Source organism: Monodon monoceros, unplaced genomic scaffold (genome assembly GCF_005190385.1).
Source record: "Monodon monoceros isolate NGI ecotype Baffin Bay Population unplaced genomic scaffold, NGI_Narwhal_1 Super_Scaffold_9, whole genome shotgun sequence".
Classification (NCBI taxonomy): domain Eukaryota; kingdom Metazoa; phylum Chordata; class Mammalia; order Artiodactyla; family Monodontidae; genus Monodon; species Monodon monoceros.
The window spans coordinates 14,303,892-14,447,152 of NW_021703786.1; the positions used below are offsets into that span (position 1 = coordinate 14,303,892).

The following is a 143,261-nucleotide window of genomic DNA, read 5'->3' on the forward strand; positions in this document are numbered from 1 at the left end:
CACATGTAGGTTTGTGGATCCACCACCAGAGTCAAGATACAGCACAAGGACCCCTTCCTCACATAGCCCTCACACCCCAACCTCCCTTCTACCTAACCCCCAGCATCAGTAGCCTAGTCTCCATTTCTATAATTTTGAAATTTCAAGAGTGTTAAATGAACAGAATATATAGTATGTAATTTAAAATGCTTTCAAATTTAGCTTAATTCTGTGGAGATTTCAGTCAAGTTATTGCATGTGCCAGGTTTGCTCCTTTTTATTGCTGGGTAGTATTCCATCCTTTGCCTTTAAAAAAAAATTATTTATTTATTTGGCTGTGCTTGGTTCTTAGCTGTGGCATGTGGGATCTTCGCTGCCGTGTGCGGGACCTTCGTTGTGGCATGCGGGGATTTTAGCTGCGGCATGCGGGCTCTTTTAGTTGCAGCATGCAGGATCTAGTTCCCTGACCAGGGATCCAACCTGGGCCCCCTGCATTGGGAGTGCAGAGTCTTAACCACTGGACCACCATGAAGTCCCCATCCTGCGCTTTATTATGGCATCCTCCCCCGTTTTCTCCACCTAAAGGCCACTCATCCCTTTAATCAGATTTGAATCCCATCCTCCCACCCGCAGCATTTGTTATAAATTATTGCAATTATCTGTTGCACGCTCAGCTCAGACCATCTTCTCTGGTACTCTCCTCTCCCCATGCACCCCCCTTCCCATCCCTGCAGTGACTCAGAGCTGCCAGGTTGGTGCAGGGTGACCGCACATTCTGGCCACAGTTGACTGAACAAGGAGTGAGTGCATTGGTTCACCCTAGCAGGGCCAAACAAGTCCCTCCCTCAGGAAATGTAGAGTTGGACTGAGATTCCCATCCTTTCCTTTCAAAACTCTTTTTTTTAAAGCAGAGTAGCCTAAAAACTCAGATAAGCAGCAACCATTTTCCATCATGCAGTCTGGGAAGCAGAGATCAGACTGGAGTGAAAGAGAAGGTTTGACTCAGAGGCAGAGAAGCAGGGTAACAAATGGCAAGGGATGATGTCTCTGTGTCACCTAGCACTCTAGCCCTGAGGGCTGGGAATCTTAAGCCTGGGGCTCTGAGACAGTCCTATATCCTTAAAACTGACACCCTTCGCCACCCTCCCTCCTGTCCCTTTTGAGCTCAAATGAGCTTGTTAGATGTGATTCAACTAGACTGGAGTCTTTCAGGACAGAAACTTGTTTCTTTTTATATGCTAGTACTTTTGCTTAAAAGTTCTTTGCATTCTGGAGCGGCTTCTCTCTCCCCCTTTGTAGAGACCCTCAGGATACCCTCCCCATTTTGGTCTGCCATTTTTGTCCCTCATCCTCTTCCAAAGCACACTCACATAAGACATCATTAACTTGGGCTTTGCTCACATCCTAATTAACACTCAGGTCCCATAGCCCTCGTGTCTTCAGTTTGCGAGATGATGTCCCTTATCTTTGCGTCCTTAAATTGGGCAGTTAATCTCATTTCCCCAACAGATTAGGAGACCCCTGAAACCTGAGAATCTCTCCCCCAGCAGTTTGAGGGCTCCCAGAGGGCAGACAGAATGTCTTCATTAATCTTGCAGACCCCTCGAGGGAAGAACTTTTCTATTAAAAAAAAAAAAAATCCTGGCCCTGTATTAGCTCTGCACACTGTGGGTGCTCACTAAACGTTGACTGACTGGGTAAACGACAGACTTAGTTCCCCAGAGTGTCATATTCTTTCTTTCCACAGGGAGAAAGTAATAACACTAGGCAGAGCAGGCTGGATCCCTTAATATGATTACCTGGGATTTGTGGGCTGGTGACTCTTTACCCCAACTTTATTGGGTCCGTTCATCTCCACAAAATAGATATTCCCAGAGACCACCAATGCTGCTGGCCAGATGGTAGGCTACCATTAATTGGCCTGACCCTGCTAATCACAACTGAAGCGCTGCCTCCAGCCCGAGAGAGGGGGAGAACCCAACACTGCTGAGGCAGGGGTTGTACTGACAAGTGTGATTTAACCAAGGTCAACAGTGCTGAACCTGCTCTGTATCTGTATTTAAGACATCCTAGGGACTTCCCTGGCGGTCTGGTGGTGAAGACTGCACGCTCTCCACGCAGGGGGCACTGGTTTGATCCCTGGTTGGGGAATTAAGATCCCGCATGGCATGGCCAAAAAAAAAAAAAAAAAAGACATCCTTTTAACCTTTTAAAAACATACCAACTTGAGATATAACTCACATAGCACGCAATTCACCTGTTAAGGGTATAATTCAGTGGTATTCAGCATATTCAACCATCTCTGTAATAAACCATCTCTGTAATAAATTTTAGAACATTTTCTTTACCCCAGAAAGAATCTCCATACCCATTAGCAGTCATTCTCCATTTCCCCCAACACCCAGCCCTAGGAAAACACTGATCTATTTTATTTCCATAGAATATTTTCTTATTCTGGACATTTCATATAAATGGAATCATACAGTATGTGATCTTCTGTGACTAGCTTCTTTCACAGCATGTTTTCAAGGTTCGTCCACGTTGTGACATCTCAGTACTTCGTTCCTTTTTATTGCCAGATAATATCTCGTTGTATGGCTATACCATATTTACCCACTCATCAATTGACGGGCATTTGCGTTGTTTCCACTTTTAGCAGGTTATTTCTCCACGTTTCATCTTATTCATCTATAAAAATGGGAGTTAACAGCTGTTTCAGGGACTTCCCTGGTGGCGCAGTGGTTAAGAATCTGCCCGCCAATGCAGGGGACACGGGTTTGATTCCTGGTCTGGGAAGATCCCACATGTTGTGGAGCAACTAAGCCTGTGAGCCACAGCTACTGAGCCCACGTGCCACAACTACTGAAGCCCACACGCCTAGAGCCCGTGCTCCACAACGAGAGAAGCCACCGCAATGAGAAGCCCGCGCACCGCAACGAAGAGCAGCCCCTGCTCACCGCAACTAGAGTAAGCCCGCCCGCGTAGCAAAGAAGACCCAATGCAGCCAAAAATAATTAATAAATTTTAAAAAAGCTGTTTCAAAGGGTTACTGAAAGTATACATGGACTATATGAAATGCATTCTAAACTATAAAGCACTACATGCGTATAAAGCCATTATTTTAATATTTATATGAGATCAATTAAGGAGATCTCAGTGTAATTTCCCCGAGCTTGTGGCCTATTGTTGGTTAACTCAGGGGAATTAGGTGCTATCTCTTCAGGTTTGAGCTCTGTTATGCTGAATCCACTTTGCTTTTTTCCCTAGGTAATGGACGGCATCTTTTTGCCACAGCCTACCATCTCATTAGCATTTGTTGCTAGGAGACCAGGTTAGAGAATGCTTAGCTCAGCGCAATCCACAGCCACTGTGGAAAATCACTCGAACCACAGGATCATATTTAAACATCAAGGCAGTTCCATTCCATCCCAATTTTTAGCAAGACGAGGCAGAAGGGCTGAAGCTACAGGTGTTCTTAGGGGTCTAAGTTTACCAAATATCTTGCCAACTCTCCCTTCTCTGATTTTAGGTTAGCTTTCCTTCACCACTCACACTCATGTATGCCAGGGTGACTTTTCTCCCCACTGCTTAGTGAGTGAGTGTGCTAAGGTAACGCAAAAACATTTTAATATTAGAAAAGAGAAAATGAACTAGGAAGGAAAACTTGTTGCCATAATAAGTACACAGATTCTCAAATCCATTTTGCTCCCACAAGCTGTTATTTCTTGCAGGAATTTTCCAGCTTTAAAATCTGTGGGTGTAAGAGGTATAGACGGGAAAGGCTGGGGTGATGATTGGATTATATAAGAATGACTGTTTCCTTTACCACTAGTAGATGCCTGGAGCGTAATTTCCCCTTCAAAGCCTTGGTAAGAGCAGCTGGGGATAATGAACAGTGGTTAAAGATGCTTTGTTTTACATCCATCAAAAAGGATCATTAACACCTCAACTGCTTTTTTGTACCAAGCCTGTGGAAGGGCTCCTGCTGCTGTTGATAATCACGGTAACCCTCAGGGTAGCAGGGGCAAAGGGGTGGGTAATTCACCAGAAAATGGTATTCGCTGATTTGGGTTATGTGCACCACTGCTCCTCTCCATTCGTGTGCTTAATTAAGAGCTGACTAGTATAAAATAAATGAAACTGCAATTCTTCACTGGAACTATCTGGGGAGCAACAGAAATTTTGCAGGCAGGGTATCTGCCAGAAAAACTGTGTTACCGTCTCCCCGTTATATTTCTATTCATTCATTCATTTATTTTTTTTTTGGCTGCGTTGGGTCTTCGTTGCTGCGTGTGGGCTTTCTCTAGTTGCGGTGAGCGGGGGCTACTCTTCGTTGCGGTGCACGGGCTTCTCATTGCCGTGGCTTCTCTTGTTGCGGAGCACGGGCTCTAGGCGCGCAGGCTTCAGTAGTTGCGGCATGTGAGCTCAGTAGTTGTGGCACATGGGCTTAGTTGATCCAGGGCATGTGGGAACTCCCTGGACAAGGGATCCAACCCTTGTCCCCTGCACTGGCAGGCGGATTCTTAACCACTGCGCCACCAGGGAAGTCCTATATTTCTGTTCTAGACTTTGTCTTAATGTCACATCTGATTCTTACAGGGCAAAGGCTTATGAGTCCAAGAGACATCATATCGAAATGGTGATACGGGAGAAGCAGTGGGAGTACAGTCTCATCTCCATTTTATCAAAGGAGAAATAAAGGTGAGGAGCTGTGACTAGGACAATACAGTTAGTCTAAGGCCTAACTTCAGTCACGTCAGGGAAAACCACAGAAGGAATGCAGAGCTATAATTGGCTCAACCTGATGCACAGCATCATGTTTCACATCATTCAAAAGTTTCTGTAAAAGTCTCTACAGTGACCAACCAGCTGGCTGACTGCCTGGGAGTCATTTCCATTTGTTCAGTCCCTGGGGTGGAGAAAATGGAATTGCTTTCTTATAGTTCAATTAGGCAGATCTGGATGGAGGGAATTGAAGTTAGTTCACAAAAGGTGCCCAAATCCACACCCTTTCAAAAATGCACAGAAAGTTAGAACAAGAAAGTCAGGGCTCCAGATTTCTCAAACTAATGCTTCGTCACCTCCCTCTCCACCTCAAGATAATGGCCAGGACACTCTTTTGTTCACTAGTGAAGACAGGTGAAGAGAAATCCTTGGTGGGGTCTATAATTCCGACAATCCTTTTGATTATACTTTCCCCACAAGCTTAAAAATAAAAAAACATGAACTCAAGGTTTATTTTAAATTACCAAAGTCCCTGAAGTAGAGGACTAGTTTATTTTTAGTATTAAAGCGATTAACAATAGTTCTTATTCTAACTTATCCATATTCAAACTCACCTGCTCAGAAAGTTGCAAACCCATACAGTTTCTAACAAGTCCCACTAACCATTAAGAAAGGACTTACAACAAGAATAGTTATGTGCACAGGAAAAAACCAGAGTAGAAAATGCCAGTCAGAGGTATCCAGAGAGAAAGCCTTTCTGTGAGTGAAGTATTTCATGTCCATTGTTCAGGAATGCTTCCGTCGGGAGCTGGGAAATCAAGATGAGAAAACCTTGGTATCCAAATTGGATGTCTGGGTTCTCTGCCATGCCTTTTTTGACTATTCTAAATTAGTTGGAGAAGGAGGCCTGAGGAGGAGGTAGAAATTCTTAACCTCTGATCAGTCACCAGCCCCAGGGTTAGGACTGAGGACTGAGTGCAAACACACTCAAGGCCTGACCTTGAATGGCAGTGGGACAACCTGGAAAACTACTCACTTAGTACTTGAGTCAGGCCTCCTGTGAACAGCCAGGTCAGCTCCATCCCAGGGCCTTTATGCTGGAGACCCTCGCAAGAATGGGCATTTTGACACAGCTGGAGTTATGTGACTTAAAAGGTACTAAAACCCACAAGGATGGAAGTAACAGCCCTTAACACTATGCTTCAGATAATCGACATGACTCCACCTATAGGGCAGCAGGACTAAGTAAATCCCTAATAATTCAGGTTAGGCAGGATCTCGGGTCATAACTCATAGTAGAAGCTTCTACTCTATAAAATCCATGTACAGTATAGATCCAAGAGGCTGGGACACTTAGAGAGTGTGGCACAACACATGGTCTTCAAAGATCTGCTTCTCTTTTGCTGGGAAGGCCTTGTCACAAATTGGACAATTCAAACTATGGGGCTGCATGTGCTGCTCCAAGGTGTGATCAAACAAGTCATCAGGAAAGTCTGATTTGCAGGTGGGGCATTTCTTGATGGAGAGCTGGGAGGAAGAGCAAAGAGGTCAGTCCGAATGTAAGCTATATGCGGCAGAGACTGTGTCTGACTTTCTACTATATCCTCAGCACCTAGCATCATGCTTGGCAGATGGTAGGTGATCAAGAAATAGAGGATGAATGAACAAATTCACATTTGGAGATACTCACTGGGGCATTCTCTAACCCCAGGATTGAAAGGATGTAATACTGCCTGGAAGGGGCACTGGACATACCTTGTTTGGCTACCTGCCTGGTTCATATCTCCTCCCTAGTCCTTCTACCAAACTCAATTCACAGGTGAAAAATCTTCAGCGGAACACTGACGGATGAACCGTGTTTTCTTCTCCCCGCCCTAACAGGCTCACTCAGCTTTCGGCACTGACCAAATTGACCCTGCTGACTTGGATTATCACGGTGAACCAGTCTCCCTACGGTTCTCCCGTGAACTGGATGGAGCAGGAAGGGAAATCTTCTCAAAGATTTGCTGTGGGCAATCTCAGGAATCAAATACTTACCAGGCTCGGGGCAGGACTTTCTTGGATACCTGAAGGTAATAAAAAAGACTGCACTCAATGAAATGCATCCTTAGAATACATTCTCCAGCTGTGTTCTAGCAGCTGTTTTTTGTAACCCTCATTGTTCCCCTTCTGATTCTTTAGCTCTCATATATACCATCTACTTTGATAGAGGGGATCTAGGTCAAGGATAGTGGGAAAAGAGGAAAAAATAATGAAGTGGCATTTTCAGTAGCCATTATATAATCAGAAAAAAACAATAAACCTATTTTCAGTGTGGAGAAAATGAGATTTTAATGAAAACAGTAACAATTTAACACGGAAATAGTCTGAGAATAGGTTTTAAGACCAAATCCACACAGTCATTTTTTAAATGAAATGTTTAAAAATACTTTTAAGGAAAAATATACTTGTACCCCTGCCTGTTGCAAAGATCAGACTGTGACTGTTAAGAGAACAGGACTGGGCTTCCCTGGTGGCGCAGTGGTTGAGAGTCCGCCTGCCGATGCAGGTGACACGGGTTCGTGCCCCGGTCGGGGAAGATCCCACATGCCACTGAGCGGCTGGGCCCCGTGAGCCATGGCCGCTGAGCCTGCGCGTCCGGAGCCTGTGCTCCGCAACGGGAGAGGCCACAACAGTGAGAGGCCCGTGTACCGCAAAAAAAAAAAAAAAAAGAGAACAGGACTGATTTAAACTGTCGCAAAAAAGCAAACGAGGTCTCATATCGCTTTGGAGACAAAAAAGGAGGAAAGTTCCCTGTTTGGCAAAGACATCTGACCCCGGGTCCTTCAATGACAAGACTGGTTGTCACCCCATTTCCTGTCCTCCAAACCACTCAGGAGTCTCTGTTGAGCACATCCCTGCTACCCTTGGTCAGGCCACGGGGGTGGCTGCCTAACAGCCCATCCTGGGTGGCACAGTCCGCCTCTCGTGCTTCCACTTCCAAATCTTAATTAGCTTCCTCAGCTTTAGATGTATGTATCTTCTACACAGAGACATTTCTCTGACTCATATATTTGGAATATAGCCACGGGACTCAATTTGTGTCTGCTGCCTCTAGGCGAATGATCTTATTTGTGTCTTCTAGATTCAGATTTATTTCTCAATGAACACTTCTTGCCTGGCAGTCTTTCTGTTGGGTACTCAGCTTCTGCCCAACAAGTCTTAACAATGAGGCTGGTCTTAATTAGCATTTCAGATAAAAAAAAAATTTATTGGAGGAAAGCGATGCAAGCAGGGGCCTCCAGCTCGAATGGCAAAGTTGTCTTACCAGAATATGGGTTTCCATAGACAAGTCCTGGGTTTTGTCTTGCACCTCCTTGATTCGAAGCAGGCGCTTGATGCAGCAAAAAGTCATCATTCTGGCCCACGGAACTCAGCAGCGCGCTGTTCTCCATCTTCAAAAGCTAAGGATAGAGTATTTACAGAGACATGTTAAAAGACAACAACAAGTGGCCGCAAGGAACTGGCCAGGGATGCCCATTACAGGTAGTTCTCAATTAACAATGTGGCACTGGAGAAGCCCAAGAAATGATAAACCATAATTCTTCAAAAGGGGAAGCAGCAGCCTCAGTATTCCAAAGATCTGAGTTCTTAATATCTGAATTTAAATATGTGTTGAATTTTGTTTAGAATGAATGCAAAAAGGAATTTTAAATCTTTAAATACACACCAACTGAAGGGGGTACAGAAGTTGTATGGATATGTGAGGGTGGTGGGAGCTATATTAAGACTGAAATTGTTACACATTATTGAGAGCAGAATGCTTTTTAGTCTCCTTCCTAGAACAATTTTCTTACATAGTGTGAATATTCATCTGATATAATTTTCCCTCTTCATGTTTTATCCCATTAAATGGATATGCCAACAGAGAGTGAGAGGGAGGAAAAAAGAGAGGGAGGGAATGTGAGAGAGAGAAAGAATGTAAGAGATCAAGCCACAAGGGGGACAGGCAGCATTTAAAGTTCTTAGAAAAAAGAAAATCAGTAAATTTCCTCTTAACATCTTAAGAGGGTTTTAGTATAGTTCCTAACAAAGCTCCCAAATATCAGGTCTTTCTCTTCTCGCTACAAGTTGTGTGCATTCTTCCTCCCCATCCGCTACACACCCTTCCCCCACCCCATCGACTATTTCCAAGTCAAGGTACCGCTAACTAAATCAAGAGGATGAGAATGACAGGACCAGAAACAGACCCCAAAGTCTTTCTGCAAAATTGAAACACATTGGCATAAATGATATAATCAAAGGTAGAAATGATCACTTGAAGGCACAGCCCAGAAGGGTTATGGAGAGGGTAGAGATGGAGAATGGCTGGAGGTGTAGATCGGAGGAGCAGCCAGAATGCATGGACACCTGCTCTTTGATGCCAGCAAGCACGTAAGAATGACTTCAAGTTCACCCTTCTTATTTGCTGCCATCATCCTCAATCAATCAATAATAATGTGTTTAGCATACAGCAGAAAATAAATACTGGTTGGATGAAAGAATGAACTGATGAATGAATGAATGCATAGTATTTATTTGGGGCCTACCATGGGTCCAGCACTGGTACAGACCACCACTTCTGCTCCTGGTTTGGCAGCAGAGAAAAAGAAAAAAGTTGTGCTGAAGGAAAAGGGTCCCTCAGCTAGCACAAAAATGATGTAGGATATTACTCCCCAAAGACAATACTTAGAATAGCTGTGGAGTTAAAAGCAAAAATAATAAGTTAGATCTTCATCAAGGCTGCTCCTTTCAAGGTCACTACTGCCATGCCAAACAAGCTTCAGTTACAGAACAAAGAATGGGTTTTGTGGTAGATAAGGAAACCAGATGAAATGTACTCTTTGTTTGGGAGCAACTGTCTCATCCAATGTCCCAGAAAAGGCTCTTTTGTTTAACTTTTTATGTTATCACCACATCTCTGGGTCACCCTGCTCCTTCCCTTAAAAAGTCTTTTACACACTTACACCGTTTTCTTCTTCCATTCTCTCTTTCTCTTTCTGCAGAACATTACATATAATCTTGTTCTCACTCAGTCTTTTTGACAGGTCAAAGTTCTGGTCCTGTCAAAAAAAAAATTAGGATTAGGACCACCTATTGCAGTCTGGATCCAAGGTGGGGTAAAACAAGATCAAAGAGGATCTGGCTGTCCAAAGTGGTGGGACTGAGGTGGTGGAGAAGGAAATGGGGGTAGGGAGGAGTGGTACCATGGAGGTGATGCTGACTTACAGAAAAATGACTTAACAAAATGCCTGAAGGCTTGGGCTGGCATCAAGATGCCAGTTTCGTTTGGTTTAGCTGGGAGTAAGTGACCAAAGAGAGAAAAAGTTAGCTTGGGGGAAACCTCAAGACTGGCTTTACAGAATTAGGGATAAACTGAGCTTTTTTTTAAACCCCACGCAACCATGGAAACGATCATCATCTTTGTCTTGAATAAACATCTCACCCAACACAGCGTGAAGCACTGAGTTAGGCTGGTGTGACTCCCTCCCAGTGTGAAGATAGGCATATGGACTCAAGTTACACTGAGGAAGAAGGAACCCTGGAAGGCATTTATCCAAGGCTAAAAGGAACCCAGACTGCGGTCCTGGGCTTCCCAGTACGATGGGTTCACCTGACTAGTTTCATGGAGCCAAAACTCATCGGCATGCTTCAGCGCTTCCCGACACCTGCCTATATACACACACACATGCGAATACCTCACAAAAACACTTTAAGCTAATCCTACCAGTTGTGGGGTTTTTTTTTCAAGATTTTTTATTTGAATGCTGGTGCCCAAACTGCTGTGCACTTCTAGCCGACCCTGAGGTAGTAATGCGAAAGGGGGCTACCCGATGACAGTACTGACTGCAGGCCCCTGGTTCCCCACCCCCAATGGCTCCTGCTGGCTCTTCTGGTCCTGGTTCACTTCCTCAAAAGGCAGAAATAAGAAAGCACTATCTGAGTCTGTACAGAAAACTGCTCAATGGTTATAAAAACCTTCCCTGAGGGCTTCCCTGGTGGCGCCGTGGTTGAGAGTCCGCCTGCCGATGCAGGGGACACGGGTTCGTGCCCCGGTCCGGGAAGATCCCACATGCCGCGGAGCGGCTGGGCCCGTGAGCCATGGCCACTGAGCCTGCGCGTCCGGAGCCTGTGCTCCGCAACGGGAGAGGCCACAACAGTGAGAGGCCTGCGTACTGCAAAAAACAAAACAAACAAACAAAAACCTTCCCTGAGACCCATGGCTGAGCTGGGGCCTCTATTTCTGGGGATCTCCAGGCTGGTTTCTGGCCCCATACTCCATACCTCTTTTTAGCAGAGGGTGTATTCTCCTTAACAAGGATGTACAATCCTCTGGGCTTGGTCCAGGAGCCACAAACCTTCACACCCTTTGCTTCCTGGGCCCCTCATCTTTGTCACCTACCCGTGCGGCAGCCCTGAGTTGCCTGATCTGTTTGTGGAGCCGCTGACACTCTTTGTACTTCTCTAAGAAACAGGCTTTCCCCGCCTCTACCTTTGCCTTTAGGCGTTCCACCTCTTGTACTAGCTGCTCCTCCCCTGCTGTTTTCTTGTTCTTAGGCTCCTGAAGCCTAAGATACATAGTCCTCAGAGTTAGGGGACTTTTGGATGCATGAGGAATAAAGAATTGCTATCAGACAGCTGGGGAGCCCCTGGATCTTTCAAAGTATTCCATGAAAACCAAGGAGGTTCAAACCTTTGAATGGCTGTAGATTATTTAAAGCAGATTTCTTTGTTACATCAGAGGTCACAAGCTCAAAAGTGCCAATAGGGGCCTGGCAATTAATGGAACTGAATGAAGGAGTGGGATGCAACAAAACAGTGAGGATGGCAGCCACATGGGGAACTCATGACCCATCTAAAGGGTCAGCAGCTCGAGCTCCAGATACTGCTACTGGGCGGGAGTGTCGGCTCATATGTTGCCAGAGCCTCTGATTTTTCAAGAAGCTGGAAATACAAATTTCTTTTAACGGGAAATGTTCCCATTTTTAAGTGCTGTTCACCAAATCAGTTTTTTAAAGAACACCATCTAGAACAAATAAAACATTCCTGTGAGCTATACTTAATCTGTGAGTTGATGATTTTCAAACTTTGTTGCATCTATTCTTTATTATATAAGCTAAAATACGCAGTATCTTATATACAGTAGGTACTCAATGATCAATTAGATAATGACTGAATGAATGAATGATGCATAGAGGATATGAGCTACATTCCCAATAACTGGATATTCTCCACACATCAGGAGTTCTCATGTCCTTACAACAGTTCAGAAAATGGAGCTTCTAGGCACCTGTGATCACCATGAGGCCTCGTTTCCAACAATATATTATAGGAAATTATTAGTCAATTAGGCTTTCATTATTACTATATTACATAGCTCAGAACAATTTATAATGATGATAATTGCTAACATTATATTAATTATAACAAAATTTGTTTGACTACTATAATATCTTCTAATTGTAGAGCTCATTTGACAATCATGAATTTGTCTGCCCCGATAGAAACTCTTTAAGAAGGGGGTAAGGGTTATTCTGTGTGATTCCTAGCCCAAGGCTCTATTTACTACAACCTCTCGTGAAGTTTAACTTCCAATATTCCTTTTCACTCGTCACATATTAGAAATGCCCACCTCTCCTAAACAGTCTATAAATGGCAGATTCTCTGTCCCTTTGGGTAGAGAGAAGAAAGTCCAGAGGTAAATGCTATTCTAATCTGTGTCATTTATCCTGTCCATCCCCTGAAAATAGGCCCTATCCCTTCCTTTCTTTAGGCTGCCTCCCACATAGCCATCCAAAGACAGACATGCCGTTAACTCCTGTTCTTTCTTCGCTGCAGTAGTTTCTTTCTGCTTCATCTCCTCCACTGTCCGTTCGAGCTCCTTCCGGTGTTCCCTCTGCACAAAAACAGATTTCAGTACCACTGCTGGGAAAACACACGCACACGCACAAGCACATGTGTGCACGCACTGGGGAAAGGCCTGCTAAGCTAATGAGTGAGCAGGGTGCAGAGAGAAAAGCAAGTCTTCTCTTATTAGTTTTTGAGAAAAGCCGTTAGATACCTCATTTCAGATGGCTTCCCCCGAGACCTTTCCCGCAGCCAGTGACACCCAGGTATATGACAGAGCAAAGAAAGAACAATGTATATATTTTTTCACAAATGCCTAAAAATATTTTGTTCCATGACTCTACCTGTTCAGTTAAACTGAGAAAGAGCTGGCCATTTTCCTTTTTCAGGTCCTCCAACTGCTCTGCTTTATCTTGAACTCCCTGAACAAGCTTCTCTATTTCTTTCTCTTGAGTTGACAGCTGGGCCTAAAGCAAAAATAGTGAATATAACCAAAATAAAAAAGAAGGAAAACTAAACAGGAACAAGGCTTTTAAATGTACAGTAACATAAGAAGATGTGTGTTCCCCAGCAACTCCCAGCTGCCAAATATCCCTAAGAACTTCTTCACTCTTCAGCTCTACCTTACACCTGAGAATCTAAGACTCAACTGAGTAAAATCTGACAAACCACCCTTTAAAGCCCCTCTTCAAGGCACAGCTTCCTAAAAAAGAGAGTTCCGCTGCTACCTGCTTTACCTTCCAGGCTTTTTAGTAAGATTTTGCTTGAAAAGATTTTTGTAGCTAAAAGAAAAGTTAAAAAGGGTGTGGAGGGCCAAGAACGGAAAACACACACACTGAAACTGTAGTGTGATGCTCTGAGAGATCCACCACTAGGCACTCAGTACAATGAGCTGTATCTTCCTGGGCCACCACAGTGGAGTGGTGGCAAGGCTAAGAAAATATACTTTGGCAAAGGTTTGGCATTACCTACCTGAAGCTGATCCACTCTGACTCCCATCTTTTCATTTTCTGAGGACATCTTCTGGTTTTGTTCTTTCAGTCTGTGGAAGTGGAGATGACTAAGTGAAAAAAAATACTGATTCTAGGTCAGCTCCCCCAGACCTTAAACGATTTAAGGCTGCCTTGGCCCTAAGCCTGCAGAGTTATTTTTAAATCCACTAGTCTCTTCTTGAGTCCTATTTTGGCTTCCTGACCTCAAACTGCAAGTGTTCAATACTTAACGCTAATACTTGAATTCAGGTCATTTGTCCTTACAGTTCTGATACTAATTCTCTAACCTAGAATCAAAGAGCTCATGAATCAAAGAGGGAGAATCATACCTATCACTGTCATAACAGGAAGACTGTTCTAAAATCTAATCGGACCCTGCCTAAGGGTGTCTATAATACAGCAGCTCTTCCCATTCAAGAGTCACACTCACTGAAGAAGCTCTGTCTCCCAACAGTCCTTCTGCTCTTTCATTGTCTGTTCCAATTTCTTATTGATGCTCTTTAGGGTTTCTAGCTCCTCCTGTAGATTGAAACATCAAAGGGACTTAACATTTCTAAGACAGTGTTTAGTATCTCAGGCAGCCAACAAATATTTATTGAGCACTTATTATATGTCAGGCATATAGCATGACACAGCAGTGAATGAAATATCCAAGTAAAAGGATTTCTATATTAAAATGTTCTTAATATGTTCTTTCCATATTAAAAATACATCTACCTTAGGAGTTTGGGATTAACATTATACACACTACTATATATAAAATAAATAACCAACATGAACCTACTGTATAGCACAGAGAACTATACTCAATATTTTGTAATAACCTATATGGGAAAAGTATCTAATATATATATATATATATATATATATATATATAAAACTGAATCACTTTGCTGTACACCTGAAACTAATACAACATTGTAAATCAACTACAACTCAATTAAAAAAAGTAAGAAAAAATACATCTACCTAATGTCTCTTCTAGTGGAGCTTATATTTGTCCATTAATTCATTAAACAAATATTTAATGAGTGCCTATTACACACCAGACACTGTTCTGGCACTGCAGACACAGCAGTGGGCAAAATAAAGGTGCTTTTCTCCTAGAAACGTGCTGTCCAATTAATTCATGAAAGCCACATACATAATTTAAAAATTTTAGTAGCAACATTAAAAAAAGTAAAAAGAAATAGATGAAATTATTTTACTAATAGTATATGTATTTAATTCATTAAATGAAAATATCATTTCAATATGTAAACAATAAAAAGGAAATCTCTAATATACTAAAATCTGTGCCAGATATTAGTATAAGGGCGTGAGATCACAAGAAAAACAGAAAATGATTCTGATCTCCAACCTCCAAGTTCACCTTTAACCAGCAGCCATACCTGCTTCTTCTGGAGCCTAGCGTGCATGTCTGCATTCTGCTTCTGAAGGCTGACACAGCTGTCCTTCAGCTGCTCGTTTTCTCTGCAGAGCTCCTCGTTGTGCTGCTCAATCTCTTCCACCTCACCCTACGAAAAAACGTTCCATAAACTCATGTTTGGCCCTTTATAGCTCAATGGATACTCAAGTCCCTCTAGCAGAAAATTCCCATAGGCTGGGATGGTTAGGGTCTAGCTGATTCCCACTCACTGTAGTGACATCTGTGTACCCCAAGTGGAAGCAGCCCCTCAGTATGTAGGGAAGCGGGGTAAGAGAGGTGTGTCTGTATAATTGCAGCATTGAGGCTGCCATTACCAAGAAAGAAAGATAAACAAAATTAAGGCCACAAAAAGTTAAAAGGGGTAATGACAAAAGAACAGAGTTTTTTCTTGCAAACACTTAATATTGTTTGTCTCTCCTCTCAGACTTAGCTCCTTGAGACTGGGACAGGATTTTAATTGATTCTTCACTACATCCCTAGTGCCTACCAGAGTGTTGGATGGAAGTAGGTGTCCTGTTAAATAACTGAGTAAGCAAATGAATCTGAGAGATACAAAGAAGAATATCTGGTGTGTCTCTCCTCAAAGGAGCTTATAAAATTTACTATGGTGATAAGATGTGCAGATGACAAAAATTAAGTAACTGGGAAAGTTAAATAACTGAATGTCAACTGAGTTACAGAAGTTTTAGAGAAAGGAGAAATCACTTATTGTTATGATTCTTGTTAACATTCCTAAGTCATTCCCTTAGGAATGGTGGGTTTGAATGGGTACTGTATAAAATTTTCCCAACAGTTAACTGTTAAGACATTCAATAAAGGCTTATTGACTAAAATTCTACCCTATCCTGGAATTGCTACCCTTAGCGGCAGGAAGGGATTGAGATGAGATGCTTACAGACCTGAGTGGTGACAACCAGGATGTCCTCCTCATTTTCTGGACAGAACTGGAAAGGGATACTTGCCCCCCGGACCACACCATCCTGATCCACATAGCAGAACTGGTAATACTCATCATCCTTGGGCAGGTAATAAGCTGAAAACAGAACATGATTTTTAATCCAAAATAAGGTCTATTCAGAAAACTAAAAATCCAGAAGTCTTTTATCTACCCAGAAAGCTCAAGCTCAAGGGAATTAATTAGTCTTGGCTGCTAGCTGTCTTCTACCTTTGATCCAGTATTTTTCTCACCTTTGAATTGGACCTCCTGCTGTTTGGGAGATTTGCTGTTTAGGTCCACGGGCAAAGTAACCCACATGAAGGTGTAGTACTCACGGGTTGTCTTCCATCCCACCTGCAATGACAAGAGGCTCTTGTTCAGCATCTGAAAGTGCTCAGGTTTGGGCCGTGTCTTCGTAAAATGCACTTTTTGTTATGTTGATTTTACAATAGAGTAAGTTCATTATGATAAGATCTACCCACAATGGATCAAATCTTGTTTTTTGACTTATGATAACTATATATACAATTAAAAACTGGTATGCACACACACAGTCTAAATTACTTGTCTTAGAAGGAAACAAAAACAGGCCATTCAACACCCAGGACAAGAGTTCCAAATATTGTATCTCCAAGTCAGCAATAGAACTGAGAGTGATCGGGAAAAAAGTTGTGGGATTGTGAACCTTGATCCCGCTATTTTCCTACAACAGTGTTCTTGGAACTTCTTAATCAGAAAGCACTTCTGATCTGCCCTCTCCACTGGTTCGTCCTCTCCTGTGTCCAATTCAGTCTTGTCACCTATACCAACCCGGTTATATCACTGCGTTTAAAAGTGCATTTTATTTTTATTATCTTTAAAATTTTATTTATTTACTTATTTATTTTTGCGGTACACGGGCCTCTCACCACTGTGGCCCCTCCCATCGCAGAGCACAGGCTCCGGATGCGCAGGCCCAGCAGCCATGGCTCACGGGCCCAGCCGCTCCGCGGCATGTGGGATCTTACCGGACCGGGGCACAAACCCGTGTCCCCTGCATCGGCAGGCGGACTCTCAACCACTGCGCCACCTGGGAAGCCCCTAAAAGTGCATTTTAAAAATAATGTGTGTGTTGGGGTTGGATGCAAGAGTGTTCTTAGACTATGAGGTACCAGATAACTGAGTCCAATCTGTAGAGTTTTCTTTCTTCAGTGTTTTTCTTAATGCATGTTTAATGAAGGCTTTTTGGTGATAAAGATAACAACAACAATCTGGTAGTCATAAAGGCCCCTTCTAGGTATGGAATGCAGTAAATCATAAGATATAAGGATACTATAAAATATGCCTCAGAGCAGAAAGCTGGCTAAGTGGAAAATATTCTCACTAAATGTGAAGAGGGGTAGAAGACGGCTCAAATCCTATCTGGAAGATAAGAGTATACCGGAGAACAGAAAAGGAGCCATTGTGTCTTCAAGGGGAGAATACTCAGCAAATAAGCAAAATTACATTTATTGCCATATTGTGACCCTGCCTGAGCCCAGTGGGAAGAAAAAGAACTAAAAATAAATTCCGTGTTCATATACTAAGGAATCAGAGCAGGTTTGAAAAGGCTGTAAGTGCATCACACATACTAGGGCATGTTTTAGTGTCTCATTAACACCCACACCATTGCTGTAAGCACCTCTGGGCCACTGAAACCTGTGGAGGTACAGGAAGCAGGAATTTTATGGAGTCTTCATTCACATCCTGGAGTTTCTTAATGCACTGTGACCAAAATATCATCTAGGAAGGCCTAAGAATTACTGCTGCCTTGGAATAAGGAAGCAACTTCTAGCCACCTGAGATTTCTGTCCTTGGCTCTTCCATCTGAGCAGTCCTAGTCGCAGCCTGCCTCTTGTGCTATGACATCTCCCCTCCCCGGAACCCTGGAACATGGCATAAATGCCCGGGTAAAGGAGAGTATGGAGCGTAGGGCTCTGCGTTTAAGGAAGAAAAGCTAACTCCCATCCACTTTAGGCTTTATCACTGGTGGTAGCTTTCACTCTATGGAGAAGATGTAGCATATTGCACGTGCAGAAACATTTTGTGAGTGCCTACTTGGTGCTGGGAACCAGTGGTGTTAGGGCAGATGAGGAGTTGAGGGGTATGATTAAGACTACACTGCAAAAAAAAAAAAAAAAAAAAAGACTACAGAGGTTTGGGAGTCAAACAAACTTGCTTCACCGCTAGGAGACCTTGGGAAGGTCACCATCTTGAGTACATTCACTTTATTCATCTGTGCACAAGCAATACTACTACTTACCTCAGGGGGCTGCTGTGCTGTAAGGATTAAATTAGAAAACACACACACACACACACACACACACACACACACCCCCCTCATCAAAGACCTAGCACATCATATGTTCTCAAAAAGTTTGTGTTCTCTCTTTATTAGTCTTAAACTTTGCTCGCACACTTTAGGGTAGGTGTTCAAATCAACAGCTTTGTGACCATGAACATCAGAGGCCATTCTCTGGGTTAACCACAGTTTCCTTATTGTGGTACGCAATACCTCTGAAATGAATGAAGTATAGATGCATTTAAAAACCATGCTTTTAAACATTTGTTTTTAAAAAGAATAACACTTTCGGGACTTCCCTGGTGGTGCGTGGTTAAGAATACACCTGCTGGGCTTCCCTGGTGGCGCAGTGGTTGAGAGTCCGCCTGCCGATGCAGGGGACGCGGGTTCATGCCCCGGTCCGGGAAGATCCCACATGCCGCGGAGCGGCTGGGCCCGTGAGCCATGGCCGCTGAGCCTGCGCGTCCGGAGCCTGTGCTCCACAACGGGAGAGGCCACAACAGTGAGAGGCCCGCAAAAAAAAAAAAAAAAAAAAAAGAATACACCTGCCAATGCGGGGGACATGGGTCCCCTGGTCCGGGAAGATCCCACATGCCGCGGGGCAACTAAGCCCGTGCACCACAACTACTGAGCCTGCACTCTAGAGCCCGAGAGCCACAACTACTGAGCCTGCGTGCCACAACTACTTAAGCCCGTGCACCACAACTACTGAAGCCCGCACGCCACAACTACTGAAGCCCGCGTGCCACAACTACTGAAGCCCGCGTGCCTAGAGCCCGTGCTCTGCAACAAGAGAAGCCACTGCAATGAGAAGCCCACGCACCGCAACAAGAAGTAGCACCCGCTCACCGCAACTAGAGAAAGCCCTCGTGTAGCAACGAAGACCTGACACAGCCAAATAAATAAATAAATAAATAAAAATAGGGCTTCCCTGGTGGCGCAGTGGTTGAGAATCTGCCTGCCAATGCAGCGGACATGGGTTCGAACCCTGGTCTGGGAAGATCCCATATGCTGCGGAGCAACTAGGCCCATGAGCCACAACTACTGAGCCTGCGCGTCTGGAGCCTGTGCTCCACAACAAGAGAGGCCGCAATAGTGAGAGGCCTGCGCACTGAGATGAAGAGTGGCCCCCGCTCGCCGCAACTAGAGAAACCCTCGTACAGAAACGAAGACCCAACACAGCCAAAAATAAATAAATTAATTAATTAATTAAAATAAATAAATAATTAAATAAATAATAAATAAATAAAAAGCATAAGACTCTCATCTGGTTTAGAGTGAAGTCCTCACTGGAAGTTGCTCCGGCTGTCCCTCCGGTTGTCCACTACCCCCACCTCTAAACACCAGCCTTGTTACCTACAGCTTCCATCGTTCTATCACTTAGCTTGGAATTCCAAACAATTAAGGAAAAGGAATTCGATGAGGAAATGTGAATTAGCATCAGCTCCTACACAGTGCACTCAAGAACGATGTCTGATTTTAGGATGAACAGCATTGGTAAACAAGCACATGACATACTGAGGTGTCAAAACAAGGGTCACTTATGTTGGGACTCAGCAGTGTAAGTTACTTACGTTTGACCTTTATCTCTGTCTCTGTAAATAGGATGATTTGTCATTATGGTGTGTGAGTGAGTGAATGAGTAAGAGTGTGCATGTGTGTGTTTGTGTGTGAGGGGATGTCAGAGACAGAGATACAGAGGGGAAAAGAAGAGGAGCTAGACAGTAAGTTGACTATAATAAAAAGTACCATTTCTGTACTTGAACTGACAGGGCAATTAGACACTGGAAGAGGAAACCAAGGGAACTCATAAACTTTCTGTTCTTGGAAATCTTCACAAAGAAGCAAGACACGCTTATTCAGGAACAAACTTCTTGGATGCAGATATAGGACAAGGTAAATTTTCAACATCCTTTCCAGATTTGTAATACTTATATTAAAACAAATTAAACATTGTACTAAGTAAGCAAGTGACGTTTAAATTCACAGAAATTATATAAGGGGCCACCTACCTCAGTCAAGTCATAGATGAATATTTCAAAATAGGATAATTTAAAAAACATTTACATTTGGTCTTTGAAAGTATAATAAAACTTGTGGATTGTATGATTTGCTATCTTATTTTAGCTTAAGACTGAAATTAAAATTTGAGTCCTACAGCACATGCTGGTGTGTGAAGGGAGAAGTGCTAGGGAGCTTAGTTTAGGATTTTAACATTGGCCACACATATATGCAAAATGCTTATAATACAGAGACAGACACACACTCAGGTAACTAAGATGAACCTCTAGTTCCCAGTCACTTGGTACTAAATTCACCACTTACTCTAAAGATGCCAATCCAATCCTTTCGACGGGGAATGAAATGCTGGGTGAGGGTGTAATAGCATGTGATGTCTCCTCCAGGGACGTAGAACTTCTCCACACTGTTAAAGATGACCTGAGAGAAATGACAGTGGTCCAGCAAGACAGCTGATGTGGGGGGATCTTCTATTGTCTCTTCCATGGTAGGGGTCCTGTTATGAGATATGGGATAGAATAAGGCTCAAAAAGGGTTGTCTGAAATGCTGGAAATTTCTGGGCTCTCACCCAGGGAACACTCAGTTCGGGGCAAGTCAGTTAAAGCAAAAGCCTGACAAGTATTGAGATCACACAACTTGCTTTCGGTTTCACTATGAGCCACTTTGCATTCATAACTTCCTGTGCTATAAGAATTTTCTGAGTCTCTGTGACCTCTTCACCACAGGCACCACCACCCTCACATACCCTTGTTCTCTGCTCACATCTAGTTTGCTCCCCTTCCTCTAAATGCCTTAAGTAAGGCAGCCTAGAGGTTCCTGAGCTGGGAACTGTTAAGACTTAGATTCTAGATTTTTCATTCCAACAAGCCCTGTGACTTTTGGAATGTCAATTTCTCTAGATTTCAGCTTCTCTATTCAATTTCATTTATCCTGTAATTATCGGGTCCTTCTATACATTAAGGCACTCTGCTAAGAGCTGGGGATGGGTGCAGAAAGAAAGGTAGGGATGAGAGAAGGAGATTATTTGACATGCAGTGGTGATGAGCATGGGTTCAGAAATCAAAATGTTGGAGTTCAAATTCCAGCTTCATCACCTATTAAACGCATGCCCTTGGGTAATTTACTTAACTGGACTCTGCGCATGGTTCCTCATTTGTAAAATGGGGCTAATAACATCTACCTCATTCTTTTTTTTGTGAGCATTAATTGAAACACAGGCATACCTCGGAGACGTTGCAAGTTCAGTTCTAGACCATCTCAATAAAGCACATACCTCAATAAAGCAAGTCACACAGTTTTTTTGGTTTCCCAGTGCATATGAAAGTTATGTTTACACTATACTGTAGTCCATTAAGTGTGCAGTAGCATTATGTCTAAAAAAAGTACATACGTTAATTTAAAAATATTTTATTGCTAAAAAATGCCAAAAACTTCCAAAAGTAACATCAAAGACCACTGATAACAGAGCACCGTAACAAATATAATAATAATGAAAAAGTCTGAAATATTGTGAGAACTATCAAAATGTGACACAGAGACATGAAGTGAGCAAATGCAGTTAGAAAAATGGCGCCAACAGACTTGCTCAAGGTAGGGTTGCCAAAAACTTTCAATTTTGTAAAAAAAAAATAGTATCTGTGGGCTTCCCTGGTGGCACAGAGGTTGAGAGTCCGCCTGCCAATGCACGGGACATGGGTTCGTGCCCCGGTCCGGGAAGATCCCACATGCCGCGGAGCGGCTGGGCCCGTGAGCCATGGCCGCTGAGCCTGCGCGTCCGGAGCCTGTGCTCCGCAACGGGAGAGGCCACAACAGTGAGAGGCCCGCGTACCGCAAAAAAAAAAAAAAAAAGAAAAAATAGTATCTGTGAAGCAGATAGGTATGCCTACAATGTGCAGTGTCTAGTCCTTAAATCAGTACCTGCCATAGAGTAGGCAATTCACACAAAGTAAAGGCGGAGTGACAGAATAAAGCACGTGCACAAAGTCTGGATAAAGAGAGGGTTTAACAGATGTTAGTGACTATTACGTTTGTGTTTTTTTTCTTTTCTGTCAGTCTTTGCCCTCAAAAGAGTCCCAATCCGATATGGAGGTTAGATGAGAATTTAAGTGACTGCCAAATAAGTGCAAAATGCTCTTGGGTTCAAGAGAGAGAGATGAAACTGGTTAGGAAAATGAAGAAAAGCTTCGAGGAGTGAGTAGAATCCTAGATAAGCCCTCAAGGAAGATTAGAATTCTGACAAATGTGTTTGGGGGTGAGGAAATTCCAGATGAACGAAGCAGCATGCATAAAAACAAAGGAACGGAAAAATGCAGCCCATGGAGGACAGCAAGCAAGTTTGGATTCCTATCTATAAAATGGGGATAGTAAGCTGTATTTCACCTTTCTAGGTCATAGTACAGATAAAATGTGATCAAGGATGGGAACTATTGGGGAGATAAAAACAATACACAAAAGAAACAAAGTGTTTTGAATTGTCGGGACCTCAAAAGCCACATGCCCTGTCTTCTAAATGCATTTAGTGAGTCTATGTTTCTCAGCCCAGAGTTCTACTGGGAAATGAAAACAATACTGCAGCTCAAAAAAAAAAAAAAAAAAAATACTGCAGCTCTACACAGCAGATGAAGAAAGAGCTGTACATTTGCAAATACTACTACATGGTATCTTACAAATTCAGCTGTTAGAACATGTTGGAAGATTGTACACACACACACAGAGACACACACACACACACACACCCTTAAAAAAACAGTAAGTACAATAACCAGAAAAACACAGTAGCTCTTCTAGCTCTGTCCCACCCCACTTATTTCCTGGTTTTATTTTGAACTGTAAGCAGACAGGCCTCCTCTTCCAGCTCCCCCGGAAGTCAATTTTTTCACAGAGAAGGTAAGAGGACTTTGAGGCACTGAACTGTCTGTTCTCGAGACTGCGCTAAGGAACTAAGAAATATACTAGCTTTCTGGTTTGTGACACAGTTTGGCCACATCCTCAACCTCAAACCTCAGATCAGTTTTTCTAAGGAAGAAAGAGGTCACATTCCAGTCTAGGCCAGTACTTGTTCCTCATGATAAGCCGTTGACTACTGATCTGTTGGAGGCTGTGGGAGGTTGGGCAGGGAGATTTCTCAGCTCGCAGACCCCTGTCTTTCCTAGTGGTCTTCAGTCACACTGAGGCCAGCATAGCCCCTGTGTCCTAAGCCTGGAGCACCATTTATCTGAGCATGTGACTTAATCTGTCCTTTACTGTGGATCATGAGAACACTCAGGTAAGAGTGAATTCAGGGCCTGTCTCTCAATTAACCTAAATACCATCATACTCCCTGTTCTTTTCCTTCATAACACTATCACCACTACACACACAACAAAACACCTAGCCCATAGCAATCACTTATTGCTAAGTACTCACAGTACTTACTCACTGAATAAATGAATGAATAAGATACATATGCAATTCATCAAAAAGTGAAAGGAAGGGGCTTTGTAGGTAAACAATGCTGTGTATGATGGTGGGGCTAATTATTATCTTTAGCCCTGCTCTTAGCTTGTTGGGTACCTTTGGAGAAGCTGTTTCTCAGCTTTCTCTTTTCTAAAATAGGGTGAGGAGGGAGTTCCCTGGTGGCCTAGTGGTTAGGATTCTGGGTTTTCACTGCTGTGGTTCGGGTTCAACCTCTGGTTGGGGAACTGAGATCCTGACAGAATCTCACTGAAGAAAGGACAGCATACACACACAAAATGACATGAAAGAGCTCATATTCTGAGGCCTGAGTGCACAGCCAATGGAACCTTCATCTCTTGTCATTCATCTGAAAACCTAACATCTGTCTGGAAAAGTCAACAGCCTTGGTTCCTTGCTTATCAAAAATATAAGAGACTCCATGAAGTTTTCCATTTCAGAGACCTCATCACATTCCCAGAAGGACTCAGGGGACACCCAATGGCACTCCGGGTGTTTGGAACTCAATCATTCTTGAAATAAAAAACTCTTCTGCCAAGACTGCAGAAGGGTTTGAGGAGGTAGAATGAAGAAAAATAGTGGCTTTTCTGCTTCTTACCAAAGCCGACGACTTTTAGAAAAGGCCATGGGTAAACCTAGAGCATAACCATGTCAATCTACGCTGGGTCAGTGAGGAGATATCTCATTCAACTTTTCCTGGAAGGAAGCTATCTACTGATTTTTAAGGTCAGTGATCCTTAAAGCTTATCCTCCCTCCCAGAGATAAAATTCCCTGGGAGAAATGGGCTCCAACAACGGCTTGGGAAATTGTCTTTCTGACAAAGCAGTCTAGAAATGACTGTTTGTGGCGGGGGCGGGCAGGAAGGATGCGGAAGGAAAATTAGAATGATTTAAGCATCAGCTCCCCTCTTTTAACCACTCTTCCCACTATAGAACCTGTCCACCATCCACTTCCAATTCTGGCAATATCCACAGAGACAAGGAAGAGAGAAGAAATACAAAAAGAGCAAATGTTAAATTTAGAAACCTAGAGTCATTAAAAAGCAGTGGGATGAATTAGGCTCCCTAGAAGTCATGGAATGGTATTCCACTTAATTCCTTACTCCTACCCTCAAATCAAAGACTGGCCATATAACGAGTGACCAGGGAAAACAAACAGAAAATTTTAAAAACAAACCATCAGGGCTTCCCTGGTGGCGCAGTGGTTGAGAGTCCGCCGGCCGATGTGGGGGACGCGGGTTCGTGCCCCGGGCCGGGAAGATCCCACATGCCGCGGAGCGGCTGGGCCCGTGAGCCATGGCCGCTGAGCCTGCGCGTCCGGAGCCTGTGCTCCGCAACGGGAGAGGCCACAACAATGAGAGGCCCGCGTACCGCAAAAAAAACCAAAACCAAAACCAGAAAACAAACCATCAAACGTGGGAAAATAATGCAGAGATTCCACAAACTGTCAGAGGCACTTTACTTGGACTCTGACACAGTTGTTACTTTTTCTTTTTTTTGTTTCCAAAATGATTAGGGTCCTCAGAGGAGGCAGGCAATAATAGGCAATATATCTTAAAATGAGTCTCCTGAACTGGCTCCTGGCTTCTAAGAAAACCTGACACATTTTCATCTAATGAGCTTCTCAAGTCTAATACAGTACTCCCAGGACTGTTCCATGAGGGCACAGATTCTCTTATATTCTCCTGAAGGAACAAAAAGCCAGTTCTACTCCTGCTCTTTCTTGAATCTGTAAATGACGCTGATACGCTTTTTAGCAGAAAAATTGAAAAATGTTAAGCTTTCTGTCGTTTTCTTTTTTTAAGCTTTCTGGTTTAGGTTCTAACAGTGCAAATATTCAACCAAATCAACTCACCAATTTTCCTAAAGATTTTTCCTCATGTGTGCTGAACCACAAAGAATAACCTTATAAAATGACAGCAACAAAAACTAAAATTCTAGCACAAAGAATGCCCAACATTTTTACATTAGCCTTTTATACCAGTGGGCACATGTTTCAAGAGAAGTGAAGACTACAGATTATAAGTTTCTCTGGATCAGTTCACAGAAGGAAACCAAATGAATCCACAGCCAAGAGAGAAATGCCAATCAGTTCTTCATTTGGGAATAGTAAAAACAAAAATAAGTAAAAACTAAACACACAATCAACCTAATCCCTTCATCCTTCTGCTTACTTAAGTTTCTAAACTACTAGCAATTAGCAAAATGGACGAACTGATTTGAGTTCCACTCCCCCTGGCCCTGGAATAGATGCTTCCACAAAACTACCCTTTAGAGAACACTGACAATAGATATTATGGATATGTAGATGGCCCTGAGATGGGGAGCAAAAGCACAGACACATAGTCACTGGTCCTCAAATTATGAGAGCCACTTGCTCTAATCCAAATTTTCCAAGTTCATTCCAGTTCCTTACCTAAAATCTTTCTAGTGCCTTAAGTAAATTTTGTACCCCCAGGAGACTTTTAATACCTAATTCAGTAACAACCGTTTGGATTAGCTGCCCGGCTTATTCTAAGCAGCCTTCATCCCACATACCACAACACCACAGTGCCAACAGTACTAGGGAAGAACAGAAAAACTGTTCTGGGCAACCAGGAGAAACTGCGAAAAGCTCCAAGCTGTGGACTAAATCTCCATTTTATTCCATTTTACTTTACTGAGATTTTATACTTTTTCTGTGAAAAGGGTGATTCTGCTAACCCTTGAAGTGACCTGGGTAGTGACAGTGTTTGAAGTGTAGTAGAAAGGGGACTAAGCTAGGAGCCAAGGGACCTGGGTTCCTGTCTTAGTTCTGCCACTAACTAGCTCTGAGATCTTGGCCAAGTCACATTACCTCTGTTTAGGCCTCAGTTTCCTCATCTGTAAAACACATGGATCAGGCAAGAAAATCTCTAAGGAACTTTCCAGCTATAATGATGATCCCAAGTGAAGGAAAAAGGAAATGAAAGAGTTTAACTGTCTTTTCATCTAAGAAAATGAGGAAGCATGGTATTATATTAATAAGCACAGTCAAAAATTTTAAAGAGCCCTATTTGTACTATCTGACTCCAAAGACCACATGACTTGTGTTATGTAACTCTTACTACCTTTCTTAGGGTCCTTTCCACTCCACAGCTGTCATTTCTGCAAAAGAGTAGAGTTTCAAATAGAGGCCCTCTGAAAGTATCTGTGAAAGCGACTCACCTGGATATTCCTTAATCACGTGCTCTACATAATCTACAAAGACCTATTGTATTAAAAGTCTTTTGCTTTTAACAGTTTTTGCAATAGTGGAGATGTTATAATACATAGCTTTTGTATTATTCTACTCAGCTCCAACCAGGGCCACTTGTTGGCTTACATCAGAAGCAAAGAATCCAAGTGATAGAAAAAAGTTTAAATGTCCAGGAGGGGTTGAAATCATAATAAATTAGAGTGGGAACATTAGCCCCAAACTAAATTGGGGGGGAAGATGGGGGGACGGTGGGGAGGGAGGGGCTACCGGAGATCAACGGTAAAGAAGCAGGTCACCGCACCCCAAGTGCTCTTTCTTCTCGGTCGTCTAGAACATCTCCTCCAATTACAAACGGCCTCAACTGAAGGAAGGGGGCTTCAGGGATCAAGACTGGGAAATTGAGGCCCAAAGAGAAAGTAGCTTGCCTAGGGTGACTGGGCAAGGTCCGCCCTCGGCCACAGCCACCAATTACGTCAAGCACGGGGATTAAGGAACCAGCACGACCTCGGCCGGAGAGGCGGGGGCATGACGCCGTGACTTCAAGACCCTCACTCGGGTCAGAGGGTTCCTTCTGCCCCAGGAGCCGCCCACCCGGCCCCGGGCACTGAAGCCCTGCCCTCCTCGGGGAAAAAACTGCCCTCAACCCTCCAAGGCCGCGGAGGGGCTCCAGGGGCCCCATGACGCCACTCTCCCTTACGGTCACCCTAGAAAGATGGAAGGAGGTGAAAACCGAAACCAGCCGCACCACTGCCCGCCCATGGCCCTTTCTCAGGACTGGATGTGTGAAGTCGGGGAACCCGAGGGCCCAACTCTCCCTAATTGCCCACCTTCACTCCAGGGACTCACCAGGGGCTGCAGCCAGCTGCGGCGCCACAGCAACAGGGCGGGGAAAGGGACAGGGGCGGGGCTGAAAGCCCAGGGCAGAGCGGTCCCGTCTGACCCCGCCCGCTACGTCGAAACGGTCAGCAAGCCCCGCCCTCACCGCGGTGCTTTTGGGGACTTGTAGTGTTTAGGTGACTGGGCCCCAGGGTTGCTCCGCAGCCCTGTATGGTTTTCCCCAGTCTGGAGCAAAGATCACATTCCAAGGAGCCTACTTCTTTCCCTAGAAAGAGCCATTTACCTTCCTTTAAAAAAATTTTTTTTTTCTTTTAGACCTGAGTGAAAGCTCCATACATTTGAAGGACCATTGAAAGGTCATCTTCATTTTTCTCCTGCTCCACGTAATACTTCACTAAGAATCTTATAGATGAGAATCTCTTTGTCATTTAATCATGCCTCCCACTTGCCCCTAAAGGAGACCCAGCAACCTCCCTGGGTAGCCCAGTTTGTGTTCCATCATTACCCCTCCAGAAAGAAATTATTCTTTAGTGTTAACTCTGTTAATGTAGTGCTCTTCTTAATCGGAGTAAGAATAAACTCAGCAAGAATCCTGCTAAGTCAGTTTAGAGAAAATTCCCCACCCTTGATATCTGATCAGACCCTGGCCTGCCTTCAGCAAGAATCCTGTAAGTAGGTTTAGCAACAATTCCCCCACCCTTGATGTCTCCTCTTAGTAATTTTCTATCCACTTGTCCTTATTGTATTTGGAGTTGAGTGCAATCTCTCTCCCCTATTGCAGTAGTCCTGGTTAAAGTCTCTTTTACTGTTTTATCAAGTGTCAGGATAATTATTTCTTTTTAAAAAAAATTATTATTTTTATTTTTGGCTGCATTGGGTCTTCGTTGCTGCACACAGGCTTTCTCTAGTTGCAGCGAGTGGCGGCTACTCTTTGTTGCAGTGCGTAGGCTTCTCATTGTGGTGGCTTCCCTTGTCGCGGAGCACGGGCTTTAGGCGCAGGATTCAGTAGTTGTGGCTCGCGGGATCTAGAGCGCAGGCTCAGTAGTTGTGGTGCATGGGCTTAGTTGTTCCGTGGCATGTGGGATGTTCCCAGACCAGAGCTCGAAGCCGTGTCCTCTGCATTGGCAGGCATATTCTTTTTTTTTTATATAAATTTATTTATTTATTTTTGGCTATGTTGGGTCTTTGTTGCTGCATGCAGGCTTTCTCTAGTTGCAGTGAGTGGGGGCTATTCTTCATTGCAGTGTGCAGACTTCTCATTGCGGTGGCTTCTCTTGTTGCAGAGCATGGGCTCTAGAGCACAGGCTCAGTAGTTGTGGCGCACGGGCTTAGTTGCTCCACAGCATGTGGGATCTTCCCAGACCAGGGCTTGAACCCGTGTCCCCTGCATTGCCACGCAGATTCTTAACCACTGCGCCACCAGGGAAGCCCTGGCAGGCGTATTCTTAACCACTGCGCCACCAGGGAAGCCCAGGATAATTATTTCTTAACACTGAACATGCTGTCTATGGAAGGTTAAATTCAGAAGTGCCCCTTCTCCAAGGAGTAGCATCTGTCTAAATCTGGAGAGAAAGTTTTCCATGTCATCTAACCAGGGATTTATGCCCCTGAAGCCACTTGAGGTTTCAGGCAGGAGAATGAGCATTCTTAATCCTGCCTTCTCACCAGACTGGTGGCACTCAACTGAGATGAAAGGATGGTGGGAAATGATGAGTAAACCTGGGAGTGGGGTTTCTACTGAAAGTTCAGATCACCTTCTGAGTTACCAAAATAATACTCTTCCCTTTAAAACTCTATCTACAGGGGTGACCTTAGAATCTTGGATATATTTCCATTAATTTTACTTATTAGCTTTCTTAAAAGCACTGAGAACTGACACCTCCTACACACACACAGCTTACTGTCTATGTTAATATGACAACTATTAACACTCTTGCCTGGAAGTTAAAAATGCAAATAAATCCATTGTTCATTTTAAGAACTTCCTAAAAGAACCATCAGCTTTTCAATAGGAAGTATCACTTGACAATTCCGTACACTCCAAGACTCTTAGAACCGCTGGCCTCAAAATCCTTGCTGTGCCCTCCAGTCCTAAACTATTATATCATGACCCTTGCCCAATTCTAATCAAATCCTGCGCCCCCCGCACCTGCACTGAAAGATTCCCGCCCCCACCCCCACCCCGCCTCCAACCAATCTTCAAATTCTCAATAAATACTACTACTTTGTCCTGCCACCTGTCGGCCACTATTACAACTCTGTCAAGATACTAGTCTTCCTTACTGCAGTAAGAATAAACTCACTTTTGTCTTAGCAGTAGGTTGTTTTGTTGATAGCTTGGAGAGCTAAATTTGACAGCACAGAATAAAAAAAAAAAGGTTAATTAGTCTGATTTACTTATTTCCAATAGAAGTGTCAAGGGAAGCCTGCAAGTACAACCCTTTATAACTGAATATTGAAGAAATGGGAATTTACATTCAGACCTACAGAGAAAATCTTCCACTTTTATCTTCAACTTCCAGGTATGGAGTCGAACAAAGACTGGGGATTGGGGTAATTTGCCTGTGCCTGACACAGTGGGTTATCTCATTTAATTCTTATAAGAGAAGCACTTTTATTATCCCCATTTTACAGATGATAAAATTGAGGCTTAGAGAAATAAAGTTACTTGCCCAAGCTCACACAGCTAGTAAGTGCCATTAGAAGGCTTTGAACCCAGCATTCTGACTCAAGTATACTCTTAATCACTATACTCACTATACTTTTCATGAGAGTTCAGTAATCCATAAGGGACGAAAAACACATAAATGAGTTTAATACCACGATATTGGCTTTAGAAGAGGAATTGACGTGGTGCTAAGATAGAAGAGAATTAATTTTTCCTAGGGGCAAGAAGGAAGGTTTCATAGAAGAGGTGTTAAAGAAAAAATTATTCTGAAGCCTGTTAAATGGTAAGGAAGACTATTCAGAACTGTTGCAATAGGAACATTAAAACAGGGGAGAGAGATTGTGCTCAGCTCCAAATACAATAAGGCCAAGTAGGAATTTATAGCCATTAAGCAGAGTGAGGGGGTCAGTAGATGAAAAATTACCAAGAGGACACACCAAGGGTAGTGGGGATTCTTGCTAAACTGACTAAATAGGATTTTTGCTGAGGGCAAGCTAGGGATGGATCAGATATCAGGGGTAGAGGATTCCCTCTAAATTGACTTAGGATTTTTGCTAAAACTGGACTTGGCAAGGATTAGACACAGAAGCCAAATGTTGAGACCTAGTTGAGAAAAGTGCTCAGAGGCACCTAACTGGAGTTTGGTCAAAGAGACAGTCTTTGTCAGACGCTTGATTTATTTGAATAACAAACGTGGCAGGCAGAAAAAGTGATGGGAGAGAAATCTGAGATGGAGGGAGGGAGTGGTCATCTTCAGTGGTGCAGTCCTGTAGAATTCTCTGCGATGATGGAAATGTTCGCTACTTCACTATCTGATCCAGTAGCCACTTGCCACGTGTGGGTATTGAACACTTGAAATGTGGCTATTACAACTGGAAACTGGATTTTTTCTTTTAATGTAAATTTAACTAGGTCTACGTGATCATTGTCCTGGCTAGTGCAGATCTGCAGCATCTGGGCGGCAGGGGTGTGGACTTTGGGAAGGAGAAGGTGCCCAGGTAGCTGCTGCTACTTTCACCTTTGCCCTCAGCTCCAGCCCTGCCCAGTCCTGTACAGTAGCAACGGCTCCTCTGGCCTTTGGACTCTCGACTCCATGGAAAAGGAAGGTGAGAGGAATTTTTATCACTAAAGCTTGCTGTCTCTGTAACCATTTAGAGACTCTGCAATTTGATGACTTACAAAGCAGAGATAGCTTGTATGCCCAGGTTTGAGAAAGAGAAGGAATGAGTAATCAATGGGAAGAAGGAGACTATTAATTAGGTCAAGTATGGTATTTTATAAACTTCAGGAGAACGAGGAACCAGGGACTCCCCTGGTGGTGCAGCCTGGGTTTGATCCCTGGTCAGGGAACTAGATCCCACATGCATGCTGCAACTAAGAGTTTGCATGTCACAACTAAGGAGCCCACATGCCGCAACTAAGACCTGGCGCAAACAGATAAATAAATAAAATTAAAAAAAAAAAAGAGAGAGACAGAAACAGGAGCCAGGTATGCCTCAAATTAACCATGCGTTTCTAAAATGTTCTGGCAAATCAAATCACCTACTAAGCACTTCAGGGGGTGTTAATATTTAAAGGTGCCTTGGAATGTCCTGTTAAAAATTTGGCAATAAAGATTTAAAAAAAAAATTGGGGAGAGATATATTTGTTTTTTAAAATTACATTAAATAAACTAAAAAAAAATTCTATAATCCCACCCATGTTTTTAAGACTGCCATCTGTAGAGAAAAATGTGTGTGTTGCACACCCTTCCTTTAATTAGCTGATTCAAATTGATTTCACGGGAACTATTTCACAATTCTGTAAATTTTAAGTAATTTGTGGACAAGTAATTTCTGACTTGTCTGACAGAGGCTTGATTGTTTTCCCTCCTTTCCTTGTGGAAAAAAATCAGTTTTACCTCTGCTTGCAATTCCTTTCAACATATATTTTTTAAGTATTTATTTATTTATTTATTTGGTTGCATTTGGGTCTTAGTTGCGGCGCACGGGCTCTTCGTTGTGGCGTGTGGGCTTCTCTCTAGTTGTGGCGTGCAGGCTTAGTTGCCCAGCACGTGTGGGATCTTAGTTCCCCGACCAGGGATCGAACCTGCATCCCCTGCAGTGGAAGGCAGATTCTTAACCACTGGACCATCAGGGAAGTCCCTCCTTTCAATATTCTAATGGAAGAAATTTTCACATATTGTGGTATGGGGAAATCATTCTGGCTTGTAGATGATTGAACTTGAATTTTATGCTAACTACAACAGCCTGTTTGTGGCCTATCGAACATATATTATACATCTGTTTTAGTCATCAAAGAAAAGGTTATATTGACCAGAAGTAAAAAATGTCCATGTTAAAAATAAAAAGTAAACGCTTCCCTTCCTGGGACACCAATGCTGGTACTCCTTTGATGATAAGACTCCCTTCCCAGGTGTCAAGGCCATACTGCTTGCTGTGTATGTGCTGATCTGGTGTTTTTTTAAACCTTGAAGGAATGTATCCCTGACTTTTTTGATGTTCTTTGTTCTGACAAGATATAAAACTGTGTTGAAAACCATGCTTCTCCAGAGCAGTTCCTCAGAGATATCTGAGGGGCTGTGTCCTATGCTATAGTCCTCAGTTTGGCTGAACTACAACTCCTTTCTATTCCTATTATAATTTGGTTATTAATTATTTACATCGACAATGCTTGGAGTTCTTGGCAGGATATCAGAAAAACTGGCCTGAGGTCACGTGGATGCTACTTTGTGCTGGTGCTTGGTACCAAGCCCCCCTGAGGAGACTCCCACCCTCCACCCCTGCTTCACAGCACTCTTCAGATGCTTTGGTGAGTTTTTCCTGATATCTGGATATCCTTTTATTAAGTAATGGTCCGTCACTTTTATTTGAGCTGTTATCTTAAGATTCGTAGTCTTAAGGGGGTAACAGTTCATTTTCTAGGTGAAAGTAACCTAGGGAGAATTCCTAGACAAAAGGACCTAGGGGAAAATTCCTAGGCAGGGACCTAGGGAGAATTTCTAGGCAAAGGACCTAGAAAGAACTTTGGAGTGAACTAGGTCAGCTGACCTTTTTTAAAAAATGTAGCTTAAAATTGGAAAGATGTGTACTTTATAATAAAATTAAACTTTAAAAAAAAAGTGGGAGGGCTTCCCTGGTGGCGCAGTGGTTGAGAGTCTGCCTACCAATGCAGGGGACACGGGTTTGTGCCCAGGTCCGGGAAGATCCCACATGCCACGGAGTGGCTGGGCCAGTGAGCCGTGGCCGCTGAGCCTGCGCGTCTGGAGCCTGTGCTCCGCAACGGGAGAGGCCACAACAGTGAGAGGCCCGCGTACCGAAAAAAAAAAAGTGGGAAACTATGCTTCTAAAGCCTATCAGCTCCCAGACAGACAGCGACCCACTGGAACTGTTGGCTTCATGTACAATTATGGAGCCAATACTTGCAAGTACTTATCTAACCCTAAAATGGCCAGGATGGAGCTCTTTTGACATTCCAGAACTGCTTTTTGCATGTGCAGTTAAAGAAATCTGGCTTGATAAGACATCTTTTCAAAATTCTTACCCTGAGAGAACAAAAGTACTCCTAGGAGAAAACTTGAAGTTATAACTCTTATCATGTCCTTGAAATGCAAACACAGCCCACATTGCCTGAGACTACAGCCTTGGCTCAATTACTGGAAACTAAAATTGAAAACAAAAGGCAGGTGGGGGGGAAAGGGAGGAGAGAGGCCTTTTAAACTCAAGCAAGAAAACTATGAGATCTCTGTGTGTGTCTATCTGTCTATACGTGTGTCTTGTGTGTGTGTTATAAATATGATGTTTCTACCTTCAGATGATACTATCAAAATTAATTTGTAAAAGAGCTCTATTTAATTGACTTAAAAGTAAGCACTTACAAATCAAATATTTCTACATGTAATGAAAAACTAACCCCAATTTTTAAAGGATCACATGATCTAAGATTAATCTTTAATGAATGAAAACAAGTTTAAGTTATTGGTTTTATTAATACAGGCATGTCTTTGGAGTCATCAACATTAAGTATAATACTTTTAATGTGCCTGGGTTTACTGAAAGTCAATAAACTTATGTTATCTCTGTTATAAAACTTGTCAACAAGAAAATTAACGGTATGATGATATTTTCATAAGTAATAAAATAGAGACAAATAGGATAAGAGTTTTTAAGTGATTAAGAATAATTACATTTTTTAAAATTAATTAATTAATTTTAAATTTTTATTTATTTATTTTTGGCTGCGTTGGGTCTTTGTTGCTGCTCGTGAGGTTTCTCTAGTTGTGGCAAGCGGAGGCTGCTCTTTGTTGCAGTGGACGGGCTTCTCATTACAGTGGCTTCTCTTGTTGCAGAGATCAGGCTCTAGACACACAGGCTTCAGCAGTTGTGGCATGCAGGCTCAGTAGTTGTGGTACACAGGCTTAGTTGCTCCATGGCATGTGGGATCTTCCTGGATCAGGGCTCAAACACGTGTCCCTTGCATTGGCAGGCGGATTCTTAACCACTGTGCCACGAGGGAAGTCCCGAGAATAATTACATTTTATGGTATGTCTATTTTTTTTTTTTTGGCCACACCACGATGTTTGTAGGATCTCAGTTCCCTGATCAGGTCACAGCAGTGAAAGCCCAGAATCCTAACCACTAGACCACCAGGGATCTCCCTGGTATGTCTACTTAAAAATAGGTTCTCCAGGGCTTCCCTGGTGGCGCAGTGGTTGAGAGTCTGCCTGCCGATGCAGGGGACTCGGGTTCGTGCCCCGGTCCGGGAAGATCCCACATGCTGCAGAGCGGCTGGGCCCGTGAGCCATGGCCGTTGAGCCTGCGCGTCCGGAGCCTGTGCTCTGCAATGGGAGAGGCCACAACAGTGAGAGGCCCGCGTACCACAAAAAAAAAAAAAAAAAAAAAAAAATAGGTTCTCCAGGTTTTTGGGTTTTGCTAAATTAATTTAAATAATGGAACTCATTGAATATTCAGATCATTTCCAATTAAGATAAAATACTAAAACATTAATTGCTAAGCAAGTCTAAGTTTACCTACTTTGTCTTCTTAGATGTTTGGGTTTATTGGAAGAGAAAATGTATGTTTCTAGAGGTTTGGAAATATATTCATAAGTTCACCAATGAGGAAATGTTGGTATGACAAACAGTTCACAGTTGCTTGCTTCTTGGTTTCTTAATCTAGCAACTAAGGTTTTTTAAGGGCTAAAAATTATAATACACATGTAATTAAAGCTACTAGAAATAATATGGGAAACGTTTCAGTATACAAGGAAAATAGGTGTGTGTTTTAAGTAAAAGAAGGTATGAGGAGGGACTTCCCTGGTTGCACAATGGTTAAGAATCCAGCTGCCAATGCAGGGGACATGGGTTCAATCCCTAGTCCAGGAAGATCCCGCATGCCATGGAGCCACCAAGCCCGTGCACCACAATTACTGAGACCACATGCTCCAACTACTGACACCCGCGTGCGTACAGCCCATGCTCTGCAACAAGAGAAGCCACCACAATGAGAAGCCCGCGCACCTATATGAAGAGTAGCCCCTGCTCACCGCAACTAGAGAAAGCCTGCGTGCAAAAACAAAGACCCAATGCAGCCAGAAAAAAATGGTATGAGGAATGGAAATGAATTTTGTTAAGGGAAAAGAAAGTAATTTTGCCCTAAAGTGTCTCAAAGGGAGATATTAAACTAATTGGGCTTATTTGTTATGTTAAATTACATGGGAAGCATTGTCAAATAAAAGGTAACATTAAGCCTCCTTTATGTTATGCCTATATAAATATATATTATAAACGTTCCAGAAATTATGTGAAATTCCTGGAAGTCTTTTTTTTTTGGCTGCTTCAGGTCTTAGTTGTGGCATGTGGGGTCTTTGTTGTGGTGCGGGGGCTTCTCTCTAGTTGTGGTGTGTGGGTTTTCTCTCTCTAGTTGTGGCATATGGGCTCCAGGGAGCGTTGGCTTTGTAGTTTGCAGCACGTGGGCTCTCTTGTTGAGGCGCGCAAGCTCAGTAGTTGTGGCTGGTGGGCTTAGTTGCCCTGTGGCATGTGGGATCTTAGTATCCTGACCAGGGATCGAAACTGTGTCCCCTGCATTGGAAGGTGGATTCTTTACCACTGGACCACCAGCGAAGTCCCTCCTGGAAGTCTTATATGTCCTCACATAAAAATGTCATTAGTCATCAAAATTGAGGCTCACACTAAAGGGACTGAACCGAAGTATTAGGGAAATGCTCTAGCTGACTTTCATACAAAGGCAACAACAACAGAATCTGTAAAGGTTATGGCACGTGTAGATAAAGTCCATTCTGCTTTTGCAAAAATGAACCCCTTGCTGTCAGACTTTTGCCATCTTGATGTCTTTGTAACATGACAACAGTCTGCTCCCAAATCAGAGAAATTAAGATGGGTAAACAATAGCTGTAAATTAAACAGTTGGGGCTGCTATGGGAAACCCAATACAGCTGCTTGGCTCTTCCTGGCTCCCTGGCAACCCCCTTTTTGTTTGATGGGTTAAAGCCTTCCCTTGCTGCAAAGCTGACATCCTCCCAAGGACAAAGAAACTGTTAGAAAATGTATTTTCCGTGAGGGGTATGCTTTCCACAGTCTCCGGTGATCAAGGCACCCACTTCACTGGGCAAATCATAGGAGTCTTCTTTTTATCTTTTATTTTTTAAAATAAAATTTTTTTATTTTTTATTTTATTTTTAAGTTTTTGACCATGCCACATGGCATGCAGGATCTTAGTTCCCCAACTGGGCATCGAACCCGTGCCCCCTGCAGTGGAAGCACAGAGTCCTAACCACTGGACCTCTAGGGAATTCCCAATCATAGGAATCTTAAAAAAAATCTTACAAACTTCTTAAAATGATTACTGTCACCATCATCCTCAATCACCAGGCATGGTCAACAAATCTAAAGGAAAAACTAAACTCAAGCAGAACAAACATCAACTACATGGGATTTGACTAATTGGTAAATGTGATTATGATTTTTGTGACTTTTTATCTGAAATACTACTGGCTTTTGGGCTTCCCTGGTGGCGCAGTGGTTGAGAGTCCGCCTGCCGATGCAGGGGACACGGGTTCGTGCCCCGGTCCGGGAAGATCCCACGTGCCGCGGAGCGGCTGGGCCCGTGAGCCATGGCCGCTGAGCCTGCGCGTCCGGAGCCTGTGCTCCGCAATGGGAGAGGCCACAACAGTGAGAGGCCCGCGTACCGCAAAAAAAAAAAAAAAAAGATTTACGATCAAAAGGGGGAATAATGGAAGAAATTTTCACATAGAGGTATGGGGACGTCGTTCTGGCTTATAGATGATTTAAGTTGAATTTTATGCTAACTAATACAGACCGTTTGTGGCCTATCAAACATACATTATGCATCTGCTTTACTCATCAAAGAAAAGGGGACGTTGACCAGAAGTAAAGAATATCCATGTTAAAAATAAAGTTCCTGGGACACCAGTGCTGGTACTCTTCTGATGATAAGACTCCCTTCCCAGGTGCTAAGGCCATACTGACTTGCTGTGTACATGTTGATCTGTTTTGTTTTGTTTTTCCCTGGAAACCTTGAAGGAATGTATCCCTGACTTGTTTGATGTTCTTTGTTCTGACAAGATATAAAACTGTGCTGAAAACCATGCTTCTCCAGAGCAGTTCCTCAGAGTTATCTGAGAGGCTGTCTCCTGGTTGGCTCCAATACAACTCTTTTATATTCCTATTATAGTTTGGTTATTGATTATTTGTGTTGGCAATTCTTTTTATCAGACAAATTGTACTGCTTTATTTGAACCAGCTGAACGATCTGACTATCTGACTATCTTCAGTGAATAAGTTAAATAACATCTTTAACATGCATTCACTTTTATGCCAGTATGGGTCATGGTTTTACCTTTTTTTTGTTTTTGTTTTGTTTTTTAATTAATTTATTTTATTTTGTTTATTTTGGGCTGCATTGGATCTTTGTTGCTGCTCACGGACTTTCTCTAGTTGTGGTGAGTGGCAGCTGCTCTTCGTTGCAGTGCGCAGGCTTCTCATTGCGGTGGCTTCTCTTGTTGCAGAGCACTGGTTCTAGGCGCCCAGGCTTCAGGAGTTGTGGTTCGCGGGCTCTAGAGCACAGGCTCAGTAGCTGTGGCCCACGGGCTTAGTTGCTCCGCGGCATGTGGGATCTTCCCGGACCAGGGCTCGAACCCATGTCCCCTGCATTGGCAGGCGGATTCTTAACCACTGTGCCACCAGGGAAGCCCCGGTTTTACCGTTTTTGGTGAACATTCTCTTAGTATTTCAAAATTTTAATGCAAACAAATACATGTTTGACATAATTATAGTCACAGCCTTTATAAAATTATTTTTCACTTACTACTATTAGGTAAAAAATTCTTTTATACTGCTGTAAAACTTCATAATGATTGGTTTCGTTTTTTTTTTGGTTGTTGTTACATAAGTGATTCTACCACAGTCTACTTCCCCATTCTCTAACCACTGAATATTTAGGTTATGCATTAAACAAACTTTATTTATTTATTTATATTCTTTTTTGATGTGCTGTGCAGCATGTGGGATCTTAGTTCCCTGACCAGGGGTTGAACCCACACCCCTGCAAGTGGAAGCACAGAGTCCTAGCCACTGGAATGCCAGGGAATTCCCTAAACAACTTTTAAAAAGCAAAGATTCTACATCTATTTAACTGCTTTGTAATTCTTGAATTTGACTATCATTACTATTTTTACCCTATAAAATGACAGCAATGTGTAAGTGAGAGGAATCCATACTATATACCCATGTCACACACATAAATATTGTTTGGCCCACCAAAAAGGAGTGTTGGTGGGAAATGAGTGCTCCAAGCACTTTGAAGAAAAATAAAAAGGCAACTTTGCAGAGGATCCTTTGCTACATGCAGTGCACTTATAAGTGCATGTGTCTGGGTGTCTCCCATGGCACCCAGCAAACTGCCTTGCTCATAGAAATTGTTCAAGTAATGTGCCTGTTATTTCAGCTGCAGTCAGGGCACTTTCTATGGAACTTGTTTCTAAGAGCATCTATGCCAAGAAAAGGGTGCCCTAAAAACAGCCATGAATAGCTCCTTTCAAGGAAAGCTGTTTTCCCCAGAAGGCAGAGGGAAGATGAAGAAGGACAAGATAAAAACAGAAGCCTGGAGAGCTTCCCTGGTGGTGCAGTGGTTAAGAATCTGCCTGCCAATGCAGGGGACATGGTTCAAGCCCTGGTCCAGGAAGATCCCACATGCCGCGGAGCAAGGCTGAGCACAACTACTGAGCCTGCGCTCTAGAGCCCACGAGCCACAACTACTGAAGCCCACGCAACTAGAGCCCATGCTCTGCAACAGGAGAAGCCACCGCAATGAGAAGCCCGTGCACCACAACAAAGAGCAGCTCCTGCTCGTGGCAACTAGAGAAAGCCCGTGCAGCAACAGAGGCCCAATGCAGCCAAAAATAAATAAAATAAATAAATTTAAAAACAAAACAACAAAACAAAAAAACCAAAGAAAACCCAGAAGCCTGGAAGCTCCATTGCCCTCGTCAAGTAACCCCATTCCGAGGGGCTCTCTCAGCCCCACCAGATACATACCAAAATGGGAGGCATCAAAAGAGGTGCTGGACAGCAACTTCTGTTTCTGTTTCACCAATAACAGTAATAAGAATGTGTGAAGGAAGGAGCAGTTCTCTATGAAACCCTGCAAGGCCTTGGCCAAGCCACCATATTTTTCCGGGCCTCACTTTCCTCATCTGAAAACAAGAGAAATACCAGGGTCTTTAAGATCTCTTCTGATTTAACAAGACTTCTGATTCTGTGATTGGACACAGTTCTATAACATTCCCTAATACACTGCAGCATTTCAACTCCCTACTTCCTCCCTGGTACATATACCAAGACTTTCTTTTGACTGGCACACAGGAAGAGAGTGCTTCTAGGCGGGACCTTGGTTCAGGGGAGCGAAAGCAGACTCTCTCTTTTTTCATTAATTACTTAAAGGAAGCATCTCAAACTGAGAGTGTGTGTCAACTGTAAACAACCTTCTGAGGGGTTTGTTATTGTTTTACTATTTATTTAGTCAGGTGGGTGCCTTAGGCACAAAAAGTGAAAACAAAAGTTTCAGACCTGTATTTTTTCACACAATCTTTCCTCTGAGTTGGAGCTCAGAGGTGGGTACATAGTTCACATTTTGCAACGACCAGAAGGACCCTCCAACACACTGCTTCAACCTTCATACCCAGGCTCAGAAAACCCCTCACTTATTTGTCACGTGTATTTTTCTGTTTCCGGTTTGTCTGCTACAAATCGCTGATGCTCTCAGATCTCCTGGCTGTCACTCTCTGGCCCTGGAGAGGATGCCCAATGGGGTCGAAGCCTGCTTTGTTCTACAGTGGGGGCAGCTCTACTATTCACCCTGTGTTTGTTCTTGTCATCACCCCTGAAAGGACAGCAGTGCCAGGCTCTGGCCTATTAGCTCCCACTGCAGCCAACCCTCTCATAAATAACCCGTTGTCAGGGATTTTAATGGAAGCCCTCTGGAAGCTGTAAATCTTTGCAGCTCCCTCCTGCATCCTCTCCCTCATTTCCATCACAATATCACTCCACAGGAACCAGAGACCAAAGTGTGAGCTTGCCAGAGCAGATTGGTAGGACACTGGGGAAAGAAAGAGGCAGGATGGGGGGAGGGGAACCAAGCTGGGACAGTTGGTCTTAGGGAAGCATCTGCTGAGTGACAAGTCGATGATGGTCACCTGGGTCCTCGAGGCCCTGGAGAGGGGGAAGGGCAAGATGGCCTAGGGCCACCTGGAGGGAAGAGGGAAAAGGGAAGAGGGAAGAGGACAGGATGGCAGAGAGTTTTCTGGAAGAGCAGCAGATGGGCTGCTGGTTCCACCTCGGGCCCTACAGTGTGAATTTAAGTACCACGTAGCAGGATTTCAGTGTCTGCTTCGGGTTAAGCTATGCCTTTGCCTCTATCCTCCTGCCTGGGCAGATCGGCAGGTAAAGGGGCAGTGTCCTGTGTTGGCAGGAAATCTTTTCCTCTACCAATTTAGGTCTGAAAGGTAACAGTTTATATGCATACGAGAGCAGTCTAGAGTGAGTAACTCCCCCGATAGCTAGGAATTAAGGTTTATACATCAGTTTAATAAGGGTGTGTGGGGGGGTGTTCAAGGCTTCAAAGGATGGAAGGCTCTGATGAGACTTATTTAGACAGTTTGTTTGGAATATCCGTGTATCCCGGGATGCTGCCTCCCTGACTGGAGGTCTCCCTGGAGGGGTGGGGGTGTTGCTGGGTTGTAACTGCTGGCTCTTGTAAACCTCTGCATTATTCAGATAAGGGAAGTTCAGATTTCTTTCTGCATCTGCTGTAGCTCAAATGTTTCCACCTTAAAGTAAAAACCATCCTGAAGGGTTTTTATTTTAGTCCCTTCACCTGCTGTTTCTCCAATATCGTATCACAGCATAGCATGAAGTCCTGGGCATAGTCACTGACCAGAATGTTCCCAATGAATCTGCTAAAAGCTTACATACTCTAAGAAACACTCCTGGACTAACTCCAACATGCTTCACATCAGAGATGTGGATTTTGCCTCTTCCCTTAGTTGTTTCGACTACAGGTTTTCTGAGATGGCCTTGTTTCTCCTTTTTACATGTCTCCTCTCAACTGCTGGAAAAGAGCTCTACCCTCAGTGGAGAGTAATGATCCAAATCTTACATAAATCTTACTCCTTGGGACTAAATGATTTTTTTTTACAGGAGCAGTTACATTTCAGTGGCATCAAGTTAAGCATCTGGAAAAATTTCAAGAATGAAGAGGGATGGACACAGGCAGCAAGACTCCTCGGCTCAATCCATAAGGGAGTTTCTCCAAATCACTATGGTTCAAGACCTTAACATCTATCCTTTGTTCAATATTTCACCAATCCTGAATCAACCCAGGCAGAAACAGCCCTACTGGCTGCCAATCCTTTGCAGGCAGGACTCTGAGCTTAGACAGGTGGAAACGTTAGGAAACCACAATTATTTAAATCCAGTCACTACTCTGATTCTCCACCTAAGGACAGTCAAGGTGTTGCTTCGAGAAGCCAAGACCCCTGAGCCCTGGGCGGCCCTCTCTTATTGGCCAGTTCAGTGCAAGGGCCAGGACCCCCCACACTCTGAGGAGATGTCATGATTCAATAAGCCTGAGCTGTTCATCACAGGTTTGTGATACCCATTTTACTGCTAAAGAAGCGAGGCCTCAGGTCACGTCAGCTGCCTGAGGTTACACAAGCAACCTGAGATCTTGACTTAGGTCTCAATCCAGTGCTCTCTGCAAGGTGCCTCCTGCTCCCGGTTTTGGCTTTTTATCCTCCGCAGAGGCCCGAAGGGCAAGGCGCCCCTAGCTCGGCGCCACCCGCGCCGCCGGAGCTCCGGAGGTAGACTTGCTGATCTGCGTTAGCCAGGAAGTTCCAGCCGCGCCTGCGCACGACGCCCCGACGGCGCGGGCCCGGACCGACGCGGACGCGGGGGCGGGGCGGACCGGGGAGGGCGGGGACCTGCGTAGGGTGAGCGGTAGTCGCGCCTCGCGCGCTGGGAGCGCGGCCCGGCGTCCCCGCGTCCTTGGCGTCTCCCGGGGCGACCTCGGGCGCTTCCTTCTCCGAGCGGTTAATTGGGGAGCGGGATGGGCGCGCATGTCAGCCTACCGCAGGGGCCAGTCGAAGGCCTGGAAAGCCCTATATGCAAATAGGAGGGCCGGGCAGACCCCAAGTTAGGAGGGGCGCGGGTTGGGGTTACGGGTTGTCTGGCAGCCAATGGGAGCGTGTCTCAATCCTTCGAGCAGTGGACCCACAAGTGTGGTTGCGAGCGGTACGGGTGACAGAGCGGGGCCGAGACGGGAGAGTAAAAATCGCGGGTAAGAGCGCCCCAAAGCTCGGTGCTGTCCCCAGGCCGCGGCTTCCTAGTGCCTCCCCACTGAAAACCAGGTTCTACATGTCCCCGTTGGCCCCCACGGTGCCCAGTGCCCCAGGGCTACCCCCTCTGCCCTCCCTGGTGGCGTTCTACCAGGTGGCAAAAGCCACCCGCACCGCACCTGCTTCCTCTCGGCTCCATAGCCCACCGCTTCTCAGCAGGTCTAGGTATCGCTCACCCTCTTCCACGCCCCATACTGAGTTCACTGCTAAAATATTCTCACACCCTTTTCTCATCCTCAAGACCCCCATGCCAGGACCTTTCTCGCACACCGACCCTTCTTTTCCCAGCTCCTTACTCCCCTCCTGTCCTAGCTTTTCTCCCGAACCCGGGTCGCCCTTTGTGTGCACCCTCGCTTCCTGACCTCCCTCGATTTCCCAAACCCGGTGCCCCCAGGGAGCAGTCCCTTAGATACAAGAGATCCCTGGGAATCGCACAACCCTCTCCACCTCCCCCTTCCCCATCTTTGGATCCTTCTCTTGATAACCTTTCTTCCTTTGCCTGGAGAATCCTTAACAGAAAGACACTGCTGTTTTTCTTGGCAACACAGCCCTCTGCAAATAACCTACCCCCTTTCCAGCCTCTTTTTCTTTCATTTCCAGATGTTATTTCTCACCCTCCTGAAGAAAAACTCTTCTAGGCTTGAGAAAAGTTCTTTGGGATATGAACCCTAGGGAAAAATGTAACTTCCATTTGGGGATGACGCAGGAAGGGAGCCAACAGTTTTACTAAGCACTGGTATGTGCCAGGCACTTAAATAAGTTATTTATTGTATACACCAATGCCACCATTATATTTTCATTTTACAATATAGCCCTTATTTTGAGCCAAACACTGCTTTAAGAGCTTTAGAAATATTAACTCATTTAATCTTTAAAGCATCCCCATGAGATGAATATTATTATCTTCACTTTACTTATGAGGGAACTGAGGTACAAAGAAACTCAGTTACTCATCCACAATCGCCCTTGTAGTAAGTGGTAGAGATGGGATTTAGATCCAGAACCATCTGTCTTTGTTAGTTATGCACTGCGTTTTGTGGAGAAAATGACTGGGCATGAGCCTGCTCTGAAAACTGCATCTTCCAGTTTTGCAGAATTCCTCAGTTTCTAGCCGAATAAAAGGTGGCATCTGAGTCAGCAAGATTCTTATTGTTCCCAGGGAATGTGGTCAGTCATTCTCAGCACTTACTGGCAAAGCCCTTGAGTACCTGAGTGTCCCCTCCCCTCCCTTGTTAGTCCACGTTTTGCTAAGGATCCCTTCAGGCCCTGTGCTGAAATTCAAAGGGTGGCTAGAATGAAAAGCCAAAGACCATAGAAGGCATCTTATTTTATCCTGCCTGCTTCAAAGCTCAATGCACTTTTCTGGATATGAAGCTTTTATCTTCCTGGTGATTCTGTAATGATGGAGAAGACAGGGAATGAGGGAGGAGATAAGTACTGGCTTCTTATGACATACTATGTCAAAGAGGCAAAGCTGAAAGCAAGATCCAGGGGTCCTACCTCCACACCTTTTTTTTTTTTCCCCTATCTACTTCGACCTTTTCCGAGGGCTACCCACTGAAAACCTTCAGAGGATGCGTCTAGGAGGGGAATGAGGACCAAAAGATGAGAAGGGGAGGGGAGTGCAGGAAAGCCTATTATTTGGGAGAAGAGAAGGAAAGTCACAGGCAGACACAGTAGGAAAAACTCTTCAGTGCCGTATGAATTCCTACAGACTGAAAGAAAAGTCTAGGCTGTGAAGGTCAGGGTGAAAAAACTTGGCGAAAACTTGAAACACTTAACTACCAAATGATTCTTTTCCTCCCATTTACAGAACACCCATATTAATTCAGCATTGCAAAAGAAAGCACTAAACATTCCCCACCCTTCTGCAATACCCTTAGAGCCAAGAAGAGTAGTCAACATGAGTAGTCCTTCAGAAGTGGAAACGAGTCCCTCCAAGTAACCTGCAAAGTGTTCGTTTGCATGGAGCCATCCCAGTGCTCATCCCCTCCCCCTGGTGGCCAATGAAGGTCATTTTCATGCTGCCTAACCCGGCTTTAGTTGGCAGCCTCTGACTTGGAAGATCCCAAGATCAAATCCCATACCAAAATGGAAGGAAACATCAGGGTTTCTTCACTGTCTTAACTCTCCTACTTGGGAAGGTGAATTGAATGTGTCTTGTGTCGTCAAGAAAAACCGAAGATGGTATTTTCTATGTTTGCTACATATATTTGTACAACATAGTGTTCTTTTTTGAACTCCCCAAATCCCTTGGTCCTCATTGCCTGCCCACCTACCTGGCATAATGGAAAGCTATGTAGAAGGGCAGGAAGCTGGGGCTTTGATCCTGGCTCTGCAGACTTCTCTCCGGCTTTGTGCATGTCCCCTCCAGTAGCTGGGAGGGGGGATTTCAAAACCTTTAAAAAGCAAACAGATTGAACTAGACACACTCCAAGGTCCCTCCCAGTTGTAATATTCAGGACTTCCACTAGAAAATGTTCTAATTACACTCCAAATAAGAGCCCTGGTACAGCATGGATACTGGTGAAAAGAAGGGAAAGAAACAGAGTGAAAATAAATGCGAAGTAGAAACAATAGGGTTGGTCCCAGGTTATGTCAAACCTGAGGAGACCTAGGCCCCTTGTTGGAAGTGGGGATTTAGAGGCACTTGGCTTTAAGGAAAACAATGTGGGACCAGCTGATTCTTAAGGGACTAAAGTCACCGAGACTGTTTCTGGGAGCTAAGAAGTGAGTTGCTTCTCTTTATGGTCACAATCATTTATAGGTGATCAACAGAGAGGAAAAGGCAGTGCATGGAGTATAGAGGAGAGACAGCTGGTGGGGTCAGACAGACATGGCTTCTAATCCCAGCTCTGCCTCTTAACCTCTCCATGTTTCAGCCTTCTCATCTGTAATAGAGGGAGGAGAGTATCTGTGATATGATATTATGAGGATGAGATGAGACAGTATGTATATAAAGTGCTTTAGTATAGTTAATACCTGTTACTTGGTAAGTAGGTTGTAAATTGTATTTACTATTATAAGTGAATGAAACTAAGTGTTTTAAGTGCCTGCTATATGAAAGGATGCAAGGTCGATGCTTTAAAAAATGTTTTTTATTTTTATTTTTTAATGCTCACAGCAACATTTCTATTATATAAATGGGGAAAAAGAACCTTAGTTAGGTGAAACTAGTTCATGCATTTATTCATCCTTCCAGTCCATTCATTCAAGAAGCATAGAAACCTCTGCTATGCGCCAGACACTGTGGTAGGAGCTGAGAATTTAGACATAGCCTCTTCCATCAGGGAGTTCACAGTCCAGGGCCACACAGCTGAGAATGATAGGTAGCAATTAGTGAGCACCTACTATGTGCCAGGCACTGTTCTAAGCACATTGTATTAACTCAAATGAATTACCTCATCTAATTCCCATGGCTGGGGCAGACCATTTTACAGATGGGGAAACTAAGGCAGAGGGCTGTTATGATAAGTAAATTGCCTGAGGTCACACAACTAGGAAGTGGCAGAGCAGGGATTTAAATCCAGGCAGATAGACTCCAGAATCTTGAGTTCTTAGCCACGTCACTACAGCTGCCTCTTAGCAAGTGATTTAAAGCCACATCCCTGACTGCAGAGGCCCTTAAACTGGGAAATAGATATAGTATTTCAGGATGCCAGCAGCAGCCCCCTTCTCTCTTTTGTATTCTCCTTAGCCTTGTCCTTTGAATCTGTGGCCCCACCTCTTTTGATTCCCCAAGGCTGCAAGACTGCTTTTGAACAAATTTTAAGGCAGGAGAGGAACCCCCAGGTTAGCAGGGAGCAGTTGTTGAGACTGGGAAAGAGAAGTAGAGATGCACAGGTGGAGGATGGGTAAATTCAGATGTCTGGGGTCAGGCGTGTAGCCTAAATGAGAGAGAAGTGATCTGAGGCATATGAAAATGTTCCCTCTCTCTTAATGCTACTATATGGAAGATAATAGCACAGGGACAGCTGTCACTTGGCTCCTGAATCACGGAGACAATAGGGAAAGACGGGGACTGGGACAGGCTGGAAAATGGCTAAAGAGGGAGCCATTGCTCGGCCCTAGTTGATTGCTGGCGTGAGGCAATGGGGACCTGCTTTTCCAAAGAGGAATGGAAATCTAGATTTTTATGAGAAATCTACATTTCCTAGTTATTGGCAGCTGTTTTTATGAGAAATCTACGTTTCCTAGTTATTGGCAGCTGTTTTATGAGAAATCTACATTTCCTAGTTATTGGCAGCTGTTTTTATGAGAAATCTACATTTCCTAGTTATTGGCAGCTACTTCTAGTTTACAGCTATAACAACTACCACCACCACCGTGGCCCAGTAAACATTTCTGTAGGCTAGATTCAGGACGCAAGCCCTGGTAGGCAACTTTTTCTTTTTTGACGGTACGCGGGCCTCTCACTGCTGTGGCCTCTCCCGTTGCGGAGCACAGGCTCCGGACGCGCGGGCCCAGCGGCCATGGCTCACGGGCCCAGCCGCTCCGCGGCACGTGGGATCCTCCTGGACCGGGGCACGAACCCGTGTCCCCTGCATCGGCAGGCAGACTCCCAACCCCTGTGCCACCAGGGAAGCCCGGTAGGCAACTTTTGAGTGAGCCGTTCTCTTTCAAGGGTTGGAGAGAAGCCAGAAGGATTTAGCCTTGGGGATGAAACAGGAAGGAGAGAGCTGGGAGAAGAGAAAGCCCCCAAAGAGAAAGCAAATATAGTTACACGTGGCACTGACTGTTGTCTGCCGTCTTGCACCTGTCTCGGGTGCCTTCCAAGAGGCTCTCGTGTCATAGGTAGCCTAGTTTACAGGGGAAGGTGGGCAAGGCTGCCGTGATGAACCAGCTCCTGCAGAAGTATCAATACATGGGCTCCATCTCTTCCTTGCTTACGTGCCTGAGGCCCTCTTGTGCGAAAGTAAACAGAATTCGACTGTTTTTTTGTTCTTCTCTTTGAGGCAGACAAATATAAGCGGCCACGGCTTGTTTATACCACTTGGGCAAGGATTCGAAAAAGGGCAAAGACAACTCACAACTCCAGAGGCCAAATTCAGGGTCAGTTTTCTCTCCTCAAGTTAACATTAACATTTAGGTAAACGGAGCCAGTGCTCCTGGAGGGCTTGGTAAACAGGAGCTGTTGTGGAGGCCACAGGAGGGGAGCTGGCCCTTTACCTGGATTGAAGGGAGCAGCCCAAGGTCAAGATCTCATGTACTGTAGTCCTCTTGAGCTTTTGCCAGGAATGTGCCCGTTCACTAAGGAAAGCTGACTCACAAGACCCAGGTTTCATCGTTAATTGTGCCGAGCACAACCCTTTCTCCCCCTGTTCCGTGTCACCACAGAGGCCTTGGGTGTTAAGGGACAGCCCCCTTCAGCAAGAGAGAGAAACAAGTGGCAATCCCTGGCCATTAAAAAACTCTGCTCTCCCTCTGAGAAGTGGCTACGAGCATTCAGTGAGATCGTATATGTGACAATTCTTTGGAAAGCCTAAAGAATGATGCCCATGTAAGGGTTTATTATGAAATTATTCATAGGTAGCCTCTGAGTTAGAGCCCCCTTCCCCATTCTGGTTTGAGAAAGAAGCGGAGAGAGGTGGCAGGGTGTATTAATGTTAAAAAAAAAACCTGGCCGTAAGGTATAAAAGTTGTCTAGAATTAGCACGGCTGGGTACAGAGGGGAGATGATTCCCAAGAGATTGTGTGACTCTGGTGAGCCTGCTATAATTGCACGTTGCTGGTGGTAGTCGAAATTGTTGGAATCCCTCTGGGAAATAACATGGTGATATAAATAAATAAATAAAATATCAGAGGTTACATAATTTTCATATTCATTAACTTAGTAATTCTAGTTCTGGATAAATATCTTAAGAATATAATCCTGAAGAAATACAAGCTCTTCTGAACATGAAAGTGTGCATTTTAGAGCTATTTATATAATAGCAAGATTGAAAGCAACTTACACTGCCAGTAATAGGGCAATGGTTGGTTAAATTCAGACACGTTCCTTCAATGGGATATTATTACACAACCATTAAAAATTAGAACTATGTAAACTTTGCCACAACCAAAAGGATGGTTATGTTATGATTGTAAGTGGGCAAAAAGCAGATACAGAATTGTTTATCTATTATGGTCACAATCATATAAGAATAATTATGCTTAGAAATTTAGAATAAAAAAGAATACACAGTAGGGCCAAAGTTGCTATGTTAGCTACGGGTGATTTCCCACACTGCTCTTTTCTGAGCTTCCTTTAATGTTATAGTATTTCAATGATAATAGTACATTAGAATAAATTATAATAAAGATATTATTAATATCTTTTTTCAAAGCCAAAGAGTTTGTGAGGAAAGAACAGGGTAAGTAGCAAGAAGAGAGAGGGCCTGAAATAGTGAGGAGGTTGGCAGGCTTTGGAGAGGTGAGGAGAGGAGGGGAAAGCACCAGAAATTTGGCTTTATGGTCATAGAAGCCTCAGATGTGAAGAGGATATGAATCGGTTTATTGGGCCTGGGCAGTTCTGGGTACCCAAAGGCAGACTAAGCACATTCCTAAGGATTAGTGAAGCAGGGGCATTAAAAACCATGTCAACAAATTTGATATTTGAAATTTCAAGCAAACATCACAGAAGTCATCATGGGGGCGGCGGGGGTGGGGGTGGAATGGGAACTTTGCTGGACTTCCTTGTAGGTATTTTACAATTTGGTCTTGCTTTTATTTTGAATTGGATAGTGAGGGAGACACTGTAGCCTCTTTTGTGGTTGAGGTCTCCGAAGGGCTGCATCTGGCCCCGGGCTTGAATCTTGTTCAACCAGCTACGAGCCAGTCCTGCACTCATGAGCGCCAGTTGTGTTCACTCTGAGGCCAGCAGATTGTGGGAGGGAGGTTTGGTGCAGAGCCCAAATAGTTAACAGACCTCCTCAAAGCACCTCATCTCATCTGCACCCACGGGGACTAACTTCCTCAGCTAGGGAGGCTTAGGGCTTGGTTCTGAAGCTGTCTCCAGACACTCACTCATTTTAATAATAAGATTGTTTATGGCATGGTGCCATGCATAGCATCTCAGCTTGCTTCTGAAAACCCCAGGAGGGAAAAACCAAGGCCAGTGTTGGCTGAATGAGTCCCCAAGGTCATAGTCATGGCAAAAGGTGGAATCAGCTCCTTGCTGGAGCCTGCACCAACTGTGGAGGTGGCGTGGCATTTTATAAACGGCAACCTGTTGTCTGGTCTCTGAGCGCTGGTCCACCGCCCACAAGAGCAAGGGAGGGGGGTCCCCCTGCAGGTGGATGCGAGTAACTGCCACTCCGTTTACCCTCTCTCCAGGGGAGGACCCGTGTTTCCCCAGAGCTTCCTCCAGGCAGGGGAGATGCTCCAGTGCCTGCTTTTGGAAGGAGAGGAAGGGACAGACTCAGAAGAGAGAGAGGACAGTTCCATAGAAGATTCAAAAGAAATCGTCACCCTGGCTTTTGTGAGAGAGAACACTGGGGCTCAAAATGGGCTTCAGCATGCCCAGCAGCAAGGCAAGAAGAAGAGGAAGAAAAAGAGGTTAGGACTGAAAGATGAGGAATGGGGATCCATGTTGGTAAGAGCAGGAGGGACCTGGAGGGGGACGGGCCTCGGCTGCTAAGGAGTGGGTAAAGGAGAAACTGTGCGGAGTAAAAATCACACCACTTTTGGTTCATATAAAAAGAACCCACTTTTGATCATCTGTTTTATAGAATCAAATAATGGTGTGTAATATAAAACCATGCCTGTCCTAATCTTCATTCTATTTGTGTTTAGAATCCCTTTAAAAAATTGTGTGGGGAGAGACGATGGATTTCCTTGTTTTAAGAAAGTACTTATTGTCTTGGGGATTTAGTACACTTTAAATGTAACAGAATCACGCCGACTTCTTAGGATCTGACCGCAGCTTCCACATTCTAGTTCTTATTTAATATTTTGCCATACCTTTTGCTCCATTCTGGAGGGGGAGTGAATTCCTCCTCAGACTGATTGATGTCTGAAAGCTTGTCTGCTTTCTAACTCACAGCTTCCCTTAATGGGGGGGCAAGAGGAGGGAGACTATGAAGTATTTTGGTCAAAAAGATATTCACTTCCTGTTCCCGATGGGCCACTGGAGTAAAAGGATTGAGGAGGCGATGATGTTAATATGAAGCTTCGAGCAAAATCAGCTATAATCACAATACAGAATTTCTAGCTCGTGGGCAGAGTTACAGTACTCTGAACCCATGTTTTCTGTCACTCTGCAACCCTGGGGATTTGTGTCCTCAGTAACAGGGATGGTCAGACCGGGCTTAGTGTGACCACTTAGGTATCAGGCAGCTCCACGTGGGACACCATGTTTCTACGTGCAGTCCCTTGTTCTGGCATGTGTGTCTGTCTCTGTCTTGGTGCTTTCCCCTTTCTCTTTTCCAGATGATTGGTGATCAATCTATCCAGCTGCCGATATGAGAGTGGTGAGCACCTGCATTCAAGGCACCCACCATGGGGACCCACTGGATTCCCCCAAAGAGTTGGGAAGGCTCACTCATATATTCTTCTTTCTATTTTTTTTGAAGGGTGATTTTTTAAAAAAAATTATTTATTTTATTTTTATTTTCTGACTGCGTCGGGTCTTTATTGCTGCCCAGGCTTTCTCTAGTTGCCACGAGTGGGGGCTACTCTTTGTTGTGGTGCGCGGGCTTCTCACTGTGGTGACTTCTCTTGTTGTGGAGCACGGGCTCTACACTCATGGCTTCTAGAGCGCAGGCTCAGTAGTTGTGCCACATGGGCTTAGTTGCCCCGCGGCATGTGGGATCTTCCCGGACCAGGGCTTGAACCCGTGTCCCCTGCATTGGCAGGCAGATTCTTAACCACTGCACCACCAGGGAAGTCCACTATTTTCATTTCAAATTTGGGTGCTTAATTTGGTCCTGACTCTCCTGGTCACTGCAGGCACTTCTTTTTTTCCAGGCTCTTGAAGGCATTTGAGTTTGTGTTGGAGTCAGCTCCCAGTTATTAAGATTAATAGGGACTGGAGAAGAAGGACGTGATAGCAAATATATGGTTTTGAAATACACTGCATAGTTTTTTCTGTCAATTTACCTTGCTAATTAAGCTTGGCTGTGGCCGACGTTAAGGATTCGTTTATATCCCCTGAACATTCAGTGCTAGTGCTTGGAGGAAAGCCAGAGGCCTACTTCCTGGCAAGGGTGGGTGAAACATTCACCCCAGAAAACCTTCTGTGGAAGTCACTGGGCACAGGCTGTGTTCCCCAGGAGCTTTCCACTCTCTGTGTTCCTTTCTCGGCAACGGTGTGTCCAGATGGGGCAAGATGGCTTCCAGTCCCAAGGAGCCCAGTTGTCTGGCTTCAGTGTACGGTCTGGGAGCACCTAGAAACATAACCTCCCCACCACGTGCTCCTCCCCCACTTCCCGGCTGACGGGCCTTTCTTTCTCCACCTGCCACGGCAGTGCGTAGGGCTGCCCAACAGTATGGCCTTCGAGAGGGAGGGGAAAACGACGACTGGACTCTCTACTGGACTGACTACTCGGTGTCGCTGGGGCGGGTGATGGAAATCAAAAGTTACCAGGTATCTGGGTCAGAGCCGGTCCTCTGTGTAAGCGTGGCATCTACCCCGTGGAGCCCCAGTCTTATGACTGTCCCCAGGAGGAGCTCATGGGTACTCCCATGGGCCCCCTTGTTCACGACTTCCGGCTTCCTTTGCAGAAAATCAATCACTTCCCAGGGATGACTGAAATCTGCCGCAAGGACTTGCTGGCCAGGAATATGAGCCGCATGTTAAAGATATTCCCAAGAGATTTCCACTTTTTCCCTAGGACCTGGTGTCTTCCTGCTGAGTGAGTGCCCACCTGCGCCCCTTTCTCCACTCCCCACCGCCAATTTACGTTTTCCACTTGCCCCCGAGTCCCTGGTTGCTACTTTCCCTTCCCATAGGGTCTCCCATCTCTCTCTCCTCTTCAGGAAGAGAAGGAATAAAGGGTGTGTCCAAGGTTGAGAAAACACAAGGCTCTGCCTATACAATTAGATGACATTTAGGGGCTGGGTGCCTTGGAGCCTGTGCCTGCAGTTGGGATGAGAATTTGTTCTGACCTTGAAAGCTGTTGATTTTGAACTTGTTCCAGCCTTTTCACTGTGCACTTTTGGAATTTTTAAGGCCCTCGAGCATTTCTGGAGGGAGTGAGGTAACGGTTAGCACCCAGGTTAGGAGCAGGGAGGGACACCTGACCTCTGACCCATGGCAGTGCCGTGGATGGCAGTCAGCCTTTTCCCATCTCTGGTCTCACTATATCCATCTGGAAAATGGACATCCATTCCTGGGACCTAAAATACTCTGGACCACATCACGAGAAGCAGGAGGAATGTGAGATGACATGAGCATGACCTGGGTACAGTCTGGTGTTTGGGACAAGGTGGGGGAGTAAAGAAGCATTGCCATCAGAATTATACTTACTCACAAAGGCCCCCCAGGAATCCCACTCTCCCGTCTCCCCCCAGTGCTTTCCCAAACCAAGCGCCCCAGAGTTCCCAGCCTTTCCTAACTTGTCTGGAACAATTTGCAGAGCTTAGCAGCAACTTCAGAGAAAATGTGTTTGCCATCGGGTTGACAGGAGCCTCCAGATTTCATGGCCACTGAGGGACATTGCAGTCATGTGACTTCTCCAGTGGTGACAATGCTCCTTTGAGTTAAAATGGAAAATAAGAAGTATAGCAAGCCTGAGATTTATAATCCTTGAAGTTGGTTTCTTTCTTCTGAATATACTTTCTTCAAACTACGTTCAAAGATAGCATTTGCCCTGTCACACTCTAGCTGGAGTGGAGGTGTTACGGAGGAAAGGCTGAAGCCCAGAGCAGGGGAAGAGACTGATGGATCCAAGGTCACATCATCTGTCAGGGCCTGAGTCAGATTCAGAACTTCACACGTCTTGTCTGCAAACTCAGAGAGCCGAAGTGCTTGGGTCACAGTTAGTTACCTTTGTGGGGTGTGTGGCGTGGACCAGCACTGTGCCCGCATCATGTCATGTGTGAGATAGCTGTCATTGTCTTCATTGTGTAGATGATGGAATTGAGGCTTAGAGAGGTCAAGTCCTGGTAAAGGGCTGCACCGCTGGTGAGTGCTGTTGCTGGGGCTAAAATCCAGGTCTGAATTCCCTCCAGAGCCCATCTTCTCTCCGCTGTGTGTGCTCGACTGCCTCTCCTATAACCAGATCTCTGGGCGTCTGTCTGTCAACTCCAGGGCTTTTGTCACTTTTTTCTTTTTTTTTAAATAAAGAGCTAGCCTTCATTTTCACTGATCCCCCCGCTAAAGGTGTATCTCATTCTCTTCCTGCTCTGGTAGCTGGGGAGATTTGCAGAACTACAGCAGGTCAAGAAAAAATAAGGTGTACATCTGTAAGCCGGATTCGGGCTGCCAGGGCAGAGGTATATTCATCACCCGGACAGTGAAAGAAATCAAACCAGGGGAGAATATGATCTGTCAACTCTATATCTCAAAGGTACTTCCTCATCGTGATTATTTATTTATCATCCACGGCAACCTCAGGCTGAAGCTCCACTGGACTGGTTGTGAAAAGAGGGAAGGGATGGTGGGGTGGGGGTGAAGCCAAGTCCTGCCTTGGACTTGGTCGGACCAAGCCTTCTGACCAGAGACGTGACATGTGCCTGGGCCAGAGCGCCCTTGCCCTTGCACTCTTGTCGATTGGTCTAGCGCTGCCAGGCTGGCCCCTTGCCTCTAACAGACGGCAGCTGGGAGAGCCGCTTGGGTCTGTGGAGGCCCCACCTCCTTTGGGAGAGGGAAGTAGCCCTGGAGAGAGCATGGTAACCAGCTGTCCATGACTGGAGGTATAGCCCTTTACAGGGAGGGAGCCTTCTAGAAGGTGCATAGGAGACCTGGCTGGCATCGCAATCAATACTGCAACTGCAGGGAGAACTCTGGCAGAAGTGCAACGGTAGCAAGCCCTGGGTGGTGACAACATGGCCTTCATCACAGGCCTTTTTCATGTTATTTTGTCTTGTTGCCAGGAAAGCTCTTGGAGGTGGTTACTCATGCCATTTGACAGATGAGGAAACTGAGGCCTGGTGTGGTTAGTGGCTTGCACAAGGTCACATGGCCTAAATTCCCTTGTCCCCCTCCCCAATCCCAGCCTGGCCTCTGTAACGCAGGTAACACCGGAGCTGAAACCACAAAAACAAGACAGGGCGCTAATGGGCTTCAAGTCGGGGTCTCCTCTGACGCCGCCGTGTGTCTTCTGTTCTCTCCTCCCAGCCCTTTATCATCGACGGGTTCAAGTTTGACCTGCGGATTTACGTGCTCATGACATCCTGTGACCCTCTCAGGATTTTTGTGTACAATGAAGGACTGGCGCGCTTCGCCACCACCTCCTACTCCCGCCCCTGCCCAGACAACCTGGTGAGCTCGGGGACATGCCGCCTCCCCTCCTCTCTTAGCTGGTAAAAAATCCTAGTTAACACCTACATTCTCAAGGCATGGTGGATGTGGCTGTCACTTGCTGAACTGTGGTTTACTATGTGCCAGGGTGTATCTGTTCTTTCGTTTAGCCCTCCCAAGAGCCCTCAGAGATAGGGATTATCATCTCCAGTTTACAGATAAGGAAATTAAAATCCAGTTATAAGGGACTTGTCCAAGGTCACAGAGCTAGGAAGAGGTGAGGTGGGGACTCGTGGCCTGGCTGCAAAGCAACAATTCCGTGGTGCTCAAGGAAAGAAGGATGTGGGCAAGCCCCCAGCCCTCCCCCAACATCCCCAGGCCCTCAGGGCTCCTGAAGTCCCCCCTCAGCAGAGCGCCACCCAACCTCAGGAGTGGGAGCTTCTTATGCTCCAGGCTGTAGGATACGCCTTCTTACTTCCTCTGTTTTGCCAGTGTAAGTAAGCCCTAAGACGCCCCCTTTCTTTTCCATCTCTTTAAGCCCCAGGGGCCATGGAAGGGCACAGAGAGGAAGTGGAAGGCTGCCCTTCCTCCTGACCCCACAGACTTGTGTCTCTTTCCCCAGGACGATATCTGCATGCACCTGACTAATTATTCCATTAATAAGCACAGTTCCAATTTCCTTCGAGATGCTCACTCTGGCAGCAAGAGGTAAGGAAGCGGCTTCCCTTCTCTTTTCTTTCCCTGCTGGGCTCCGAGCTGCTCTCTGAGATTCTATCCAAACCCTGTCAGTCCCCATCAGTGTTTCCATCTTGGGTCACATGGTGTCAGAAAATATTTCTTTGCCTCTAAGCCCAGAACAGACTCCTTAGTCTCTGCCCTCTGGCTGTTAATCATTAAAAGAAGACCACATCATAAACCCTAGGAGATTGGGAGGAGGAGAGATAAACACAAACTGTTTCCTCAGCAGGATACACACACACACACCAAAACATACTCTTATTACAGCTGGCCCTTCTGACATTTCTAGACCAACAGATATTTATCGATTGCTGGTCTGACACCGGAGAAGGACCTGCCAGGCCTGTGGTTCCCTGGGGTGTTGCTCCAACAGAGATTCTCAAGTGATGTGTCACGATGCCCCTGCTCTTTCTCTTGCATCAGACTTAAAGGACTGATAAACAGGCAGTCTGTTTGGCTTCAGAGCATCAGAGAAGCACAGGAAATTTCATGACTCCCTTGGTAGCAGAGTTCCAAAAAGCAAATGGAAAATCACTAGGTTAAGCCTGCTGGAAGGGGACGTGTTGGGCTGGCAGGAGGCGATCTCCCCCTTGTCGGAGGGCGCTGGCCACCCGACTTTGCCCACGGCTCCCCCACTTCCTCTTTGCCCACCTGGTCTGTGGGCACCCTCTGGCCTCCTGCGCGGTTGCATGTTGAACATCGGGGCTCGGTGAGGCCCGGCTTCCAGTCCCCGCTCTGACCCACGCCAGCTGAGTCAGCTGGAGCAAGTCCCTTCACCTCTCTGAGCTTCCATTTCTTGGTCTGTAGAATAGGGCAGTGAGACGCCCTGCCCTGCCCACCTCGTAGGGTCACCCTGAGACTCAAGTGACCTGTGACAGAGCACAGATAATGCCTGTAGTTACTGTGATTTTTCCTTCGTCTAAAGGCACATCATCAAAGGCCCCTCATCTCCCTCCTCTTATGAGAATGGACACCCCACTAACAGGCTTTGGGCCCTCAGGCTGTGATGGGGGTGTGTGTCATGTGGTGCCAGGGCTAAGGTGAGGGTGTGGAATATTGTTCTGCTACCCTAATTCCCCCTCCCTCCTTCCCCTTCCTTCTCCTCGCCTCACTCACCGGGGCCTGGCCTCATCCCTCTTCTCCATCCCCGCTCTCTGCTGGAGCTGTCGGCTGCCCCCTCTTCCCCTGCCCCTGCAGTACCCCCCACCTGTCCCCCTGCGGTGCTCCAGGCCCATCTCTCCTCAGCTGCACCTGGATGTCTCCCCGTTGCTTCCAGCTCAGCATTTCCCAATGTCACGTGTTCTCTCACATCACTTCCACCTCAGCAGTCCAAGCTTCCCCCTCTCTAACTTCTAACCTGCAGGACTGGAGAGTTTGGTGTCATCTTAGATGTTTCCTCTTCCAGCATGTCATTGAATTCTGAAGTTTCCCCCTTCAAATGTCCCTCCATCCCTTCCTTTCCACCAGACTTAGCTTCAGCCTCATCCTCGACAGCCGCACGGCCTCCTCACTCTTCTTAGTCCCAGCCACCTCTGCTTAACCTTTCTGTACCTCCGGTTTCTCCCTCTAAAATGACGCAATAAGGAATTCCCAGGCAGTCCAGTGGTTAGGACTCTGCAATTCCACTGCAGGGGGCCCGGGTTTGATCCCTGGTCGGGGAGCTGAGATCCCGCAAGCCGCAGGGCGCGGCCCAAAAATAAATAAATAAAATGACACAATAAACATGAATCCCGGCTGGCCAGCCTCACAAATATGCCGTAAGGACCTATTGAGATGATGGGTATGAATAGGCCTCAAAAGCAATACCCCCTATGCAAGTGGGTGCTGTTATTATCACACATTCCGTATACTCATTACTTCTGCTCTCAGGTAACCGGTGTGGCTCCCAGGTGCCTAGGGCATCCAATTCAAACTCCTGTGCTTGCTGTATGCTTTGACCAGACCCCATTTCCCACTATTATTATTACTACATTAATAGTTACCATTTTATTTGTTGAGCGCTTCCTGTCTGCCAGGCACTGCTCTAAGAAATTTACATTCCTCAACCTATTTAATCCTCATAACAACACTATAAATTTGGCGTGATATGATCACCCCGATTTTGCATATTGGGGAACAGGTGTAAAAAGGTTAATAAACTTGCCCAAGTTCGCACAGCTAGGAAGTGGCAGAGCTGGAATTAACCCTGGAGTCTGTGCCCTTAACCACTAGCGGTACTGCCGGTGCCACCCGCTCCATGGTGTTCTCCCAGGACACTCTTTTGCTCATTTTTGATACACAGGCCTTGCTCATTCCCACCTCTCTGCCTTTGCTCAGCTCCAACTGAAAACATGGGAGAACATCCTTGATGTCAAACTAAGCTTCTGTGTTGCCTTCTCTGACCTGGTTCTAGGTGCTGGTTCAGCCATATAACCACTGCAGTGTGGGTGAAACCCATCTTCTCTGTGGGCCTCTGATTCCTCACCTGTCAGATGAGAGGATTGGCTTCCATCTCTAAGGACAAGCCTATGGAATCCGAGTCTAACCACCCCCAGTAACCTCTCTGTCTCTGGACTCCCACCACCCTCACGGTCAGCATCAGCTGTAGCCCGTAACTTCTCTGTGCTTGGGGCACATGTTTTCCTTGTGTCCCCAATGGTACTTAAGTTCCTTGATGGTTAGAATGGTGCCCTGGCCTTCTAGGTGCCTCCCATGTTGCGGGGCAGAGTCCTTTCCTTTTCTCCCTCCTGTTTGCTTTCACCTTTCCTCATCTTCCTCTTCCCCATCTTTTGAGGCAATCTGCTTCTCCTACTAGCCCATCCCCTACCTCAAATTCCCCCCTCCCTAGCCTGAGGCCAGCTGTACCGGCAGTAAATCCCCGCCAGGCTGCAAACTCAGTAGGAGCAATGAAGAAGAAGAAAAACTGGAAACCTGGCCGGCCTCTGGGGCAGAGACCGGGTCCTCTTCGTCTTTCAGGGTGCCTGGCACATAGCTGGTGTGTTCAATTGAATGGACTAGCCACTGGCCATTATGAAATTGCACAATTATGTGTATTCATTGTGATGTGCCTGAGTCATCAAGAAGAGGTTATGTTATGATTCATAACGTCTGTTATAAGAAGGTAGAGGTGTGTATAATCTACTCTGGGAACATTTATTTTCCAGTTAGGCAAATTAAACACTTTTTTTTTTTTTTTGCACTTGAAAGGGTTGCTTTCAAGCGATCTGGAAAATTCACGTAAGTGCAACACTCCATCCTTGACAATGGCAGGTAGAAAAGGTGTGCCTCTATGTTGAGTGGCCTCTGTTTATCTGTCGTGATATAAATGCATCTTTGGTTGTCTCATGTGTGTGCTGACTCCTCAAATGGTCCTTAGGCTTCCCAGAAGAGAGGTGCTGGTTTCTTGGGATCCCCTCATTGCATGAGTTTTGCACACACAGCAGGTCCTTAGCAAATGTGCATTGGCTCCATTGACGGGAGTCCATCTAGCTCTTTGGATGGCCCGGGTGAGCTGTGTTTCCTGTCTTCTCATCCTTCTCTTTGTCCTTCATTCCCCCGCATCGCCCGTATTTCCTCCTCCAATATTTCCACTTCCCACTTTGGTTCTCTGTGCACACCTGTGTGCGTGTGAGTGTCTGTCCCCGCCATTGCCTTTGGGACCTGTCAGATTCGCCCTGTCTCTGTACTGCCCAGCTCAGAGCTGACCAGAGCATTTCCTCAGATGTTTCCTCACAAACCTCTCCTCATGGGGTAGATATCCTCTGATTTCTGTGATAGGGTGACCAGCCATCTAGGTTTGCCTGTGACTGAGGGGTTTCCTGGGATGTGGGACTTTCAGCTCTAAAATCAGACTGTCTGGTTTGCCCTGGGACAGTTGGTAACCCTATCTGTTGAGATGCCCTGGGGTTTCCTTTCCCCTCTGGTCAACCCTTTAGGGGGTTAACAATGAACAAAATCTCTGTGTCTTTAGCATCCCCAGAATCCCCTCAGATAGCTGAGGTGGAACCCAGGTATCGGTGGCCTTAAAAGCCTCCCTAAGTGCTTCTAATGAACACCACAGGCTGAGAAACCATTGCCTCCAAAGCAAAACCATGATGTAGGGTGTTTTTTTTTGCGATACGCGGGCCTCTCACTGCTGTGGCCTCTCCCGTTGCGGAGCACAGGCTCTGGACGCGCAGGCTTAGCGGCCATGGCTCACGGGCCTAGCTGCTCCGCGGCATGTGGGATCTTCCCAGACTGGGGCACGAACCCTTGTACCCTGCATCGGCAGGCAGACTCTCAACCACTGTGCCACCAGGGAAGCCCGTAGGGTGTGTTTTTAAAAAATTTTTTATTCATCCATTCAGCTTTCACCTGGGATACCGAATTCCTGCCCCAGACCACAGGTGCTTTCTATGTTACAGTGAAAGTGCCCAGGCCAGGGCTTACATGTCAGTATATCTCTGCCCACTCCAGGACTGTGGAGGCTTGAGGAGTATGGCCCTGTGGCTCCTGCAAGGTCCTCCTGAGCCGACACAGCCCTGGTATGACCCTGGCTCCTGGGTGTCCCTCCCCACTGGCCTTGGGGCCTTATCTTCTCCAGAAGTTTCTGGTTTCCAGCATGCCATGGCCTTAGATGACCAGAGGTGGGCTGCCCTGCCTCATGGCCCGTGGTTCCCTTCCAGGAAGCTCTCCACCTTCAACGTGTACATGGAGAGCCACGGCTACAACGTGGGGCAGATCTGGAGAGATATCGAGGACATCATCATCAAGACGCTCATCTCGGCTCACCCCATCATCAAGCATAACTACCACACCTGCTTCCGCAATCACACGCTCACCAGTGCCTGCTTTGAAATCCTGGGCTTCGACATTTTGCTGGATCACAAACTCAAGCCCTGGCTGCTGGAGGTGCGGGCTTGGGGCGAGGGGTGAAACTGACGCCTGTTACCAGGGTGAGCCAGCCGGGCCCGTCCTTCCGCCCTCCTGCTCAGCCAGGATGTTGTAATCCACTTCCCAAGCCACTGCCCCCCCCTCCGAGGCGCTTGCTGCCTGGGGCTTCTCCCTTTGCTGAAAAGTGGCCACCAGAGGGAGGTAGACGGCCGGGAATTAGAGAATTCCTTGTGCCTTCTCGAGGTCCACCCAGACTTAGAAGCTCTGATCTCAGGCCTCTAAAGACAGCTCTACCTTTCATAACAGAGTCATCTCCCAGAAAGGGGTGGTTCTTCACCAAAGCTGGGTGGAGGATGTTCAAGATCAGACAGGAGCCACCAGGCTTGGTTCTTAGGGGCCTGGACCACTCAGTTCCAAGCACCAATGGAGAGCGGCCCGGTGTCTGTGGGCACGGGAATGGGTGGGGAGCCACTCAGTGAGTTTCTTGCTTCCCCCAGACCCATGGGGTGGTGGGAAGAGGAGGAAGAGAAGCTCCTGGGTGGCCTCCTCTCTTCCCGATTGGACCTGTGCAAGCAGCCCTCTCCCGTGGCCATTCAGGGTGCACGCCGGGAGTGGGGGTGGGAGTGGGGCTGCGGTACAAATCAGAGGCGATGGTGACAGCTGCCAGTGACACAGCGTCAGCCCTCAGAGCGCAAGACCCAGATTTACAGATCAGATTCCTGGGGCCTTGCCTTTCCTCCATTCCCAGCCCTTATTCCCAAGTGTGGCTGGGAAGGAGAATATGGCCGTTTGGAGCTCTCACCCGAAGAGCAGAATAAGCCACCAGGAGCAGGCCTTCAGAAACTGCTGGAAATCTTCAAATGTCACACAGTGCCTCTGAACAACGTAGACTCTTCTGTGGGCAGAAATGAGTCCTCTCCGTCCTCCCACCAGTCTCCCTGTCAACCCCGGTCAGGATCCCAAATGCATCACTCCTTTCCCCTCCCCACCTCCCAGCCTGGCCCTTTGGACTGTCCCCTTCCATCTACTCTCTGGGATGCACAGTGCACGGGACGGGGCACACGCACACCAGTTGGAGGGGAAACCAAAGACAGCCCCCCCCCGCCCCCTGCCATGCTTCTCAGGAAGACAGGACTAAAATGAAAGCTAGTTAAACTGGAGGGGTTTCTGCTTCCTCCTTTCTTCACTGTGGCTCCAGTCTAGACCCTCTCTCCCTCTCCTTTCCACTCATCTTGGTAGCCAGGGCCCCGACCGAGGTGGGCTCGGGTGGTTCCCTGGAGGGGCCGTTTCGCCTCACACCCTGCTTGCACCCTGCCCAGCCTCCCCAGCTGCCGTCTTGCCCTCACAGGTCAACCACTCTCCGAGCTTCTCCACTGACTCCTGGTTGGATAAAGAGGTAAAGGACAGTCTGCTGTATGACACTTTGGTCCTGATCAACCTGAGAAGCTGTGACAAAAAGAAAGTCTTGGAGGAGGAGAGACAACGGGTGCGGTTCCTGCAGCAGTGTCGTTCTCGGGAGACCAGGTACAGTAATGGGTCAATTCTAACAAATGATAATCCTGTTTGGAAAATTAATATATATTGGCAGGATGTGGCAGTTTGAACAGTTTTACTGTGGCTATTCCTTTGTTCCTAAAAATAGATTAAGTTATAGACATAAATACCTGTGATGGATATGAGTTTATTAATATCATATGAAGATCCAGGGATTACCAATTCAAAAGTAAAACCATTTATCTATACAAAAAGGAAGATTTGTCCATCCTCCCCTTGCCACTGTGTTGGCAGGAGCCTCTGTCGCCCTGCTCCCTGCTGGGTAGCATTTACCTTTTAACAGAGGCCTTCCTCTGTAAAGTGAGAAAGAAGACAGGAGCCTGGCCAAGGAGTGGCTTTGTTGCTTTTCAGATCCCATGGTGGCCCGCTGCCCCCCGCATGAGCAGAGCCAGCCTGATCCTTCGGGACTGAGCTTCTGGAACCGGGGCATAGCATCTCGGTTTGGATGGCACTGTGTTTCTCAGAGCGTGTTCACGTGCACTGTCTTCCCTGGAAGGGGGATGGGTAGGCGGTAGCATGGGGTGTTGTATGGTCCTATTTTTGGAGCTAAGAAGACCAAGACTCTGGAAGGGGAATTGCCTTGTACAGGTCACCTCGCTGGTAAGTGGCAGGTCTGGACACAGAGCCCACTGGGTGGGCTGCCTTCCATTCAACTCCTGGAGAAGGAGGAAGCGTCAGCTAACGGGCGGCCAGGGCCCGTCTCTGGATCAGTCTCCTCGTCATGACTTGGCCCTGGGTGGCTCAGGGGCTCCTGGTTTCCCTGCTGTAAAAGGGGCTTATCGTTCCTCGCTCCCTGACCTCCACCTCCCCGGGGGGTTGTGAGGAAGAATGAGGTCATCACAGCTCATAAAAGCTCATCAGGCTCATCCACGAAGCCCTCAAATTTAGCAAAACACAGGCTGCCAGTTCGCCAGAGAAGGGTAGCAGGGGCTGTGATTGGGAAGATGGCGACAGTCTGCCTCGTCAGAACAAAGCCAAGAGGGAAATAGGCTCTACTTGTAACGGGAGAGAATTTGGTGAGCTGTCAGGAAGACCGTTCCAACCAGCTCTCAGTGCACTGTGACACTTGCTGTCCCGGGAGGGCTAGAATCTCCTTTCAGGGAAACGTTCATGTGTTCATTTATTTAGGAAATGCTGACTGACCACCGTTGCGTGCGAGGCCTCCGTCTGGCCCTAGATGACATCTGTGTCCTTGGAAAGGCCATGTTCTCTCCAAGCTCGGTCCCAGGAAACCCCAAATGCAGCCCTGTGTTCTGCTTCCCAACAGGAAGGAGGAAGTCAAGGGCTTTCAGGCCGTGCTTCTAGAGAAAACTGAGAAGTATGAAAAGGAAAACTGTGGAGGCTTCCGCCTGATTTATCCCAGTGTGAATTCGGAGAAGTATGAGAAGTTTTTCCAGGACAACAACTCCCTCTTCCAGAATACAGTTGCCTCCAGGGCTCGGGAGGTGTATGCCCGGTAGGAAGGCTCCTGGGGCTAGGGGAGCAGGGTGTTGGGGGAAGAGGGGTTTGCTTGACCTGAGGCGTAACCTTGGGGCAGGCTTGAAGTTGCTTTGGTCTCGCAAGGACCAGGAATCGTAAGATTCTTTGGTGTGGGATGTTGTAAGTGGATATGAGGCTGTTTCTAGAAACTCACCCATGAGACAGGTACCCCCACCCCACTCCAGAATGCCCAGCCCCTCAGGGCTGCCTCCTGGATTCATGCAAGTGTCAAATCTAAGGGCCGGAAGGGACTGATCCCATCTGGTCCATTCCCCGCCCTCCACCTCATTTCATGGAGCAGAAAAAGGATCGTACAGCAGATAACGACAGAAGAGGCTCTAGAACCCCTGTCTCCTGAGTCATGTGACTGAGTTATTTCCGTCACATCATTGGCCAGAGAGGCCCAGCATATGAAGGGGTCCAACGTGGGAGCCCCTAACTTTAGCGTCCTACCCAGACCTTCTTCCCAGCACCTGCCAGTTGTGGGATCTGGCCTACTGGGAAATGAGGAGAGAGGTGGGGTGTGGTGAGTGGGGTGCAGCCCGCCACTCCACTCTATGAGGTGGGTAGGGCAGGGTGTCTCGTTGCCCTCAAGGAGAGTGTCCACATTCCCAGCCCATCCCTAACCTACATGACTATTCCTCACTGGGCAGGCAGCTGATCCAGGAGCTGAGACTGAAACAGGAGAAAATATCCTTCCAAACGAAAGATAAGAGGGTGGAAATGCAGGGGGAATCAGCAGGCGAGCGAGTGAGAGGCAAGAGCATGCAGAACTGGCGACAGAAACAAAGGCAGGAGTGCAAGACCGCCACCAGCCTGGCCTCCAAACAAGTAAACCTGGATGGGAGGGGAGCGCACATGCCCAGCACCCTTCCCTGGCTGGGGCCAGTTCAGGGGGGGATGCTGAGGAGGCCGCTACTGAGATCTCAGGCACACTGAAGGAATGGGGCTGCATGGAGAGCTGGGCCCTGGGAGGGGAGCCCGGAGGCCTTCAGAGGATCCCTCCATCCAGGCAGAGAGGACTCTTGCTGGTCTGCCCTTCGTCCTTCAGCTGGAGTAAAAACAGCTGGGAGGCTGACCACCATCCCCATGTAGGGAGTAGGCTCTAAGACTACCTGTGGTCATGGTCCCCAACTCTAGTTTGGGTTGGAATGCTCCCCTCCAGCAGGCCAGGGGCACAGCTGAAAGAGGAGGCCACAGGGAAAAGCTTCTGGGAGGCAGGACCTCAGAACACTGCATGGGGTGACTGAACACAGCTGGTGCTTCCAGCCTGCTCTCTGCCCAAAGTGTGGACCAGCCTCTAGGCTGGGGCCAGCTATCCAGTTGTCCTATCATCTGAATCTCTGGATCCCCCGCTTCTCTGCCTAGCTCTCTCTTCTGGCTCACTGGAAAGATTCATTGACTTTTCAGTCTATCTCCTTCTCAAAGACTTACCTGAAGGGACAGGTTTAGAGCAGGTTTTTATTTTTTAAAAAAATAAGTTTGTTAGGGTCATAGACCCTTCGAGAATCTCATAAAAGCTATGGAATCTCTTGCCATAACGTATACAAAGATACAATTTTAAAACTGCAGTTTCAAGTGGCTCAAAGGCCCCGTGAAACCATCCATGAGCCCTTTAGGGGTCCTTGGACCCCAGGTTAAGAGCCCCCGCTTAGAGAGACTTTGATTCTGATTGCTTTCCTCTCCTCCTCATCTCCTTTGCACCCACCCTTGGGTGCAGATGATCTGGAAGTGGACAGAGCTGGGTTCCCATGGGCTATACATTTGGTTTCCTCCTTCCCAGTACCTCCAGCCATTGACATTAGTGTCCTGCACACCCGACTTGCTGTCGAGCATCAGAGACACAAAGAAAAATGAGACAGACAGCAGCCTCGAGCAGGAGGCCCCCAGGGAGGAGGATGGCCCTGCTCCCCATAAGCCTACATCTGCGAGGCCTTACAGCTCTATTACTGACTTGAGGAATTCAAGCCTCCTCAGCTGCTCCAGGCCAGAGCTCAGTAAACCCGTCTCCGGAATCAAGGAAGCCAAGTCCACCTCTGCAGTGAACACAGTCACCAGCACTGTGGTAAGTAGAGCAGTCTGCCTTCCCTGAGGGCTGAACTGGTGGTGGGGTGGGGTGGGGGGTGAGGTAGGAGTCTGGCTTTCTGGTCCCTTCTCTGCACTTACTATGGCCCTTTGAGTAAGCCACTTACCCTCTCTGGGCCTCGATTTCCCCACTTGTGAAGCCCAAGTTGTGGAATGGCATACTGTTAGGAGTCTAGACCTATACCTTTAGGGCTTTTAGAAAGGCCGTCTCATGCATCCCCTCTTTTGGGCAGGTTACCACCTATTGTGTTAGCTTCTGTAGGGCTGCTGTAACAAATTACCATAAACTTGGTGGCTTGAAACACGAATCTATTCTCTCACAGTTCTGGAGGCTAGAGATCTGAAAACAAGGTGTTGGCAGGGCCATGCTCCATGTGAGGGCTCTCTAGGGAGGATCCTTCCTTGCTTCTTGCTAGATTCTGGTGGTTGCTGGCAATCCTTGGCATTCCTTGGCTTGTGGCAGCATAACTCCAATCTCTGCCCCTGTCATCACACGGACTTCTTCCTGTGCTTCTCCTCTGTGTTTCTTCACATGGCTTTATAAGGACACCAGTCATTGGATTTAGGGCTCACCCTAATCCAATATGAGCTTATTTTAACTTGAGATCTGCAAAGATCCTATTTCCAAATAAGGTCACGTTCTGAGGCTGTGGGTGTACATAAATTTTTGGGGGCATATTGTTGAACCCAGTCCACGACCTAAACAGTGTTTTTCAAACTCCATTGTTGTACGGACACCTTTTGAAGGAAAGAAAGCTCTTTTAGGTTCCAATTGTAAACTTAAATTATTTGTATAAATATATGCAAGCATAAAACCAGATATAAAGTCTTTACACGTATATAGCTCTTATGCAACTGCAAAACAAAACAAGTAGCACCAATAAAATTTGCATAAGATATTAATTTAATATGACAGTTGATTTTCTATTTTTCTGGAAACTAAGTTGCCACATGAATGTAGTACCAACAATGCTAACACAGGTTCTTTTGTGTTCATCATACTTAGGCCCACCAAGAGCTATGTGATGACTCTACTATAACTACTGGAAAATCTTCCGCGTTCTTGGGTCTTTGCTTGGTCCAAGTGCAGTGTAGAGTAGGGCAATGTTTTTCAAATTTCTAACCATAGCCCATAGTAGAAATTCATTTTATTTCATAGTCCATCACATACACACACATACAACTGGAGAAAATTTTCTAAAACAGTGCTTAGCCACACTGCATATAGTGACTCATTCTTTTTTTTTTTTTTTTTTTTTTGCGGTACGCGGGCCTCTCACAGTTGTGGCCTCTCCTGTTGCGGAGCACAGGCTCCGGACGCGCAGGCTCAGCGGCCATGGCTCACGGGCCCAGCCGCTCCGCGGCATGTGGGATCCTCCCGGACCGGGGCACGAACCCGTGTCCCCTGCATCAGCAGGCAGACTCTCAACCACTGCGCCACCAGGGAAATCCTCATTTTATTCTTTTAAAAATACCCATTACATGGGCTTCCCTGGTGGCGCAGTGGTTGAGAGTCTGCCTGTCGGTCCAGGGGACATGGGTTCTAGCCCTGGTCTGAAAAGATCCCACATGCCGCGGAGCAACTGGGCCCGTGAGCCACAACTGCTGAGCCTGCGCATCTGGAGCCTGTGCTCCGCAACAAGAGAGGCCGCGACAGTGAGAGGCCCGCGCACCGCATAAAAAAAAAAAAAAAATGGGTAGAGGCTTAAATAGACATTTCTCCAAAGTGAAATCAGCCAGTCACGAAAAGACAGATACTGCATGATTCCACCTCTATGAGACATCTAGAGTAGTCAAACTCTTAGAAACAAAAGGTAGAAGGGTGGTTGCCAGGGGCTGTGGAGAGGCAGAAACAAAAGGATGTTTAATGGGTATAAGTGTCAGTTTTGCAAGTTAAAAAGGTTCTAGAGATGTGTTGTACAACAGTGTACATAGAGTTAACACTACTCTACTGTACACTCAAAAACGGTTATGATGGTAAGTTTTACATTATGTGGGTTTATGTGAGCCACAGCTACTGAAGCCTGCGTGCCTAGAGCCTGTGCTCCGCAACAAGAGAAGCCACCGCCAGGAGAAGCCCACACACCACAACTAGGGAAAGCCCGCGTGCGGCAACGAAGACCCAACGCAGCCAAAAATAAATAAAATTTTAAAATAATAATAATGAGTAAGGAGTATACTTTGGGGAATCTGGCTGCCACTGTTTGGATCCTGGGGTCTCCTTTTATTATATATATGACTCCCATCTAGTCACTCTAATCTATCTAAGCCTCAGTTTCCCCATCTAAAAACTGGTGTTTTCATAATAGTACCTACCCGCGGATCATTGTGAGGATTAAATGAAAGGATCCAAGAAAGTGGATCCACGAGTGGTGTTTATCACACAGGAGTCAGTACGCGTTAGCTATTATTTTAATATAACTACTTTTTAAGACTGCCCTTGTTCTTTTTGCATTAACTTAAGGCTTAAAGCAGTACTATTTAACACTAAAGAGATTAAAAAAATAAGGCAGCTAACAACAATTCATTATTTTTTTTCTTTTTTGGATTTCATGTTGATTTAATCAAAATCATTGGTTCAGGATGTTGTATCATACTTGGTTCATTCAAAGCCTTTGACTGGTGTGTTTATTTACTTGTCCCTTTATCCCTGTGCTCACCTCCCATTCATCTATCCACCATCTTTTGTTAGTTTGTTTCTTTGTAAAGAAGGGATTTCTAAATTTTTTTATAATCTTTATTTTGTAAATTTTATTTAAAAAAATTTTTTGGTCACGCTGTGTGGCATGCAGGATCTTAGTTTCCAGAGCAGGGAATCTAACCCGCGCCCCCTGCAGTGGAAGCACGGAGTCTTAACCACTGGACCGCCAGGGAAGTCCCAAGAAGGGATTTTTTTAAATACATGCATTTAAAATCTGTTTAAATGTGATTGGGTTATTTATCTCATTCTATGTCCTATTTTTTTTCTTATTGAACCCCCCTTTTTTTTTCTAAAATCTTAACTACAATTCTGACAAATAAATACACCTGTGTAATCCATATCCCTATCACAATATACAACTTTCTGATATTTCCCCAAAGTTCCCTCCTGCCCATTCCTAGGTAATTGCCCTCCTGCTCCCTGCATCCCTCCTCAAGGCATCCACCATCCTGACTCTGACTTTTTCCATCTTAGAGTAGTTTTGCCTATTCTAGAATTTTGTGCAAATGGAATAATATAGTATATATTCTTTTGAGCCTGACTTCTTTAGTTCAGTATTATATCTGTGAGATTCATTCATGTTGTTGGGTATATCAGTTGTTTGTTCTTCTTTATTGCTGAATTGTGTTCCATTGTACAAATACACTGCAGGGTTTTTTTTTATCATTCTCCTGTTGATGGACATTTGGGTTTTCCCGGTTTTTATTCTTTTATTGCTATTGTAATTAAAGCTCTTATGAACGTTCCTGTACAAGTCTTCTTGTGGACATAGTTTTCATTTCTCTTGGATAATTACCTAGAAGAAGGATTACTAGGTCAAAGGGTAGATCTATGTATAACTTTATAAGAAACTCCAAAGTCTTTATTTAAAGTGATTGTATCTTTTGTACATTTCAGCCAACAATGAATGAAAGTACCAATTGCTCCACATTTGTCAACATTTGGTGCTGTCTTTTAAATTTTAGCCACTCTAATGGCTATGCTGTGATTTCTTATTGTGGTTTTAATTTGCATTTCTCTGATGATTAAGCATGTCAAGCACTTTGTCAAATGCTTATTGGTCATTCTTGTATGTTTCTTTATGGAGAGTCTGTTCAAGATTTTGCCTTCCTCCCTTTTAAGAAATGGGATTATTTATGTTTTTACTGTTGTGTTGTAGGAATGCTTTATATAGTCTGGAAACTTGCCTATTCTTTTTCTTGATAGTGTTTTTTGATTAGTGAAAAAACTTAATTTTGATGAAGCTTATCAATTTTTCTTTTATGGTTTTTGCTTTCTGTGTCCTATATAAGAAATTTTCATGCACTCTCAGGTCACAAAGATATTCTCCTAGGTATTTTCTAAAAGCTTTATAGCTTTAGCTTTGTGTATAGTTCCATGGTCTGTTTCAAATTAACTTTTGAGTGTGCTAGGTGATGGGCACTAGGATTTTTTCCCCATATGCATATCTAGTTACTACACTATTTACTGAAAGACTTTCCTTTCTCATTGAATTGCTTGGGTGCCTTATAAATTCTAGTAAGGATTTTTGTTGTTGATTCTGTAGGATTTTCATCAAACAAGTATGTCATCTTCAAATAAAGATGGTTTTTACTCCCTTCTTTCCAATCTTTATGCCTTTTATTTCTTTTTCTTACCTTATTGCCTGGCTGGGATTTCTAGTACAGTGTTGAACAGGAGTGGAGAGAACAGATATCCTTGCCCTGTTTCCAGTCTTAAAGGAGAAACATTCCAGTCTTTTATCATTAAGTATGGTGTTAGCTGTAGGGTTTTTGTAGATATTCTTTACTAGGTTGAAGATGTTCGCTTCTATTCCTAGTTTGCTGAGAGTTGTTTTTAATCATGAATGGATGTTGAATTTTGTCAAGTGCTTTTTTGGTATCAGTTGATAGTATCATATAGTTTTTCTACTTTAGACTGTTAATATGGTGGATTACATTGATTATTTATTTATTTTTTTTGGCCACACCTCGTGACGTGCAGGATCTTAGTTCATGGACCAGGGATCAAACCCATGCCCCCTGCAGTGAAAGCACAGAGGACTGCCAGGGAAGTCCCATCATTGATTAATTTTTGATCTTGAGCCAGTCTTACATTCCTGGAATAAACCCCACTTAGCCATGATGTATTTGTTCTTTTTATGCATTGCTGGATTCAACTTGCTAATGTTTTGTTGAGGATTTTTTTTTTTTTTTTGCGGTACGCGGGCCTCTCGCTGTTGTGGCCTTTCCCATTGCGGAGCACAGGCTCCGGACGCGCAGGCTCAGCGGCCATGGCTCACGGGCCCAGCCGCTCTGCGGCATGTGGGATCTTCCCGGACCGGGGCACGAACCCGTGTCCCCTGCATCGGCAGGCGGACTCTCAACCACTGCGCCACCAGGGAAGCCCTGTTGAGGATTTTTATGTCTGCGTTCATAAGAGATGTTAGTTTATAAGGTTTTTTTTCTTCTTTTACTTTTTTTTCTTTTTTTTGGTCTGTTAGCTCCATAAAATAAATTGGGAAGTGTTCCCTCCTCTTCTGTTTTCTGGAAGAGATAGTGTAGAATTCTCATTATTTCTTATTTAAATATTCGGTTAGAGTTCTCCAGTAAAATTATCTTGGCCTGGAGATTTCTTTTCCGGAATATTTTAAACTACAATTCAATTTCTTTAATGTTATGTATTTTATTTTGAGTGAGTTTTGGTGGTTTGTGGTTTTTGAGGTATGGGTCCAATTTATCTAAGTTGTTGGATTTATATGTGAAGAGTTGTTTATAGTAGGTCCCTATTATCCTTGTAATGTCTGCAGAGTTTGTAGTGATACCCTCTCTTTCATTCCTGATATGGGTAATTTGTTCTTTCACTCTCTTTTTTTTCTTGGAAAGTGTTGCTAGGAGTTTATCAGTTAATTCTTTTCGAAAAACTGGGTTTTTGTTTCATTTTTTTCCTATTATTTTCCAATTTTTTATTTCACTGATTTCTGCCCTTATTAATACTTATGTTCTGCTTGCTTTGGATTATTTTTCTTTTCTTTTTTCTAATTTCTTATGGGGGAAGCTTAGAATGTTGATTAAGACCTTCTTCCCTAATATAAACATTTAATGCTATAAATTTCTAAGAAGCAACTTTAGCTAGATACCACAAATTTTGATATGTTTTCATTTTCATTTAGTCCAAAATATTTTATAATATCACTTGAGATTTTCTTTATGACTCATGGGTTATTTAGAAATGTAGGGTTTTTTTAATTTTAAAAAATTTATTTTTATTGAAGTATAGTTGCTGTACAATATTATATAAATTACAGGTATACAATATAGTGATTCACAGTTTTTAAAGGTTATACTCCATTTATTTTATTGTAAAATATTGGCTTTATTCCCCATATTGTGCAATATATCCTTGTAGCTTATTTTGTACCTAATAGTTTGTACTCCTTAATCCCCTACCCCTATATTGCCCCTCACCCCTTCCCTCTCCCCACTGGTAGCCACTAGTTTATTCACTATATCTGTGAATCTGCTTCTTTTTTTTTTATATCCACTAGTGGGTTGTATTTTTTAGAGTCTACATATAAGTGATATCGTACAGTATTTGTCTTTCTCTGTCTGACTTATTTCACTTAGCCGAATGTCCTCTAAGTCCATCCATGTTACTGCAAATGGCAAAATTTCTTTTTTTATAGCTAAGTAATATTCCATTGTAAATATAGACCACATCTTCTTTATCCATTCGTCTGTTGATGGATACTTAGGTTGCTTCCATATCTTGGCAATTGAGAAATGTGTTGTTTAATTTTCAGTTGTTGGGAGATTTTCCTGGTGCTTTTCTGTTACTGCTTTCTACTTTAATTCCATATCGTCAGAGAACATACTTTATATGATTTCAGTTCTTTTAAATTCGTTAGAGTTTATGTTATGACTCAGAATATGGTCTCTTTTGGAGAATGTTTCATGTGCACTTCAGAAGAATGTCTATTTTGCTGCTGTTGGGTAGTGAGTCAATTAGATCTGTTTGGTTGCTGATGTCGTTCAGTCCTTCTATATTCTTATTAATTTTCTGTACACTTAGAACTGTTAATCACTGAGTTCTATTAATTATCGAAACCCACCTCAGGATTTCATCATGGACATGGGGGTACAGAGAGCGGAGAAAAGAAAAGAAGAAAAAAAGGTCTTTGAGCCACAGCTATAGGGCTTCTCGTAGAGCTTTCTCTATCTACTCCCCAGTAGCCACTTTTGAGTTTTGAGTTGCCTTAAGTTCAGGTCAGAGGATACTGGAGGAAAAACAGTAGACTCACTGCTCTCTTGCTGGTACTTTAAATTCTCATCTTCCTCAATCTGCCTGCTACTGTTTACTTTTCAGAATTGTCGGATAGATACTCTATGCATGCATTCTGTGCAGGTTTTATAGGAACAGTCAGTGGGAGAGACAGATGCAGTATGCTTAATCCATCTCAGCTAGAACCAAGACTACTGTCCCTTCTCATTGTTTTAAATTTCCTTATCCCTTTGATGTCTGCATGATCCGTAGTGATATCCCCTCTTTCATGGATGATAAAAGCAATTTCTGTTTCCTCTTTTTTTAATCTTGATCTTACTATGGGCTTATCCATTTTATTAAGTAAAGAACCAGCTTTAAGCTTTGTTAATTTTCTCTATGGTTTATTTTCTATTTCATTGCTTTCCAGTATTTATTATTTCCTTTTTTTTCTACCAGCTTTTAGTTTAATTCGGTCACCATTTTCCAGCCTTTTAAAGTAGAAAGTTAGATTATTTATTGTAAGCCTTTCTTCCTTTCTAATATGTGTTTAGCACTATAAATTTCCCTGTAAACACTAGTTTATCTGCATATGTTGCATTTTTATTATCATTGTTTGAAATATTTCCTAATTTCCTTGTGATTTCATTTTTGTTCCATGGGTCATCTAGAAGTATATTTAATTTTTTAATATTTAGGGATTTTCTAGATATCTTATGGTTATTAATTTCTAATTTAATTCCTTTGCGATTAGTAGAAATGCTTTGTTAAAATTTATCAAGACTTATTTTACGGCCCAGCAAATGATTTGTCTTGATGAATGTTTCATGTGCACTTGGAAAGAATGTGTGTTCTACAGTTGCTGAGTATAATGTTCTGTGAATCAATTAGATCACTCTGGTTGACAGCATCACTCAGATTTTCCATATCTGGACTGATTTAGTTTCTACTTTTTATATCAGTTGCTGAGAGATGGATGTTAAAATCTCAACCCCAATTGTGGATTTGTGTATTTCTACCTTTTGTTCTGTCAGTTTTTGTTTCATGTGTTTTGAAGCTCTTTTATTAGGTACACATTTATAATTATTTTGTCTTTTTGATGTAGTGACCCTTTTATCATCATGAAATGATAAAATCTTCTTTATCCCAGGTAATACTCCCTGTCCTAGAATTTATTTTGTTTGATATTAATATAATCACTCCAGCTGGTTATGGTTAGTGTTTGCATGGTATATCTTTTTTAAAAAAATTCTTTTAATTTCAACTCACTTTTCTCATCATATTTAAAGGATTTCTCTTATATACAGACATAAGTGGGTCTTGCTTTCTTATCCAGTGTGACAACATCTGCCTTATAATTGGAGTACTCCATTTTCATTTAATGTAGTTATTAATACAATTTAGGGCTGAAATTCTGTTTGTTTTCTATACATCTTTTCTGTTTCTGCTTTTTCCCCATGTTCCTCCTTTTCTGCCTTCTTTTGGATTAATCAAAAAGTGAGTATTTGTTAGTTTTAATTTCTCCGTCATCTTTTTAGTTATAAGTTTTTGCCTTTTTGTGGGGGGTGTTATTCTATGGATTGCAATATTCATCTTCAGCTTGTCAGAGTCTCCTTAGAGGTAACGTTGTACTTAATTTTAAATATGGGAAACTTATTCTCTCTTTTGTACTAACATACACTACTAGTATTTACTGTAGTGCACATCTGTATACTGGTGATGAATTTTCTGTTTTTGTTTATCTGAAAATGTCTTTATTTAAAAGCCTTCATTTTGAAGGAGATTTTTGTTGGACCTAGAATTCTGGGTTAACATTATTCTTGAAGCACTTTCAAAATGCTGTTCCAGTTCTTCTGATCTTCTTCTTCTTTTTCTTTTTTAATGAGAAATTAACTGTATTCATATCATTGTCCCATGTATGTAATGTGTCATTTTTCTCTGGCGGCTCTCTTTATCTCTGAATTTCAGCAATTTGAAATGCAATATGATATAGTTTTATTTGTATTTATCCTATTTAGGATTCTTGAGCTTATTGGTTTTGTAAATTGATGTCTTCCACCAAATTTGAGAAGTTTCTCTCCATTACGTCTTCATATATCTTTCCTGCCTTATTTTGTTCCTCTCTGTTGTATTTTCTGTCTCTATCAGGACTCTAGGTAGCTCATATAAATAGAATCATACAATATTTGTACTTCTGTGTCTGGTTTATTTCACTTAGAATAATGTGTTCAAAGTTCATTTATGTTGTAGCGTGTATCAGAATTTCCTTCCTTTTTGAGGCTAAATAATATTCCATTGTGTGTATACACCACATTTTTTTTTTTTTTTGTGGTACGCGGGCCTCTCACCGCTGTGGCCTCTCCCGTTGCGGAGCACAGGCTCCGGACGCGCAGGCTCCGGACGCGCAGGCTCAGCGGCCACGCCTCACGGGCCCAGCCGCTCCGCATCACGTGGGATCTTCCCGGACCGGGGCACGAACCCGTGTCCCCTGCATCGGCAGGCGGACTCTCAACCAGTGCGCCACCAGGGAAGCCCATACACCACATTTTTTTAACCCGTTCATTTGTTGGTGGACATTTGGGTTGTGTCCACTTTTGGCTATTGTGAATAATGTTGCTGGGAACCCTGGTGTACTTGTTTAAAAGGAGCAATCTGATAACTTATTTAGCATCTATAGCTAGGAGCAGAATTGCTGGGTCACAGGATATTTGCAATCTTATCTAACCAAGTATTTCTAGATGGTTCACCAGAATGGCTGGACCAGCCTACATTCTCAACAGCAGTGCATGAGACACCCCCCCTTCCCACCAACACTGATATCCAGCTTTCTAATTTTTGCCAGTCTAATAGCTGTGAAATAATACCTATTTCTCTGATTACCAGTCTCCAGGGTTTAAAATCTATCTCATGTTTAGAAAACCATAATTCAAAAAGAGTCATGTGCCAAAATGTTCATTGCAGCACTATTTACAATAGCCAGGACATGGAAGCAACCTAAGTGTCCATCAACAGATGAATGGATAAAGAAGGTGTGGCACATATACACGATGGAATATTACTCAGCCATAAAAAGAAACAAAAGTGAGTTATTTGTAGCGAGGTGGATGGACCTAGAGTCTGTCATACAGAGTGAAGTAAGTCAGAAGGAGAAAAACAAATACCGTATGCTAACACATATATATGGAATCTAAGGAAAAAAAAAAAGGTCATGAAGAACCTCGGGGTAGGATGGGAATAAAGACACAGACCTACTAGAGAACGGACTTGAGGATATGGGGAGGGGGAAGGGTAAGCTGGGACAAAGTGAGAGAGTGGCATGGACATAGATACACTACCAAACGTAAAATAGCTAGCTAGTGGGAAGCAGCCGCATAGCACAGGGAGATCAGCTCGGTGCTTTGTGACCACCTAGAGGGGTGGGATAGGGAGGGTGGGAGGGAGGGAGACGCAAGAGGGAAGAGATTTGGGAACATATGTATATGTATAACTGATTCACTTTGTTATAAAGCAGAAACTAACACACCATTGTAAAGCAATTATGCTCCAATAAAGATGTTAAAAAATAATAAATAAATAAAATCGATCTCATGTTTAAAGACCTTCAGAGGAAGCTCTGTGGACACTCCCCACCATCTTCTGCCCTAGTGTTTAACCAGTTCATGGTTAAGAAACTGTTTTAACCAAAATCTTTCTTGCTGCTCATGAACTCAGCTCTTCGTCTGTTTGTCTTAATTAAAAATGGCATAGGAGGGAGCCCTTTGCTTTCCACAGTCTCATTTTGGACCATTTTCTTTTTCAGCCTCTAACCTCAGTAGAAACCTTCCCAGAATTCATCACCCAGGTCTCAGACACCCCCCAGTCTCTGCTAGGGGTGACCATGGGAACCAGCTCTGAGTGCAGTAGCTCAGGGGTGGACAGGGGGGGCCTCCTTCAAATGCGAGCAGCAGCAGATGCCTTGGCACCTCATCCAGGAAAAATTATCAAACAATATTCTCTGCCTACAAAATCCCAGAGCTTCTCAAGGAGTCTGAACCCAAGCTGGACTTTGCGAAAGAATGGCATGAAGAAGCAGCATCCCGTGTCAGAGCTGTTCACCAAGGTTCCACTGAGGGAGAAGCTGTCCTTGTTCCCAGCTCACTACAACCCAGAGCTGGTGCTGAGTGACAAGTCACGTGAGTGCCAGTGTACAGGGACGTGCGAAGAGCTTAGGGGATGGAGAAACCGACAGAACCTGTCCTAATCTTGGAAAGTGCCCCATCTGAGGGGGACTGTAGTCCCTGCCTTCAGGGAGACCCCAGTCTGATGGCGGAGACATAGTTTTTGTTCTTAGGGAGTCTCTAGGCTTATTTGGAAAGCCAAAAAATGATAAAAGTAGAGCTATGTCTAAGTACCCTCTTTAATCTTTCCCGTTCTCATTCAAATGAGGCCCACTCAACTGAGCCTGTACAAGTTGGGGATGTTAAGTTTGAAAAAAAAAAAAAAAACCAGGGAAGAGAAACTGTTTGGAGGAAAGGCACAGTGGCTGATTCTGATTCAGCAACTTCCGCCAGTTTTCAGTGGGAGACCCTAGTGGGAGGTGGCCTTCGCCAGGAATCTGTGCCGAGTCCAGCAGCACAGACCGACGATGCCAACGCCTTTGCCTTTCCAGAAAACCCCTCCCTGCCCCGGGAGTGCTGCTCCTGCGGCCGAAGCTCTGGCGAGAAGAAGCAGCTGGATGTGCCCTCCCTCCTCCTCTTGCAGAATTCTCACAGCCATGCTGTTTCCCTGAATGACCTGCTGGTCGTTGCCACTGCAGCCCGACTGGATCCGAGGCCTGGCAGAAGCCATACAGGTGCTGTGCGAGACCGGTGTATACAGGATCGGGAAGCGTACAGCCACCGTATGACCTCTGGCCAAAGAGGATGTGAGAGGAACTAGGTAGGCCCATCCATATTCCCTTCATGTGTCTGCTGCATTGGCAGGCACTATACATATACTTCTAGAATGTTGGGTAGGTAGGTGGACTGATAGATTCATAAATACATACAGGTAGGTAGACAATTAAGACTTAACCTCAGTCACAATGTGACCCCCTTGCAATGTATATTTCTGCTATGACTGATCCGGCCCCACTGCTTTAGGTACACTTAGCCTTGTCTTCCACTCATAGCTGAAATTGAGACAGTTGCTAATGCCGGTCCCGTGAGTAGAACCATGCCAACCGTTAGGGGTTGATTTCCACACCTTTCGTGCTCTGCCAGCCTGGCCTAGGTCCAGGTCACTTGCCCTGAGAGCTGGCCCTGGGATGGAGTGTACTGAGGGCACGGAGCAACAGGATAGTGGTGCCTGAGAAGATCTGGAAACAAAGACCCTTAAGCTTTGATTCCACTGTGTAAAAGGACCAAAGAGATAGCAAGGGAGCCCTCTGTCAGAAAGTTAGTGCTTCTAAAGGAAGGTGGTATGTAAAAACTTAGGAGAACTCTACAACGTAGTATTGCCTATGGTGGAGGGATCTGTGCTGCTTGGCTGATTATGGAAGGAGATACATTTTAATCATCTCCCTCACTCCTGCCAGCCACCTAAGGCAGACTGTGACCAGACAGTCTGACCTGACCCCCTCGTGACCCGTAGCTCACACTGCAGAAGGGCTGGCGAGTGAACATCAGTCCATAGGGATCACTTTGGGTGCTCATAAAAATGCATATTCCAAGGATTGCTCCTGAAAATTCTTATTCAGTAGGTCCTGCTGGGGGCCCAGGAATATGCATTTTAAGAAGCTCCTCTAGGTGATTCTGTTGGTCCTTTTACCACCATCAGAGAAAAACTGGGCCTGGTGTTTCCCAAACTTCCCAGATGATATGAATCATATGGGGCTCCTTGTTAAGCCTGTAGTTTCCAAGGCCACACCTCTGGAAATCCTGACACAAGAGATTTGGGACAGGCCACTGAGAATTTGCCTTTCAAGGAAGTATCTCAGGTGTGGTAGTGAACACTGTCCTGTGTTTAGACCCAGGTCTGGGCAGAGGAACCTGTGACGGCCAGGCCTGGCCTGTGGGCCTGTGATAGGAACAAAACTCCCCAATCCTGATGGGGCTCAAACCTACCCCCACTGTCTTCGGTTCATAATTTTCCAGAATTTTAAGTTATTTCTGCTCCTACTTTTAAAAAGGGGGATCATGTAGCAGATTACAATAAAAACTTGTATTTAATATGACTGTTAAAATGAAGTTATAATGATCAGAAGCCACACAGGGACAGGGAAGAGATAATTATATTGAAAGGATGTGATAAAGTGCTTCCCGTAATGACCATTGAATTTGGCTCTAGACAGAAAAAGCCAAACATAGCATTCTGTTTTGGACTTTGTTGTCTCCCCAGTCAGAATAGAGACTCCTTAAGGACATGGACTATGCCTCCACCATCGCACTGGGGTCTCTCTGAAGGCAGGGGCTTCATCCTCCCACCCCCACCCCACACTGAGCTCTTGGACATCCCTGTACACACTGGCACTCACATGACTGGTCACTCAGCACCAGCTTTGGGTTGTAGTGAGCTGGGAACAAGGACAGCTTCCCCCTCAGTGGAACCTTGGTGAACAGCTCTGACACGGGATGCTGCTTCTTCATACCATTCTTTAGCAAAGTCAGCTTGGGTTCAGATTCCATGAGAAGCTCTGGGATTTTGTAGGCAGAGGAGGTTTCGATATTTTCTCCTAAATGAGTAAAGATAAGTTTACTCATCTAGTAAATAGGTGATTCTTTAGGGGAGACTTCTTTCCCTGCCTCTAATTTCTAAAAGCGGTTTGTCATGTGGTCACTTGCTATTATAGACTTACTACCATCCATGGTGGATAATGGCTGAAGGTATTGACATGTTTTCTAATGAATATTAATGATGGTAAAATTTACCCTTTTTTTGGTAGCATACTCTCTAGGTGCCAGCACTCCTCTAAATATATATATATATATTATCTAATTTAATTCTAATCATAACTGTACACTTTAGAAAAGAACAAACTGGGGCTCAAAGAGCATAAGGCTTAACATTCAGGAGGTTCCACGGTGGTGGAGGACGGATTTGAGTCAGACGTTGCTGATTCCCAACCCTCAAGCTCTTAAAGCTACACTATTGTTCTTTCAAATGGCATTTTTAATATTAGGCTTCAGTTAGAGCTGAGGGAATAATAAATGGCTCTTTCGTGAAGGCATTTCTGTAGGAAGTAGTGATGGCCAAGGCCAAGCAGGGCTTCCTAGAATACCATGTGGTGTCACCAGATCTCAGAGCTGGTCCTCTGCTTTTAGATCAAATAATGGCTTCTAAAAATTCCCAACTAGCCAGATTGCAAAGGACTGACACGTACAAGTCTGATTATATACAGCAGAATGCCTGTCAACACATTGATTTACAAATGGAGCAGGATGTGGTGTGAGAATAGGGCTTCTGCATAATAAATAATGGTTGAATGAAAGAGGGAAAGAGCAGAGCAGAAGTCCAAATTATGGATCATGGGCTTTCTTGGTAGGTGTAATAGTAAAACCTCCCACACATCGAGTTTATGTACCGTATCTCATACAATCCTCAGGTCAGTGCTGTGAGTCTGGCAAGGCAGACATTATTACTTTATCCTCAAATTGCAGAAGAAGAGAATCAAGGTTCGGGGACATTAAATGATTTGCCCAAACTCACACGAGTGGTGGGCTCTGGACAACATAGCCTGATATTTCTTCCTCTTTACCACTCTGCCATGAACTTAGATCGCATCCTGACCCATCCTGAGGAATGGACCCCTGACAATTTCCTCCATTTTTCTGCTTAAATCTCTATAATCTCATCATCCTTCCTTGGGATCCGCTTTCATAGTGAGTGGGCCACTTATTTAGGGGATAGATAGGCCATTGTGTAGGATTTTAAGGACGATTTGAAGCTTGCTGAAGCAGGGTGCCGGGCACCCTACTGAATAACGTAGCTGCAACGATGATGATGGCTGTTGATGGTGATGATGATACTGTGCTGATGGTGTTGAGCCCAGCACTCTGGACACTTGCTTTGGGTGTACTAAAAGCTTTGCATACGGTATCTCAATCCTCAAAGCAACCCTTTGTGGTAAGTACTGTTGTTATTCTCTGTTTTCAAATGAGGAAACCAAGGTTTAGAGAAGTTAAGTAACGTGCCCAAGGGCACATAGATACCAAGAGCTAAGTTTGTACTCTTAACTGCTACCACTTGTTATCTGTGGCCAGCTTTTAAATGATCCACATCAAATGTTTGGGGCTGTAAGGATGCAGGAAGATGAATGTTGTATAGGAGATCAGCTCGGTGCTTTGTGACCACCTAGAGGGGTGGGATAGGGAGGGTGGGAGGGAGATGCAAGAGGGAGGGGATATGGGGATATATGTATACATATAGCTGATTCACTTTGTTATACATCAGAAACTAACACAACATTGTAAAGCAATTATACTCCAACAAAGATGTTAAAAAAAAATAAAGTTTCTGGTTACTGTGGATGTGAATCACCTGAGTGCCTCCTGACCCATTAGATAGGAATGGTGATGATGAGTTAATTGGCTGGAATATTCTAGAAGCCATTTTAAAGGAAAATCTAAGAAAAATCTTTTTTTTCTTTTTTCTTTCCAGAATCAGACTGGATCTCTGCCACTGTGTCCCTTTCCTCCTCTTACTCCCAGGAAATGATTTGTTTCTTCCTACAGTGTCTACAATGCCCGTAGAAGCAACTGAGTTTTATTTCCTCGTCTAGACATCCTGGTCTTATTACTACCACCCATTAACACCCTGAGGCTAATAGCCTTGCCTTTTGTGCCCCCCCCCCCCGTTAGCTTACAGTGCTGGAGGACCATGACTTCTGGGAGTTACTGGTGCTGCCCAGGACACACCCCAGTTGCCCCACTGGTGACATTCCAGTGGGTCATCCAGAACACTCCCAAGGACAGAGCAACACGAAGGGAGGAGAGCTGCAGAGAAGGACTCACAATTTCCAGGAGCCCAAAGCCCTCAGGGCACCAACAGGCCAGTGTCAGTTTGTCTTCAGCTCCAGAGAGAAAAGACAGAAGGCTAAGCTTGATGGAGAACTCTGAGTAAGGGAGTTGAGGCGGTTGTAACTTCATCAGGTAAAGAAAGACCAGACCTCCTCCTATGCCAGCACCTCCGTGCGCAAACATCTTCTGGCTATCTCCCTTACCAGCCTAACTCACATTGCCGATGAAGACAGAGGTGAGGTGAGAGTACCCTGTCTGCAGGTGTTTCTTCCATTGACCTGCAGAAATGATGCATCTTCCCCTCGAGTGTGCGTTAATCAAATAAACTGCCATGCTCCATGCCAGGATGAGCCGCCTGAACCAGAGTGAGAATGGGAAGGGGCGGGTGGGAGAGAGTTCTGAGCACCTCTCCTTAAGAGAGCTCCAAATGTGTCAGGAGGCTCTGAAGAATTCTTTTGGATGAGTGGTCTTCAATAAGCCTCGTCCTCCTTGCTGGGAGCCCACAGCCTGAGGTGGCCGTTTTGGGGGCACCATGGCTGCCATGTCTCTGGCTAGCATAGGGCCTGGCTAGACTCGAGGCGTAACATCTCAGTTTGTCCGCCAGTTCATTCTCTACCGTCTCCAGGAATGTGAGTCAGGAGTTTTGCCTCACTTGCTCTTCCTGAGTTAGATCTCTGGGGTGAGCTTTAGAGGAGGAGTATGGAGCACAAGAGGAGGGAGAAGGGTGAGGTCTGAAGTCAAGCAACTGCTTTGCAATGTTGACTCACTTTGCTTGATGGATTCCCAATGGGATGAATTTCTGGCCTCAAGGATGTCAGGGGATTCTGAGATACTTGAAGCCTACAGTACCCTTCAGGCAAAAGACTTTAATTATCCAAGATATTGAATGGAGAAGTTAGGCTCTAGCCATTTGTGTCCAGCTGTGAAACACACACAAAGACACACCACCTTTATCCCGACCTAGGCCTGATTATCAAGGACTCCTGGTAGAGGGTTCTTTTTAGTAGTAATTCAAGGCCCACCTGAATACCAGAAGAAGGAAGCCCTGGTTACCACTGGGCAGGCTAGTAAAAGCTTAACTGTCACCTCACCCGCTTTCACCAGCCCTTTCCTGATGCCATTATCACTATTGGATTGCCATAGGTCATAGTCTGGCCCAGACAAAAGATGTAAGACTTGCTGAAATGGGGCTTCCTGGAAGATCTGTATCTTTCCCCTTTTCTCCCTAGTCACCAGCCCCAGCGAGTCAAGGTTCCTGAGCTGATAAAAAGGAAGTCTCTTAATAAGGTGAAGTCAGAATTATTTGTCTTTCTAAGGGACAATTTTGCTCCTAGAGACAGGGTCGGCTTCCTGGGCATGCAGTCTGTGCAGTCACCCAGGGCTCCACACTAGGAAGGGCCTTGCGTTTGGTTTAATGCTCTGCCGTTACCACCTTGAAATTCTGAATAAGTTTTCAGTGAGGAGTCCTGTATTTTCATTTGGCACTGGGTCCACCAAATTAGGTAGCTGGTCCTGCCTATAGAGACTGTAACGGCTCTGAGTTGTCCAATGAGAAGGCAAAATGTAGTCTGCCTTTCTAGCCCCACCCGCCTCCTGCCTGTGCAGCCATGGGGCTATGCAGAGCAGCTGTCTGCTGAATGCTTATGGGGGACAAAAGACGCTTGTGGTGGTCCTTGCCTCCATGGAGTGCACAGTCGGGTAAGACAGGTCCACGGACAGCTAGCCTGAGTTCAGTGCCGCTGAAAAAGAGCACCGGTGGATGAGAAGGAAACGCTCTCACACCCAGCTGCGAGGATCAAGTCTGCTTCAATAGAAGAGGTGATATTTGAGGTGACAGAAAAAGATAAATGGACTGTTTTTTATTAAAAAGATTTTTAATGTAAGAAAGTTTTCCATTTCAGTGATGATTTATTTGCCTTTGCATGAAGTTTTGTATAAAAATTTAGGTTCAAAAAAATTTAGGTTCAAATCCCTTTCTCCTACAAAAATTTTTTTTAGGACTTAGGGGCCATGGGTTCAACCCCTGGTTGGGGAAGTTCTGCATGCCGCGCATGTGTGGCAAAAAACAAAGCAAAACATTTTTTAAAAATTGATGTATATAGTTGACATACAATATTATATCAGTTTCAGGTGTACAACATAGTGGTTCAATGTTTACACACATTATGAATTGATCACCACCATAAATGTAGTAACCATCTGTCACCAAACAAAGTTATTACAATATTATTAACTACACACCCTATGCTGTACATTACATCCCTGTAATTTATTTATTTTATAGCTGGAAGTTTGTTTCTCTTAATCCCCTTCACCTATTTAGCCCAACTTCCTCCCCTCTGGTGAACACCAGCATGAGTCTGTTTCTGTTTTATTTTGTTTGTTCATTTCTTTTAGTCTACATATAAGCAAAAAAAAAAAATGGTATTTGTCTTTGTCTGACTTATTTCACTTAGCATAATACTCTCTAGAATAGGGAGGGTGGGAGGGAGGGAGACGCAAGAGGGAAGAGATACGGGAACATATGTATATGTATAACTGATTCACTTTGTTATAAAGCAGAAACTAACACACCGTTGTAAAGCAATTATACTCCAATAAAGATGTAAAAATAATAATAATAATAATACTCTCTAGAACTATCCATGCTGTCACAAATGGCAAGATTTCGTTCCTTTTTATGGCTAGATAATATTCCATTGTGTATGTATACCACATCTTCTTCATCCATTTATCTATCGATGGACACTTAGGTTGCTTCCATAACTGTCCTATTGTAAATAATGCTGCAATGAACATAAGGGTGCATATATCTATTCTAATTAGTGCTTTCATTTTCTTTGTATAAATACCCAGATGTGGAATTTCTGGATCATATGGTAGTTTTACCTTTAATTTTTTCAGTGACCTGTGCACTGTTCTCCATAGTGGCTGCACCAATTTATGTTCCCATCAACAGTGCACGAGGATTCCCTTTTCTCCACATCCTCACCAACACTTGTTATTTGTCATCTTTTTGATAGTAGGGATTCCGACAGGTGTGAGGTGATCTCTCATTGTGGTTTTTATTTGCATTTCCCTGATGGTTAGTGATGCTGAGCATCTTTTCATTTGTCGGCCATCTGTATGTCTTTTTTGGAAAAATGGTTATTCAGGTCCTCTGCTCATTGTTTTAATTGGATTGTTTGGCTTTTAAAAAAAAATTTCCTATTGAGTTGTGTGCTATTTCTTTATATATTTTGGATATTAACCCCTTACCGGATATATCATCTACATATATCTTCTCCCTATAAATAGGATTTTTACAAGTGTATATGAGGTGTGGGACTGAGGTATAAAGTCCTGGAAGAAAATAAAAACAACGCTGAACATGATTAAGAAGTAAGGTCTAGTCCAATTTGGCTGGATCAGAAAGGAAAAAGTGGGAGATGACGATAGAAAGATAGTTTAAAAGAAGACACTGGAGACCCAGGTGCTCTTTGTTTATGTTGTCGTTATTGTACCCTACATGATGGTGGACCTGTTTGTGTGGCTGTCTCTCCACTGCACTGTACCATGTCTTTACTTCTTTGTATCCCCTGCTTTCAGCCTGGTGTTTAGGACATAATTGGATTCGGTAAATACTTGCTGAATGAATTGATATTGTGAAGAGTCTAAAATGTTATTCTGGGAGGTGTTGACCTAATTCAGTGGGCAGTGGGAAATCACTGAAGGTTTTTGAATGGAAGAGAGACTTTATTAAGTGTTAGAAAGGTGAATCTCATAGTAGATGGTAGAATGGAGGATTGGCAAGGGAAGAGAACGAAGGTGGGAGAGAGATCAGGAGGCTCATTACAATGACCCAGATTTCAAGCCCTTGCAGCCCCTATCAGGGTGGCTGACTGTGGGAAAGAAAGGGAGACAGGTGAGAAAAACATTGTCGAGCTTGGACATAGCAGCTGAATGAATGGAGGGGAAAAGGAAAAGAGAACAAGAAAGATGGCTTCAAAAGAACTGAGTCCCTCGAAAGAAAATAGGAACTTTGGGAGAAGGAGCTTTGGGGGAGGGAGATCAGGGTCATTGTTTCATAAAGCAGATGGATGCGTTTCTGTCTCCAGATGGATTTAAAAGAGCAGCACTGAAGGAAACATTTCCAAATACAAAAGTGATTTCCTAAAGACAAAATTGTTAAATGTAGCCATGTTGGACTGGGTAGGTTCTCCAGGCTCAGAACTGGGTAGGTTCTCCCGGCAGCTTAAAAGATCTTTGTGCCCCCACCCATCACACGAAAGTAGTCAGTCTGGCTGGGGTGAGGGGGGTTGTTGACCTGGATTTAGAAAGCTCCCTCAGAGGGTCCAGAGGCACAGACAAGTCTGGGAACCACTTACCTGGCTCATCCCACTGGACGGCCCCAGCCCACCTCAAACAGGCTGGGTAGCTCTCCCTAGCCTTAAAAGAGCCATTTCAGGTTCCAGTTTTCCCTCCACCCTGTCAGGGAGTGTGAGGCAGGCAGATTGGCAGCTGTTCCAGCATCCTCCCCCACCCATACCGATTGATTACATGAGCCGAATGTAATCATTCCCAACGCTTCTCTGGAGAGAAGACTTAGAAGGCAGTCTTCACAGCTGGCATATCACTTAGCTTAATTACAGCACACAGTGGCATTTCAACTCAAGGAATCTAAAAAGGCAATAAAACGGGTTTTGCAAATTGTTAGGAAGGCAATGAAGACCTTGAAACTGCAATTTACTAAGCATTGCTTTCAATTATTTTGCATTCTCCAGCCATGACTCTTGTTATTAACCAGCAGCCTGGGAAAGCCGATCAGACCATGTGTCCTGCGGAGGGTATTTCACATCTCCTGAGAACACGCTGTGTGCTGGAGAGGTGGTGAGAAGCTCCGGGAGCTGCCTTGAGGTGGGAGGGGATTGTTCTGAGCATGTGTTTTTCCCACCAGGCACCTACTAATCATGCTTCCGCCATGACTCTCCCGAACCATGGGCCCTGACTGGCCTGGGGTGGTCTTCATCAAGCCCCCTCTTACTCTTTATTCCTGAACATCTACTGTCCCCAAAAAGCATGAGGAAAGAAAGCAAAATCTAGGATTTAATTTTAAAAATCTAGATTTGGTGCTTGGTGTCTTCAGCTCTCTGTCTGACTTCTTTTGCTGGCTTATTTCCTGGCTACTCTTAATTCTTGAGTATGTACTACTTGGGCAGCCATTTTATTTTATTTTTTGAATTTTTGAATTTTATTTTTTTTTTTATACAGTAGGTTCTTATTAGTTATCCATTTTATACATATTACTGTATACATGTCAATCCTAACCTCCCAGTTCATCCCACCACCGCCACCCCCCGCCACTTTTCCCCCTTGGTGTCCATACGTTTGTTCTCTACATGTGTGTTTATATTTCTGCCCCACAAACCGGTTCATCTGTACCATTTTTCTAGGTTCCACATCTATGCATTAATATACGATATTTGTTTTCCTCTTTCTGACTTACTTCACTCTGTATGACAGTCTCTAGATCCATCCATGTCTCTACAAATGACCCAATTTCATTCCTTTTTATGGCTGAGTGATATTCCATTGTATATATGTACCACATCTTCTGTATCTGTTCATCAGCCATTTTAAAGGGAAAGACTATGGTGTCTCTCTAACACCCTGCTTCCCCAAGCCTAGGAGTCTTAGTAATGATAATAAAAAGGGACCCTGCCCATCTGAGAAAGGGGCGGAAGCAGTAGGAAGTCCAAGCAGGCACTGAGGTTCCCTTGCTGTGAGCGACATTGGTCAGCATGATAATTGGGAGCAGAGTGCCCGCTGCCTCCTCAGTCATGCCAGGTGGGAGAGCAAACACCCAAGTCCTGCTGGCAAACCAAGCAGGGTCATCACAACGTGGCCAAAGCAAACAGGAGCTGAGGCAGCCCGCTGTGATGGACTCTCACTTCCCCTTGGATCTGGTAGAGGGTGAGACTGAGGCAGCCAAACCCAGGTGTCAGGGCATCAAGTAGCCATGGGGACACTCATATCCATCCCCGGGCTGGGGCACAAGCTGGACCCTTGCTCTCCTTGCCATGATCCCCTTTGAATTTGGCACAGGCCAAGGAAAGTCTGTTAATGATCAAGCGTGTTCACATGTATTACTTTGTTTGTTCTTCACAGCAGTCTTGTAGATCAGTATTATCCCCATCTTGCAGATGAGAAAACTGAGGCTAGGGGACATCAAAGACAAAGAGCCTGGACTTTGTCTCAGGGCCTCTGACTCAGTGTCTGCTGCACTTGTCATCCCCTCTGCCTTTCCACCCCAAACTCTCCCATGTCAGTTCCCAGTCCCATCACTGGCAGAGCTCCCACACTCTAAGCGGGACTTGAGTTCTTTCTTTCCATTTCTGAGAAAGTGAGCAGCCGCTCAAAGGAGGGAGAGGGGGTTCTTTTTGTTTTTATACCAGGAAACAGCTAGCTGACCTCCCTGATTCTGTCTGCCACACCCACCAACACAAATGGAGGCCCAGTGAGATGAATTTGTTTACAGATATTTTCAGTTATTTGGCTATTTCAATAGTGTTTCTGACCCCCACCCCTTATTTAAACAGGAAAGATCTGAATCAAGATCTCTGGTTTTCATGTTAAAATTTGGTTGTGTTTGGACATCGTCTGAATAGACCCTCTTCTGACTTGCAGCCTCTTGGTGTCTCTAGGGCCCAATGAAAATTCATATCCCTTGCCACCTGGTTGGGAAATTTATATTTCACGGAGAGTTGCACAGTAGCTATATTCATATCTAATGGAGGGACTGGGCTCCTATTGAGAAAAGAAAAGCCAGCTGTTGGGATGGCTGTTTCCTTCTGGGTCCCCATTCCTCAGCAGATTCCCTGGTTATTTGAAATTTCCTGATTATTTTTCCAACATGACTGTTTGAGGGGAAGGAGGGACAGGAGGAAGAAAGAGAAATCGTTCATTGGACTCGGACCCTGTAACCAGTCCTTTTCCCCCTAACATTTTCATTTGCTCTTCTTCTGGGAACCCTGCAGGGAAAAGCCACTGTCAGAAGGGGTCCGGGAAAGTGGAGGTGGAGGGCGTGATTGGAGCAAGTCCTCCATCCCCTTCTCTGGAGAGAAGACTTAGAAGGCAGAGTGGGGCTGGGGGTCCCCAGGAGAGAGCGAGGTCTGTGCGGAGCTGGTTTGGAGCTTCTGTTGGAGAAGGTGCGGCCCCGGAAAGGCGCATCAGGGCGAATTTGCTGGTAACTGGAGATTAGGACACGCGGAGTAAAAACCTCGCTCCCCACCACCCAGACCCGAAGCGCGGTTGCAAGCAACCCAAGCAGTACGACTGATTCGGGGCGCTGAGCCCCGCACTCCCCAGCGGGGAAAAATCGTGGGTGGACCATTACTCCCAGCCTGCTTCCCCGACACCGCGCCTCACGCGCGCTGTCCGGCCGAGCGCATCAGGGCTCCGGCGCCGGACCGGGCGGGCAAAAGGGCTCCCCGCAGAGAAGCCAGGCCTTCGCCCCAGCGGGGTCGGAAGAGGATCTGTCGGGGCCGGAAGCAGGACAGAGGTTGGGGGAACTGTGCCTGAGCTCCCGCTGAAAACGCTCATGGCAGGGCCGGAAAGCCGGTTACCAGGCGCTTCCCTTTCGCTCCTCTCCCGGCTTCGCCCCACAAAGCCGGAGAAGTAAAGTCGACTCCCCAGAGGCGTGAAATTGGCTTCCTCCGGTACGGACTTGAGAATCCGAATCAGTACGCATCGCTGCTGTTTATTTAACAAATATGATGTTCCAGACCCTGGGGCAAAGCACATAACGAGCTTTATTATCCCCCAAACCACCTGATAAGGGGGCTACTATCCTCATTTACAGATGAGAAAACTGAGCCTGAGAAGCGGAGTAAACCAATATGTGTCAGATTCAAGATTGAACAGGCCATGTCTCCAAAGCCAGGGGAGACCTTGGACTCCTGGACCACCACTGCTTGAACTTACACTTCAGGCTTGGAATTAGTTTCTAGTGTTTAGATCTCGTGCTCCCACGCAGGGAACAGAGCTTGGACATCCCAGCGTGGTCACCTCCGTTCCGTTGCTGCTCCCATAAGGACTCCCATGAAGACAGGGTGGGAATGGGCAACCTCAACCTCAGAACTGGGCTTAGTTACATCCAAGTTATACTCTAGAGAAGTTTCAAGGAAGGTCTTCTGATGTCCTAAACCCAAGAAGAGCTTTCAGCCTGGCTGTTCTCCTGACTTATTTGCAGCCTCAGAGTAAAACACAGACTGTTAGGGGTGTCTCTGCCCATGGTAGCTGTGATTTACTAGCATCTGTCTCTTCCCAGAGCCATTGGTTCTCTTGGTGTGGTGGGCTACAGCCTGGACACCAGAAGAAAGGGAACTGAGCTCTCTCCCTTTCCCTCCCTCCCTCCTTTCCTTCCTTCCTTCCTTCTTTCCTTCCTTCCTTCCTTCCTTCCTTCCTTCCTTCCTCTCTGGGGGCTGTGGAGAAGAGTGGAGTTGGATGTTACTTTTCCTTTAATTCACTTCTCAGTCATTCTAGTCACTCGGCTGGGACTAGACAGAGGGCGAGCGGCTGAGGGTTTTTCTGGGACTCGTGTAATTGGGGCCTTAGCAAGGTCTGAGAGGAAGCTGAGGCTGGTGGGACATTTTTGCTGACACAAAGTCCTGGGCTATACCGTGTTGATATGATTCCAGCATCAACACTGTAGCTGTTAGTATCATCCCTCTTTTACAGACGAGAAGGTTATGCTCAGGGAGATGAAGACTCTTGCTGAAGCTGGTGGGGAGAGGGATCCCGGTCTGTGCTGGATCTGTTTGACCTCACAGCTTCTCCCTACTCCGTCCATGGCCCAAGAATGACTTTGAATTGAGAGTCAAAACAGGCTCCCTCCACATCATCTTCAACATTAAAATGATAGTCATGGTAACTATGTTCTTAAAGTTTAGTGACCAAGTCCCTCCCCAAACAGTGAGGATTTCCTCTTGTTGGGTATGTGCCTTTAACCTTTCACAGATGCCCAGTGTCCCTTCAGAAGGATGTCCTTTGAGGGATGGGAATCCAGCTGGTACCTGCCAGCTCTTTCCTGCTCCCCCCATCCCCCAAGGCTGGAACTATTTTCAAAGTCCCACTTCTGAGGCCCTAGAGAACCAATTCTTTTTTTTTTTTTCTGATCATGTTAATTTATTAGTGGACCCTCACTTTTTTTTAACATCTTTATTGGGGTATAATTGCTTTACAATGGTGTGTTAGTTTTTGCTTTATAACAAAGTGAATCAGTTATACATATACGTATGTTCCCATATCTCTTCCCTCTTGCATCTCCCTCCCTCCCACCCTCCCTATCCCACCCCTCCAGGCGGTCACAAAGGCACCGAGCCGATATCCCTGTGCCATGCGGCTGCTTCCCACTAGCTATCTACCTTACGTTTGTTGGTGTATATATGTCCATGCCAATTCTTTATCTAGCTGGAGAGAAACAATGCCCCATGGGATGCTCCTTCTTCCGCCTCGAGCAGGCAGCCAGGCTACCCTCAAGAAAGGCCGCCACTGGATTCTTGGCAGGAGAAAGAGAGAGAGGATCTCAGAACCTTCCCTCGTCTCAGTCTCTCTCTTTCCTCCCTCCCTCTCCCAGCCACCCCCTCGCTTTCTTGTCCCACCAGTTTTCAAAGTGGAGAGGATGTTTACCCTCTGGAGTGTGGCCGGGATGGCGCTGAGGTCAGAAGCCTGATTCACCGCAGGGAGGCACACGAGCCCGGCCCCCAGCCAAAGGCCCCGAGCTCAGCAGAGGGTGAGGAAATCCAGCCTTGGAAACCCCACACAGCCCTGCCAATGACTTGCGTCTGTGACTCCCCAGCCTCCCAGGCATCCCTCTAGCGACCCGGCCCTTCCTCCCAAGCCCGCCCGCTAAGCCCGGATGCTCGCTCAAGCGTGGGAGGACTCCGAGGGGCGCTCCCCAGCCCCAGTCGCTGTCAGAATTGAGGGCTCTGGAGAGGATGTTCTCATAATCCACCCCACCTCACCCCCAGTTTACTTTAAGACTTTCCTGGCTTGTCTGGTGCATCCCTGTCCAATGGCTAGAGATTTCTGCTCACCTCCCCCCACCCACCCCAGCCCCCAACCTAGCTGAGCGACTCTTCTGTGCCCTTGGAGAGAAGCAGCCAGGAGGCGGGGTAAACTCACGAACTTGCACCGTCCCAAATGCCAGGGGTTGGGGATTCAAAGGGTTTGGAAGTGAATCTCAGGATGCGGGGAGGAAGGGGTAGCAGCCTCCCAGCTCTTCTAGTCCATGACCTCCGAGGAATGGCTCCCCGCTTCAGAACCCAGAAGGGGTTGATATTTCACCAGCTACCCTGTTCCTCCCACCTGGAGGCTCCGGGATGGACTGTCCCCTAGCCCAGCCAGCCGCCACGTCCCGAGTGGGGTCAGCGTCCTCACCTGTGCAGCTCCACCCCGGGCCCTGTCTGCCCAAGCATGTCGCCTCGGCCCCCGCCTGACCCCGACCCACTGATACGTCCACAGACGGCCAAACATCGTTAACTTCTTTGCCTTTCTAGACTTCTCTGCCTGTCCTTTCCACGAGCCCGGCTGAGGGCTCAGCTGGTGAGTCTGCACTTCCCCCAGGGGCTGGACTCCGGTGCACCACGCTTTTGGCCTTTCCCCCCACATCCCCTCCCCCATCCTCATGCTTCAGGACCCGGAGCCAGCTTTCTGTGAAACACGGTTGGTCTAAAATAGGGTTCCTTCACCCTCTGTCTCGCCACAAGTCCCCTTGTCTGTGTAGATTCTGTCTCAGAAGAGCTCCAGGAAACGGTAAAAATTAAGACAAAGAAAGGAGAAATTGATGTCAGAGTGTCAATAATGATTTCAGAAACTGAAACTTAAAACCCCTCTCAGCTCCACCTTGAACTTGGGCGGGGGGGGGGGGGAGTGAAAAGGATTGGACTGTCCACTGGGACTACATAACCACCAAATAATGTTCTTGCTTTCTCAGTTTCCTTTGCTTTTTGAAATTTTGCTCACACACACACGAAAAGGGAATTACGCTAATAGGAGACCGTCTGCATCAAAACAACCAGTTGCTGGGAAACATCAGGATGCTGGTGGTTTCCCCCTGGTATCACAGGAGCATGGGCAAAGCCCGTGTGGGTCATGGCCCCAGGTTCGCAGACCCTCTGTCCAGGGTGGAGGGAGCCACCGTTACAAAGCTGGGTCTTCTCGCCGCAGCTGCGTGCTTCAAGCACCCCGACTGCCACCAGCGACACCGGTTCTGCCCTCAAATCCTTCCCTAGATCTCTTCTCTTCACTCCTCCAGAGGAAGAGATGGCTACTGGAAAAAGACCCCAGGAAGACAGGCTCTGGCCAAAGAGGAAGTGTGGGGCTGTGGGGAAGTGGCATCCACAGGGAGGGGCAGAAGGGTCCCGAGGGTGGGAATGGGGAACTCTTCTTCCTGGAGCTGAGCACTTAAACCCAAGTATGTGGCTTACACTAATTCAAGCAAATATTTGGATAATTGGAACATTTCCTCACCTGAAATAATGCAATAAGGGGACCAAGAAGTTAAACGTCCTTTGATCAGAAATCAGGTAAGAAAGCCCCTCACGCCTCTCCTGGGAAAGAGGTCTTTTGACTGAAAAATAAATAGATAATGTCATTATCTAATTTTTTAAAAAAACCTTTAAAATTCGATTTACCAAATCCATACCTCAATTCTGACGGGATAAAACTTTATAACAAAATCTTGGGGAAGGCATATCTTGTTTTGAAATCTGAAACACTGCCCCGGGGCATTTGACTACCTTGAAATTCCCCCAAATTCCAAGTTGTTAGTCTGGGTCACAAAGCGCTCAGTGTCAGCGCGCGTCCTCTCCTCCTTGGGTAGATCCGGCTCCTGACGAAGGAACTCTGCAGGGCCCGAATTCTCTCTTGACCTTTTCTCTAAAGAGCTGCCTAACGTTTTTTGCCCAGGTTCTTTACACTGCCCAGGTAGGATAAAGACGCAAACCATTCTGCCTTCCAAAGAGTTCCTGAAAGTGGTGGGAATGCGCGGCTGAAGGTCCCCTCACCCCGCCCAGCAAAGCGCTGGCAAAGGCTCGTTGGTCCACCAGCGGAATATCCGGTGCGGTAGAAAGAGGCTCTGTTTGCGACCTGGGATCGCGGAGCCACGCCTGGAGTTTTGGGAGGCAGGATGCGGGGAGGTCGGTTTGTTGCCGGGATCCCGCGGTTGATGGGCGCCTCTGCGGGGAGCGAGATGCGGCCTCTGCAGCACCTCCGATCCCTCCGACTCCTCGCTTGCCTCCCTCGTTCCCCAACTTCATCCCCGCCGACCCTCCCGACCCCAGGCAGTCCTGGCCGTCCCAGATGTCCTCTGGGGAAAACTAAGCGCGTGGTGATCACTAAGTTCCGAGAGGGAGCAGCTTTCTCTCAGTTTCCAGAGAACCAGAGGCCAAGTCGACAGACGGTACCCGCCCCCAACCCCCGCCGTCCAGAGTGGAAGGGCCAAATCTCCAAAGGCGCATCTGCCAGGTGTCTGGAGGAACCGTATCTTAGACCCTACCCCAATTTTCTAGTGCTTTGTAAGTTCTTGGGTGAGAGTCTGTGACCTGTTGAGGGGTTTGCCCTGGGCTGAGGCTTCGAGGGAAGGAGACAGAGGGGGAGCCAGGCCTGAGGTCTTAGTTCTGTAGCGCTGAAGCCGTTTCCATCAGAGTCCAACCTGGGACTTTTCTGTGTCTTCTAATCTTAAGGAGAGTCAGAGGAGATGAGGAAATGATTAAGAAAAAACAATTCTATCTCCACTTTCCAATAAAAATGGAATTCTGCAAGAGAAAATCCAAATGGGCACTAGTCTGAAATCTACACTCTATTCCCTCCAGAAAAAAAAAATATCAGGAAAACTCTAATACATATAAACTCCAAATCCTCAGTCACAAGTATAATCATAGGGACAAAAACCACAACCTCACATTTTAGTAAAATATCGTAAAAAACAAATTAGTAGGAAACTAGATTAACAAAAAACAATAGAAAAATGGGAGGACAAGAAAAGACAGTTCTCTGAAAAAGGACATACAAATTGCTTTAACTCTGTGAAGCAATGTTCAACCTCTATGAATATTAAAAATTCACAAAGCCTCAAAGGTATCAAATACCTCCCATTTCTAAGAATATATCATACCGATACACTTGCATATATACACAGAGTAGTGTATTTTGGTGCAATAGCAGAAAAAAGAAAAAAGGAAGAGAAAATTGGGAACAATCTATATCTATCAGTAGTAGCCTGGTTAAATAAATTGTGGCACATTCATACAATAAAATGGAACCATTAAAAAGACAATAGTAAAGACATAAAAACATCATTAACACTTAAAAAAAAGACAAAATGCAAAGCTCTGTGTATGGTATGCTGCCTTTTGTGTTAAAGGTATTTGTAAGGATACAGAGGACTCTGAGCACAGTGGTTGCTTCTGGGAGGAACGGAGGTCAGAAGAGACAGAGAACTACTTTTCAATCTATGTCCTTTTGTAACCTTGGAATTCTACTTTTAGCATACATTACCTAATTTTTAAAAAGATAGATTAAAATCTGGTATTTATTATGTTAGTAGTATTCATTTTTAATTTTATAGATAATAAAATTTATTATGGAAAAATTGAAAACAGAAAAATTAAAAAACGAATTACATTTCTGCTTATGAGGTCTGATCCACACAGTCTTTGTAACAACTAAAATGTAGACTTCTCTCAGAATTAGAATAAAAATCAGGCCGTTGACTTATTCGTTTTAAAAAATAAAAACTAAGGGTTTTTTTTTTTTTGGTTGTTTTTGTCTTTTTTTTTTTTTTTTCTGAAGCAAGTTTTCAGAGTTTAACTCGATGAGAACGATGCTACAGCAGGCACTTAGCTGGTAGTCCGAGTAAAAAGATTTATTTGGCGGGGTGGGGGCGGGGGCAGTAGGAATTAACTTTTAGCTTCCAGACCAGGTCTACACATCCGCGATCTCCGACCGAAGAGTGAAAAGGGGACATTGTTTGCACCACTCAGAGCAAAAATTAAGCCAAACTGTAGCCGTTCATTTTCAAGTTGAAACATATGTACTGTTGCGGGACTTCCCGCCTTCTCCCTGTCGGCTCGGCTCTGTAGATCTTCCGTCCATTTCGCCCAGGGACCGGCCGAGGCGCTCTTGGAGATGCTGTTTCGGCGGCTACTTGGCGGGGAGTCGGCGGGCGACTTGAGCTGGGGCTGCCCTGGGGCATCTGGGGATGGAGACCGAGCAGAGGTAGAGGCACCTCCCCTGATGGGAGTAAATGCTCCTGGAGGGAAATGCCTCCCTCTGCGCCCCTCGCGGCCTCCCCAGTCCCTGGCTTCCCAACCCACCTTGACCGCCGGACCGCTTCGGGCAATCTCACCGGGTTGGGCCGGCTGCCGCGCGTCGTTCTAAAGAAAGTCGGCCCTTTAGGCCAGGTATCCTAGGATACGGTGAGGAAGCCAGCGGGCCTGAAGTTCTCCCGATCCCTGCATTGAGCTGCGGGCCGGGGGTGAGTTGGGGGACATGGGGCGAGAGCCTGGTGGCTTCTGGGGCGCCTGTGGGTCCGCTGCTCCCACCCGCTTCGGTTGGGGTGGCTTTTGGCACTTGCTCTCCGTGTCACTGGAGCGACCAGCGACCGACTCCAATCCATGCAGGAGAAACATGAGTCTGTGGCCCAAATCCTCCCCTGCCTAGACCAGTGCCTCAACTCTCTTCCCAGCCTCCCTCACTAAAAACATAGGGAAACTGAGGCACAGGAAGATTCAAGACATTTGCTGGAATTGGGTCAAGAAGGAGATCTTGGGGACGGTTTCTTGGCCAGCAGGATATTTAGCAAACCCAGAGGATGAATTGTGTGAGGCGGAACAGACAATAAGGGAGGTCCGAGTTGGGGGTGAGGGGTTGCTGGAGGACATTGAGATCCCACACTCCCGGAGCCCCTCACAAAGAGCCCTGGGGAGGGAGATTTTGATTTAAAAGACAGCAAGGCAAACCCCCACACCCCGTGTCTCCTCAAAGAGCAGCTGCTCAGAGGCTGAAATGGTCCAAACGTCATGGGAATTATAAACTGACTGGATTTACCCCCAAACCATTAATTTCCTTCATTTCCTCCCTTCCTGGGATTCTGCTACCCATTTTCAGCCCTCTCCAAGGAAACTTCTAAATGAAGGAAAGATCGGCGTCAGCCCAGCAGGGCCCTTGGAATCTTGCTCCTCTGTCACATTCTCCCCCATCTGACTGGCATGGCTAAAATGGGGGTGGTGGTGGCTTGGAATCTGAGTATTTGCCTAAATGCTCCAGGCTTCTTTATGTAAATATGGCTGTGGCTCTGTCACACCAGGCAAGAGGAGATGACCAAGAATAAGACTAATAATAAAAATAAAATAAAAACTCATTGGCTTTTTGGGACTTGAAAATTATGGTTGGGCCTCTGGTCCTGCTTCTGGCCTATAACCTGATCAAGGAAATAAAATTGAAGTTGATAAAACTTCGAGATCATTCAAGGTTGTTTTGTTTATACGCAACAAACCAAAGCACTTCCTCTCCAATATTGAATCAGTAAAGGTGAGAGATTTTCCCCCATGGGAGCTGTGGGAGAGAGTCCAATCCTAGATTGGAGCAGAAGCGGCCTGACCACCTCCCTTCAGGAGTTAACAGCTCAGGGAAAGCTGTTTGGTTGAAGAAAAGACAAGCAATGGCTCTGGCTGATTTCTCCTGGAACTGGCTGAGCTGCCTGGGCATTTTGGCATCTTAGAAGGCCAGCCTAGCGGGTGCTGAACTAGGATATCTGTACCTGTGTTAACACAGGTTATGGAAGATCCCAGCCCTCGCTGCTTTCCTGTCCAGCTCACTAGGACTTCCCCTCTGTTCTGCATGCACTGAAATTTCCTAATTTCTTTGCTCCAGTTTCGATCCCTATTCTTTTCTCTATATATGCTCCCATCCGGCTCTCTATCCGTCTCTCTGTCATAGACTGCATCCATTTTTCTAGGGGGCTTCCGCTGAATTCATTCACTCCTGGTGAAAAAATTAACAGGTCACTGGTTAATCGGCTCACATGTTCGGTCAGAGCATCTGTGTGATGATGCAACTGCTGTCTGTGGTTCTGTCAGACTGGTTCTGTCAGTCTGTCCACAGGCGGAGCTTGTGGGTACTGTTTTGGATGTATTATGGACTGGACAAGTTGTCTTCGTGGGGAGGGTGACCCACCTACCTATGCTCATTAAATTCCCACATACTTTGAAATGATATCAAAATTTCTTTCCTCCTGAAACTGAAAATATGAGTAAGCCAGAGAGGGAAGGCAATTTTATTTTGTTTCAGTTTGGAGTCTCCTTGTCTTGGCTATGTCTGGAAAAAAAATTCCAGGCTGAGATTCCAGCTGAGACAGACTTTCCTCTCCATTTGGAAAGACCCCACTTCAGGGATCAGCCAGGACAGATTTCTGGGGTCCGGAGGGAGCTGAGGGGTGTTTGAAATCCAGCCTCCCTTTTCCTAAAAAAAATAATAAATTCTGGCACCCAAATCAAGGAAGGAAATTAAAGGAGGCAAAAGGGAAAAGAAAACAAGCTGGGGGAGGCCTCTCTTGGCTCCGATCTGGCTCAGTACAGGTCCCCTGGCAGAGCCTCCAAGCTCAACTCAGGGGCCAGACTAAGACTAAGAGAAAACACATCACGCTGCTCTTCTTTTTAAATCTCCCCCTCCTTTCTTCCCCCGCTAAAGACCCCCACTCTTCCCTAGGGCAGGAACTCAGACACAGTGCCAGAATCTCCCACCTCTTCTTGGTTGAATTCTGGGTGGGGGGGCTTTAAATCGACCTTGGACCCCCGTCCCTCTACTCACTCCCCGCCTCCCACTAGCACTGCCTTGATCTGGGGAAGGAGCCTAGCAAACACGTATCACTGCTCAGAGCAGCCAGACTGCTCCCCCCACCCACTATACCTCCAGACTCTCTTTAAATGAACACGTTCAGCTCCCCAACCCTACTCAAAAAAGTCTAAAAAATGTAGCCTCCCTGATGCTATGGACCAACCCTGCAGTGCTAACGGCTCTATGGGGATCCCACACTCGTTCTGGGAAGGAGCCTGTTTTGTAGGTGTGGGGCCTGGAGTAAAGGGCTTTTAAGTTAAACAGAAAGGAGTGTAAATCCTAGACAAGAGCAATTCTGTGCTTGCACAGCAGAGACCTCATGATAGGTGGCAAACATGAATCTTGGATGATAAACACTGAATTTCAGAGGCCCCAGCAGTAGGAGGACCAGCAGATGCCAGGTTAGCTGAAGCAAAATTCAGCTTACATTTCTATTCTGCAATGAGATGGCTTCCCGTGTCCTTTGCAGACATTGCAAAACAAGTGACTAATATACATAAATGTGCATGTGTGCACGTGTACACAAAACACCAGATTTTCTAAGAAAGAAATCCTGTCAGATCAGCAGTTGGAAAAACAAGACTCAATCTCTTAGTACCACTGTCCGACTTTAGCTCTTTAAGCTAAAGTCACACTTTTATTTCACCCCAAGACCTTCTAAGGATAAATATGAGTTTGGTGCAAGTCTCTGGAGAGGATCACAAACAGCCTGTTACTCTGAATGGATTATGTGAGATTCAGTTTACGAGAGCAAATTGCATTTCACACATGAGTCACCTTGAATAACCCAATAATTAATTAAAACCATGTTCTGCAGGGGATAATTTATTACGTTCACCAGCTTATGAGCTAAGTGTAGTTTGGAAATGAAAAATGTGAGGGCTCTTCAATGATGTTTGCACTGCATTTTGCACTGGCTCATGGAGATTCCCTCTCACCAGATCCCAGAGAGCAAAGTCAGGGGGGGTGGGGGACTTCAGCTTGGAAGGGTAGAGCCCATTTATTGCAGCTGAGTTGGACCCTCTTCAGCTCCTGTAACCAGGGCCCGGCCAGTGTTTCCTGGACTTCCTCTTGGAGATGAGTTGGGGCTTTGGGGTGGCTGAGGCACCAAAACTGGGAGCCCTGGAAAGAGGGAAGTGGTGTGGGCAGTGGGGAAAGGGTTCAGGGATGAAACAAAATCCTAGCTCCAGGCTCCTTGGCAGTTCCTGGGAGAGAAAAGTCAGCATCATGGTACACTTCTCCATGCCAGGAGGTCACAGCTTCTCCGGTTGGGCACCACCAAGCCCAGATCTCTTCTTAGTTTGGAGGTGTGGGGGGGCATTGCTGTATCTGTATGGAGGTGCTTCCCCATAGACGTGGGACCAGAACAGGCTTGTAGGCTGGTTCCTCTTCCCCCAGTAGAAATCCTCACATTCTCCTCGGACACCACCAACTATGAGAGAAACAACCTATTGGTTATATGTGTGTTGTAATCTTTATACAGAATCTCCACTTCCCTCACCTTTATTGTCTCCAAGAAGCCCTGTGTGGACGGCTGGGCAGAGACAACACTCCCACTTTACAGATGAGGAGACTGAGGGTTGGAGAGAGATGGCCAGCCCAAGGACACACAGCTGGCAACATGTACCAGAGCAGGAAGAGAAGTTCAAGCTCCCCACATCAATAATGCCCTAGGGGCAGGAAAGAGTAAGATATGGCAAAGCTAGTCTGGCCACTGCACCTTGGAAACAGACCGTGCTCTTTGGTTCCCTTGGGAAGCATGGAGGCCTCTGGGGGCACCCCCAAGGAAGTGACTGGACAGTCCTGCCACAGTGGCAGTAATCTTGCCTCTAGATCTGAAGCTGTGTATCAATCTCTGACACTCCTCAAAACCTGGATAATCCAAAGACTCATCAGAGGATTCCATTCTTGGCTGCCTGGGAATGGGAGAGGGAGGGAGGTCCCCCATTCCAAGGGCAATAAGGGAACCAAAGGGGGGCAGAATATGGCCTGTGGGGAGAGGGGCATTGCCTGGCCCAGCTCCGTTTTCTTTGGGAGGGGGTACAGGAAACTGTGCAGCTCTCCTGTCCACAGCCAGTTGCCCTAGACAGTGGAGCAGAAACCTGTAAGAATAAGTTGTTTGGTCTAACATAGAACAGTAATCTTTTTTGAGGATGACCAATACCTTTGGGAATATGGTTGACCCGGTTTTTTTTTTTAATCTATTTATTTTAATTAATTTATTTTTGCCTGTGTTGCATCTTCGTTGCTGAGCTCTGGCTTTCTCTAGTTGCGGCGAGCAGGGGCTACTCTTCATTGCGGTGCGCGGGCTTCTCATTGTGGTGGCTTCTCTTGTTGCAGAGCACGGGCTCTAGGCACTTGGGCTTCAGTAGTTGTGGTACTTGGGCTCAGTAGTTGTGGCTCACGGTCTCTAGAGCACAAGCTCAGTAATTGTGGTGCACGGGCTTAGTTGCTCTGCGGCACGTGGGATCTTCCCGGACCAGGGCTTGAACCCATGTCCCCTGCATTGGCAGGCGGATTCTTAACCACTGCACGACCAGGGAAGTCCCTGACCTAGGTTTTCAAATAAACAAATGGTATGAAAAAAAGGAGACAAGGAGACAAGTAAACTGCCATAAGAAAGCTGAGACATATCAACCAAATGTAATATGTGACTTTATTTAGATTATGATTTGAGTAACCTAATTGTAAAAAGACAATTTTTGAGACAACTGAGGAAACTGAAACATGGATAGTATTAAGAGGTTATTGTTAATTTTGTTATGTGTGATAATCACATGAAGGTTCTGTTAAAAAAAGAAAGAAAAGAAAAAGAAAGAAAGAAGTCCTTGTCTGTTAAGGATTCAAACCAAAGTATTTTTGGATGAAATGATGTCTGGGACATGCTTTAAAATACTCCAGAAAAAAACCGAAATAAGATTCGTTTTGAGTTGTTAATTGTTGACACTGAATGATGAGTTTAAGGGGTTATTATACTCTTCTGTATGTGTGAAATTTACTTTTTATGTTTACTGTTTACTTTTCTGTATATGTGAAATTTGCCAGTAGAAAACAAATCAATAAGGCTGTGGATCCACATCCCAGAAAAACCACACACGCACACACACAAACACACACACCAACTTTCACCCTCAATATCAAGGGGTGAGCCTTTGAGAACCCTCATGGAATCAAGTTCAGAATCTTCAGGCTCACCAAACACCCATTTTTCCCCAGGGAGAGAGCAGGATTGGAAAGTGTTTTAGCACCAGACTGATCCCATCGTTTTTTCTCTGCAGTGCTATGGGTGTGGGCAATGGGGCCAACAAACACTGAGGAGTTTGAGTCTCAGGCGATTCAGCTATAGGTGAATATTCCAGGCATAGCTCCCTCCTTGGTCTTATGGACTAGGCTCCGAAGTGAGACAGGGTGGTAGGAGAGGGGTAGGCATAAGCGGGCTGAGCTCAGTCCCTAACTTTGTAGTTTTAGAAGTCACGGGGAATACATAGAAAAATTACTGCGTGTTCCTGAAATTTGTATAATATTGTACATCAACTATGCCTCAATTTAAAAAAACGCGTGTGTGTTAAAGAATTCCTTTATTTTGGAGTCAGTAATTTATTTTTCCCCAATCCCTTTATTCCCTCCTTTTTCCTTTTATAACTTCCCAAACATCTCAAGTCTGTTTGTATCAGTTTGTACTTTTAAATGGGATTTATTTCCATTTTAAAAATTGGAAACGACTTGGTGTTTGAATAGGGAAGAGAAAGTGAAATGGTCAAAGCCTGGATTTGGTGCCATAAAGACCCATGTTGGAGTCCAGGCTTCATTATTTATTAGCCTCTTGAAGTTGGACAAATTATTCTCCTAAACCTCAGTTTTCTTATCTACAGAAACGAGAATAACAATTGCCCTCTACCCAGTTCTATTACTGTGAGGATTAAATGAAAAGTACATACAGAGCGCTTACACTCCCTGGCACACCCGCACATGAGTGATGACGATGATGATGGTTCTAAAGGAGACTCCCCAAGAAGCAACGTTGCCCCCAGGAGGGACAACGCGCAGGGAGGTAGGGACGCAAGGTGCTGGCCAAAGCGGCGTCCAGGGAGGCTGCCTCGCAAACCCGGGTCGGGCAGGCGGCCGCGCGTTTCTCTCCGACGCTCTAAGCGGGTTTTGGTCCAGCGAGAGCTTCCATCTTGAGGTAGAACCTCTACCTGAGCGTGAGGGATCCCTGGAGGGCAAGGTGCACCTAAGTCTCTGGGTGGAAGGGAGGTCTGGCTCCCATGCTCTCCAGCTGTGCCTTTGAGGTTAGAGACCTCAGCCGCCAACGGGGCCGTTTTGCCAGGCGCGGGCGAGTAGACAAACCTCAGCTGGGTCCGCCGCGTTACTGAAAAATCTGCCCGACCAAGTGTTTACACACGGCACGGAAGGGAATTAAGGCTCTTGGACAAAAGCGGGAAAGTCCTTAGGCTGCCCCTCGTCTTGGTGGAGAGTTGTTGGCTTCCCTTGGGAGCCGCCTAGCCCGCCTAACACGCACGGGTCTCAGGCCACGAAGGGTCCCCCGGGGACGAGGTCCACGGTCCATCTGCACCTCCCCTGGTCCAAGGCTTGGCCTGCATCCCTGGGACAGGTGATTCCTGAGCTAGAAAAACCATGCAGGTGGGGCGGGCGAGCAGGGGATAAATGCGGCAGAAACCAAAGGTAGGCTAGTGGGGGGGATTCCAATCCAAGGACGGAGAGCACCCCCAATCCCTGTCTGCATCACCTCCATACACACAGGCAGCTGCACATCTGGGTTGGACCTGTGCTAGATCCTGGGGGATATGGAGGGACTGGAGGGGATGGAAAGATATGGTCTGCTTCCCATGGCTCTTCCTCAGGCCCCCATCTGGGCCTCTGGGGCTGAGCCTTGTTGCTCTGGAAAGTTTCCAGACTGACCTCAGGAATAAGAAACTGGAGCCCTGGCCTTGCCTAGAGGAGCTGGAACAGCCAGACCAGCAATCCCTCAGCCTGGGACGGGTTGCCCTTGTGACCAAGCTTTGGCCCTGTAGGACCTGCTAGACAGGGAACTGAGACTTGAAAACTGAACTGAACTTGTGAAGCTTCTACGTACTCAAAAGTCCCCTGTCTGCCTGGGGGAGGCATGAGAGGGATAGTCAGGGCATCACTGGAAGTTCCAACATCACATCCAGCTGCCATAAGCATCTAACTTCAGTGCTCATCCCTCCTCCTGCCCCCACTGTGGCAGTGCAGAGCTGCCTGGACCCACAGAACTGGCTAACAGTTTCCTCAGGTCAAGTCATTCTGACTTAGGCAAGACAGCTTCTTTTCCTTAGCATCCGCCACCCAGCTACTTGAGCACGTAACTGGCTAGAACTGAATGATCTCTAAGGATCCTCCAATTCCAAACGCCAACTGACTACTTTGGGTAACTAGGGGATTTGAGGCCTCCTAAACTTCTAGATCCTTATTCTAAACTTCTAGATCCTTAGCTCCTGATTTACCTTCTACACCTGGAGCTTCTAAGATTGGAATCTCCTCTCAAGCCCTACTGTGGCCATATAAGAAATGTGAGGGGAGAGCAAAGATTTTCATGTCTCTGGGGAAAAATTTCTGGCATCTGGGGACAATAACAACCACAATCCCTTCCAATCATGGATAAAGCTATGGACTCTATGGAGGCCAAATATTTTTAAAATAAATTTATTTATTATTTATTTTTGGCTGCATTGGGTCTTTGTTGCTGCGCGGCTTTCTCTAGTTGCGTCAAGCGGCGGCTACTCTTTGATGTGCAGCTTGGGCTCTAGGTGCAGGGGCTTCAGTACTTGTGGCTCGTGGGCTCTAGAGCTCAGGCTCAGTAATTGTGGCCCATGGGCTTAGTTACTGCGGCATGTGGGATCTTCCCCGACCAGGGCTCGAACCTGTGTCCCCTGCATTGGCAGGCGGATTCTTAACCACTGCACCACCAGGGAAGCCCAAGGCCAAATATTTAAAAAAAAATTTTTAGTGGGTGATTTTCCCATTTAAAGTAAAAGACACTTCATCTACCCTCTCAGAACTCTTAGAAAACCTCTGAAGGAGGCTAGAGGGGAAGAAGCACTAGTTTAAGCCCAAGTGACCTAGAGCTGAGCAGATTATGAGCCCAGAGCTCTGCACCAATCCCAAATCTCACTTTGGTGGAGTTCCTTATGTGTGGCCCAATATCACCTCTGGACGTTTAGGGTAACAGTGTAGACAGTTGGACAGATTCCTCCAGCCTCATAGGTGTCAGGTTCTGGGATAAATGGCCAGTCCAGAACCTTGGGGGCGTGAATGAGATGGACTTTCCTCCAGATCAGAGTCCTCAGATGGTAACAAGGAGCTACTCAATGTTCATCTCAGGCTGAGGCTGGGATTCAGAAAGGCAGATGGCATGTGTGTGTATGTGTGTGTGTGTGTGTGTGTGTGTGTGTGTGTGTGTACAGCCAGACACTCTTGGAGGCAGAAGGGTTATTTTCAAGGCTTTCTTGAATTCTCAGAAGGTAGTGTTTTGTGGCATCTTTCCCTCCCATCTTGGTTATGCTCCTTCAAAGACAGGAACTCATGAGCACCATGGACAGGACATGTCTTAGAAGGCATGGATTATGGGCCATTTTCCTCTGCTCCATTTTGTGTGCGTGTGTGTGAAATGCTTGCCTTTCTCTTCTCCCAACTTTGTTTCTTGAAACATAACTCAGTGAGGGGAACAGGGAAAAGCTTTTGCTATGGTGGTGGTGGAGGGAAGAGGGCCACAGGATGGTCTAGTCCTGGGCCATTGGAAGGGTCTCAGATCTCTCAGCAAGGGGAATGAGGGAATCAGAGCAAGAAATCAAATCTTTCAAACTGTACTTTCCCCTAAACCTCAAAACTACAGCTCCAGTTCAGGCCAAATAAGCAGGTTTGGGACTGGAGGGGCCAGGGCCTCGTTGCTGACATTCCTCTTGATTTCAGGAGTGAAAACTTAGCAGAGTCTACACGTGAGTAGCCAGAATTTATCCTGATAATTATCACCTACATCCACATTCCCTGAGGGAAAAAATAAGGTGGAGAAGGGGGTGGGGGGCGGGTTGTGACTCAGATCGCTTTCTCGAATTTGCAGGTACGTTTGTTGATATATTCCCCATTCCTGAGCCCCATGCAGGATCCCAGGGGCTGGAACAAAGGAAGCTGAGTCTCCCAGGACCCTGGAAGCTGCTGCAAACCCCAAAGACGTTGGCCGTGGGCTCTCACTTGAGGATCCCACCTTTATGAGTGGGATTTGAGGATCCGCTCCCGAGTGTGTGTAGGGGGTGAGAAGGCTGGAGGGCTCGGGGAACTACAGGGTGAGGGTGGAGGAGGTGATCTCCTGCACCAATTTTGTCCCATTTAATGGGCTACTGTGGAGTTTACACCCTAGGGCTGATCGTCCCATAACGGTTGCCTCTCAGAGGCCAGGTCGAGGGGCTGGGCTCCCTCAAGGACCTAAAACCTGCGCCCCGCCCTCTAGACCTGCGCGGAATAATCAGCGACGAGCCTAGAGGCCTCTTCCTGGCTCTCGCCACGGTTTTCCTCCACACTGAGGCCTTCAACCTCCAGGAGCGCTCCCTTCCCTCCTCCCGCCTGCCCTGCGCCACTCTTGTGCCCAAAGTGAACACTGATGCGGACTTAAAGAGCAGCTGGTCCAACGCTTCCCTTCTTACACACGGCAGATAGGAAAACGGAGGCACAGAGAGGGGAGATGACTTTTGCCCACCACTCCGAGCTAGATCAAACCTTGCCTGAACCTTGAGCCTCTCAGGGCGGCCCTCTAGGCCCAACATTCCTAATGGCTGGGGCCGGATGCGCCTGGGCGTCTCTGGATTGGGGCTGCGGGTGCGTGATCGAGGTCGCCCTCCCAGTAAAGCGCACGGTCCGAAGGGGGGCTGGAGTCTCTGGGCCAGCGGGCCTTCCAACCCGGCATGCGCACACGTGGCAGGCCAGGAGCAGCCGGCTGTTCAGCGCGCAGCAGCTTTACTCCCATCCCTTCGCACTCCCCGCCTCCCTCCCTCGGCTCTGAACCCCGCTCACGTTCCCCGGCTCACCGCTTCTCCGGTTTCTCGGCGCCATCAGGACGGTGGCGGCGGCCATGTGGCTGGCACTAGCTTCTCCCCTTAGCAGACCCTCTTCGATCGCCCCTCAGATCCACTTGCTGGGTGGTGGAGGCCACGATCGGCTCTAATTTATGGACTAATAGCTGGATCCCTCAGCCTCCGCCTCCGAAGCACTTAGGTTCGTCCTGAGAGGGTCCTAAGCCCAAGGATGTCGCAGGGCTGCCCGGGCAAGAGGGACGCGGAGGTGAGAGTGGCCTCCTCCTGACCAGTCAGGCCTCCACTCTCTGGTTCTTGTAGCTCCCAGACTCCGCCGTCATTTTGTCCAAAAGGTTTTCCTCTGAGGCCCGTCCAGGCCCCGCCTGACTTCTTTTCAGGGAGAAGGGCCCGGGTCGCCTGTCATCCCCAGTCGGGCCTGGCCGTTCTCGCCGCTGGCGGGCTCGGGCTGGCGACGCCGCTCCAGGAGCGCCCTGCGAGGCCGCCCCGCCAAGGGCAGGCTCCGGCCGCGGGGAGCTGTGGGCAGGCCCCGTGCAGAGAAAAACAATGGAAAATTGAGAGGGCCGGGAAAGGGGATAGAGAAAAGTAAGAAGGGAAATAAGAGAGAAAAAACAGGAAAAAAAAAAATAAAGAACTAGACGGGAGGGAAAGACAGAAAAGGAAGAGGGAAGGAAAAAGGAGAAAACGAAAGAAAGAAAAGTGAGAGGAGGAAGAAGCAAACAAAAGGAAAACAGTATAAGTGACAGAAAGGGAGAAAGGAACCAAGGGGAAAATAAAGGTAAACGGGGGTGGAGGGGGGGTGGGGAGAAAGTAAGCAGTAAAGACCAGAAGAAAGAAAGAAAACAAGACGGCCCCAAAGGCAAGATAATCAAAATTAAAGGAAAGAAAGGCAGAAAGAAAAACACAAATAGAAAAGAAAGATTCCAAAAGACAAAAGACAGATGCGAGAACATACAGCCAGAAAGAAAAGGAACGGAAGAAAAGCCCAAAGAAAGGAGAGCACCGCATCAGGCCATTTTCCTGAAACCCAGAGAAGTAAGCGACCTCCTCAAGTAGTTCGGCCAGGCCCGCGCACTCTGGCCGGCCAGCGGAGCCCCAACCTTTCCAGAAAAAGAAGCGTTGCCGCTGCAAATAAATTCTCATTTTTCATCACGACCTCCCTGAAGGCCGCGGTCGTCGCGACCACGTACATTCTTCCGGGTGGGAGGACGACGGCACCGGGCGCTCGCTTTGCTTTACAAAAAATAAACCATAATTTAACAAATGCCCCAAGCGGGGCTGGTGGGCTTCTCTCGCCCCCTCCCCCTCGTCGGCGGTCCCGAGCCCGGGAGGGGCGGGAGCTGACAAGGAGGTGCCAAGTCCCCGTGGCCGGAACCCCCGGGGGCGAGGCGGCCGCGCTCAAAGGCCTGGCTGTAAAGGTCACAGGCGGTCTGTGGGGCCGCGCTGAATGGGCTCCCGGAGGTAAACAGACTCTTAACTTTCAACTTGGCCTTGACCTTCCTGGAGGTGTCTGGCCGGTATGTAAAGGAGCAGCTGAGGCTTTCAACGCGTTTGGCTGGGTCAGTAAAGGGGGTTGGGATTCGGGGGAGGCTCAGGGGTCCTGAGGGTCTGCCTGGAGGCTCCCAGCAGGACACAAAGGAGTCTGTGGGGCTGGGGGAAGGGCTGGCGCAGCCCAGGCCGGCGGGGAGGTCAGGACGCCTGGGTTGTCCTAAACTTCAGCCCTGAACTCTTGTAGAGCCCAGGGAGGATACGGAGGCACTGAGCCTCAGGTTCTCTATGTGGGAACCTCAGGCTTTACTCGAGGCTGAAAGAGGCAAGTGAGAAGTGACCAATACTCTTTAGAGAAACTGCCCTTTTCTTTTCAAATAAAAACAGGTGCCTTGTAGTTCATTAGAAACAGATACACATACAGAAACAGAAATAGAGATCATTTATTCAGTTTAGAAAATGTTTTCATGTGCAAAATCTCATTTAATTTTCACAGCTTTCCCGTGATGTAGAAAATGGGAGCACATGCTCATATGTTAATAATATGATATCCAGAACTGTTCCCTGGTATCTACTAGATGCTTAATAAATTGGGGAGGAGGGCTTCCCCGGTGGCACAGTGGTTAAGAATCCGCCTGCCAATGCAGGGGTCACACGTTCAAACCCTGGTCTGGGAAGATCCCACATGCCGAAGAACAACTAAGCCTGAGCACCACAACTACTGAGCCTGCGCTCTAGAGCCCGCGCCACAACTACTGAGCTCGCGTGCCTAGAGCTGGTGCTCCGCAACGAGAGAAGCCACCGCGATAAGACTGCGCGCCGCAATGAAGAGTAGCCCCCTGCTCACTGCAACTAGAGGAAAGCCCGTGCGCAGCAACGAAGACCCAACGCGGCCAAAAATAAATAAATAAATTTATTTTAAAAAGTGCCTCAAAGATATTTAAAAATAAATAAATTGTAGAGTAAAACAAAAACAACACCCCCATAGTATTTACTTGTATTGAAATGTATCTGTTTACATAGGGGTCTCCAGCACAGCTGGTGAGCTTCTCCAGGGCAAGGCTTGAGTTGGTCGCCTCTGCATTCCACAATGATGCAGAGTTACATGCATTTAGCTGCTTATTTCCATGGACACAGATAAGAACACTAATATCCAAAAAGCACAGTTGCAGGCAGTGTTGCTATGAATCTTTAAATTTTTGTATTCAATTATTTTTCCTTCTAAAAAATAGATAGGCTGGTGTCAAGCGAAGAAACAGCCAGTGTACGTCTTGAATTTTTTCACAGTGAACACACCCGTGTAAGTGTCATATAGATTGAGATTGAGAACATTTCCAGCCCCCAAAAAGGCTTCCTTACATCACCTCCCTGTCAGGAGCTCCCCTCCCCAGGGTGATCTCTTCTGACCTCTATCACCATAGATGGATTTTGGCTATGCTTGAACTGCACAGAAATAGAATCATACAAAAGTTACTCTTTTCTCTCTGGCTTCTTTCACCCACCTATCTGTGCAATTTATGTTGTGTGTAGCAGTCTCTTTTTTTAAATTGATGTTTAGCACTCCATTCTTTAATTATAGTACCATTTATTTGCCCATTCTACTATTGATGGACATTGGGTTGTTTCTATTTTTGAGCTATAATAAATAAAGCTGTTTTGGACACTTCAGTACATGCCTATTGATGGACATAAACATTCATTTCTGTTGGGTATAGTCCCAGAAATGGAATTGATTGGTCTATTTTTAAAATTTAGGGATCTATTCATGCCTGTGTTGTCATCTACCAAGCAAAAACCAGTAAAAAAAAATTCTTAGTCTTTAGGTAAAAATCCTGGTATTTCTGCCTTTCATAATCAGACAAACAAGAGGTTGTAATAAGAAACTGGAAAGCATCAAAGAGACATCTCCTCCCTTTTCTCTCATGTTGTTTTCAAATACGACAAAATCCATTGAAGATTTCATGCTTGGTGGCCTCATTTATTAGCAGTGTTCACTGAGGGTGATCTATCATCTTCACTACAGCCCTACAACTTGGGGCAACTCCAGTTTGCATGGGCCCTTTCCCAAAAAAATGGCTCAAGTTCAGACTCAGGTTGAACTCAGGTGAGGGGGCACGGCTGAGCCCACCTAGAGGGCAGGGTGGTCTGTTCTATATAATTGCCCTTGACCCTGGTGTAGAATGCAAAAGTTCCTGTCTTCTCCAGAAAACCTGTGAGTTCTAGAAAAAGTGAACCCAGAAGGATTTGATTTGGGAGGGGTAGTGGTGGAAACAGAAAACCTCTGAAGACAGATCTGTGAAACAAACTGGTTTGGGTCTTCTGCCTTGCACTGCACAATAGGCCCCAACAGAGAGGCCTCAGGCAAGTCCTCCAGTGGCTGGGGCTCCCTCTCCCATCTCCTTTTCCTTCTAAGAAAATGTAAAGCCTGGAGGAAGCAGATAGGGGAAATGGAAATCCAGACCCCCTTTTACAGACAGGTCCAGAAGCTCCATTTCCACTTTAGGTCTAAAAGTTTAGCGTCTTCAGTTCTCAAGTCTCCTTCTTTGGAGCACGTGTTCCACTCCCTCTCCCTCCCACCCCTCTCCGAATCCGGAGCTTTCTGGGCAGAAACTTGAGTCCCTGGGGAAGAGAAGTCCCAGGCACTTCCCCGGGCCCGGGAGCAGCTTATTACTGCGCATCCAGGATGGAAGGGGCACCTGGAGTGAACTGGGATGCTAGTACCTAGGACTCAAAGCAAGGGACTTCCAGAAATACGCCTTAATCCCCATTTTCCAGCCTCCTCTGACTCAGGCACATTCCCGGGTTCCCCTTTCAGGCCCAGAGCGGCCTCCCGGCCCCACCCCCGACTCCCCTTCCCCCCACGAGATGGACACTTTATAGGGAGAGCTTTTTATTCTCTCGTTAAACCTGCCAAAGCACAGGAGACAGAGAGCCAGGGAGGGAGAGGAGGCGACCGAGGTGGGGCGGGCTCCGCGTCCCCTCTCCCGCCTTCCACTACTCCCCCCACCCCACCCCCGACGTAGCTGGGTTGCTCCAAACTGGAAAGCAGCGAAAGGACACCTCCTCTCTTTTCTCTCCTTTTCAAACGCAATAAAAAACCGAGAGAGGGAGGGAGGGAGGGAGAGGAAGAGAGAGAGGGAGGGAGGTAGGGAGGGAGGGAGAGAGAGAGAGAGAGAGAGAGAGAGATCGGGAGAGAGAGAAAGAGAAAGCGGGGGTAAAGTATTTTCGCAATTTCTGCCATGAAGATTTTATTAGCTTCTCTCCGCCAGGCCGCAGCCAATCAGCGCGCGTGCCCGGGCACCTGCGTCTCCTGCGTCAAGACGGCCGGGCTGAGCGAATGCAGGCGCCGAGCGAGCTGGGAGCGATTTAAAACGCTTTGGATTCCCGGGGCCTGGGTGGGGAGAGCGAGCTGGGTGCCCCCTGTATCCCCCACCCCCGGCACCCCATGAGCCGACCCTCGGCCCCATGGAGCCCGGCAATTATGCCACCTTGGACGGGGCCAAGGAAATCGAAGGCTTGCTGGGAGCCGGAGGGAGTCGGAATCTGGTCGCCCACTCCCCACTGACCAGCCACCCAGCGGCGGCGCCTACGCTTATGCCCGCTGTCAACTACGCCCCCCTGGATCTGCCAGGCTCTGCGGAACCACCAAAGCAGTGCCACCCATGCCCCGGGGTGCCCCAGGGGGCGTCCCCAGCTCCGGTGCCCTACGGCTACTTTGGAGGCGGGTACTACTCCTGCCGAGTGTCCCGGAGCTCGCTGAAACCCTGTGCCCAGGCGGCCACCCTGGCCGCCTACCCTGCGGAGACTCCCGCGGCCGGGGAGGAGTACCCCAGCCGCCCCACCGAGTTTGCCTTCTACCCGGGGTACCCGGGACCCTACCAGCCTATGGCCAGTTACCTGGATGTGTCGGTGGTGCAGACCTTGGGCGCCCCTGGGGAGCCTCGCCATGACTCCCTGCTGCCTGTGGACAGTTACCAGCCCTGGGCCCTCACCGGTGGCTGGAACAGCCAGATGTGTTGCCAGGGAGAACAAAACCCACCGGGTCCCTTCTGGAAGGCGGCATTTGCAGGTAAACTGCCCACTACTCTGGATCCCCTTGGCGCTGAGTGTGGGGTTGTAGGCCCTCCTGGCACTTGCCTGGGAGGAGGTGGAGGGAGACTTGGGGCTGGTGAGGAGGAGCTTGGTTCTCCTTGGTTGGCTATTAGGACTCTGAAGGAGGGTCCAGGCAGTTAGAGAGCCTGGGTAGAGGCCCCAGAGGGTCTGTGTGAGGGCCTGAGCTGCGGGCTATCTGAAGCCTGAGGACCACCAAGCCCCTGACCTCCCCAGGAGGCCTTGGGACCAGCCTTTCAATATGTTGGTGTGTTTGGCTCTCTTTGCTGTTGTTTGGGGCTCAGGGTATCCCTGCCCAGCAGGATCCCAGTTTAATTCTTCAAAAGGGCCAAATAACTCTCAATTCATTGAGTATGGGGTGCAGTGGGGTGAGTGGGAACAGAGAAATTGGATGTTCTGTAAAGAATACAACCCCTCACTTTCTCTCAGATGAGTTTTTCAGTTTCCAAAGGGAAGTTTAGATTTCCTGCAGCCATGGCTTAGGTGTGTGCATTAGTGCATGTATGTGTTGGGAGTGGGGGCAGAAACGTGTTCCCCCTGTACAGAACTTGCTCGTAGTATCTATAAGAATGGCCAAGAGTTGGAAAATGCATGTGAGGGTGGACATATGTAGACGGTGGGCAAAGGTCTGGCCGTGTGTGATGGGTGTGTTTGCAGACTTGCAGGTGTGAGGGCAGTGAAGAGTGAGGGTGGCCTGCAGAAACCGCTTTCCAAGGCTGGGCGGTGATCAGAGCTGGAAGCCAAGGTGTCCTCTTGTGCTTTGGGGGAACAGGAGTGCACGAATGCCTGTAGGGTTACTTGAGTGCTCCTGCAGGATGACTTAGCTTGTGGGGCCTGGGTCTGCGCCTGAGCTTGCGCCAGGCGGTGGTGTGAGCATGTCTTTCTCTCCCCCCCTCCCCTGCCGCGCAGACTCGAGCGCGCAGCACCCTCCAGACGGCTGCACCTTCCGCCGCGGCCGCAAGAAACGCATTCCCTACAGCAAGGGGCAGCTGCGGGAGCTGGAGCGCGAGTATTCGGCTAACAAGTTCATCACAAAAGACAAGAGGCGCAAGATCTCGGCGGCCACCAGCCTCTCAGAGCGCCAGATCACCATCTGGTTTCAGAATCGCCGGGTCAAGGAGAAGAAAGTCCTCGCCAAGGTCAAAACCAGCGCTATTCCTTGAGGGAGCTCCCTGGCTGTGCCTGGGGAGCGGGGGAGGAGGAAGTCGGAGTATCCTGGGGAGACCAGGAGCCTGCCACAGCCAGGCTGGGGCCCAGGACTCTGCTGAGAGGCCCCCAGAGGTGACACTCTTCCCAGACCAATGCTCCTGGGCTGTTCCTCAGGGACAGCTTGGGTACCCCATTGGTCCCAGAGAGCCAGCGAGGCCCAGAGTTACAGCCCAGTCCACCAGGTAACACCACCCAAAGGACCTTGTCCCAGTCATAATCATTCATCCTGGCAGTGGCAATAATCACCGTAACCAGTAATAGTCGTCATGATAATTAGTGTCATATTTTCTATCTAGAGCTCTGTAGAGCACTTTAGAAACTGCTTTCATGGATTGAGCTGATTACGAATAAACTTGGAAGGAGACCGGTGGCAGGAGAGCTTCCTCTGGAACCCCTTCCATTTCCAAAGCCCATCCCCATCCCAGTGAGGGCAGAGGAGACAAGAAATGGCAGATTCACCCCCGTGACTATGTTGCCCCTTTAGCATTTTTCTAAGATGACAGCTAGGCAGGATGGACAACACTGGAGGGTGCATCTCCCTCCGTCCGTGCCCATCCCCTAGGTTGTACCCACTGGCCTCAGAAGTCCACATCCCCACCTCTTCCGTTTTGTCCGTGTGTGAAAAACAAGCCAGCGAGCTGCCCTCCGGGGTCTGTTCTCCTTCCTTTCAGAGAAATGGGGTTTGAGAAAGTGCCTGGATAATTCATCACTTCCTCTCCAAAACTTTCCAAACCCTCCCTTAATGTTCCTGGTGGTTCTGACTTAAGGAGGTCATGGTTCATTGGGCATTTGGGAGCCGCATGAAATAGATATTTGTGGCCTTGTAGACGGAGCCCCTCCCAGGCACAAACGGTTACAGAATGAGGGAATAGTAGCCTATCCATGGTAGGCACGTGCCAAACACACTGGTATAGCCCAGAAGGAGAAAAACAATAAAACAGAAAGCAGAAAATGGCTCCTTCACTACCCATTCCTCCTCTGCTTGCCTGCCGGTGACACCGCGGAGCTTGCAGGGCTCAGGCTTGGGAGTCGCGGAAGGCTCTTTTTCGAGTGAAAGAACCACGGGCGGCGGAAGCCCAAAGACCCAGTCTCAGAGTGGGGAACGGCAGGCAGCCGGGACAACAATGGGCACAGACTCGTTCCCTTTTCACTTTGCACTGGTTCAGTCCGCATACCCTGAATTCTGGGTGGGTGGAGGGCAGGTTGGCGCCAACTCTGTTTTCCGCAGCCACGTAGACAGTATGGGAACAGTGCGGAGTTCCAAAAACCTGGGGCAGACCAGCTGTTAGCAGGGCCGGGGACCCTGATGTCCTGTACCTGGGCCCTGTGCCCGGTGGGACTTGCTACCTTGGCCGCGCAGCAAATCAGCGTGTTTGAGCTGGATCTTCCTGCAGCCCAGGCTGGAGGCTTCCGGCAGACACTCTCCCGGCGATCGAGCGCACAGGCGTGAAGTGGAGAGGACCCAACGCCGGACCCACGATCCGAGCCACCGAGCAGCGAGTAGGCGGGAGGCGAGCAGCCCGAGGGAGGCCCCCGGCCATGGTCTCGACGGCCGCTCCATCTCGGAGCAGGCTCCTCCTTCTCCAGGAAACCCTGCGTTGGCCGCCGCAGCCGAAGAATTCGAGTCGGGTGGGATCCCAGTCCTGGCTCTTCTTCCGGGAGAGAGTTGGGAAGACTGTTCTAAATCTTTTTACCAAAGAGGATCCCGAGGCTGAGGGGAAAGGCCCCGACGGGCAGTCGCCCTCCCTCCCCGGGTCTTAGAATGCCTGTACTTGGGGAAGGGGAGGGTGTCAATTTCGTGATTTAAACAATTCTTCCAAGCCCCGTGGTCCAGTTTAAGCTCCCTGGTATCGCGTCCCGCCCAGGGGAAGTGATTTTCTGCCTTCCACGTTCTCCTTCAAGCTTAGTCTCAAGCGAGGAGCTTTTAATATCACAGGTTCTCAAGCTTAGTGGGTGCGACCCCCTCCCTCGCCGCTTCAGAAAGAGCGAGACTTCAGATAGGACCGTGGGTAGAGAGAGCGCCCTGGTGCCGGCTCCCCACATGGGGAGGAGAAAGGCCGCAAGAAGGGTTGCCACTTGGACTTCCTGAGATGGTGTAGGTAGAGGCCTAAGGAGTCAGGGGCCTCGAGACTCTGGACTCCCAGAGCGCTAACTCCTCCACTCCGCTATCAAGCCCTTAAAGTTTCGGAGCTCTTCTATTATTCTCTCTCAATAATTTTAGAACAAACAAAAGATTTGGGATTTTAGAGATTTATTTCGCTACCAGTGTGTTTGACCTATTAAAAAGACAAGTGCGCCCCCTTCCGGTAGAAGCTCGCCATTTCAGGGAAACCCGCCGGTCTGCTCGACTTTAACCCCTCAACCGAGCCTCTGGCTTCCAGATGCCTGGGGCGTCGGGCCTTCGGGGTTGGGGAGTTCGGGGCTGCGTGTGAGAGCGCCGGGACCCGGAGTCGCCTGGAATTGGGCCAGGGTATAAGCAAATGTATCGGTCCAGCGGCTGAGAGACTTCAGGAGGAAGGCTAGGAGAGCAGCGAGCGATCTCGAATAGTGAAAAAACAGGGCGGCCAGGACTCCCGGGAGCAAGGCTGCGGCGCCATCAGCCCTCGGTCCAGGTCTTCGTTCCACTGGAGTATTATATTTATCTTCCTCGCCAGGCCAATTCGCGGCGAACCCCTTCCTCCCCTTTTATCCCCCCGACTCATTTACTTGTATGGAACCTGTGCAAAAAAAAATTTTTTTTAATTTCTCTTTGTATTAAACCCTTTTATGGAAGCTCTTTCCAAACACCAATTTTACTCCCGAGGCAAATTATACCCCCTCCCACCGAGGCCGACCATTTAAAAATCTTTCAGTAATTTGTGTCAAAATTACAACAAAATATATCTACATGTATTTGCCTGTAGCTATTTGCTTTTTAAATAGGGCCATTTTAAGCTACAGGAGAGAGGGTTTTGCTAAATTTAGACTGAAATGTGTTGACTATAACGTTCACAAATAGGTAAATTCAAACAACATTCTCATGAACAAATGAACGCAAAGGCGCACGAATAGACTCCAGAAAATACACCGCGTGTCTTTTCACCAGCGAGGTGTAATTTTACTCGGAGCTGCCCTCCGCGCCCTCTCCCTTACTCGGAGCGGATCATCCCCGGTTGAGTCTCAGCAAACGTCGAAACAGGATCCGAGGGTCGCGTCTACGCTGCTCCAGGACGGAAATCACTTACTTCCAACTCCAAACCAGGTGGATTTTATTAGGCCGACTTAGGGGGTAGTGGTGGAGAAGTGCATAGATGTGACCTCCGGAAGCTCTTTTCGAATCTAGGTTCTCCAAGCAGCCCAGCGGAGAGCGAACCCGAGGCTCTGGCTCCGGGGTCCTTCACTCGTGCTGGCAAACGCTTCCCACCACCCTGGAAGTCGCGAGGCCGAAGCCGGCGACTCTGCACAGCCGTGCCCCCCTCCGCAGTCACCCCTAGCTAGCCACCCCTACTCTGAGTGGTTCGAGGACCAGAAGATGTCCTGCGGCAGGAAAAAGGCCCAGATCAAGACCCGCCAGTTCTACGAGAGGCGCGGCTCCCCTCCTCCAACACGGGGCCAACTGCCCTCCCCTCCTCCAGTCCCCCTCCTCCCCTTAATTAAAGTTTTATTCAAGGTCCTAAGTGCTGCACTTTAATTAGGTTTCCTTCGGGGGAAACCCTCTGTGCCCCCGCCCCCGTCCGGTCTAATAGAAACCCCAGAGCTTCAAACGTGAATTAAATAAATGAACCCGTTACCGTAAACTGGCAATAAAGCGCGGAGGTAACTGCTGCGGAGGGGGCGAAAGGAGAGGTTCCGTTGTTTTTGAAAGAAATTTATACCACATTCTCACCCACCTGAATAGTCCCTCTCCGGGAAAGTGGGGAGAAAGCACTGGATCGGCCCTCGGCCTCTCACCCGAGTGGGACACCCCGCCCCTCCCCCCAGGCGCTGGCCTGGGCCCGGGGAGAGATTTTAAAACATCCAATGGGGGACTGATGCCAGCCTTTCTTCCTCTCTAGGCTACCAGTTACTTTTGTGTAGAAAGCCGGTGGGGGTGGTCGGAGCAGACGGAGAAGAGGGAGTTCCACCACTGGTCCCCCTCCCCTAAATCGCCTCTAAAATGACGGGGAACAACAAGAGTTCAATCACCCTCGGAAAGTTAGGGAGGGAAAGGCAGTCTGCCGGCGCCCAGAGGTGAGGGTCGGGTCGGGGCCTTTGCCATTGAACTTGAAGTTTCAGGCCTTTGGTCTCCGCTGCGCCTACCCCCACTCTCCTCAACTCTTTATAGGAAGAGGGAGGAAGGTGAAGGAAGGGGTCCCATCTCTGGCCTCGGGAAGGAGGAGGAGGCCAAGCGGCGTTGGAGGGGCCAGAGCGACCGGAAGACCGTCCAGAGACGCCGAGGTTGGCGGGGAGACGAGGCGGCCCCAGGCTGCAGTGGGGAGGGGTACTCCAGCCTTCTCTGGGCTCGCAGACCCGAGGTGGGGACCCTGGGGCTGTGCGCCGTCTCCCTGAGCCTCGCCCCAGACTCGACTGGGAGGGGGGCCCCCGGTCCTTCCTCCTCTAGCCTAAGGTGCTCGAGCAGAGCCCTGAGCCACTCGGAGGCTGGAACCTTCAGGCCGGCGCCGCCCCAGCTCAGGGCCTTGGGGCCCAGCTGAATTCCAGCCCTGGCCTTTGCAGAGGGAGCAAGAGTGTTATGCCCCTATTTCTCAGATCAAGACCTGCTCATTTTGCTACCTCCAAGAGTGCGTTTCTCTCTAAAAAGATAAACTAGCTGATTCGTGGGCCAAGGGCATTACCGCTCTCTCAGCCTGAGGACCCGCTCAGGGAGCCCTGGGGGGGTCCTCCCAGGAATTTGGGGGACTCTGTGGTCACGGCGGGCAGGGAAGGGCGGGCGTCAGGCTCTTGCAGAGACCACTCGGCGGAGCGCCTCCTCGTTGGTTCCTGGAGAGACCGGCAGACACCTGGGCAGAAAGGGACAAAGAAAGCGCTTCGCAGCACGCGGGACCTGCGCGCCCTCGGCAGGGGAGAGTCTGGCGGGTGAGAGCAAGGCCCCCCCCCGTACGACCTTATATTTGTCTCTGACTGGATGGAATCCTGGTACAGACAAAATTAATGTTATTGTTATGTTGTTCTTATTTAAACTGCAATACTTTACAAAACATCTACTTTGAAAGCTGGGTGAAAATTAACCGTAATGATAACGGTAATGGTGATTTATTAACACACTCTTAAGGGAAAGGCTCTGGCCCTTTAAAAAATAAATCAGTGCAGCTTAGTCTCAGATGGCTGCCTTCCTTCTGCCATTCCTATGCCCTCTTCGGAAGCTTGGTTAGTGCTGAGATCTGAGGAGCAACTGGAGGTGTTGCCCATGGCTGGCACATCTGCACAGGGACTCAGAACCTGCACAGAAGCAGTAGGGGGCCACATGCCCATGTCCTCAGCCACTGACACTGCTAACTTGTTGTTCTTGGGGGGGGGGCAAGGTAATCTACAGACACACTCTGGACTCACCTAACCCTCCCCGCCCCAGCTGGTCCCTGCCCATGCCTTCTCAGAGCTACTGTCCCCACACTGACAGAACCCACTTTATAAAATGAGGACGCTGAGACTAAGCGTAAGTTACTTGATCAGTGTCGCAGACAGCAGTGGCTAAGCTGGACCCCCAAAGCAGGAGCTCCTGAGGACTAAGCTCTGTGGTCTACGCCAGCGCAAGAAAATAGGAAGGGGACCTCCCTGGTGGCGCAGTGTTTAAGAATCCACCTGCCAATGCAGGGGACACGGGTTCGAGCCCTGGTCCGGGAAGATCCCACAAGCCACGGAGCAACTAAGGCCCCGTGTGCCACAACTACTGAGGCTGTGCTCCAGGGCCCGCGAGCCACAGCTACTGAGCCCGTGTGCCTGGTGCCCGTGTTCTCAGCAAGAGAAGCCACTGCAGTGAGAAGCCCGCGCACTGCAAGGAAGACCCAACACAGCCAAAAATAAATAAATAAATAAAATTTTAAAAAGAGAGAGAGAGAGAATAGGAAGCCAAGCCTCTCCTTCACTCCCAACATACCTCTCCTCACCTGTTTCCATCTGGAACCATCCCTTGAGGTCACAGAGCTACACTCAGACTCCCTAGACCCAACCCTTCCTGGGTGCACCCAGCAGATTTGCATAAGTGCAACAACAGGGGAGTAAACACAAGTTCCATCACTCACTTTTCAAGTGCCTACTGCATGCAAAACCTTCCACTGAGGTGGAAGGCTGGAGGAGATACAGTGGAAATACTATCTCTCTTCCTACTGATCCCTGCCTCTCGTTCTGCCTCTCACTTGCTGCCAGATCTTAGGTCTGCTGTTTCCTCAGATGTGACCTGAAACCGGGGGACTATATTCTGTGATCTCTGACATTGTAAGGTGGGCCAAATGCCTACACATGGGGAACTGAGACCGAGAAAGATTCACCCCTCCCCCCACGGCATATGGAGAGGCTTTCTGGAAAAGGCTGTGTTGGAGAAGGACCTTGAAAGATGCTTAAATACCAAACCCGGGTGGAAGATGTGAGCAAAACTCGGGAGAGGAGACAAAAGAGGCAGGTCTCTTAGGGAGAGAGGTCTGAACCTCTGCTCTGGTTGGGGCAGAGCTGGTAGGAAAGAGGACAAGGGCGTTCTCACTGGGTCCTGAACGCTGGGCGAAGCCTGTGCTGTGATCAGACAGCCTCCTGCCCATTCAGGCTGTGACCGCCCCACTCCCACCCAGGCGCGCACGCACCGAATGTTGGTGCAGGCGCTACTGGTGGCACACCGCAGGCCCCAGGCGGAGATAAGGAGACAGCTCTCGGAGAGAGGAATCGGTACCCCCCGGACCCTCAGCTTCCCATCTTAGGTGTGTCCAGTCTGTCGCCCCCGTCTGAGACCTGAGCTCGGTCTTCGGCTGACGGTTGAAGTTCGCCGCCCTTCCCCCTCCAGGCAGGGTTTTGCCGTTGAACTTGAGCCAGGCCATAAACATTCCTTCACCCCTCGGGGAGCTGGACCGGGACGGGGAGGGGGTGGAGGGAAAGGTGGCGGAAGAGGGCTGTGGAAGGATCCGGAACGCCAGAGACCGGGCATCTCCCACCCAAGCCTGCATTGCTTTATCAACGAGCTTCGGATCTTTGCATTCTGCAGAAAATTCGCCATATCTGCATTTTAAAAATCCGATTATTGAGGCCTTATTGCAAGTTAGACCAATAATTTAGTCAGGATCAACGTAATGTAACTTTCATTTTCACTCATTCGTAATTCATGTTTTCTTATCTTATTTTAGGTAGTAGTATCCCCTATTTTTTTTAATGAGCAGGAAAAGCAAATGCATAAAGACCAAACGAATAATAGCTACAGCAGAGGAATTATTAGAGAAGATTGGAGTAGGTCATCCCTAGGCCATCGCCTCTGCATTTTTAAAGCGCCCCTCTCTGGGCGGAACAATCCCAGCCTGCGGCCGACGAGCCCCGCGGAGCCCTCGTTCTCCCCAGGATCCGGAAGCTTAGACTTGGTAAATGCCCCCCCTCGCCCCCATCCTTGGCCTGGGGAACCGCCCGCGGGACCCGGGAGCCTGGCGCGTGCTTCCCAGTGACCTGCCGCCGGCGGAGGCTGCTCAGAGCGGCCTGCTGAGACCTTATTAGAGTTTTTCCTCCCTCCCTCCCTTCCTTCTTTCCTTCCTTCCTTCCTTCCTTCTTTCCTACCTTCCTTCCTTCCTCCAGGATCCCGGAGCAAGGGAGGATCAAAGACTCTATCCCGGGGTCTTTTCCTGGCTCAGTAAAACCCAGTGTAAGGGTAACTGGGCGCGCTGCGCGGGAGACGCGGGGCTCTTCTGTATCTCGTGCGGGGCAGCTCCGCGCGCAGGGCTTCCTTCCCGGCGAGGAGCCCAGGCGGCTCGGCGAGCGGCCGAGAAGGCACCAAACCCTGGCGAACTTACGACAAGCTCCCGGCCTCCTAAACGCCCGGAGGCAGGTCCTCACTAGCAAACCGGAAAAGGGGCTTGACGGAGCGGTCAGGATACTACTCTCCGCACTCAACCCGCCCCCTCGTCCCCATCTGGCTTTAACCTGCCCGAGGACTTGGACCGAAGAGGGTTTTTTGTCTCATTCTCCTCCCCAGCCTTCGACTCCTCAGGCCCTCGGGGCCCCGGAAAGAACTCAGTCAACCCCTCTCCCTTTGTCTGACCTTTGGGGAAAAGAGGCGTGGGCGCCTGGGTCAAGTTCACGCACCCGGCCAGCATCTTTTAGGGCAAGTGGGGCCACCTTTGTCATTTGGACCAGAAGGGTCCTAAGCAATCGGGACTGGGGGGAGGGGCGGGGAGGCAAAGCTTCCAGAAAGGCTTTTTGATTTTAGTCTGCTGTTCCGTTCTCACATCCCCGCCCGCGCCTCCACTCAGCTCTGTAGAGGAGAAATAACTCGATCTGAAAGGAAGCCGTTTATTTGGAAAAATAAATGCGAAGGCTTCGTGGAGTGAGCTTCTCAGAAGTGGTCTTAAGTCTTTGGCACTTGGGTAGTTTTTCGTTAGTTCTGTCCCGGTGTTTATGAAAGTTAAGGATTTACAGTGTTTATTTGGTACAACCGTTTCTGCGGAATCTGACTTAGAGTAAAAGAAGCCACATCTACACTGCTCCTCAAAAGCTTCAGACTAAACACATTTAAATAATTACCTACAACATTCCAGCCCTTGCAAAAAACAAAAACAAAAACAAAAACGAAACAAAACAAAAAACCCTCAAAGTGCAAAAACAAACAAAAAAACAAACCAAAAAACCCTATTCAGATAGCAGAAAATAGAATATGGGGCTTTAAACACACACATACTCTAAAAACTTTTAATAAACAACGCTCTTTAAATTTTTTTCCCATTCTTTATTCCAATGCTCATGTTTTATAATTTGCAATCACTGTTATTCGTTACTTTTGTCTTTCCCCTCCCAACTTAGTTATATGCATCCTATCTCGAGTCTAAAAACACACTATACATTTACAATGTCATAAGCAATTTCCCAAGTTATTGCAATCTTCTAAATGCCATTTAAAAATGCATAATATGAAATGAAATGAGTTATCATTTAGAAAACCATTTCCCTAATGTTGGTCATTTAGGTTGTCCCCACATTTAAAAAGAAAACTATTTTTTCCTAATTAGAAAAGTAACACATTTTCATTGTCAAGAATTTTTTTAAAATCTATAAAATATTATAAAGAAAAGAAAACTATCCCATGTCCTATCACCCAAAGTTTACCAAAATGAATCTTTTGTTGTATTTTCTTTAGTTGTTTTTTATACAAGTATGTATAATTTCAAAATTGAGATTCTGCATGAACATTTTTGAATCTTGCCTTTTAACTTAATATTAGATGAACATTCCTCAGTGTCATTAACCATTCTTCAAAAACATGATTTTAATGATTGCATAGTATTCAGTCTTCCAGGGCTGCCATCATTTGGAAAAGCATTTCTCTAATTATTGATCATTTCCATGTTTACTTTTTAAAATAATTCATAAGAGAGTAAGGGAACATTGTTATGACCCTACGTGTGTTTGGTAGGAAGACAAGAGTTGAATCTTTTTCGAATAGAATGCTTCGAAATTTTTAGGCTAAAAAGTCCCCCTCCTAGGTCTCTACTGGGAGGGGATGAAAGTGGGCCTTCTAGAGTGCTGGAAATATTCTATGTTTTGATCAGAAGGGTGGTTCCATGGGTGTGTATACATGTGAAAAAATCATTAGGCTGAACATTTAAGATTTCTGCACTTTACTTTTATGTTTTTTAATTACTTTTTAAATTTTTATTTTATTTTTGGCTGTGTTGTATCTTCATTGCTGCGTGCGGGCTTTCTCTAGTTGCGGCAAGCGGGGGCTACTCTTTGTTGCGGTGCGCGGGCTTCTCGTTGTGGTGGCTTCTCTTGTTGCGGAGCACAGGCTCTAGGCGCTCAGGCTTCAGTAGTTGCGACACACGGGCTCAGTAGCCGTGTCCCGTGGGCTCTAGAGCGCAGGCTCAGTAGTTGTGGCGCATGGGCTTAGTTGCTCCGCTGCATGTGGGATCTTCCTAGGTCAGGGCTTGAACCCATGTCCCCTGCATTGGCAGGCGGATTCTTAATCATTGAGCCACCAGGGAAGTCCCCACTTTTTAATTTTAGCACTTCTTTCCCACTCCTGAAAGCCTACATCTGTTTACACAGAAAAGGACCAATGCAGAAAATAGGTAGGTGGAGGAAGTGAGAAAGGAGTGGGGACCAACCCAAACTGGAGCAGTTCACCCCTTGCTAGGGTATTACCTTTGGTTCATAGAGACCAGGAGTAAATGTTGGACAGCTAGTGATGAGGAGAAAACAGACAAAAAAAGAGCCTGGCCCTTGCTCCCCGCCCCATGTTAAATAAAGAAGATTTTTCCTATCACACTTACACTCACGTAGCTTTGAATTTTCCAAGTGAGTAGAAGATAAAAATAGGCTAGATGAGGTTTATAAAGAGAGTTAAAATTAACATATAAATAGCTGACTCAGCTAACATGGTCACGTGAAACAGAAGTGGGGTGCTTTATATACAATGAAAAAGATTTTTAATTTCAGAAAGATTCATTTTGGATCTATTCTGTAATCTACATTTTCACTTTAAAGGATAGCAGACAGGACTTGGAGTCTGCCGGGGCAACTGCTCCCCCAGATGACGGGGAGGACCCGTGAGGGAGTGGAGTGGTGCCTGCTGTCTGTGTCTGGTTTTATTGGCACTATCTTGTGTGATGCTGCGTGCCGGCCAGAACATATGCTCCCTCCCTGGGATGCTGGAGGAGCGGGGAAAACCCTCCAGACTATTTGGCCCCATGCTTACTTCCTGTTGTACCTCAGAGAGAAGACTGTTACAACCACTGCACACTATTCATTGGCGATTTTTAATTTTTTTTAATTAGTTCACTTTTTCAGTTAGGATAAAGTTGGATTTTTAATATCTGATGAAGAAAGACATCACAGACATCTTTCCATGTCAGGAAAATATACTGTGGGTGTTTTTGCCGCTCTGCGGCATGTGGGATCTTCCCGGACTGGGGCACGAACCCGTGTCCCCTGCATCGGCAGGTGGACTCTCAACCACTGCGCCACCAGGGAAGCCCCATGGGTTTTATTTTATTTTATATAAAAAAAAAGCTTTTCCTGATCTTTTGAGGTATAGCATAATTCAGTAAAGTCCACTAATCTTAAGTGTATGGCTCGGGAAATATTTACCCATGTAACCACCATTCAGAACAAGTTATAGGACATTTACAGCACCTCTGTAGGTTCCCTCTAGCCCCTTTCCAGTATAATAGTCCAGAGATAATTGCCATTCTGGTTTCTGTTGCTATGGATTAGTTTTGCCTCTTCTTGAACTTCCTGTAAACAGGTCATACAGTACAGAGTACAGACCTCTTTTGGGTCTGGTTTATGCCACTCAGCAAAATGTGCCATGTTGTAATGTGTATCAGTGTTCTTTTAAATTGCTCTATGCTATTCCATTGTATGGATGAACCATGAGTAGTTCATCCGTTCACCTCTTGACGGACATTTGAGTTGTTTCTATTTTGGGCTATTATGAATAAGGCTATTATGAATATTCTTGAACAGATCTTTTGGTGGATCAATTGATTCATTTCCTATAGAATTTCTGGATCATAGGGTAGGTATATGTTTAAATTTACTAGCTATGTGGTGTTTTTAAAAATCAAATTATCCATGGACCAGTCCCAATTCCCCACAACTAGCACAAGTAGTCAGATTTAAGAGCAAGAAAAATCTAACATTAATGGTTATGATTACGTTTGCTTGAATTTCTAGAACGAGCTCATTTTGAGGTCTTAATGACCTGGATCCTTGGGACAGCAGAGATTTGAGTTTGCTGATAGCAGAACATCAAAACTCATGGCTCTGGTTCTTCCTGTAGCCTCCCTCCACTGATCCAGTCATGGGGCAGAGTAACATCTGCAGGTTAGGTCTACATGGCTCTCACCAAACTCCCCCAAATGCAAGTGCAATGAGTCAGGGCAAAGAAGAACTATGACTGAGGTCAACGGTAGAATCAGCAGGGCGCCCAGGGGCCCAGGGGTTAGTGCTAGAAGATGGAAGTGATTCTCCCGAGTCCTGACTTGGATGCTGAGTTATGACTCAGGAAATTTATGGCCCCATGGTCTTTTAACAAGAAACAATCTATCTTCCTGGGCAGAACTTCCATTACGAGTGACAGGTGCCTGCAGCCAGCTTATTAAAAACCATCATTTCACCCCCAAAGCGAAGGTGTCACAGTGTGTTGGAACAGAATGCTAATTTCCAGCTTCATATCTTAATCTGGGGCATGGAGAGACATTATGAGACATATTAATATTGAAGAGAAAGGAAACCCAGTGCTATTTCTGCAGCTACACCCTGAGCCCAGGGGGTGTTAGGATCTGCCTGTATTTCCCAGATCACACTGCCCCATCCCAGCAGGTTACACAGCTCACAGACTCTCACCTGCTGCCTTGGGCTGGCTCTGCCCTGGCCTGGCTCTGCCCTGGCCTGAGACAGAGCTTACCTTGCTGCTCAGCGGCCGTGGTGGAGTGGAGTGAGCACTGGACTTCCGGTCGGCGGGCTGGATTCAAGTCCCAGCTGTGGCAGAGGGAAAAGCCCTCTTATGTTTGTATGGTGCTTTTTAATTTTTCCAAGTACCTATGTACATTCGCATCTTCTACCTCGTGTGGTTCAGTGACGTACAAGGAGAGGGAGAGAATCTGCCCATTTTACAGAGAAGGTAAGTGAACACCCTGGAGGGAGCACTTTGTTGTTATTTTTGGAGGTGAGAAGAGCCTCCACTCATTGGCTTTTGTCTCTAACTCTCTCCTATGCAGCTTTGGGAACAACTCTGAGAAATTTGTATGGCGGGAGGGGAGAGATGGGGCCGATATTTCACAGAGATCTCTCAGGGTCGAGCCAGGTTTTCTGCCCACACAGTTTCTCTACCCCCATCCAGTCTCCTGGATGTTCTTCCTGGCTAAGTTATCCAGTTATCAATGAACTTTCTGTCATGCAGGCCTGGGGGTGCTCAGGCCAAGTCAAAGGGAGATCTAAGGAAACGGTCTGAATGGTCAGGTCAAGAATTAGCCACATAATTGAACCAAGTACAATTACTTGTACAAGACAGCCCATCAGTAGATACCTCATCTAAATGCTTGGAGTTGGGGGCATGGGTTTGGGGAAACTGGTACTCAGACATGGTAGTGGGAGGGATCTCCCCAAGAGGTGAAGTGGAAGGTTCATTTTCAGTTACACCATAGCAAAATATTTTAAAATTTTCTGTTATTTCTAACTTAGCAAACAACACGAATTTTGCATAGTTGCCATGAAATAGCAGAACGTTTCACAACTTTTTGTGGCTGATTTCATGTAGTTTCACAATTTACATCAACTATATAAAACTGCCCTAGAAAGTTTTGTTTCTCTGAGAATCTGGGGGGCACGTGCTATGTCCTTCTTTCTGTGTCGGTTTTTAAAAAGTAATTAATTAATTAGTGGCTGCGTTGGGTGTTCATTTCTGCGAGCGGGCTTTCTCTAGTTGCGGCGAGCGGGCGCTACTCTTCACTGTGGTGTGCAGGCTTCTCATTGCGGTGGCTTCTCTTGTTGTGGAACCCGGGCTCTAGGCGTGCAGGCTTCAGTAGTTGTGGCATGCGGGCTCAGTAGTTGTGGTGCACGGGCTTAGTTGCTTCACGGCATGTGGGATCTTCCCAGACCAGGGCTCAAACCCGTGTCCCCTACATTGGCAGGCGGATTCTTAACCACTGCGCCACCAGGGAAGTCCCCTTTCCGTGTCTTCTTACTCTGACACTCCACCTGAGACTCAACATTATTTTCTTCAGACTCCTTCCCTCTTTATTAAAATATTTGGGTAAACAAAATGAGCACATCTAAATTTCCTATTGCTTTAGCATCTCAGGGGTCTGTAGGAAAATGATGCCATTGTGTCTAATTGAATTTTTCATCTGCATGTTTGGGGCCATGTGGTCTGAGGCATGGGAGATCTGAAAACTGGTGCCGGGGACTCTTGTGGAGTGTGTGTGTACGTGACAATTAAAACCAGTTTTCCCTCTTTGTCAGCATGGCCCAAGATGGGGCTTACTTGGCCTTATAGACAGCACTACTTCCTAGGCCTTGGACCTAAGAATCAGCTGTCTCCCTTCCTACTGCCACATTCCTGGACAGTAAGCCCTGGCTCTAAAACAAAGGATTCCCTATTAGTGTGCAAAACAAGTGTTTCCCCAGAGGAGCTTCTCCTTCAGCCCAGGTGCCAGTAACAGGAGACTGATTGTTGTTTCATTTTAGAGATGATTTAGATGGTCGATACAAGCCCTTTCCCAATAAAAACATTTTATTTGTCCCTGAGAAGGTTTCCTTGGAAGCATCTCAACATGCCCCACTTACTATTTTTACTCTGAATGTTTCCGTGGTCCAGAACATTTTTGGCAAAACTCTCGGGTGAAAGCGTGACTCCAGGCTGGGAAGCCTGCCTCCACGTTGCCAAGGGGTTTTCTAGTGGCTGGGCTGAAGTGGGCCATCTCTGCCACCTTGGTTCATTAAAGAGGCTGATGAGGTTTGCCCTGCATCTGCACCACACCTCAATCCATACCCTCTGATCTTTAAAGCAGTTTTGCAAAGCTGCGGGAGCATCTGGGGAGAAAAGGAAGTGGGAATGAGGCATTCTCCCTCCTAGTCTTGAACCGCCAAACGGAGAGCCAGGCAGTGATACATCACCAAGTCCCAATTACCTGCACGAGAATTTTCTGTCCTGGGCTTCTCTTGGCTAATCTTATGATCTACGCTGTTGGCGCCATCAGTTCACCCTCTTAACCTGACACTTCTGTAGTTCTCAGTCCTGCCTCAGTTGATCCCTTCCAGGTGCAGGGAGCTAGAAGTCTGAGAAAAATACGAGCTCTGTTGACCGTGAGATTTGAGGAAGTGGACGGCTTCTCTCAGGCTCTGGTTTTGCTTTCACTGGCACGATGTTCCAGAGAGACAGCGAGATACAGCTGAGAGGTTGTGGAACTCATCCTCTTCACTTGGCACTCACAGCATAGCTTGATAACTTGACTTCAGAGTCACAAGTCCTGGGTCTTTGTAGGTGCTGCATAAATGTTGGTTGAATGAATAAATATACAAGGAGTGAATAAATCAGTATATGTCAAGGACACTATCACAGTTACACATCATACAACTGAAACTGCATTCAAAAGTAAAACTGTAAGTCATTTTTATAATAAAGTAAAATTTTATTTGCTATGTGGTTGCCTGTCATTGGTAACTGAAAGATAAGATGCTGATTCCACCTTGCAGCACTTAATGGAATGCCTATCATGCCACCCCTTGCTCCTTCTCTCCTCAGTCCTGGAAGTCACTTCTTTATCCCAAACTCTTCAATGTTCCCTTCTCTAAGGCCTTCAGAATAAAGCCTGAACTCTGCCGTATGCCCCGCCCCCAGGGCCATATATGATCAAATTCCTATTTACATTTGCAGGCGTAACAATTCACACTGTATAGTCCTTAATTGTTCTCAGAGTTCTCATTAATGTTGCCTCATTTAATCCTTCTAATCTTTCTGGGAGATAATACTTTTCATCCCCATTTTACAGATAAAGAACCTATTATCTCACCGGAAGGTAGAACCAGGACTTGAACCCAGGTTGTTGAGCCCACATTCTCTATGCTTCCCACACATGCACTACCGCTCCCAACCCCCTAAGCTGCTACTTTTTACTTCCTTCTCGGTGCCAGAATTATCTGACCGCTAGATCTTTGATCATATGATACCTCACCCCCAACACTGTGTGTTCAGTTTTGTCCATTTTTCAAAGTTCAACTCAGATTCTCCCTCTCCTCTGAGTGGTCAGGTTACGTTTAGTCTCCTCTCTCTTTTGTGCTCATGACTTTACTGATTTTAAAATACTCGGCTTTAAAACACAGTGTTGCTATCTAAAGCAAAGTGTAGTTATTTGTGGATGAACCTGCCTGGCTCCATCACTAGGCTGCAAGATCCTTGAATACGGGGATGGGTTTTACTCACCTGTTTTATGTCCCCCAGGGCCCAGCACAGTGTCTGGCACCTGGTAATTACTCAATAAACGCTTATTAATAAAATCATGATTTTATTGTTAAGTGAAAAAAGTGTAGAGTAGGATATAGTAGTCTACCTTTTGTCTAAAAAGGGGGGAAATAAAAATATATTATCACAGTAATTTTTATTTGCATAAAGACAATCTGGAAGGACATATAAGAGACTAATCACAATGGTTTCCTCTAAGGAGACAGGGCTACGGTGAGAATGGGAGAGATGGAGACAGTGCGGGAGGGAGATTTTTCACTTTATACAATTTTATAGTTTTCTAAAACCATGTGAATATATTTCTCTTAAAAATCAAAAAGGTTGCTGAAGTGATTTACCCACCAGGGACTATTCCTGATGCTGTCCCTGCACTTATGAGGTGACAACATCCACAAACTGTCATCAGCCCATCAACTCTAGAGCAGGTGGCAGGGCTGTCCCTGCAGAAGGCGGTAAAACTCCACTTGATATATGGAAGGCCAGGGGTGGGGAGGGAGGGAGAAAAAAAAAAGGATAGAAAAAGGGATTTTCTTTTCAATCAGATAAATGGCAACTCTTTTTATTTAAGGCATGTTTGCATCACATTTATAATTTTTTAAACAAAAAGCTAGAAAGAATACAGAAGTCTTTTGCAGGATGAATTTACCTGGCCACTAGCAATGCAAATTTAAGGTCACCCAAAGAATTACTCCTCTAGACCAATGCCTCATCTCTCAGAGAATCAGCTCTGAGAAGAAACTATGTTTTGGAGACCATAGAAAATGAGTGAATAGGAGCGGAGAGAGAGAGAACAGAGTGAACGATGGGGAGAGATAAAGAAAGAGAAGAGACAGGAAAAAGATGGAGGATACCAGAAAGGAAAAAGAAAACAGATTTTATTTATTTATTTTACTATTTTAATTAATTAATTTTTTATTTTCATTTTTGGCTGCATCGGGTCTTAGTTGTGGCACGCAGGCTCTTCGTTGCAGCGCGTGGGTTTCTCTCTAGTTGTGGCGTGTGGGCTCTGTAGTTTGTGGCATGCGGGCTCTCTAGTTGAGGCATGCAGTCTCAGTAGTTGTGGCGCACCCGGGCTTGGTTGCCCAGGGGCATGTGGGATCTTATTTCCCTAACCAGAGATCGAACCCACGTCCCCTGCATTGGAAGGTGGATTCTTCACCACTGGACCACCAGGGAAGTCCCAGAAAACAGATTTTAAAAGCTAGAAAAAAAAGGAGACATAGAGAGTTGAGAGTGAGAAAGAGAAAGAGAGACAGAGAGAAGCAGAGAGGGTATGTGCCTGGGAAAGGCTTGGAGGATAATTCCCAAACCAGGCCAGCAAAAGGCTCACGCGGCAGGCAAGACCAGTGCATGCCGTCAGGGACCTGCTAGGCTCTGAGATGGGGAGGCTCCATGTTCCTGGAGCAGAGAGTCTCATCAAAGGTTTGATCCCGGCCACCCCTCCAGGTATGTACACCACCTCTACAGCATGAAGCAATGGAGGGGAGTGGTTCTCCAGGCTTCCTTGGATCTTTCTAGGGCCAGTACCATTTGCCTCTAGGAGCTGAATTCCCAAAGGCCGGTACTCTCGATAGTCTAATTGTGCAGCCTCTGGGGATAATCTAGTCTGAGGGGAACTCATCTGTCCTGCTCTGGTAGTAGGCACAGTGCCACAGTTCAGCCTCCAGCTTCAGGTTCCCTCCTGAACAACTGGAGAGGAGTGGCTGGTGCAGACTTGGTCCAGATTCCCCCTTCCTAGGCGGGGAGGATCCTGAAAAGGGATGGAGAAGGCTAGAGCAAGAGTTAAAGTTGGTGGTAGAGGAATTTTGACCTTGAGTTTAGCTGTGTACCCATGAACCCAGACAGAGATTAGGGGATAAATGTCCAATTCCAGACAAGATGGAGCTCTCTCTTCCCCACTTTGGACTGCTTCCATACCATTGGTAGGACATCTACAAAAGAAAGGAATTCCATAGCATCTTGTTAAAAGGTGTGTGTGGGGGGGAGTTGCATTCTGACTTTTTTCCAGGGTGTCTTCCCTAATCAAAAGCAGCTGGGTGAGGTTGTTCTATTCTGTCAGCCACCACCTGGGTAAGTCACTTTCTTCTCCTGCGTGTGATTTCTATCCCCCTCTTTTACCTATTTCTCTCACTTAAAGTCCTATCCACAGGCTTCAACTAGACAGAAAATCAACAAGGGTATACAAGAATTCAACACTACCATCAACCAAGAGGATCTAATGGATATTAACAGAAACTTCCATCCAATAACAGCAGAATCCTCATTGTTTTCAAGTGTCCATGGAATATATACCAAGATAAACCACATTATTGACCATAAAACAAATTTCAATAAATTTAAAACGATTGATATCATACCGAGTGTGTTCTCTGACCACAATAAAACCAAAGTAGAAATCAATAACAAAAAGATAACAGAAAAATCTCCAAATACTTGGAAACTGAACAACATACTTCTAAATAATCTATGGGTCAAAGAGGGAATTCTCAAGTGACATTTAAAACTACAATGAATTGAGTGAAAATGGGAATATAATATTAAAATTTATGGCTAAAGCAGTACTGAGAAAGAAGTTTGTAGCACTAAATTCATATATTTTCCAGTGGAAAACTCTCAAATCAATAATCTAAGCTCCCACCTCAAGAACCTAGAAAAAAAAAAAAACAAAATTAATCCAAAGCAAGTGGAAATAGTAAAGATAAGAGCATAAATTCATAAAATTAAAAACAAAAAAAAGAAGACAGGGCTTCCCTGGTGGCGCAGTGGTTGAGAGTCCGCCTGCCGATGCAGGGGACACGGGTTCGTGCCCCGGTCTGGGAAGATCCCACATGCCACGGAGCGGCTGGGCCCGTGAGCCATGGCCACTGAGCCTGCACGTCCGGAGCCTGTGCTCCGCAATGGGTGAGGCCACAACAGTGAGAGGCCCACGTACCGCAAAAAAAAAAAAAAAGAAGTCAGTAACAGAAAAACAGAAAAGAAAATCAATGTAACAAGGAGCTGATTATCTAAAAAGATCAATAAACCTCTAGCACAATCGAAAAATTTTAAAAGAGGGAAGAAACATATCACCAATATTGGGAATGAACAGGAGATATCACTACAGACCCTGTAGACATCAAAAGAATAATCGGGGAATAGTATGTAGTAGGCTGAATAATGGCCTACAAAGATATTAGGAACCTGTAAATATTATCTTATTTAGAAAAAGGGCCTTTGTGGATATGGTTAAGTAAGGATTTTGAGATGAGATTATCCCAGTAGGCCCTAAGTACAATCACAAATGTCCTAATAAGAGAGAGGCAGAGGGAGATTTGACATACAAAGAAGAGGAGAAGATAATGTGGCCATGGAAGGAGAAGCTGAAGCAATGTGGCCACAAAGAATACTGGCTACCACTAGAAGATGGAAAAGGCAAGGAATGGATGACCCCCTGGAAGACGTGTAGTTTTTCCAACACCTTGATTTTGCTTCCCTGACACCGGTTTTGAATTTCTGGACTCCAGAACTGTGAGAGAATAAATTTCTATTGTTTTAAGCCATTATGTTATGTTACATTGTTACAGCAGCCACAGGAAACATACAGTATGAACAACTCTACACACATAAATTTGGCAACTTAAATGAAATGGACCAATTCCTCAAAAAACGCTGACTCACGCAACTCACCTGGTATGAAAGAGGTCATTTGAATAATCCTATAACTATTAAGAAAATTGAATTTATAATGAAAACCCCCCACTCTTCCCCATTTCCAGGCCTAGATGGTTTCACTGGAGAATTCTACCAAACATTTAAAGAAGAATTAAATTTCACACAATCTCTTCCAGAAAACAGAAGAGGAGGAATACTTAACAATTCATTTTATGAAGTTAATATTACCCTGATACTCAGATAAAGACAGTACCCAAACACACACACACACACACACACACACACACACACACACACACAGAGCTATAGACCAATGAATATAGAGGTATAAGTCCTTAACAAAATATTAGCAAATAGAATTCAGCAAAATATAAAGAGAAATACACAACATGAACAAAGAGGAGTTTATTTCAGGGATGTGAGGCTGATTCAATATTCAAAAATCAACAATGTAATCCACCATATTAACAGTATAAAGAATAAAAACCACATCATCGTATCAAGTGATGTAGAAAAAACATTTCACAAAATCCAACACCCATTTTATAATTAAGCAAAGCTTCTCAGAAAAATAGGAATAGAAGGGAGTATCCTCTACTTGATAATGAACACCTATAAAGCCCAACGAACATTCTACTCGATGGTGAAAGATTGAATGCTTTCCCCCTAAGGTACGGAACAAGCCCCCACCTGAGGGGTCTCAGGAGCACATGTGTGGACACCTCAGTCTGCACAGTCAGCCTCCATCCATACCTGCTGTAAGGCTGCCCTTGGACTTAAGAGTGAATATGCCAGGAGCATACTCTTCTATCTGGAAGGAGGATACATTAAAGAGGACTGCACAGCCTTTAGTCTCAGAAAAGAGACCTGCAGAGGCTTTGGGCCAATTGGAGGGCAAATTCCAGTGTCCCAGGGGCCTGGGACAAGGTCTAGAAGAGGGGGTGTCTAGGCTCCAGGTGGGACTATTCTTTTATCTCACAGACTCCTCAGCTAGTAGGCAAGGGCCACTTAAAAGACGGGCAAAGCAGGGGTCCTCTTGCCTGGGCCGAATGTCAACACTGTAGATGAGTTTGAAATTCAGAATTGTTCAGAAAGATAACTGTTTTAGAAGGATAATATGCTGCATACAATTATCCCAGTGGGGGCTGGGGAAACAGAACTTAATCAAATATGTGGACACTTATGCAACAAAACACATTAATATTCATTCTAGGTGGGTTAAATAAAGACTATAACTAGTCTCTATAGATGTCTCATGTCATTTTAAGTCAGATTTTGCCACCAGATGAGTTCGTGCAAAACCTCAGAAAAAGCTTTTGGGGCTTCACTGGTGGCGCAGTTGTTAAGAATCCGCCTGCTAATGCAGGGGACAAGGGTTAAAGCCCTGGTCCAGGAAGTTCCCACACGCCGCGGAGCCATGAAGCCCGTGTGCCACAACTACTGAGCCTGTGTTCTAAAGCACGCGAGCCATAACTATGGATGCCCGCGTGCCACAACTACTGAAGCCCAAGTGCCTAGATCCTGTGCTCTGCAAAAAGAGAAGCCACCACAATGAGAAGCCCACGCATCGCAAGGAAGGGTAGCCCCCGCTCGCCACAACTGTAGAAAGCACACACGCAGCAAGGAAGAGCCAACACAGCCAAAAATAAATAAAATAAACAAATAAATATTTTTTAAAAAGAAAAAGCTTTTGATTTTTCAGAACCTTTGAGATTTCAGAACTTGCAGATAAGGGGTTGTGGCACTATAACAGAGTTGTGGAGTAATCCATGGCTGCTCAACTAAAGACACATTTTCAGACCCTCTTTCAAGTAAGTGTGGCCATGTATGACTAAGTTCTCACCAACAGAATGTGAGCAGAAGTAAGGAGGGCCACTTGGGGTCTGAACTTTAAAACCTTGGGCTGTGCTTTTCCACAGTCTCTTCCCCGCCTCCCGCAAGCTGTGATGCAGATGGGCCGTCAAAATGAGGAAAACGTTCTCATTTGGTGAAGCAACAACATGGAAGGAATCAGAGTTCTCAGGTGCCTGTGTCAGGGCAGAGTCCTTACTAACCAGACGGCCCGACTCAGGACTGCCATGTGGGAGAGAGGTAAGTTTCTATTCTTCTTTAAGCATTTTTGAGCCTCCAGTCCACTTAGCCTTGAACCAATTAATGTGAGAGACGAACGTTGGACATGTTAAAGATGGAAGCTGTAGTCCCTACCCTCAAGGGGGTTCCAGTTTAAGTAAGGGAACTCATTCATGTACAGATAATTCCAATAAAATGTGCTATGCTGATAAAGCTGCTATGGAAACACACAGGCCCACCTAGGGGCTTCAGGGAAAACTTCCTTGGAAAAATGATGCCTTGGCTGAAGTATGAAGGTTGAAAAGAAGTTGGTCAGGTAAGAAAATAGAAAAGGTATGTTATGGGCTGAATTGTGTGATCCTTAAAAAAGAGATATTGAAGTCCTAACCCCCAGTGCCTCAGCATATGACCTTATTTGGAAACAGAGTCATTGTAGATATTCTTAGTTAAGATGAGGTCATGCTGGAATAAGGTGAGCCTCTTAAATAGAGGGACATTTGGACACAGTGACAGACACACAGGGCAAACACCATGTGAAGGCACAGACATGGGGGAGACAGCCATGTGCAGACAAAGGCAATGATTGGATTATGCTGTACAAGCCAAGGAAAGCCTGGGGCCACCAGAAGCGGAAGGAGGCAAGGAAGGATTCTCTCCTAGAGGTTTTGGAAGGACCATGGTCCTGCCAACACCTTGATTTCAGGCTTCTACCTTCCAGGACTGTGACAGAATAAATTTCTGTTCTTTAAGCCACCCAGTTTGTGGTGCTTTGTTACTTCAGCTCTAGGTAACTAGCACAGAGTGTTTTGGGCACAGACAACAACAGAGAGATGAGAAACAATATGGTACGTGCGAGGAAACTGTAAGCTACTCCCTATTTATAGAGCATAGCGTTCAAGGCAGGACATGGCCTGTGACATACATATCTCATAAATGATATATATATATAATAAATCAAATATATATACATATATTTATAGGAATAAAGAAATGCAAAAAAGAATGATCACCAACATGATAACATAGTTATCTCATGGTAGTTAAATTTCAGGCAATGCTTACTTACATTCTTCCTTGTTCTTCTTCTGTATTGACTGGTACTTTATTTTTTATTTTTATTTTTTTTTCTGGTATGCGGGTCCCTCACTGCTGTGGCCTCTCCCGTTGTGGAGCACAGGCTCTGGACGTGCAGGCTCAGCGGCCATGGCTCACGGGCCCAGCCGCTCTGCGGCATGTGGGATCTTCCCGGACCGGGGCACGAACCCGTGTCCCCTGCATTGGCAGGCGGACTCTCAACCACTGCGCCACCAGGGAAGCCCTTGACTGGTACTTTAAATTATCATACATTTTAATATCATCAGAAAATAATCTATTTCATTCAAGAAAACAAAGGCCATCAATAGGGAGAATTGGATAAGGTGGAGCAAGACTAGGAGCTGAGACTAGCTAAGAAACTATTGCAATAGGTCAGATGATTTAAGAGGAGGGCCTGAACTCAGAAAGTGGTAGTAGGATGGGGAAGTGAAATATTCAGAAGGTAGAATCAGAAGGACCCGGTGAGTGATTAGATGTATTGGGATTGGTGAGAGAGAAGGAGGATTCTAGAATGACTCTCAGAGCTGTAGCTGGGGTGACTTGGTGAATGGTGGCCCCATTCACTGAGGTTAGAAGAACAGGAGGATGATCAGGTTTTTAGGGGAATATGGTGAAACACCAGTGGGGTCATTCAAGTAGGAAGATCCTCATCTGGTAGCTGTAAGTGGTGTCTGTCTGCACAGAGATCAGACTTGTGGTTGCCAAGGGGGAGGGAGGGAGGGAGGGGGATGGACGGGGGTTTGGGGTTGGTAGATGCAAACTATTACATTTAGAATGGATAAACAACAAGGTCCTACTGTATAGCACAGGGAGCTCTATATCCAATCTCCTGGGATAAACCATATTGGAAAAGAATGTTAAAAAAAAGAATGTGTATAACTGAGTCACTTTGCTGTACAGCAGAGATTGCCAAAACATTGTAAATCAACTACACTTCAAAACAAACAAACAAACAAAGTGGTGTCTGTCCAGCATTCCACCCTAGACTTCCTCTGGTAAAGCCTCTTTCCCCTACTCCATCTCTGTGATACTAACGGTAGTTGCTATGTTCATACAGATCCTACCACCCTAACTACAGTTGATTGGTCAAGGATAGAGGCCTGACCCAAAGTTCTTTTTTCTCTTTAAGTTTTTTTTGAATACTGAAGGCAGGACTGGTGATAAATCTGGGAATCACCCCGTAGAGGTGGCAGTGAGATCCAAGAATGAACGAGACTTCCTAACAACACTTTGCAATGAGAGGGTGTCGGGGGAGAAAGAAGTCTGAGGATGGAATCTACCAAAGGTTAAGGCGAGAGCAACAGGAGAAGACTTCACAACTGAAATAAAAGGGATGTTCAGAGAAGTAGGAAGAAAACCAGGAGAGTGTACTACCCTATTTTGGGTTCTGTACCCAATTCCTATGTATGTGTGTGGAATTTCCCCCACACAACCAAGTAATTCTCAGGACACCATCTGAATGTCTTAGAATTCAACTCAATTCTGAAACTCTCTGCTCGGAGATAGCAAGAGAGCTCACAGGTTAACAGTTCTGACTGGGACTCTCCACAACTCAGACACCAGTTGAAAGCCCAGTTGTCGCCTGTGCCTCTGACCCACAGGCTATAAATCAGTGGTTTCCACGACCCTCTCTTTGGGTTGGATTAATTTTCGAGAGTGGCTCACAGAACTCAGAGAAACACTTTACTTACTGGATCATAGTTTATTATAAAAGGTTATAACTCAGAAAGAGCCAGATGGAAGAGATGCATAGCAGAAGGCATGGGAAAAGGGCACAGTGGTCCCATGCCCTCTCTGAGCACCCCATTCTCCTCAAGTCTCCAAGTGGTCACCAACCTGGAAGCTCTCCGAACCCTTTTTGGGTTTTTATGGAGGCTTCATTACATAGGCAGGATTGATTAAATCATTGGCTACTGGTGACTAAACTCTGTCTCAAATCCCTCTCCCCTCCCTGGAGTTTGGGGGATGGGACTGAAAAGTCCAAACCTCTAACCCGTGGTTGGCTCTGACAACCAGCCCCCACCCTTAAGTGAGGACCCCAAATCACCTCATTAACATAACAAATGGCCTTTTTCTCTCTCTCATCACAGGAAATTCCAAAGGTTTTAGGAGCTTTGTGCCAGAAGACCAAATATATATTTCTGATTATATACATCACAATATCACATGTCCCCATTTAGAGGTGAGGAAACTGGAGTTAAGAGGCTAAGCTAAGAAGCTGGCTAATTCAAGACTCAATGCAGCTCTTTGTTCTTTCTATTACACCAATGCCAAAAAGTCCCATGGATTTTGATTATTCTGTGTTTTTTTTTGTTTGTTTGTTTTTTGCGATACGCGGGCCTCTCACTGTTGTGGCCTCTCCCGCTGCGGAGCACAGGCTCCGGACGCGCAGGCTCAGCGGCCACGGCTCACGGGCCCAGCTGCTCCGCGGCATGTGGGATCCTCCCGGACTGGGGCACGAACCCGTGTCCCCTGCATCAGCAGGCGGACTGTCAATCACTGCGCCACCAGGGAAGCCCCCAAATGAATCTTTGAGTCTTGATGCCAAGTAGGTTGTTTTTTTTAAAATGGACTTTAAGGGAGAGAGTCAGTATAGACAACCTGTTTTATTTTCCAATTTCCCTCTCAGCGCCTGTGCCTAGTTTTGCACTGAAGGCTGCCTCTGCTCTGCCCTCCTGCTGTTGCCATCCTATTGATCAATATTCACAGGTCTGGCCTAGGATTAGGTACTTTAGGCCTAAGGGCCTGATCAGCACCAAAAGCATCAAGGCCCTCAAAAATGCTTTGGACAAGGGCAAGTAGAATGTTGAAGCAGAGTGTGGATGGAGACCAGGCTGAGGGTGTCTGAAGCCCTGGGGCCACATGGGAGAGCATTCCTGGGACATTGGGAGCCACATGCCCACCACATTTTCTCAGAGACTTCAGTTTATCACATCTGTCATTTCCCCACACCTTATTCTCAATGTCATAAGTCATGAAGATGACTCGTTAAGCTGATTTACTTAATTTATCTTGTGAACACACTAATAAAAAGACTGTTATTGAATCCCTATGTCTTAGATAATGGGCAGGTGACAGGAGTTTTAAGAGATCCAATAATTCCTTTTAATTAAATTAGCCAATGACCGTTAGAGCTAGTAATTAGTGTCACTTGCCTGGTAATTGAATGGTTGGTGTGAAAAATGGCTCCATGTTAGGATCCATCAAGGAATGAAGGTAGGAAGTATACAAATTTTTATATTCTTTTATATTTATTGTGCATTTACTATGCATCAGGAAGTATGTTGAGCAACAGACTCAGAGCAGTGAGCAAGACAGATGAGGTCCCTATCCTTCTGGAACTTGAATTCTAGTAGGCTGGGTTAAGTCCACTAACTGAGGACATTCCTATCACTTGAAAAATGCCTTTCCCTACCTCCCTTCTTAGTAAGAAAGAACACCCACCAGGATCCAGGCCAAGTTGTCAGAAGGATATGATAATTAAATTTTTACATTTTAATTCTCACAGCAGCCCTGCAAGGCAGGGTAACATCGGAGAAAGGGCCGGACCTGGGTTCAGGTGCCGGTTCTGCTACTTCCTACAGCTTCCTCTCAGAGCCACAGTTTTCTCATCTTAAGCCCTGAGCTGATAATATACGTACATAGTATATGGTATATAAATCTTTGGCATATTGCTTAAGCTATTCCTATTGTTATTAGCCTATTTTTGAGGATGAGAAACTTGACACAGAGAGGTAAAATGATTTGTCCAAGGTCACACAGCTGATAATTGGCAGAGCATGAATTTGAACCCAAATCTGATTCCAAGACACCTCCTCTTTTTTTTTTTTTAACGTCTTTATTGGAGTATAATTGCTTTACAATGTTGTGTTAGTTTCTGCTGTATAACAAACTGAATCAGCTATATGTATACATATATCCCCATATCCCCTCCCTCTTGCGTCTCCCTCCCATCCTCCCTATCCCACCCCTCTAGGTGGTCACAAAGCACCGAGCTGATCTCCCCGTGCTATGTGGCTGCTTCCCACTAGCTATCTATTTTACATTTGGTAGTATATATATGTCAATGCTACTCTCTCACTTCATGCCAGCTTACCCTTCCCCCTCCCCGTGCCCTCAAGTCCATTCTCTACATCTGCGTCTTTATTCCTGTCCTGCCCCTAGGTTCATCAGAACCTTTTTTTTTTTTTTTTAGATTCCATATATATGTGTTGGCATATGGTATTTGTTTTTTCTCTTTCTGACTTACTTCATTCTGTATGACAGTCTCTAGGTCCATCCACCTCACTACAAATAACTCAATTTCGTTTCTTTTTATGGCTGAGTAATATTCCATTGTATATATGTGCCACATCTTCTTTATCCATTCATCTGTCGATGGACACTTAGGTTGCTTCCATGTCCTGGCTATTGTAAATAGAGCTGCAATGAACATTGGGGTACATGACTCTTTTTGAATTACGGTTTTCTCAGAGTATATGCCCAGTAGTGGGGTTGCTGGGTCATATGGTAGTTCTATTTTTAGTTTTTTACGGAACCTGCCTACTGTTCTCCATAGTGGCTGTATCAATTTACATTCCCACCGACAGTGCAGGAGGGTTCCCTTTTCTCCACACTCTCTCCAGCATTTATTGTTTGTAGATTTTTTGATGATGGCCATCCTGACCGGTGTGAGGTGATACCTCATTGTAGTTTTGATTTTCATGTCTCTAATGATTAGTGATGTTGAGCATCCTTTCATGTGTTTGTTGGCAATCTGTGTATCTTCTTTGGAGAAATGTCTATTTAGGTCTTCTGGCCATTTTTGGATTGGGTTGTTTGTTTTTTTGAGCTGCATGAGCTGCTTGTATATTTGGGAGATTAATCCTTTGTCAGTTGCTTCGTTTGCAAATATTTTCTCCCATTCTGAGGATTGTCTTTTTGCCTTGTTTATGGTTTCCTTTGCTGTGCAAAAGCTTTTACGTTTCATTAGGTCCCATTTGTTCATTTTTGTTTTTATTTCCATTTCTCTAGGAGGTGAGTCAAAAAGGATCTTGCTGTCATTTATGTCAAAAAGTGTTCTTCCTATGTTTTCCTCTAAGAGTTCTATAGTGTCTGGCCTTACATTTAGGTCTATAATCCATTTTGAGTTTATTTTTGTGTATGGTGTTAGGAAATGTCCTAATTTCATACTTTTACATGTAGCTGTCTTTTCCCACCACCACTTTTTTTAAAAAATAAATTTATTTATTTATTTATTTTTGGCTGCATTGGGTCTTCATTGCTGCGTGCGAGCTCTCTCTAGTTGAGGCAAGTGGGGGCTACTCCCCATTGCAGTGTATGGGCTTCTCACTGTGGTGGCTTCTCTTGTTGTGGAGCATGGGATCTAGGCATGTGGGCTTCAGTTGTTGTGGCTTGCAGGCTCTAGAGCGCAGGCTCAGTAGTTGCAGTGCATGGGCTTAGCTGCTCCACGGCATGTGGGATCTTCCTGGGCCAGGGCTCAAACCCGTGTCCCCTGCATTGGCAGGGGGATTCTTAACCACTGAGCTACCAGGGAAGCCCAGCACCACTTATTGAAGAGGCTGTCTTTTCTCCATTGTATATTCTTGCCTCCTTTATCAAAGATAAAGTGACCATATGTACATGGGTTTACCTCTGGGCTTTCTATCCTGTTTCATTGATCTGTATTTCTGTTTTTGTGCCAGTACCGTACTGTCTTGATTACTGTAGCTTTGTAGTGTAGTGTGAAGTCAGGGAGCCTGATTCCTCCAGCTCTGTTTTTCTTTCTCAAGATTGCTTTGGCTATTCGGGGTCTTTTGTGTTTCCATACAAATTGTGAAATTTTTTGTTCTAGTTCTGTGAAAAATGCCGTTGGTAGTTTGATAGAGATTGCATTGAATCTGTAGATTGCTTTGGGTAGTATAGTCATTTTCACAATGTTGATTCTTCCAATCCAAGAATGTTGTATATCTCTCCATCTGTTTGTATCATCTTTAATTTCTTTCATCAGTGTCTTATAGTTTTCTGCATACAGGTCTTTTGTCTCCTTAGGTAGGTTTATTCCTAGGTATTTTGTTTGTTTGTTTTGTTTTTGTTTTTTGCGGTACGCGGGCCTCTCACTGTTGTGGCCTCTCCCGTTGCGGAGCACAGGCTCCGGACGTGCAGGCTCAACGGCCATGGCTCGCGGGCCCAGCTGCTCCGTGGTATGTGGGATCTTCCCGGAC

General features: G+C 46.2%; 3 protein-coding genes across 5 annotated transcripts; 2 read left to right on the forward strand and 1 right to left on the reverse strand.

The window, feature by feature from the left end:
- Window positions 1–5,213: 5,213 nt before the first annotated feature.
- Window positions 5,214–27,858, reverse strand: CALCOCO2 (calcium binding and coiled-coil domain 2). 3 transcript variants are annotated; one of them, XM_029212311.1, is made up of 13 exons: window positions 27,785–27,858; window positions 20,574–20,763; window positions 16,180–16,282; window positions 15,891–16,024; window positions 14,954–15,079; window positions 13,993–14,081; window positions 13,543–13,612; window positions 12,915–13,037; window positions 12,533–12,619; window positions 9,690–9,785; window positions 8,012–8,147; window positions 6,742–6,770; window positions 5,214–6,231 (listed from the first exon to the last, which is right to left on the reverse strand). In XM_029212311.1, the coding sequence occupies exons 2-13, from the start codon at window positions 20,751–20,753 to the stop codon at window positions 6,058–6,060; spliced, it is 1,347 nt and encodes a 448-aa protein (XP_029068144.1). In that variant the 5' UTR covers window positions 20,754–20,763; window positions 27,785–27,858; the 3' UTR covers window positions 5,214–6,057. The 3 variants fall into 3 exon arrangements, with proteins under 3 accessions (XP_029068144.1, XP_029068146.1, XP_029068147.1); XM_029212313.1 differs by having other exon boundaries at window positions 5,223–5,512; XM_029212314.1 differs by lacking the exons at window positions 5,214–6,231; window positions 6,742–6,770; window positions 8,012–8,147; window positions 9,690–9,785 and adding an exon at window positions 9,811–10,898.
- A 15,356-nt stretch (window positions 27,859–43,214) lies between these two features.
- Window positions 43,215–84,438, forward strand: TTLL6 (tubulin tyrosine ligase like 6). The gene is given in 18 exon segments (XM_029212231.1): window positions 43,215–43,315; window positions 50,688–50,909; window positions 51,783–51,823; window positions 52,820–52,938; window positions 53,076–53,206; window positions 54,706–54,862; window positions 55,633–55,776; window positions 56,378–56,463; window positions 61,137–61,362; window positions 62,693–62,868; window positions 64,166–64,354; window positions 65,031–65,208; window positions 66,161–66,442; window positions 77,202–77,321; window positions 77,323–77,394; window positions 77,397–77,574; window positions 78,051–78,319; window positions 82,019–84,438. Coding segments are annotated over 17 exon segments (2,691 nt in total). The 3' UTR covers window positions 82,019–84,438.
- A 27,708-nt stretch (window positions 84,439–112,146) lies between these two features.
- On the forward strand, window positions 112,147–114,500 carry HOXB13 (homeobox B13). Its single transcript, XM_029212760.1, has 2 exons — window positions 112,147–112,875; window positions 113,826–114,500. The coding sequence occupies exons 1-2, from the start codon at window positions 112,272–112,274 to the stop codon at window positions 114,077–114,079; spliced, it is 858 nt and encodes a 285-aa protein (XP_029068593.1). The 5' UTR covers window positions 112,147–112,271; the 3' UTR covers window positions 114,080–114,500.
- Window positions 114,501–143,261: the final 28,761 nt, after the last annotated feature.

Bases quoted from the DNA above. Each gene is read 5' to 3' on its own strand.
- HOXB13 (XM_029212760.1), top strand. From the start codon at position 112,272: ATGGAGCCCGGCAATTATGCCACCTTGGACGGGGCCAAGGAAATCGAA. The intron at 112,876-113,825 runs GTAAACTGCCCA...CCTGCCGCGCAG, and splicing joins CTGGAAGGCGGCATTTGCAG to ACTCGAGCGCGCAGCACCCT.
- CALCOCO2 (XM_029212311.1), bottom strand. From the start codon at position 20,753: ATGGAAGAGACAATAGAAGATCCCCCCACATCAGCTGTCTTGCTGGAC. The intron at 16,025-16,179 runs GTGAGAAAAATA...TTCTGTTTTCAG, and splicing joins GCAGGAGGTCCAATTCAAAG to CTTATTACCTGCCCAAGGAT. The intron at 9,786-12,532 runs GCATGTCTGTCT...TTTTTTTGACAG, and splicing joins AGAAAGAACAGGAGTTAACG to GACCAGAACTTTGACCTGTC.